The 142,784-nt window shown below is 45.0% G+C and overlaps 4 protein-coding genes across 6 annotated transcripts; all 4 read left to right on the forward strand.

The window, feature by feature from the left end:
* The first annotated feature begins 39,104 nt into the window (after positions 1 to 39,104).
* On the forward strand, positions 39,105 to 70,222 carry LOC128405409 (retinol dehydrogenase 7-like). 2 transcript variants are annotated; one of them, XM_053371998.1, is made up of 5 exons: positions 39,105 to 39,207; positions 61,544 to 61,865; positions 62,164 to 62,422; positions 67,192 to 67,349; positions 69,429 to 70,222. In XM_053371998.1, the coding sequence occupies exons 2-5, from the start codon at positions 61,553 to 61,555 to the stop codon at positions 69,644 to 69,646; spliced, it is 948 nt and encodes a 315-aa protein (XP_053227973.1). In that variant the 5' UTR covers positions 39,105 to 39,207; positions 61,544 to 61,552; the 3' UTR covers positions 69,647 to 70,222. The 2 variants fall into 2 exon arrangements, with proteins under 2 accessions (XP_053227973.1, XP_053227982.1); XM_053372007.1 differs by lacking the exon at positions 39,105 to 39,207 and adding an exon at positions 49,569 to 49,937.
* Positions 39,109 to 93,810, forward strand: LOC128405401 (retinol dehydrogenase 7-like). Its single transcript, XM_053371992.1, has 5 exons — positions 39,109 to 39,207; positions 79,901 to 80,222; positions 90,929 to 91,187; positions 92,695 to 92,852; positions 93,446 to 93,810. Exons 2-5 carry the CDS (start codon positions 79,910 to 79,912, stop codon positions 93,661 to 93,663), a joined length of 948 nt encoding a protein of 315 aa, XP_053227967.1. The 5' UTR covers positions 39,109 to 39,207; positions 79,901 to 79,909; the 3' UTR covers positions 93,664 to 93,810.
* LOC128405421 (retinol dehydrogenase 16-like) lies at positions 39,124 to 49,484 on the forward strand. Its single transcript, XM_053372019.1, has 5 exons — positions 39,124 to 39,207; positions 39,901 to 40,222; positions 40,744 to 41,002; positions 48,248 to 48,405; positions 49,202 to 49,484. Exons 2-5 carry the CDS (start codon positions 39,910 to 39,912, stop codon positions 49,417 to 49,419), a joined length of 948 nt encoding a protein of 315 aa, XP_053227994.1. The 5' UTR covers positions 39,124 to 39,207; positions 39,901 to 39,909; the 3' UTR covers positions 49,420 to 49,484.
* A 12,070-nt stretch (positions 93,811 to 105,880) lies between the features above and the next one.
* LOC128405390 (retinol dehydrogenase 7-like) lies at positions 105,881 to 113,523 on the forward strand. Of its 2 annotated transcripts, none has more exons than XM_053371970.1 (5): positions 105,881 to 106,334; positions 109,305 to 109,626; positions 110,379 to 110,637; positions 112,591 to 112,746; positions 113,038 to 113,523. In XM_053371970.1, exons 2-5 carry the CDS (start codon positions 109,314 to 109,316, stop codon positions 113,255 to 113,257), a joined length of 948 nt encoding a protein of 315 aa, XP_053227945.1. In that variant the 5' UTR covers positions 105,881 to 106,334; positions 109,305 to 109,313; the 3' UTR covers positions 113,258 to 113,523. The 2 variants fall into 2 exon arrangements, with proteins under 2 accessions (XP_053227945.1, XP_053227954.1); XM_053371979.1 differs by lacking the exon at positions 105,881 to 106,334 and adding an exon at positions 109,076 to 109,199.
* The last annotated feature ends 29,261 nt before the right edge of the window (positions 113,524 to 142,784 follow it).

Below are 142,784 nucleotides of genomic sequence, written 5' to 3' on the forward strand. Positions count from 1 at the left end.
CATTTGCGCGCCCCCCTGACCCGCAAAGAAGCCTTTTTAAAGGCTTCGGAACAGGGGACGGAGGGAGGTGTGGTGCTGAGAGTTCGACTGCTTCCCCTGCTGAGTGAAGCCGCATGCCATGGATGGAGAGCGCTAATTTCTTCTTTTGAACTTTTGGATCAAAAGTAACGACCCGTGAGTAACACGGTAATTGGACTTAAAAGGGAAAATTATTTCTGGGAATTCGGCAAGATCGGGTAAGGTGCTAAAAAGGAAGTCAACCTGCCCGCTTTGTAAACATCGTAAAGCAAGGATTTTATTACTAAGGTTGTGTGAATGTCTTTTTTGTGTGTGGAAAAGTGCAATTAACTTTATATTGGGCCAATTTAAGTGACTGTGCTGGAGGATAAGAGAACGGAATTCACCCCTCCCCCAAAACCCGGGAGCGATCGGGGAGAGAGCCTGTGGAAGAGGTTTATAGATTTTGACAGCTGTCAAATTAGCTGTCAAAGTTGGAAAAAAAGGAGAACTGCGTCTTTGCTGTCTTTGCTGGTTACATCTGATACAATTTGGTAACAAATTGTTAAAAACAAAGAAGAAAAGGTTAATTTGTCATTAAGTAACTAGAATCCCTCTAGAGGGGGTTCAGGACATTACAAAAATGGCTGTAAGTGGAAAAATACTGGCTGAACTGGAAAAGACCTTCCGTCTTTTGGGAAATCTACAGAAGCAGACAAATGTTTTGACTATGAGTGTAATAACAATGAAGGGAACAGTAAACAAAATTGCTGAACCTGGAAAGGATATGATTCAAGCTCCTGCAGATGAACAGGGAAGTGTTGTTGCTGATACAAAAATCCTTATAGCCAAACAGTAGAAAGAGTCTGAGTCATTTGAGATGCCATTTAAAGAATATGAGAAAGAAGGAGGCGCTGGGATGTTGCAGATGGCTAAAGAGAGCCAGAGGCCTGTTAAGTTGGAAACAATTGAAAATAAGAACATGACAATGAAAGTTTGGCTGGAAGTGAAGAATGGAATCTGGAGAGATCTCCTCTTATGGGGATCTGAAGACATATGGAATATAAATATGGCCAGTACAGAGTTTGGAGCCTTTGGGACATTTGAACTTATGAGAAGCAAGAAACAAGATTTTGGCTCCATTGTTAAATATGGAGGTCTGGCTGGAAGAAATATGGATTTTACTGGAACAGAGCCTCTTCGAGATTCGGAATTTAAAATAAAGGACTATCAAGAAAACCGGCAGAGAGAAATTGAGAGAGGGTTAAGTGCCTCGGATGTGAGATCGCCAGGCTGATTTTGGATGGACTGATGGACTTTGGTTGGGGATCGAAACCGGGAAAGGGGGTGGGAGGGCTTCGGGAATTTAAAGGGTGTAAAAATATGATTCTGTTTTAATTAAGTTGGCTTTTGCCACTAACATAAAAATGGGGAATTTGGGGAGAGATTTGGGGCCGACCTTAGCAAAAGATTATCAAAAATAAGTGTTTCGTGTATAAAGATTGGGATTTTTAAGTTTAAATAGGTTAATTAAATTGATGGAGGAATTTAGGAAAAGTATGTTAAGAATAAGTTTTGAAATATAAAGATAGAGGTTTAGAAGTTAAAATTTGTTTAAGATAATTGAATTAGAGGAAATAAGGTAAAGTGGGGGGGATAAAAATTGCTGAGCTAAAAATTGGAATTGGAATACAAGAAGGGCAGGTGTGGGGAAGTCAAGGAAATTGGGTATGGAATGTAATTACGGTAAACTTTTTAAACTGCTGTTTTTCTTTTTCTCTTCTTTTTTCTTTTTTTCTTTTTCTCTTTTCTGTTTTCCTTTGTATTCTTTTTTGAAAATTTTAATAAACATAATTAAAAAAAAAAAGAAGTGACCTCTGCAAAAGGAGCGACGGGTTCGATTTGGCGGAATATAACATGAAGAAGATACATCAAAGGTTTAGTATGCCGGAGCGGGACTGGATGGGGGGGGACTTTTTTTTCTTTTCTTCTATGTGATTAACCAATAACTCCTCCCCAACCAAGAAAGAACCGTCACATAACTGACCTAAGCAGTATGATTAAAAACTGTGTGGAGATGAAATACTAATCAAAAGTTTGAGTTATGGAGATCGAGAATAGAGCAAGGGCTCTTGGAATGGCGCAGTAATAAAAAGGGAGTCGCCATCTTGGCAGGTTCTGTCGAAAGATTTATGATTGGGAGGAGGAAGCTTTGTTTTCATATTGGATTCCTGGCAGAACCTCCTCAGGAATGAGAAACGGAGTGACAGACCTGTGAAAAATTTAATGAGTAGACGGTAAGAGTGTTTTTCTTTATGGAAGCGATGAAATACGGTAGCCGTCTGAATATGACCCTTGGACGAACGGAAAAACCCACACAGGATTACAAATTTGTTTCAACCCGCTTGTGGAGACTATCAGAGGTCACAAAGACAAAAAGAAAGGGAAAATATTTGAAAATAAGAAGAAGAGATGTGGAAAACAACAAGAAAGGATTGGATAGAATTGTGAGCATTATTTGTGGACATTAAAGCAGCAGCAACAAGAGGATTGGATCCCTTTCGGAACTTGAAATATAGGTACCCCCAACAAAAAATTTAAAATTCGGCTTTGTAATTTGGAATTTATGTGATTTGATTTAATTGGTCTGTTAATAAAAAATATTCAGATAAGATCTATTGGGGTGTTCATGCTCCATCGTAAGGTCATTTTGAATTCGTATTCTGTCTCCCGCGGCATTAGCGACCCCTCCCAGTTTGGTGTCTTCTGCCAATGTGATGAGCATCCCCTCAATTCCTTCATCCAAGTCATTTATAGAGACGTTGAACAACAACGGGCCCAGGACAGAACCCTGTGGCACCCCACTGGCCACTTTTTCCCACGGTGATGAGGAACCATTAATGCAGGCATAGGCAAACTCAGCCCTCCAGATGTTTTGGGACTACAACTCCCATCACCCCTGACCACTTGTCCTGTTAGCTAGGGATGATGGGCGTTGTAGTCCCAAAACATCTGGAGGGCCGTGTTTGCCCATGTCTGCATTAATGAGTATCTTTGGGTTCGGTCAGTCAATCCACCTAACAGTTACCTCATTTAACTCACATTTTACCAGCTTCCTCATGAGACTGTCATGGGGGACTTTGTCAAAAGCCTTACTGAAATCAAGGTGCACTATGTCCACAGAATTCCCCTGATCCACCAAGTTTGTAATTCCATCCAAAAAAGACATCAGATTGCTCTGGCATGACTTATTTTGCAGGGGCTTGGACTAGATGGCCATTGTGGTCCCTTATTAGAAAATGTGACTACTATCACAGAATGGGAAAATAAAATGGCCTATGCTATTCTTTTTTCTTTTCTTTTCTTTTCTTTTCTTTTGCCAAACTACCTCATGACATAGGGTCCAAAGGAGTCAAGCAACAGTGGTACCTCAGGTTACATACGCTTCAGGTTACAGACTCTGTTAACCCAGAAATAGTACCTCGGGTTAAGAACTTTGCTTCAGGATGAGAACAGAATTCACGTGGCGGCGGTGCAGCGGCAGCAGGAGGCCCCATTAGCTAAAGTGGTGCTTCAGGTTAAGAACAGTTTCAGGTTAAGAACGTTAAGTTCTTAACCCGAGGTACCACTGTACAGCAATGAGCTTTTATTAATGATTGGAAAAGGAATTTGTTTGCAAATGTAGTACAGTATATGATCTATTATGAATATATCCTGAATGTATGTTAGAAAATTCTGAAAGCTTTTTAAAAACAAAGAACTAATTAGATTAAGATCAAATTTTATGTGTGAGGAATGGGATGAATGGAAGAAGCAGAAACTTCCAATTTCCCCCCTCACCACAGTCTCTACAGTGAGGTCAGGACTGGCTGCCACAGAATAAAACAAACAAACAAACAAACGAGAAGTTGAGGGTTACACCTGAGGTTCCCACACCGCCTCTTGCATGAATTGCAGCTTGAGAAGCCATGTGTTTTTTACGCAACAGACGGAACATTACTGGGGGCAGCCCTTTTCTCCATGCACCTCCAGACTGGGGCAGAGTTGTGCCTGTTGAATTTCTACCCAATATCCAGTTAGTAAGGCAAGAAGCTTTTCAGAAGGAAAACAAAGTGGCACACTAAAAGCTAGGAGTGAACAGACCTGTCAGTTTTGGTTTCTCTCTGTCTTTTATTTCTTTAAGTGGGAGGAAGAAAGCTGCTTCCATTCTACTGCAGTTTGGTTTCCATCAGACACATGAATTGCCTCGCTGTCTGCTCTTTAGTACAAGTTACTTAGCTTACATAATTTACATTCATGTCAGTGTAAAGGAATCATCAGATCCAAAAAAGTTATTGATTACATGGCATTTTCAGACTTGGGGATGCCTCTTCTTTATTCAAGCTCCCACCTGGCCCCAAATCTGGAGGGAATAAGGGGCTGGGGGACGCTGGATGGAAAGACCCTGCACGATTCTGGCACTCTCCGAAGCCGTCTCCGGGAGCGATAAGTCTCCATTTCTTAAGCAGCTGGTTAAGGAACAAGACTGGGCAGATGCCATGATTTGATTTTATCTAGACTGTGTGTCGATTTGGCAGCTACCTGCAGTGGAAGGCTCCTGGACTGATTCGGCAGAAGCACCAGTTTGCGAAGAGAGGATGTGAATTTACAGAGGGGAATCTTGGACTACAGATTTGGACTATAAAGAAGAAGAGTAAAGACATAAAATCCACACAGAAACATTTTATTTGAACTTAAACTCACTTGCAGAATGAATGCAGAGGCTGTTGAAAATAATGAAGGATTCACAGCAGAATGTTTTAAGGGAATTATTGTAATATTTTGAAATGCAGTAGAACTATGAGATAATTAGGATTCCCTCCGATCTCGAAGCTTGGGAAGTCAGCTAAAAAATAATAATAATTTATAATTAGGCATAACATTGAGATTTGTTTGATTATTGGGTAATTTGTATAATTTGGAATATATAATTTGCTTTGATTGAAAATTTTTAATAAATATTATTTAAAAAATAAAGATAAAAGCTCTTCATTGGGAAGGAAGTAGTAGGACATTTAGGTAATTGGCACAAAATTCATAAGTAGTTATGCCTAGGGCCTCTGAATAACAGGGTCGCGGAGTGTGAGGAGACAAAGGCTGTTTTTTATGGTCATAAAGCCACTGCTTGATTGTCTGGAATATGTAGCTTTCATCACATACTTTGAGGCTCTACAGAGAAATACCCAAAGTACGTATTTTGTCCTGAATTGCTCTATACCAGGCATGGGCAAACTCGGCCCTCCAGATGTTTTGGGACTACAATTCCCATCACCCCTGACCACTGGTCCTGTTAGCTAGGGATGATGGGAGTTGTAGTCCCAAAACATCTGGAGGGCCGCATTTGCCCATGTCTGCTCTATACCATCTAGATGGATTATGGTCTTCAAGCATAGAGGTTGAAAAGGAATTTGATGTTGTTCTGTAATGTACTTTCAGCCAGGCCTTGGTTATAATGAGCCATGTGTTGGTTTCCATCAGATGTTGACCGGTTTCGGCACCTAAGCTTAGATAACTTATGCATTTAGGGGCACCAAGGATCTTGCAAAGAAAAGTGGCTTGAATTTGTTCGACCCTTTCCCTCTATTCTGACATATGTAGGGATAGAACAAAGATGTCCAATCATTTGTATGGTGGATGGGGAAAGACTTGGTAGGTCATGCTTCCAGTAGACCTAGTGGACCAGCCTCCACCACATCCCATGTACCTAGAATGCCCCAGATCTTTTCTGTGAAGATGACAGATGCTAATCTTGCTGCACCCCAAGTTTCTTAACTGGGGTCTGCTCATACATCATAAAGGTGTTCATAGGAAGGTAACTTGCAAAAATTCAGAAGGATGAGTGTAGGGGATTGGAGATTATGATGAATGACCAACCAACCAACCAACCAACCAACCCACACCTTCCGTATTCTCTTAGCTTTCACTTCTCTCCTCCTGCTTTGAGGTAGCCTGCCTAGGTTTTCCCAGAATTCTTATCCTTGAGTACATCAAACACAGTTCTCAGTCCATGTTGGGTCCAGTATTCTGCTCCCCTTCCTTCTAGGTTGTGGGTCAGGGCCTCCAGTCTCACACCCCTAGACAATTTCTCCAGCTGCTTCCTCTCTGGCACATGGGGAATCTCTTCCCTGGACATCTCCTGCCCCATATTCCAACTCAAAATCTTCCTACCTGGCTAGATCAGGGGGCATTTCCTTCAGAATCCCTGGGCCCACCCCACCCACATGGTGCTCAGAATCCACCCCCTTTTCCTTACTCATGGAGCTAAACAAAGACATATTATTTCCCCGGTGACTTTCTTCCCCCAAACCCAGAGGACTCTGGGCGACCCTGGTTGTTGCTGCCAGAACTGAGACAGGGCCCCACGCATTTCCAAAAGGGAAGGTAGCCAGTCCTGGAGAAGGAAAACTTGTTGGGATACTGCCAGGGAGATAAAGTCCATCTGAGCCCCAAGCTCTGTGCCGGACGATCCATCAACCTCCCGTAGTCAGGTAATATCAGCAATTTAGCGGCACGAAGCCTCAAGAAAAGATAGCCACATTCTTGAACTTGTGCACACTCTTTCAGCAGAATTCACACAACAAAAGTTGCACAGCATGAGAGCATATTTACAGTTTATTTGGCGTTGGTCAGAACAAAAAAGACATGACCGTCTGCTCCGACTGCTCAGGCAAAACAGCCAAAAACGAAAGGAACTTACAACATAAACATCCTGTGAGACAGGAAATGCGCAGGCTGTTATACAAACATCCTGCTCCCTTTTAAGGTGGAACGGAAATATCCTAACATCCTCCCCCTTTCCGTGTAACCTGTAGTACCTGTGGTTCAACCCAATTGCAACCTTTGTGCGTAAACCTTAAGTTGTTCTCTGTTAACAACCTTAGACAACAGATCAGCAGGAATTTCATTTCCTGGCATGTAGGACACCTGAATGAGTCCTTTCTGAATACACTCTCTTGCACGATGTAGCTTAATCTGCAAGTACTTGGTTCTTTGCTTGCAACTCTCCGAGTTCAGCAAAGCCAAACAAGATCTATTGTCTTGATACACTTGTATAGGACATTTCACAGAAACCCCAATGTCCTTAAACAGTTGCATCAACCATTCACAATCCATGAGTGAAAATGACAGAGCATTGAGTTCTGCTTCAGAGGAACTTAGGCTAACTGTCGTCTGCTTCCTGCACAACCAGTCAAACAGGCAGTGGTTGTACATGTAGCATACTCCAGAAGTGCTTGTACCATCCGTGGTGTCACTTCCAAAACTTGCATCTGCAAAGATTTCAAGACCTCCATGTGGAGAGAGGCTCAGAACTCACAGGGTTAAGAAGTTCTGAGTGACGTCTCACATTCTGAGGCGGGGTTTAGAATACTGAGAGGAGGGTTTTACTGCGTCTCTCAGTGTGTGTGTTTTTGCTCCGATGCGAAAGGAGCAAGATGTGCGCTCTGTCGCCGGGAAATTTATAGCTGTTGTGTTTTGCTAAGGAATAAAGACTTAAAACATAGATAAGGAGACTGCTGCATCCAGCCTGAGTTATTGCCCTCACACAGAACGTTCCTGCTTCTGTTCCGCTGTGTTTACGTGCTGCTGGAGTCGGAGGTCTCTGGGGGAAAAGCAGAGAGCCGCGCAGGAGAAGTGTGCCGGACCCCCCGGACTGGCTCAGGTTTCGGAAGAGGTTATGGGTCACCAGCAATTAAGATAAGCAACGTTCGTGCGTGTGAGAGACTGCAGCCAGAGGCCAGCTGATCAGACGCTGGGAAAGAAGACTGCAGTCAGAGTCGGCTGAGGAGCAGCCAAAGGCCAGCTAAGGAGTAGCTGGAGCCAGCTAGAGCGAAGGGAGCTCGCTGGGAAGGATCTGCTGGACCGGGAGGTGCTACTGTACTATAAGTAGGCCGGGCCCCGAGAGAACATGGCAGACAGCCAGAAATCGTCAATCCCTTTTGATAAGGTGGACGGGAGCAAGCCCTGGGTCAGGTGGCAGGCACTGAAGAAGGCAGTGGGAGCCAGGCCAGAGGGGGCTGAGAATTGCTCTGAGGAAGCACCAAGCCCAGGAGGGGCTGAGAGCTACTCAAAGGAGGCACCAAGCCCAGGAGGGGCTGAGGGACGCCCAAGAAGCCCAGAGGGGGCTGGAAGTCCAAGAGGGGCTGAGGGACACCCAGAAAGCCCAGAGGGGGCTGGGACTGTGTTGGGAAGCTATTGGAATGCACCAACACATAAGCTGCGTGCTGGAGAGCAGCTGAGAGAAGAGAAGAGAATTGCAGTGGCTATCTCTTCCACTGAGACCTTTGCACCTGAGAGTGGGGGTGCAGGCCATTCCAAGGGTCTTAAGAGTGCACAGGCTGTTTGGCAGGAGCTGGAGGGGGTTTGCAGAGAAACCACAGCAGAAGCCAAAGGCCATTTCCCCAAAGGCAGAAAAGCCTCAAGCAGTGCTGCTGGAAAGGTTGGGGGGGCAGAGAAGACCAAAGGCAAGTTTGCAAAGTTTTCCAGTCGGCGATGTTTTGTTTGTGCTTCTTCTGAACACCTGCGTCGCAGCTGCCCACAGAGAGCAAGGGAGACACAGGATGTGTCCAAGGTTGCTTCCCATGGGAACCAGCCGGGTTTCCATGGCAACAAGTCCTGCAGAGGAGGCAGGCGTGGGAAACCGCAGATGCTACGTGCTCCAGAGAAGGGAGGAAACGCTTATCAGCTGTCTGCGTCAATGCCAGTTTTGGAGAACACCTGCAGCGAAGGCCCCAAGGTTGGGGGCAGCAGGAAGTCGGTTGCTAAGGCAACAAAGAAGGTCAACTCCAGAGTGCTACGTTGGGTTGTGGACTCGGCTGCTAATGCCCATCTGGTAACAGCGCCACCTGATGGACAAATGTGGAACTGCAAGGCTGTTTCAACTGGGAAAACAGTTGAATTTGCTACTGGTTCACAGGGACATGTGACTCATGTTGCTAACGTGTTTGTCTCTTTCTTACAGGCTGAACTGAAGGTCTATTTCATACCTGAGATAAAACATTGCCTGTTATCTGTACCTTGCCTTTTACAGGAGGGATATTCAGTGAGTTTTGAGAAAAATGTTTGTACAATTTCCAGAGGGGGGAAGAAGCTAATAAGTGTTGAGAAGGATCAGAACAACCTCTTTGTTCTGGAAACACCTCTGGAGGGTGAGGGGAATGCTGGGAAAGCCACTGATCACACTCATGTGTCGTGTGCTTGCGTGTGGCACAAGAGAATGTCACATGGTTCCTGTGAGGACATTCAGATGTTATCAGAGTGCACCAAAGGGTGCCGGGTAAAAGAATGTGGTCAACCTTTGAATTGCAGAGCTTGCAGAAAAGCAAGGAACAAGGGATTTAATCATCCCAAGGTGGAGAGAGTAACCACAAAGCCTTTTGAGCTTGTGCATGCAGACCTTTTTGATATGCCACAGCCAAGTCTGGGCAAGGCCAAGGTTCTGATGGTGCTGACAGATGATTATACGCGGAACGCATGGGCATTCACGCTGAAAACTAAGGAGGAGGCAACACAACTGATCAAAGATTGGGTTGCAGAGGTGGAACTAAGGTTCTCCACCAAGGTGCAGGAGTTCAAGTGTGACCGAGGTTCAAAGGTCACTGGGTCTGCTCTAAAGGGTTTCTTTCGCCAGAGGGGGATACGTCACAAGGTGACTTCTCCTCAGGACAGTGGCGTGGCAGAGCTTAGGAGTAAAGCTCTGGTTCGAGCATCAGAGATTCTACTGGATGACTCTGGTTTGCCTCAAAGTTTTTGGGGGGAGGCGGTAAAGACAGCCAATTTCACGATGAACAGGTGCTACAATTCAGTGGTAGGTGACACCCCGTATTTCCTGCTTCATCGGCAGAAGCCGCTTGTGCATTTCTTTCACACTTTTGGTAGCAGAGCCATGGTGCCTGTACCAAAGTTTCTGCAGCAGGAGGGTGGCCCAAGGTACCAGGAAATGATCTTCTGTGGATATGAGCCTGCGACAAAAGGGTGGAGGTTCGCATATCCAGAAGGTGATCAGACCAAGCTTCTGGTCAGTAAACAGGCTGAGTTCTTTGAGCAGGATGGTTGGGCAAGGCGCAAAGTGCGCTCTGACGTTCACTCAGATTGTCTGTTTGACTCTGAGGAGGAGGGAGAGCCAGAGCCTGAACCTGCTGGTGGAGACCAGGTCCCTGAACAGAGTAGGGCGTCTCCACAGGTTGTTAAGAGAGTGTCCAAGAGTGAGCCCTCATCTCCTGTGCGCATAATGGAGAAAGCTCACAGACGTGTCAAGTCAGAGGGGGAGTCTTCTGATGAGGAAGACGCACATGCTGGCCCCAGTGGGTCAGAAGGAGCACCCCAGTTTGTGCCCAGGCGGTCATCTCGGGCTACAAAGGGAATTCCACCTGAGAGGTTTCAGGTCACAAATGCGTGGGTTGGTTTCGCACAGTGCGAACCTGAGATTTGTGAGGAAGTTCAACAGGTGCCTAACAACGATGCCAGGAAGGGGCGGAAGGCAATGGGGAAGGTGTTGAACACTCAGAAGTCCTCTCAAAATGTGATTCGAGAGGGGGTGTGGAGAGAGGCTCAGAACTCACAGGGTTAAGAAGTTCTGAGTGACGTCTCACATTCTGAGGCGGGGTTTAGAATACTGAGAGGAGGGTTTTACTGCGTCTCTCAGTGTGTGTGTTTTTGCTCCGATGCGAAAGGAGCAAGATGTGCGCTCTGTCGCCGGGAAATTTATAGCTGTTGTGTTTTGCTAAGGAATAAAGACTTAAAACATAGATAAGGAGACTGCTGCATCCAGCCTGAGTTATTGCCCTCACACAGAACGTTCCTGCTTCTGTTCCGCTGTGTTTACGTGCTGCTGGAGTCGGAGGTCTCTGGGGGAAAAGCAGAGAGCCGCGCAGGAGAAGTGTGCCGGACCCCCCGGACTGGCTCAGGTTTCGGAAGACTCCAGTCTTCTGACTGGTGAACCTCAGCCTGTAGTGCAAAGTCCCTTTCAAATACCGGGCTATGCGCTTCAGAGCTTTCCAATCCTGAGCAGTAGGATTGTTAGCATGTCTGCTCAGCAGGTTAGTGCTTACAGCAATGTCAGGTCTTGAACATCTAGCAATGAAATTCAACTTGCCTAGAAATCTGGCTTTGTGTCTGACAACCTTGCCATTCTGGTCTGTCTTGGCCTTGAAGACCCATTTGCTGCCAACCAGTCTCATCCCTGGGACTACCGGTACCAACTCCCAAGTTTGGTTCCTGTTCAAGGAATCAACTTCAGCCTTCATGGCATTAAGCCAAGGCTCAGCATCTTTAGAGGTTAACTCCTGGACCTCTTTGAAGCTTGAAGGTTCCCACACCTTCTCTGAGCTACTAAGAACAGCAGTTGCCGTCTTAGCAAACTCATCAGCAAATCTCTTTGGAGGTTTGCCTTTGGTCGCCCTTTCAGACCTGCGAACCAGACGCAAGTCTTCTGGACTCATCTCCTCCTTCTTAGGAGAAAAGTGACCAATGGTGGTTCTTCCAGTTCATTGTCAGACTCATCAGATGGTCTGACTGAGGCCTTTGCGCTTTTGTAGTCTGCTGTGTCATCACTGTCACTGACACCAGCAGCAGTGCCGCCCACTGAACTGGAATCCGAACTCTGATCATCATCATCATCTCCATCATCCTCAGTTTCCACAGCTTCCTCAGCATGATCTGCTTTCTTCACATCACCTTCATCCTCCTCTGGGTAACTCTGGAAAATTCCCACATTTCCCCCCCACTTAGGATTGTACTCAACACTCCTTGTGAACTTAATGGATTTAGAGTTAGTCATCCATACCCTGTATGCACCTTTTTCGTACCCCATGAACAAACCATGTGCCCCACGCTTCCCAAGCTTGTTGCTTTGTGGGGTGTGTACCCACATGTCAGAACCAAAGATTCTCATGTGCTTGACGTTAGGTTTCTTACCAAACATTTTCTCATAGGGAGTGCAGCCAATAGGTGATGACAGTCTCCTGTTAAAAGAATAAACAAAATTCGCCAAAGCCTCCCCCCAAAACTTCTCAGGGAGGTTGGCATCATGCAACAAGGTTTTTATTCCTTGCAGCAACGTTTGATTTGCTCTCTCCGCAAGCCCATTCATCCATGGCGATCTAGGCGTTGACAAGTCATGCTGGATTCCCTTCTCAGTCAGGAAAGCTTCAAACTGCTGAGAAGTGAATTCCCCGCCTCGATCAGTAAACAGACAACCAATACGTTTACCGTGAGCATTCTCCAACCAAGCACAGAATGCCTTGAACTTAGGAAATGCTTGCGATTTCTGCTCGAGCATAAACACATGAATGTACCTGGAAAAAGAATCAATTAGAACCATGAAGTACCTTGCTCCTCCCAAAGAGGGCGCAAGAGGCCCAACCAGGTCTGCGTGCACTAGCTGGTAGGGTTTGGAAGCCTGCCTGCTAGACTCCTTGCCTTTTGGAGCAACCTTCACCTTGTTCTCTGCACAAGATACACATTTCATGTGAAATTTACAGGGTTTGATGTCCAAACCTTCAACCAACCCAGGCATCTTGGCTAGCGCTTGCCAAGAGAGGTGACAAAATCTTCTATGTGCATCGTGAATGCATCCTGCATGAAGAACCTTGTTAGTTTGTGCAACACAACAAGAATCAGCATTAGACATAACAGCATTGTCATCATAAGTTAGACAGAACAAACCATCCATCAACTTTGCATGCCACATGTCCTCTTTGCCTTTTCTGATGACACAGACAGTCCTCTTGAAGGAAACCTCAAAACCACGCCCAGTCAGCTGTGGAACACTAATCAAATTGTCCGCAGCTCCTGGAACAAAAAGTACATCTCTGATGGTAGTATGCAGACTTGCAAGTTTCACAGTCCCAACTCCTGCAATTTGCAAAGTCCTTCCATCAGCCAGGTGGATCTCTCCATCTTGAGGTGTGAAGGAGATAAACAGATGGCGGCCCTTCGAAAGATGGCGGCTCGCCCCAGAATCCACAACAAACCTGGCCTTGGCCTTGTTTCCCACCGGCGTGGGCTTTTGCAGCTTGCCTTTAGCCTTTGGTGAAGCTGTGCCAGCAAACATAGCCTTGTTTTCCACTGGCGAGGGCTTTTACAACTTGCCCCCCTGCTCCTGGCCATCAGACGTGCCTTTAGCCTTTGGTGGAGCTGTGCCAGCAAACATAGCCTTGTTTTCCACTGGCGTGGGCTTTTGCAACTTGCCCCCCCCCCCGCTCCTGGCCACCAGCAGGCTTTATCCTTTGTTTACATCTGGCCTTCCGGCCTCTGCAAACGCTCTGACCTTGGTTCTCACGAGAAACAGAGCTCTCAGCTGCCGACTCCTTGGCTCCCCCTGGAGGCTGGAATGCTGCCTGGGATGACGTGGCAGTCTGCTCCCCCTGCAGCTTGCAATCGGTGCCCTCAGCATCCCTGCATTCACTAGCATTCTGGGAAACAGCCAGGACCTCCGATGCATTCAAACCCTGGGCTGGGGTGATTGGCAGGTGGGCCTTTTTCAAAGCATCCCACATGTCACATGCCGTGAGATTTCCAGCAAGCATCTTTATTTCCTCCAGAGAGACAGATAAGACTATTATATCAACGGCCCTCGAATGCTGGGCCTCCCATTTCTCTGTCCGAGGAACTGGAGTGGCTTCAAACACAGTATGCCAGACTCCAAACTGACGCAGCAAACTCTCACACCATTCTGCCCAGCTCTGATAATTGTGCCGATTTAACTTTGGGCACTCAGTGGCCTCCGAAGCTTGGAAAACATCCATTCCAGCTTTTTGCTTTAGCCGTGAGCCTTTATGCCTTCAAAAATGGCTTATCTCGGCAGCCCATAAATCACGATGCCTCTGGTTCGGCTCCCAGGCCAATTAGTTTTGCCGGACATCAAAAGCCTTTTCCGCGGCATCCAGAAAAGCCTCTGCTTTCACTTTTCCAACACATACCTCTCAGCAGTCTGTCGCTGTCTTACTCTCCTGCAAGTGCCGTGAATCTGGGCCCGAAACCTGTTGTTGGGATACTGCCAGGGAGATAAAGTCCATCTGAGCCCCAAGCTCGGTGCCGGACGATCCATCAACCTCCCGTAGTCAGGCAATATCAGCAATTTAGCGGCACGAAGCCTCAAGAAAAGATAGCCACATTCTTGAACTTGTGCACACTCTTTCAGCAGAATTCACACAGCAAAAGTTGCACAGCATGAGAGCATATTTACAGTTTATTTGGCGTTGGTCAGAACAAAAAAGACATGACCGTCTGCTCCGACTGCTCAGGCAAAACAGCCAAAAACGAAAGGAACTTACAACATAAACATTCTGTGAGACAGGAAATGCGCAGGCTGTTATACAAACATCCTGCTCCCTTTTAAGGTGGAACGGAAATATCCTGGTTCTCAACCTCCACTGCCTTGCAGCCAAACTCATTCATGAGAAAGTCATTGGGACACTGAGGTTAACCCTGAGATAATATCATGATCCTGCCTTTAACTCTGTGTACTTTGGGGATCGACCAAAGGTATTAATTTGTTTACTGGAAATATAGGCCAAATGCCACATCAAACAAGTTTTTCAGTGGTGCATCTGTGTGGTATGAGAGAAATGCTTACTTAGGACATTACATTGCAACAGATAAATATTTTAATAGACTTCTACTCTACAATTCCAATTGTAATGCAATAAAATACATTGTACAGTGGTGCCTCGCAAGACGAAATTATTTCGTTCTGCGAGTTTCTTCGTCTTGCGGATTTTTTGTCTTGCGAAGCACGGCTATTAACAGCTTAGCGGCTTAGCGGCTGTAATGGTTATAGGGGTTGCTCGTGCGTAAGTTACTGCCACTCTGGGCTTGGTTGCCTGGTTAAACCTTTCTTGTCTGGACAGCCATTAGCTTCGTGGCTGCTCAGTCACTAGCAGAATCCGTCAGTGGGCGTTTCTTGAACTTCTTCCAACACAGAAGTTCTTTGATGCCAAGTCTCCTCCTACTCTCCCTGCGCGAAAGTCTTCTGCGCAGGGTGGGTGTGGGCAGCGGAGGATCCGTGCTCTCCCCGCTGGTCTCCGGCGAGGAGTCCTGGAGCCCCTTTGCCGATTCCCCCATCAGCCCCCCTTCACCCCTGGTGTTACGCTGATTGCCTTCCCCAGCAGATGGGCTGCCTCTCCCCCTGCTGGGCCCCTCTCCAGCATCGCTCGGGAGCCTTGCCTCCTCCTGTAGCTCCGATGGCAGTTCCCTGACATCCACCTCCCCCCCAGGACCCCCTCCACCCCAGGCCCGACCTTCTGATCCAACTTCGTCCCCTTCCTCGGCCGGCGATGCGGGGAACCCCCGGAAGGAGCTGTCTCCATCCTCTGAGGATTCAAAGCCCTCTTCCCACCCGCTCCGATTTCTTCCCGCATGGTCGGCCTCCCAGTCTGATTCTTCCCCCTCTGACGCCTCCCCTCCCTCCTCTTCGGAGGGAGGAAAACCCACAAAGTCCTCTTCGTTGTCTGTGGTTCCAAATTCTTCCTCCCAGAATCTCGCTAGTGGTTTTGGTTTATCTGGGAACAGGCTGTGGAACTCCTCCACAAGATACCCGTCGTTGATTGGTTCCGCGGGAATCCACGTGTTTTCTGACCTGGGTTCTCCCTCCCAAGCTACCAAATACTCCACCTGGCTCCCTCGCCACCTTGAATTGAGTATTTCCGTGGCTTGGTTGTGGTGTTCCCTCTCCTCTACCTGCGGGTGGGTGGTGACTCCCCCCTCCCACCCCGGAAATTCCCGCCCCTCCCTGTACGGTGTGAGTAGGGACCTATGGAACACCGGGTGTATCTTCATGCTGTCAGGCAACTTGAGCTTGAATGCCACGGGGTTCACCTGCTGTGTTACTTCAAAAGGTCCCAGCCGCCTCGGCTGCAACTTCTTGCACCCTCCCTTAAAGGGTAACCCTTGGGTGGACAACCACACTCGGTCTCCCACCCGTATGGCCTCCCCCTCCCGACGGTGCTTGTCTGCCTGCCTCTTGTAAACCTCCTTGGCCCGCTCCAAGTTCATCTTGAGTTGCTGGTGCAAGGCCTCCATTTCTTCCACAAACTGCTCTGCCGCAGGTACACCCCATGCTTCCCCCCCTCCCCGGAAAGGCCCTGGGGTGACACCCATAATTGGCCATGAACGGGCTCATTCCCATGGACACATGTTCAGCGTTATTGTACGCAAATTCTGCCAGCGCTAGTTTCTCTACCCAATCATTCTGTCTCTCGCTGACGTAGCAGCGTAGGTACTGCTGGAGTATACTGCTCTTTCTGCTTGCCCGTTGGTTTCCGGGTGTCTCGCCGTCGAGAAGCCCACCTCGACCTGCAGCAAGCTCATGAGCTTCCTCCAGAACCGGGAAGTAAATTGTTTCCCGCGATCTGAGATGACCCTCGAGGGAGTCCCATGCAGCCTGAAGATGTGCTCTACAAACAACCTGGCTGTTTCCTCTGCCGTCACCGCATGCGAGCACGCTATGAAATGGCACATTTTTGTCAGTAGATCGACTACTACCATGACTGCTGTCTTACCTCTTGACTTGGGCAAATCTGTCATAAAATCGATGGACACCACCTCCCAGGGTCTTCCCGGCGTGGGTAAGGGTTCCAGTAACCCTGCGGGTGCAGCCCTCTCCCCCTTTGCCCTCTGGCAGCGGTCGCACCCCCTTACATATTCCCGTACATCTTCCCTCACCCTTGGCCACCAGAACTGCCTGGTGACCAGCAACATGGTTTTGTGCTGTCCAAAGTGGCCCCGCCGTTGGGTTGTCGTGGAGTTGTTTGAGTACCCTTCCCCTCAAGGCCTCCCCCGGTACGTACAGCGCCCCCTTATAGTACAGTAGCCCTTCCTTTTCCTCAAACCCTCCATGGTTTTCCCTTTCGTCCCGGAGTTCCCTGATTTTAGTTTGAGCGATCTCGTCGTTTCTAGTGAGCCCGGCCAGTTCTCGTTTCCCAACCAACGCTCCCCCACACACCCATCGGTTCTCAGGGATCACGTGTCGGACCTCCGGCAGTCCCTCTCCTTCTATGTACTCCGGCTTCCGGGAGAGAGCATCTGCTCTTACATTTTCCTCTCCCGGCACGTACCAGATTTTGAAAGAAAACTTGGAGAACTCCTGTGCCCATCGAATCTGTCTCTGGTTGAGTACTCGAGCAGTCCTCCAGTATTCCAAGTTCTTGTGATCCGTACAAACCTGGATCTTGTGCTGCGCCCCTATTAACAGATGTCTCCATTGGCAAAACGCTGCATAGATTGCCAGCAGTTCGCGGTCATACACCGTGTAGTTTTGCTCTGACTTGCTTAGCTTCCTCGAGAAAAAGGCACACGGCCTCCATCCCTGCTGGGCCCCTGGCTTGAAAAGTACTGCTCCGATGGCTCGGTCTGACGCGACGGTCTCCAGCCTCATGGGCTTCTCCAGATCCACGTGCAGAAGCTGCTCTTCCGAAGCGAACGCCTTCTTCAGTCTTTCAAAGGATTGCTGGGCACTCTCTGTCCAGGCGAACTTCTTTTTACTACTGAGACAATCGGTGATGGGTGCTGTCAAGTGGGCGAAGTTCTTGATGAACTTCCTGTAGAAGTTGGTGAACCCTAGGAACCTCTGCACATCCTTCCGGGTTTTGGGGGCCTTCTATTCCAGCACCGCCTGCACCTTGCTTGGGTCCATAGCTAGGCCCTTGTCTGACAACTTGTACCCCAGAAACTCGACCTCTCTGGCGTGAAATTGGCATTTCTCCAGCTTGACCCACAACTGGTGCTTCTGCAGTCTCTTTGGCACTTCCCTGACATCTCTGACATGTTGCTCCTCATTGTCAGAATAGATTAAGATGTCGTCCAGAAAGGCTACGCAGTTCTTGTACAGCAAGGACCCCAACACGTGGTGCATGAATGCTTGAAAACAGGTGGAGCCCGACTGTAATCCAAATGGCATAACTAAGTACTCAAAGGCTCCCAGGGGGGTGAACATAGTGGTTTTCCATTCATCCCCCTCCCTCACCCTAATCAAATTGTACGCTCCCCTGAGGTCCAGCTTGGTAAAAAATTTCCCCTGCCTCACCCATGTTAAAATGTCGTCAATCCTGGGCATTGGGAAGGTCACAGGTTCTGACGCAAGGTTCACCCCCCTGTAATCTACGACCAATCTGGGCTGATTTGTGTCTTTTTTTGTCCACAAAGAACACCGGACTGCCCCCCACCGCCTTTGATTCTCTTATGAAACCTCTCTTCAGGTCCTTGTCAATAAACAGCCGCAACTCCTGCATCTCCCGGTCAGACATGGCATACAGCTTACCCACTGGCAGCTGAGCCCCTGGGAGTAAGTTGATTTGGCAGTCAAAGGGCCTATGGGGGGGTAGTCTATCCGCCACCTTCTCGCTAAAGACCTCCTTCAGGTCAGCATATTGTGGTGGCACCTCCCCTTTTGGCTCTACAGCCATAACAGCCACCCTGGCCACTGTCATCCTTGGGTTCTCCCCCCCCCGACAGTGTTCCAAGCAGTAAGCTGACCCAAAGGTGACCGACCGCTGATGCCATGACACTACTGGATCATGTAATGCCAGCCAGCTCATTCCCAGTATTATTGGGGTTCCTGCCAGTGTGGCTACGTGAAAGGCAATGGTCTCTGTGTGCCTGGAAACCCTCATTCACATTGGTGGGGTCTGGTGTGTCACTTCCCCTCCTAGAAGTTCCCTGCCATCGATGGTGGTCACTTGCAAGGGAAAATCCAGGGGCAACAGGTGGAGTTGGTGCTCTAGAGCGAAGTCCTTGCTGAAGAAATTGCAGGAACTGCCTGAATCCAGCAGCCCCTTAACCTTGACTGGGTGTCCATTTGGGAGTTCTAGCACCACTTCTATGGCTATAGCTGCCCTGGGGGGGTCTGGTTGGGGCACTTCTATTGGTTGCTGGCCTGGCTGCTGTGCCCGCTGATCGGCAGCCAAGCGTTGGCGTTTCCCCGTGCCTGCCCCTTTTCCTCCTCCTCCTCACAGCCAGCAGCTCCCACCATCCCTTGCCAGGCCTTTCTTTGAGGGCAGACCCTGGCAAAATGTCCAGGCTGTTGGCAGAGGAAACACTTCTTGGTGGTTTTCCAATCCTTTCCCTCCCTCTTGCGACCTTCACTGGAGTTTGAAATCTCCCCCCCGTGCGCGCCATCTATTTCCATTGGCTCAGCCGGCTGGGAAGGCTGCCTCGGTATTTCAGGAATGCGGTAGTCATGGCAATGTTCCCCTCTCCCTTCGCGCTTCTCCAGAGCCCGCACTTCCTGTCTTACCCCAATCGTGAGCACAGCCTTGGTCAGCTCATCCATTGACTGAGGGCGGGGCGCGCGGGAAAGTTCGTCTTTCACCATTGGGGACAACCCTTCCTCAAATAACATCTGAATGGGTTCGGAGTCCAAATCCCACCCAAGCCGGTGGATTAACATAGCAAAGCGCGACCAGTAGTCTCTTACTGATTGGCTTCCCTGCTTGCACCCCATCAGTTCCCGTCGCGTCACATTTTGCTCCACTTGACTGGAATGCATTGCATCCATCGCCTGAAAAAATTTCCTAAGGTCCTTCAAGGCGGCATTTTGTGTTGCCATTAGGGGCCTGATCCATTCACAGGCCCCATCCTGTAGATGCCCAACTATATAGGCCACCCTCTCCCCATCATCAGCAAAGTCATCATGCTGTAGTGCCAAAGCATACTCTATTTCCGTTTGGAACGCGTTGTAGTCCTGGGGCTTCCCCCCAAACTTGTGCACCAGTCCCGGTACCTTCCTTGCGATGGGGGTGGGTCTGACCTGGGCATCCTGAGTCCGCCGTTCGTCCAGCCTCGCCGTCAGGAGAGCGACATGCTGTTCCAAATCTCGGTTCCTCTCCATGAGACTCTGCACACCAGCAGTCCGCTCCGTGGCACCGGCTTCTGCGGTTTGACTCATGATGCTGCCCTGCCTGTCGCTGCGCACAAGCAACTTCAGGGACTGATGGATTGCTGTAATGGTTATAGGGGTTGCTCGTGCGTAAGTTACTGCCACTCTGGGCTTGGTTGCCTGGTTAAACCTTTCTTGTCTGGACAGCCATTAGCTTCGTGGCTGCTCAGTCACTAGCAGAATCCGTCAGTGGGCGTTTCTTGAACTTCTTCCAACACAGAAGTTCTTTGATGCCAAGTCTCCTCCTACTCTCCCTGCGCGAAAGTCTTCTGCGCAGGGTGGGTGTGGGCAGCGGAGGATCCGTGCTCTCCCCGCTGGTCTCCAGCGAGGAGTCCTGGAGCCCCTTCGCCGATTCCCCCATCAGCCCCCCTTCACCCCTGGTGTTACGCTGATTGCCTTCCCCAGCAGATGGGCTGCCTCTCCCCCTGCTGGGCCCCTCTCCAGCATCGCTCGGGAGCCTTGCCTCCTCCTCTAGCTCCGATGGCAGTTCCCTGACAGCGGCTATTAACGGCTTCGCGGCTTAGCGGCTATTAACGGCTTAGCGGCTTAGCAGCTTAGCGGCTATTAACGGCTTAGCGGCTTTAAGAAAAAGGAAACAAACTCGCAAGAACTCGCAAGACGTTTTCGTCTTGCGAAGCAAGCCCATAGGGAAATTCGTCTTGCGGAACGACTCAAAAAACGGAAAACTCTTTGGTCTTGCGAGTTTTCCGTCTTGCGAGGCATTTGTCTTGTGAGGTACCACTGTATATATAAAGATATAAAAGTAGAAATAAACTACAATTAAAAATCCCTGAGCACCCTACCATGGTCCAGCAAGACCTTCAGCAATTCTCAAGTGGTCCGTGGGAAGAAAAGTATCAGAACCACTGGTTTAGAACTTCAGAAAAGAGAAACAACGGAACATCATTAATAGTGCAAAGACTTCCTTGGTTCATTTGGAGAACTGTCAGGTTTCTTCAGAACATTCTACACAGCTTGTGCTGGCTTGGGCCAGATGCATCTCCACAGGAAGTCAAGAATTGAGGCTGGCAAGTAAGAGAGAGGAACGTATAAGAGTTTGGCATCCCATCCTGGACAGTAGTGGATGCGAGGGGAGCAGGAGGTCAGGGCATGTTCTATAGAGTCCGTGACCGGTTGAAAGTTGCTGCTGCCGGTGAAGTGGCAGAATTTTAATAATTTGAGACCTGTGTGTGGGATATAGGAAAGAAAAGAAAACTTAGTGATGCAAAAACATCTATGTATTTATTTCTGCATTTATTGATTTGATTTCTATGCTGCCCTATACCTCCGCAGGAGATAGCCTAAATATTTTGGGTTCTGAAGGGATAGGTTAGCTTCTGGATTTCTCTGCCTAGGAGGTCTAAATCTAAGGAGGAGCATTGGGAGCATTTTCTGTCGCTTTAAGACGGAACCTTTTTCAACAGGGGATTAGACATTGTCAATCTGTATTTCAGGCTGTAGGTGGGGCTGGAGACTAGTATCTGCACTACGCTAAAGGAAAATGTTATGAAAATGGTATACAGATGGTATATAAAAAGGTAAAGGTACCCCTGCCCGTTCGGGCCAGTCTTGCCAGACTCTAGGGTTGTGCGCTCATCTCACTCTAGAGGCCGGGAGCCTGCGCTGTCCGCAGACACTTCCGGGTCACGTGGCCAGCGTGACAAAGCTGCATCTGGTGAGCCAGCGCAGCACACGGAACGCCGTTTACCTTCCCGCTGGTAAGCGGTCCCTATTTATCTACTTGCACCCGGGGGTGCTTTCGAACTGCTAGGTTGGCAGGCGCTGGGACCGAATGACGGGAGCGCACCCCGCTGCGGGGATTCGAACCGCCGACCATGCGATCGGCAAGTCCTAGGCACTGAGGTTTTACCCACAGAGCCACCCGCGTCCCACAGATGGTATATAACACCGGTTAAATTAGCAAAAATGTATAAAACTTGTAATAAGTGTTGGAAATGTAAAGAGAAAGAAGGAACCTTTATTCATATGTGGTGGGAATGTAAGAAAGTGAAGGGGTTCTGGGAGATGATATATAATGAGTTAAAGAAGATGTTGAAATATAGTTTTGTAAAGAAACCAGAAACCTTCCTTTTGGGAATAACAAAAAATGAAATAAATAAAAAGGACTGTAAACTTTTTCTTTTCTTTTTTTAAATAAATGTTTATTGGAATTTTACAAAACATAGAAATCAAACATACACATATATCAAAACAGAAAACAGAAAATACACACTTAATAAAGAAAAGAAAAAGAAAAAGAATCCACTTTTAAGTTTCAAGGTTCTATATCCCTCTTTTCCTGACCTCCTCACATCTCCCTTTTTTGTATTCCTCTTTATTCCGTCAAATTCAGCAAATTCTAACCCTCTTTCAAACCTCGTTTATAATTGTATATTCCCACTTATTATGTCTCTAATTTCCCTTATCTTGGTCCTTTACTCCACCCTATATACTTTGACATAATATTATTCTAGTCATACCCCCCTTCTCTTTTTTGAAATTCTTTTTTCATACCTCTTTTAACCATATCCCAAATGCCATGTTACCTTCACATCCCACATCATTTTAACATTCAAACATTTTACAATATTTCTGTAGATAATCCTTGAACTTTTTCCAATCCTCTTCCATCAACTCTTCTCCCAGGTCTCGGATTCTGCCGGTCATTTCTGCCATCTCCATATAGTCAATCACTTGCATCTGCCATTCTTCCACGGTGGGCAAATCTTGTGTCTTCCAATATTTAGCGAGAAGTATTCTTGCTGCTATTGTTGCGTACATAAAAAATGATCTGTCTTTCTTTGGCACCAATTGGCCGACTATGCCCAAAAGGAAGGCCTCTGGTTTCTTAGGAAAGGTAAATTTAAATACCTTCTTCAGTTCATTATAGATCATTTCCCAGTAAGCCTTAACCCTTGGGCATGTCCACCAAAGATGAAAGAATGTTCCCTCAGCTTCTTTACATTTCCAACATTTGTTGTCCGGCAGGTGATAAATTTTTGCAAGCTTAACTGGGGTCATGTACCACCTGTAAATCATTTTCATAATATTCTCCTTTAAGGCATTACATGCCGTAAACTTCATATCGGTGGTCCACAACTGCTCCCAGTCAGCAAACATAATGTTATAACCTATGTCCTGCGCCCATTTAATCATAGCTGATTTGACCGTTTCATCCTGTGTATTCCATTTTAACAGCAAGTTATACATTCTTGACAATATCTTGGTTTTTGGTTCTAGCAGTTCTATTTCCAATTTTGATTTCTCCACCTGGAAGCCAATTTTTTTATCCAAATTATAGGCCTCTCTTATTTGATAATAATGAAGCCAGTCTCGCACTTTATCTTTTAATTTCTCAAAACTCTGCAATTTCAATTTGTCACCTTCTTGCTCCAAAATTTCCCAATATTTTGGCCATTTGGCCTCCATATTGAGCTTTTTCTGAGCCTTAGCTTCCATTGGCGACAGCCACCTTGGAGTTTTATTTTCCAACAAGTCTTTATATCTTATCCAGACATTGAACAATGCTTTCCTGACAATATGGTTTTTAAATGCTTTATGTGCTTTAACCTTGTCGTACCACAAATATGCATGCCACCCAAAAACATTATTAAAACCTTCTAAATCCAAAATGTCTGTGTTCTCAAGAAGCAGCCAGTCTTTCAACCAGCAGAAAGCTGCTGATTCATAGTACAATTTAAGGTCTGGCAGGGCAAATCCACCTCTTTCCTTTACATCAGTTAATATTTTAAACTTTATTCTGGGCTTCTTGCCCTGCCAGACAAATCTAGAAATATCTCTCTGCCACTTCTTGAAACAATCCATCTTGTCCAAAATTTGCAATGATTGAAACAAAAATAACATTTTTGGCAAAACATTCATCTTTATAGCTGCAATTCGACCCAACAAGGAAAGCTTCAGATTAGACCAAATTTCTAAATCTTTTTTAACTTCTAACCAACATTTCTCATAATTGTCTTTAAATAGATTCAAATTTTTCGCAGTCATATTAATCCCTAGGTATTTCACTTTCTTCACCACAGTTTACCGAATTCTTCTAGCATCTCCAAGGCCCTGCCAACACTTTTTTGCGGGTTTTCCAAAGATAACATTAAGTCGTCCGCGTACGCTTTTAATTTAAATTCCTTTGTTCCTATTTTGATCCCTCGGATCTCAGATGTTACTCTTATTTTATTTGTAATTATCTCTAATGCCATGATGAATAAAAGCGGGGATAGAGGGCATCCCTGTCTTGTTCCTTTTTCAATTTTAAAAGAGTTTGTTAAGTTATTATTTATAATCAATTTTGCAGATTGATTCGAGTATATTGCTTTTATTCCATTCATAAACTCGCCCTCTAGCCCTGCTTTCTCCATACTCTTCAGTAGGAACTTCCAAGAGACATTATCAAATGCCTTTTCTGCATCTATAAAAATTAGTGCCACGGGTATTTCGTTCTTACACTCCAGATACTCAATAATGTTTATGGTGTGCCTTACGTTATCCTTGAGAAACCTATTTGGAAGGAATCCTGCTTGATCCTTATGTATTATGTTTACTAGACATTTTTTAAGTCTACTTGCCATCACTTCCGCAAAGATTTTGTAGTCGTTATTTAAAAGTGATATGGGTCTATAATTTTTAATGTTCAATTTGTCCGTATCTGGTTTAGGGATCATCGTGATATGAGCCTCCCTCCATGTCTCTGGTACTCTTCCTCCTCTCAATATATTGTTCATGATGTCACATAACACTGGTGTTAATTGGTTTTCCAATACTTTGTAATATTTAGCTGACAATCCATCTGGTCCTGGGGCTTTCCCTATTTTCATTTTCTTTATCGCATTTTGGATCTCTTCTGCTTTTATAGGGTTATTAAGTTGGGTTCTTTCTTCCTCTGTTATGGTTCTCCCGTTATATTCTTCTAGGTATTTTTCTATTTGGGTTATGTCTTCCTTATCTTTTTTGTACAGCTTCTCATAAAATCTGAGGAAATTCTCCTTTATTTCTTTTGGATCTTCTATCAATTGTTCCTCTATTTTTATTTTGTTTATCACATTTTGTTTTTGTCTTTTTCGCAATTGCCAGGCTAATAATTTGCCCGTTTTATTAGCTGACTCAAAGTATTTTTGTTTCATTAATTTAATTTTCCATTCAATTTCTTGACTTATTAACATTGAGTATTGAGATTGTAGCATTTTTCTTATTTGGATGTTTTGTTCATCTTTCGGGTTTGTTGTTAATTTTCTCTCACACTCTCTTAGCTGAATTAGGATTTCCTCTTTCTTCTGTTCTCTTACTTTCCTCCTGTAGCTATTTTGTTGAATAAAAAACCCTCTTAAAACAGCCTTACTGGCGTCCCAGACTATGTCCAAACTTGTTTCCGTATTAAGGTTCAGATCCAAGTAATCTTTTAGAGTGGTTTTAGCTTTTCCAACCACTTCATCATTTTCCAATAGATGTTCGTTCATTCTCCATCTGAACCCGCCTTGTGGTTTACCTTTTATTTCCAAAACTACCGAATTATGGTCCGAGAGAGTTCTAGGTTGGATTTCACACTTTATAGTTCTTAATGTAAATTCCCTTGAGACCCAAATTTGATCAATTCTGCCCCAACTCTTATGTGACTCTGAGAAGAAGGTGAATTGTTTCTCTAAAGCATGTTTGTATCTCCAAATGTCTATTAAATCTAGGCTTTCTTCCAACTTATTAAAGGATCCTGGAAGTTTCCCTTGATTATTTTTTTCCTTTCTGATTGTCTGTCCAATTCTGGTATCGGTACTCCATTAAAGTCTCCTAGTAGTATTGTCTTATTGCATTCTACCTCTAATAAGGTTTGTTCCAATTTTTAAAAGAATTCCGATTTATTCAGATTTGGGGCGTATATATTTATCACGTTGATTTTTCCCCCCTGGAAGTTAATTTGTACACCTAAAATCCTTCCTTCCTCATCCTTACAGATCATTTTGGGTTCCCATTTTTCTTTCACATAAATCGCTACCCCTCTTTTCTTTTCGACTGTGCAATTTATAAATTCAACCCCCAACTTTTTATGTACCAGAATATGTTTGTGCTTTTTAGTTACGTGTGTCTCCTGTAAACAGATTAGATCTAAGTTCTTTCTTTTCAACACATTTACTATTTTATTCCTTTTAGTTTTTTCGTTCAAACCATTCACATTCCACGACAAAACTTTCAAGTTCATTATACTGACTATTTTCCCGTTTACCAACAGCTAATAACTTAGATTCGAGTGGTTTTGTTTTCCCTGTTTACTTCTCCTTCCTCTTCTTCCTCTTCCGTTGCTATCTCTTCCTCTTCTTCTTCGTCTACTTCTCCCTCTCTGACTTTATCTTCTTTATCTTTCCACAATTCATTTTTCTTTCTCTTCTCCTCTGGACCTTCACTTTTTCCTTCATATCTCTCCTCTACTCTTCCTAAATCTTTCTCATATCTACGTAAGAATTTCTTCACTTCTTGGGTCTCGACAATTCTAAATCTTTTATCTTTGTAAAAAAAGGAGACCCCTTCCGGGAACTCCCATCTATATTGTATATTGTTCTTTTTTAGGACACTTGCCAGCTGTTTGTAACCTTCCCTTTTGTGCAGGAGTCTAGTATGGAGCCCAATGGCGTCCGGCACACTTCTCTGCGCGGCTCTGGTCTTCCCCCAGGGACCTTTGACTCAGCAGCACGTAAACACAGCGGAACAGAAGCAGGAACGTCGTTCGTGTGAGTCAAAGGTCCCTGGGGGAAGACCAGAGCCGCGCAGAGAAGTGTGCCGGACGCCATTGGGCTCCATAGGTTATGGGTCATCAGCAATTAAGATAAGCAACGTTCGTACGTGTGGGGGAAGCCGGCTGAGGAGAAGACTGCAGCCAAAGGCCAGCCGATGAGACGCTGGGAAGAATGACTGCAGTCAGAGTCGGCTGAGGAGCAGCCAAAGGCCAGCTAAGGAGAAGCTGGTGCCAGCCAGGAGTTCGCTGGGAGGAGCTGAGGTCTGCCGGACCGGGAGGCACTACCGCTACCTGTAAGTAGGCCGGGCCCCGGGGGAAGATGGCAGACAGCCAGAAGTCGTCAATCCCTTTTGATAAGGTGGACGGGAGCAAGCCCTGGGCAGAGTGGCAGGCACTGAAGAAAGCAGTGGGAGCCAGGCCAGAGGGGGCTGAGAATTGCTCTGAGGAGGCACCAAGCCCAGGAGGGGCTGAGGGATGCCCAAGAAGCCCAGAGGGGGCTGGGACTGTGTTGGGGAGCTGTTGTAATGCCCCAACGCATGAGCTGCGTGCTGGAGAGCAGCTGAGAGAAGAGAAGAACTTTGCACCAGAGAGTGGGGGTGCAGGCCATTCCAAGGGTCTTGAGAGTGCCCAGGCTGTTTGGCAGGAGCTGGAGGGGGTTTGCAGAGAAACCACAGCAGAAGCCAAAGGCCATTTCCCCAACAGCAGAAAAGCCTCAAGGAGTGCTGCTGGAAAGGTTGGGGGGGGCAGAGAAGACCAAAGGCAAGTTTGCAAAGTTTTCCACTCGGCGATGTTTTGTTTGTGCCTCTTCTGAACACCTGTGTCGCAGCTGCCCACAGAGAGCAAGGGAGCCAGGGCAGGATGTGTCCAAGGTTGCTTCCCATGGGAACCAGCCGGGTTTCCATGGCAACAGAGGAGGCAGGCGTGGGAAACCGCAGATTGTACGCGCTCCAGAGAGGGGAGGAAACACTTATCAGCTGACTGCGTCAATGGCAGTTTTGGAGAACACCTGCAGCGAAGGCCCCAAGGTCGGGGGCAGCAGGAAGTCGGTTGCTAAGGCAACAAAGAAGGTCAACTCCAGAGTGCTACGTTGGGTTGTGGACTCGGCTGCTAATGCCCATCTGGTAACAGCACCACCTGATGGACAAATGTGGAACTGCAAGGCTGTTTCAACTGGGAAAACAGTTAAATTTGCTACTGGTTCACAGGGACATGTGACTCATTTTGCTAACCTGTTTGTCTCTTTCTTGCAGGCTGAACTGAAGGTCTATGTTATCCCTGAGATAAAACATTGCCTGTTATCTGTACCTTGCCTTTTACAGGAGGGATATTCAGTGAGTTTTGAGAAAAATGTTTGTACAATTTCCAGAGGGGGGAAGAAGCTAATAAGTGTCAAGAGAAATCAGAACAACCTCTTTGTTCTGGAAACACCTCTGGAGGGAGAGGGGAATACTGGGAAAGCCACTGATCACACTCATGTGTCGTGTGCTTGCGTGTGGCACAAGAGAATGTCACATGGGTCCTGTGAGGACATTCAGATGTTATCAGAGTGCACCAAAGCGTGCCGGGTAAAAGAATGTGGTCAACCTTTGAATTGCAGAGCTTGCAGAAAAGCCAGAAACAAGGGATTTAATCATCCCAGGGTGGAGAGAGTAACCACAAAGCCTTTTGAGCTTGTGCGTGCAGACCTTTTTGATATGCCACAGCCAAGTCTGGGCAAGGCCAAGTGGCTGGTGGTGCTGACAGATGATTATACGCGGAACGCATGGGCTTTCACGCTGAAAACTAAGGAGGAGGCAACACAACTTATCAAAGATTGGGTTGCAGAGGTGGAACTAAGGTTCTCCACCAAGGTGCAGGGGTTCAAGTGTGACCGAGGTTCAGAGGTCACTGGGTCTGCTTTAAAGGGTTTCTTTCGCCAGAGGGGGATACGTCACAAGGTGACTTCTCCTCAGGACAGTGGCGTGGCAGAGCTTAGGAGTAAAGCTCTGGTTCGAGCATCAGAGATTCTACTGGATGACTCTGGTTTGCCTCACAGTTTTTGGGGGGAGGCGGTAAAGACAGCCAATTTCACGATGAACAGGTGCTACAATGCAGTGGTAGGTGACACCCCGTATTTCCTGCTTCATCGGCAGAAGCCGCTTGTGCATTTCTTTCGCACTTTTGGTAGCAGAGCCATGGTGCCTGTACCAAAGTTTCTGCAGCAGGAGGGTGGCCCAAGGTACCAGGAAATGATCTTCTGTGGATATGAGCCTGCGACAAAGGGATGGAGATTCGCATATCCAGAAGGTGATCAGACCAAGCTTCTGGTCAGTAAACAGGCTGAGTTCTTTGAGCAGGATGGTTGGGCAAGGCACAAAGTGCGCTCTGACGTTCACTCAGATTGTCTGTCTGACTCTGAGGAGGAGGAAGAGCCAGAGCCTGAACCTGCTGGTGGAGACCAGGTCCCTGAGCAGAGTAGGGCGTCTCCACAGGTTGTTAAGAGAGTGTCCAAGAGTGAGCCCTCATCTCCTGTGCGCATAATGGAGAAAGCTCACAGACGTGTCAAGTCAGAGGGGAGTCTTCTGATGAGGAAGACGCACATGCTGGCCCCAGTGGGTCAGAAGGAGCACCCCAGTTTGTGCCCAGGCGGTCATCGCGGGCTACAAAGGGAATTCCACCTGAGAGGTTTCAGGTCACAAATGCGTGGGTTGGTTTCGCACAGTGCGAACCTGAGATTTGTGAGGAAGTTCAACAGGTGCCTAACAACGATGCCAGGAAGGGGCGGAAGGCAATGGGAAAGGTGTTGAACACTCAGAAGTCCTCTCAAAATATGATTCGAGAGGGGGCGGAAGCGTGCTGGGCCCATAACCTATGTTTTTTCCCCCCTCCTTATCTTTAAAGTCTTTATTCCTTAGCAAAACACAACAGCTATAAATCTCCTGCCTGGCGACAAAGCGCTCATGGCTGCTGCTCTCTCCACGGAGCAAACACGCACACACTGTCTGAGGCACAGTAAAACACTCCCCTCAGTCTTCTAAACCGCGCCTCAAAATGTGAGACGTCACTCAGAACTCTTAACCCTGTGAGTTCTGAGCCTCTCTCCACATCTAGTTGGTATCTCTTTAAAGATGATAATTGGTCTGCCATCAATAATTAGTCTTTTTTGATAGCTTGTTTTTAATATCATGTTTTTCATCTCTATGGAATTAAAAATAACTAAACAATCTCCTGCGACTTTTTTTGATTTTACTTGTTTGGTCTTTGTTTTAATTCTGAAAGCGTTTTCTATCATATATACAACCTCTTCTTCTTTCAGTTCTAGCCATTTCGCTAGTTCCTTAATCATTTTTTCTTTAATGTTTTCATTTATTTCTTCTCCAACTCCCCTAAATTTCAGATTTAACTGTTTTTGTTTCATTTCAATCATCGCTAAATTGTCCAAAACTTGGTCTTGATTTCTATTCAATTCTCCTATCTCATCTTTTAACCTATCTGTCTCCTTTCTATGTTCTTTCATTTCTTTCTGCATTTTTTTATTTGTTTCTTCCAAAGATTTTGACCGGCCTGTCAGATCCTTTATTTTGTTTGACAATTCTCCTACTGCTCCTTCTATTTTTTATCTATTAACTCATGCATCTCTCCTAATTTTTTTTCCATATGTATTTCATTCTGTCTGAACTCTTCTTTTATTGTTAGCCATAGAATATCTAGGTCCTTAATCTCTTCTTGTCGGGATATTTTCCTTTCCGATGGTGTTCCTCCTATCTTTTTTCCGTTTCCCCCCGACATTTTGTCCTTTTCTGGTGTTAGATTAGATCTCTTGTAATATTTTTTCTCTTCCCTAGGGGGCGCACAATCTAAACCCTATCCTACTAATTGTCAGACGTTGAATTCACGAACACTTTTAGAACACTCAGATTTCTTAAAAGAATATATGGGAACTGAGTGTAATTCAAATTATTCTCAGTCCCTTTGGTTTCCAACAAATATGTTAATGCTGCCAAGTTGGCTTGAATAATTCCCAGCTTCAATTCTAGGATCTCAAATACATTAATGCAGATTATTCTAAATTCTAAATTATTTCAATAGTATTTCAGTGACGGCTTTTTACATTACCAATATTTCAATAATATTTCAAATTAAATTATAATGGCCAAAGGGATATAAAGAGAAGAGAGACAAATCATAACAAACAGAACAGCAAACAAACACTAAGAACTACAGAATAAATTTAACATGTATCTAGCTTTATCTTATGTAAAGACTCTCTTTTTTTCTTTTTTTCTTTTTCCCCCCTTCTATTTATACTTTAGCCACTTAGTCAGCTTAATCCAATTTCGAAATTTCACCAAGAGAGTGTATCAATATTTGAAAATAAGTCTCCGTAAATGAGTCTCTGTTGCCAGGAAAGGATGAAACTATCAATACAATCCGTAGAAAAAAATTGTAAATGATTAAATAAATAAAGAATAGACTCAATCTCTAATGTACAGTTTTAAGGGTCCCACCCTATTAACCTACCATCAATAATAATAAGAAGCGGGATGGAAGGATTGTTTACTTGACTTTCCAAATTCTGTGTTCTTCAGCCACTTGCTGGCTTAATCCAATATTAGGTTACAGTTGAGAAGAGGAGTCCAGAAGTTTAAATCTCCAAAACTCAGGTCCAGACCGTCGGGTAGATATAGGTGTATCCTTCAGTGATCTTGAATATATTCCTCTTTTAAGTTCAATTGTATTTTAGTCTCCAAAAAAAAAAAAAAAATCAAATTCAAAATCTTTAGGGGTCAGATGTGTTCAAATTTTAATCCAGTCGTTTAGAGATGAAGAGTAGGTGTATAAACAAAATTTGGGTTCGTCTCTATGAGCTCAGTTCATGTCTAATTTCTCAGAGGGAAAAAAAAGGGAGAGAGAAGGATTGGAACTCCAGAGTCTTTGGGGGGGGGGAGGTTAGTTTCCCAATTTGGTACTTAGTCTCAATTATGCTATGCTCTAGATTTCAAACTTCCATCCAAGAAAAACAAATGAATGGAAGTTATTGTTTGTTTGTTTAGAGGCTTTTATTTTATTTTGTCTTTTTTCCTTTCCTCTCTTTCCCCCTTGTGCTCCAATATTGCTGTTTGGTGCTTCAGGATATTTATCTCTTTATCACCACTCAGTCTTTTTTAGTCCCTTATTTTTGGAGTCTTTTCCCCCAAAAGAAATACAAAATTTCTAGAGGTCTATTTAGTTGCTTTCTGTTACTTATCTTTCCTTTGCCTCGCCTACAAAGTTGCCGAGGACTTTCACTTTTCTGTTCTCTATAGCGGGTGATTAGTCATTTCCTTTCTTTGCTCTTGCAACTATGTTTCCTGCGCCATTTTGCTCTGAAAGAACAAGTCGGGTTCCTCACTTAAATCCTTATACATCCAGAGACCCTCTTGGTGTTGGCTTGAAATTTTTAACACATCGTTTCTGCCACAGCATTGAGGGTTCTGTTCTTAAAGTTACGGAGGTTTGTCGCTTTTTCAGTAGGAGCTAGAGGCATCGCTACACGGGGTCCGCAGAGCTTACCGTTTGCGTTTCTCAGTCCCGTTGTCTTCGGGTCTCTTAAAAAAAAACCCGAAAAAACTTCGAGACTCCTCCAACGCTGCTGGATAGCTTATCCCTCAAGGGTGCCCCCCTTGAGATTTTGGGGGTCGCAGTGCCTTTGCGTCGCCCCCGAGCCCCCGTGAAGCTCGGAAAAGCTCTCAGCGGCTTTTCCGCGCTCCCTGCTGCTTGCGATCCCAAACCGGAAGTCCTGGCCATCCTTCTTATCATGTATATTTCTTGTCTATCACCTCCAGGGTTGCCAGATGCACTCCTTTGTTGTTCTCAATTTATTTACCCCAAAAGTATGCATGCTTAATTAGTGTTTGTAGTTTAACTTTGTCCCCACGTGGGGTTTGTTGAAATGCTCAGAGGAAATCTGATTGGTTCTTTCGAACACTGTGTGAAGGGTTCTTTTGTTAATAAAATGGCCTGGATGGGGGTGTGGTTAACGTACTTCCTCCGAGAGCCTTGCCAGTCAAAGCCTCGTGTCTTACCGTATTTTTCACTCCATAGGATGCACTCCCCCCAAAGGGGAAATGTCTGTACGTCTTATAGAGTGAAGTAAGCAAGAGCCGCTGCTGCTGAGCTGAGCCGGGGAGGAGAGAGGGAAGGGGATTCTGTCCCTCCCTCCCTCCTCTGTGGCTCGCTTTGAAGCAGCAAAGTTGGAGGGGAGCCGCTTACACTTTCCTGCTTCAAAGCAACCATGGAGGAGGGGAGGAAGGGGACCTATGGATCCTCCACTGCTCATGGCTGCAGCGGATTCCCTTCTCCCGGGCTATCTTTGAAGCAGCAAAGTGGGAGGGGAGCAGCTTACACTCGTGTAAGCAGCTCCTATCCCACTTTGCTGCTTCAAAGTGGAGGGAATCCACTGCAGTTGCGAGCAGAGGATCCATGGCTCTGCTTCCTTCCCTCCTCCGTGGCTTGCTTTGAAGCAATATTTCAATACGCCGGCATCGGAATCATGGCTTCACTTGTGCCTCTACCGCCGTTTGCGCCAGCCTCTGAATCATGGGACTCCTACCTCGCTCGGTTCGACTGCTACCTCCAAGCCGACGAGTTGATGGAAGTATCACAGGAGCGTAAGCAGGGCCTATTCCTCAGCCTCTGTGGGCCTGAGGTGTTTGAGACAGCCCAAGCATTGGTTGCGCCTGTAGCAGTCCAGGCAGCGCCGTGGGACATGATTAAAGAGAAACTCCACAACCACTACGCACCAAAGCCGCCCAAGATTTCTGCCTGCCATGAATTGGTTCTGTTCAGTGATTTCGCTCAGTGATTTAGCTCAGTGATTCAGCTCAGCTCAGAGGGTGGCCACATCTGGCTGTGCTCTGATGTCCATCGATCCCACCTTCGTCGCTAGTGTTAAGTTATGGGTGAACATATCAGACGACACAGCGATTCTTCAACAGCTCTTGTTTATTCACAGGCCAGGACAGAACTGAACTGAACTGAAGGGTTCAGTCAGCCTGCTGATATAGAGCTCCAGTACAACGTAACTGTAACAATTTTCTAAAACTATCCAATCACTGAACGTCACTTTCGATCCCTTATTTGCATAACTATCTACAGTATCCCCCTGCTGGCCCAGGGTGAGAACTTTAGTACATAACTGTTCAGTTTCTGTTAATTGGTTCTCATGGGAAACTTACAGATTCTGGCTTCGCACAATTAACTCAAGGCAGTGTCAATTTACTCTTGGCAGAAAGCCCAGGTCTGCTTGACCTAGAAACTACTTACTCTGATTGGTTAACGACCAGCACTCAACTCTGTTATCTAGGGATTGCTAGCACAGTGTGATGTTGGGTGTGTTAGGAGTAGGAGTGCTGTGTATGGTTGAGAGAGAGAGAAAGAAAGGATTTATTTTGCTTTGTTTTGTATGCAGAAACTCTGCTGGTTTTATTTTTCCTTCTAATAAATCCTGTAAATAGTTATTCTGAGTCTAGCTGACTAGTCATTTCCACCTCAACTAGCTTCTTCGCTGTGCAGGAAAACTCTGCTACGTTTGGGCTAAAGCCATTAGAGCTATGCCTGACACTTCAAAGTTCCATCTTCCAGTTGTGCAAAGAACCACCCTCTCGACACTAAACGTGACAGCAAGCCTCACACTCAGATCTGAAGCATAAATGGGAACCTAGGAAGCTGCCCTATAAGGAGTCGGACCCACTACTCCATCTAGCTTAGTAATGTCAACACTGACTGGGAGCAGTTTGCCAGAGTTTCAGGCCTGGAGAAGCCGGGGATTGAACCTGTGGTGTTCTGCATGCAAAGCCACTGAGGTTACAGCTGTTTCCTTTAAAAACAAACTAAGATTGTAGTCCTCATGGTTCTGAAGAAAGGGCTAAGTTAAACAGGAACAGAGGGACCTTCCCTGTACCACATCAGGACCCGTGAGCCCATTGGGCTCAGTTTTGTCTTGACTGATGGGCAGAGGCTCACCAGGGTTTCAGGAGACACACCCTCAGCCCTACCCGGAGAAGCTTTCAAGGACTGAACTTGGGATCTTCTCCATTGAGCTCTGATGGCTCCATCCCTTCTCCTCCCCTCCTCCTCTGCAGGAGGCCTTTCTTGGCTTGTCGTTATAATGTATATATGTCAGGGGCTTTGAGATGCATATAAAGTCAGGCTCAGCATTATTAACTGGACTTAGTTAAGCCATGGTTCCCCTTCCTTCCCTCCTCTGAGGCTTGCTTTAAAGCAGCAAAGCGGACAGGAGCCGCCCGCTTTGCTGCTTTAAATTGATTCAGAATGTTTTTGTGTGTGTTTTCCTCCTCTAAAAACTAGATGCGCCTTATGGTCAGGTGTGCCTTGTGGAGCGAAAAATACGGTATTTTTATCAGGGTCCAGTCCTTTTCCTTTGGCCTCAGAACACAACTTTAAAAAGTATTAGAAAAAGCTAAAATCAGTAAGGCAATGAATGGGGAAGGAATTCCATGGGGTCACCTTAATTCAACCTCTGTCAAGAGCTGCTAGGATTGCCAAATAACCTGAAAGATTATTGCTTTGTGCCTTTGACAGCAGCTTGTTCTGTGAAGTCACACAGTGAAACTTCATTTTGTATGAAGATAAATGTTCCTGTCTGATAATGTCCACTGATCAACCAGATTCAAAAAGCACAGATACAAGTTATCATAATCAATGCTGCAAGATTTTAACTTTAACTGACAAGCTGTTGCAGGACCTCAAACCGATTAGTCAGCATTTGCAGTGTAGGAGAAGCCTCTGGAGTCATTTTGGATCTCCAGCAATACTAAGATCAAACATAGCAATGAAAAATCAAAGACTGAACAATTATTTTTATGAGTTTCTTACTTCCTCTATAGAACTTTCAACTGCTGGCGGTTGATGGGGTGTTGTTCCTGAACTTTGGTGTCCTTTGTGTTATACAACCAATGCTTGGACTTTGTGTCAAGCTTCACTCTGGACAAATTGGGGATTGGACCTTGAGCAAGTGCAAAATGTGGTGCAGTGATGGTGAAATAAGGTATAAGCTGTTGGATGCTAATGCTGAGCTTGCACAATATTTGAGCTCAGTGTTGCTTATGTCTATAGATGTAAATAGGATTATCCTGTTCCACTTTATTTAGTTGTTCAGTTAATAAGCAGCTAGCTAGAGCTATTATTTTAGCTTGCCTCTGCTCCAAGCAGCTCATTGCATAATGCAAAATTTCTCCTTTCCCACAATAACACTGTGAGGGAGGCTAAATAGAGCAGTGGCAACATAAAAAGTCTTCTAGTGAACTTCTTGGTGGAGCAGGAATTAGAAATATCCTCCTCCACGTCCTGCCAGGGGTGTTTGTGCCTTCCGTTACGGAAGTCCGTTCAACTTCCAAAACGTTCAGAAACCAAAGCGTGGCTTCTGATTGGCTGCAGGAAGCTCCTGAAGCCAATCAGAAGCCAATCGGAAGCCGCACCAGATGTTTGAAAATCATTCCGGTTTTGATTGTTCAGGAGCCGAAATGTACAAGTTCCAAAGCGTTTGGCAACCAAGGTACGACTGTACTTTAATTGTATATTAGCACCTGTTGCTGTTTCTTTGCTTATTGTGATAGTAGTTAATAAAGCTTCCTTCTACTGCCTAAAAGTTTGAGATCCAAAGAACTCACTGCTGCCTCAGGATTACCAGGGCTGGGTGGTCGATGGGGAGGCATAACCATTGGGCATTACACAGTTGTCGAAATGAGCCAACAAGCTGTGGATGGAATACAAGTCTAATTGCATATTTTAGGATCCTAATGAGAGGCAGATTTGGTCATCAGTACCTTAAGGAGAAGTGATTTATTATTATTATTCTGAACTATTGTCTGAAACTGCAATGCTTTACCACTCATTTACTTAGGAAAAAAATACATTAAACTGTGGAACTTCAGACCAAATGGACACTCTCAATTTTACCCGTGGATGCTATCTGTCCAGATTTTAATTTGCTTCTGAACTAATTTTAAGATGCATTTTAACTAATTGATTGCCTGTTTTTATGTTCTTATGTTCTTTGTATACCATCTTAGTTTCATGATGCTAGCTGCCCTCAGCCCAGCTCCGGCCAGGGAGGGTGGGACACAAATAAAAATTTATCTATCTATCATCTATATCACGGGTGTCAAACACAAGGCCCGCGGGCCGAATCCCGCCCGCCAGACCTCGTCATGTGGCCCGTGTAGCCGCTGCCGGCCGCCAGCCTTCACCTTTTATTCTCGCTTTTTTTTTTGACACAAGAAAGCCGCCTCTTCAGCGCATGCGCGGCAGCCTACAAGCCAGAGAACGTCTGCCCTCTAGCGGCGCCGGCCGTTCTACACAGGAAACCTCCACTTTACATGCATTCAGGAAACCTCCACTTGTTTTTATATTGAGCGCATGCCATCCTGTGATGTTACAGATCCAACGGCTGCCTGAACCCTTCTCTCCTGTACTGTAAGTACATATGATGTATGTGGGGGAGGAGGGGGGTCTGCTTATTAGGGGGGAGGGTCTGCTTATTATTCTGCTTAAAAGTCTGAGTGGTAAACTTTGGATATACTGACCACTTCCGTGTCACTTTACAGTGGTATAGCGACCATAAACTACAATCAAATAACCCAAAAATGTCCAAGAAAAGAAAAGTTGATGCAGAGGGAAGGCAATTTCAGGAGAGATGGGAAAGTGAATACATGTTTGTGATTAATGGAGACAAGCCGGTTTGTCTTATTTTACAACCGGCCCTTTGAGGGTGACCAAACTGCTGATGCGGCCCCCTATGAATTTGAGCTTGACACCCCTGATCTATATCTCTATTCTCTATCTATCTATCTATCTATCTATCTATCTATCTATATCATCTATCATCTGTCTATCATGCCATAGAATCATAGAATCATAGAGTTGGAAGAGACCACAAGGGCCATCGAGTCCAACCCCCTGCCAAGCAGGAAACACCATCAGAGCACTCCTGACATATGGTTGTCAAGCCTCTGCTTAAAGAACTCCCCTTTATCACTCCTTTCAGTTCTGAATGGTTTCAGCACTCCAAGTTATTGACATCCACACTATGTAAACTAAGCGAACTGACAAAAATTTAGCCATGTGGAAAGTTCTTTTCTTTGGCATCCAAAATAGTTCCAGATGTTCCTCATTTGATTTAGCTATCATAGGGAGCACTGGCGGAGGAAGAGGAGTGGGGGGGGAGTGCGCTGCCCCTGGCAGCGCAATCCCGGTGGGGTGCCATCGCGGCTGCCCCCCTGCCCCAGGTGGGCACCACGCCCCCAGGACCCCGTCTACTCTTTGCCCCCCAGTGCCAGAACATGAAGCTCTGCAACTGATAGGAAGAGATGCCCAAAAAGCAATCTTTCCCCAGAAGATTAAATTTGCCTCCTGTGTTGTTACAGGTCTAATATTTAATTAGTTTATTTCTAATATGCAGGTTGCAAATCATTCTAACCACTCTTTCTGCACACCAGCAGCAGAAAGGAAACCTACGGGACCGCCTCTCCTGGTATGCCCCGTGGAGGACCTTAAGGTCCATAAATAGCAACACTCTAGAGGTCCCGGGCCCTAAGGAAGTCAGATTGGCCTCAACCAGGGCCAGGGCCTTTTCAACGCTGGTGGAACGCTGTGTCTCATGAGACCAGGGCCCTGCGGGATCTGATTTCTTTCCGCAGGGCCTGTAAGACAGAGATGTTCTGCCTGGCCTTTGGCTTGGAATCAGCCTGACCCCTCCCCCTCTTTCCTTTTCCTTCTGTGATGGAACTCCTATTTGGGGATTTCCCTTACTTTTTTCTGGCCCATGTAGGACCAGTCTGGATAGTTGGCCTTGGTGAAGATTTGATGTTTTCTCCCCCTAAACAGTTTTTGATCTGGGCTTCCACTGAAATGAGGCTGCATTTTAAGTTGTACTTGAATCCTATTTTTAAGTTGTATTTTAATCAATTGTTTTTATACCTTATGTTAGACGCCTTGAGCCCAGTCTTGGCCGGGGAGGGTGGAGAGTGTGTATAGTCTTGGCCGGGGAGGGTGGAGAGAGTGTGTGTATATATATATATATATATATATATATATATATATATATATATATGTACTAGAATTCAAGCACCAAAGCAAGCTGGCCGGGTCTAGCCTCACCCTTCCTACTCTAGGTGAAATGTAATTTTGCAAGCACTCTGCCCATCTTTCTATCAGCAGGAGGGATGTGCTTCTGCAAGAAAGATACTCTCAACCCCAGGCTTTCTTCCTGCTGTAGAAAAAAGATTTATTTGCTCTATCCATACATGAACAGGACACAGGGGAAAGTGGCTGAATCTGTGGCACAGAGCTCTGCAGTGGGAGGAATTTGGTATGTTTCGCTCACCAACAGATTTCCCAATTAATTTAAAGAAGGCAGTTAAGTTTCGCCAATCCTTACCAGAAGGGAGGAGCTCCCTTTGCAACCAGTGGAGTATGAAAAACAGCAGCAGGCAGATAAGGAGCAACTGTAAACGGGAGAAGAAAGCATTGCTTTTCCTGCCACACAACTGAAGCTGAGAGCCTTTCCTCTAACCAGCTGCAGGTCTGTCTCTTCCCTTTTCAAAATAAAATAAAATAGAAATTGTCCAGTAGCACCTTATAGACCAACTAAGTTTGTTTTGGTATAAGCTTTCGTGTGGATGTGTATCTGAAGAAGTGTGCAGACACAGGGAAGTTTATTCCAGAACAAACCTAGTTGGTCTATAAGGAGCTACTGAACATTTTTTTTTTTTTGACTGTGTGAGACCCACACGGCTACCTACCTAAATCTTCCCTTTTCAATTATACTTGATAGTAACTTCCTGTCTCCACTAACATGTGCTTATAACAACTTTCTTTCAAGCTAATATTCAGTAGGTGACACTTTTCTCAAGCTTCAGGCTGGGGGAGAGAGGAAACTTCACTTCCTGAATTTCTTCTTCCTGGGCACCCTTTAAAGGCCCAGAAACATTTCCAGAAAAAGTTCATCACTTTAAAAGGTACATGCAAGTCATTAGGTTATCTTCTGATCAGCTTGCTAGACCTGTTTTTCATTAACCTGCCTCTGCTCCAAGCAGCTCATTGCACCATACAAAAATTCTCCTGTCCCTCAACAACACTGCAAAGGAGGTGAAATTCAGCAGTGGCAACATAAAAGGTCTCCCGCTGAGCTCTGTGGTGGAGTAGGGATTCGACTTTTGCCCCTCCAAGTCCTGCTAGGTGTGTGCCCTCACTCTTGCAAGTTTCTTCCCTGCAGGTTTCAGCCATGTGGGTCTACCTGGCTGCCCTGCTGGGGCTTTACTTCCTTCGCCGATGGTACCAAGAGAGACAGACGGTGGAGAACCTGATGGAGAAATATGTCTTCATCACGGGGTGTGACTCTGGCTTTGGAAACCTACTGGCCAGGCAGCTGGATGCCCGGGGCCTGCGGGTGCTGGCAGCCTGTCTCACGCAGAAGGGGGCAGAGCAGCTGGGCAAGGCCACCTCAGAACGCTTGAAAACCACCATTCTGGATGTCACCAGTACAGAGAGTGTGGCGGCAGCGACGGAGTGGGTGAAAGGGTGCATTGGGAACAAAGGTGAATCTCTTATCTTCCTTGTGCTGCCTCTGTGCTATTGGTGGGACGGGGGATTAGAATGCCTCTCTGTATTCATTTGTAGGCCACTTTCCTCACATAATTGTGCCCAAAGTGGCTCACAACGTGTGAAAGGAAGAATAAGCCTAATAATAATAATAATACCTTTATGGTCAATGTACAACCTGTCTACAATGAAATTAACCGAGTCTCCCCTCCCCCCGAACACTCAATCTCATTGCACTCTGTGTGCTTGTCACACAACACACCAACCCCGAAAGTCAGTTGTCCCTTATGTCTGCCTTGCTTTCTTTCCCCCTCCTCCTCTTCTGCTGAGCTCAGCTCCCTCCCATCTCTACCAGAGCTGCTGCCTCTCTCCTGCCTGTCCACTTTCCATTTCTCTCTCTTTCTCTCCCCCTTTCCCTAACTCCCTCCCTCCAGTTACCCTAAATCCAGTGAGATACGCAGCTAAATTCATGTAGGTTACGGTTGCTAATAGGAAAAACATACGTTCTTTCTCACAGGGCTTTGGGGCTTGGTGAACAACGCAGGCACAGCTCTACCATCAGGTCCCAACGAATGGCTGACCAAAGATGACTTTGCAAAGGTGATCAATGTCAACCTTCTTGGGATGATTGATGTGACGCTACACATGGTGCCTCTGGTGAGGAGAGCCAGAGGGAGGGTGGTCAACATCTCCAGTGCGAATGGACGACTGGTAGCCTTTGGAGGTGGTTACTGCCCATCCAAGTTTGGTGTGGAAGCCTTCTCTGACAGCCTGAGGTAAAAACAGCAGCTCTTTAATGTCTTCTTTTGCTTACTTTAGTGCAACATCTGCCACACTCCCTAACCACTTGCCAGGCTGGAAGTGGCTGATGCGAGTCCTCCTGGTTTAGTTGCCAAGTCTGGGGAAAGTGGGCTGCAGGGAAGAAAGAGCTGGGAAATATGGCAGCTGCCCAGGGCTTTGCCCAAGACTCGCACAACTTGAGATGAATGTATCTAGGAAGGAGCTCAAAAGAGAGGATAGACAGGGACTGGAAGGTGTCTAAAGGATACTTGCAAAATCAGAACTCCTATTAGAATAAACAAGTTCCGTTTTAAATACTGAAATACTAAGATGGATAACAATGTGTAATAGAAAAAGAAGCATGAAATTAGGTTAAAGGTGTGTGAAAGAAAGTAACAGAAGTGGATAGAAATTGCAATTGAGTAGATTGGAAGTCTAACACAAAGGTGGGGTGAGGGGTGGTGGATGGTGATGGGAAAAGGAATTATCTGTGGGATTGAGTGTAGGTATGTTTGAACATTTTTAAGGATTGTATGAAATGTATGTTTGTACGCTTGTATATTCGCAATATGTGTGTATTAATGCTGAATTATTTTAATAATAAAAACTTTTCAAAAAAAGAAAAAGAAAAAAGAAGGTATCCAGGCACAGGTCATGCCCACATCTGGCCTTGAACCAAACGTTTCAAATCACAAGCCCACAATTGGATGTGTGGCTCTCAGTCCAGGACCTACTCATTAATGGTGAACATGCTATGGATGTCCCCCTGTTTTCCTTAGAATAGTTTGGGCCCAACATGCTTTATAGAAATGTTGATTACCATGTTGAAAAGTGTGTGCTTTTTCCAACTATTTACGTACCACTTAAGTATCAAGATGTAGGACTGAGCAGTTATCTGCACATATGCACTGCCCAGGCTCACGTAGCAGGGAGGTCACTGCTAACACTGCGGTTTGACTTCACCCGCAGAGGCACACTCTGTTGAATGGTTTCTTTAAATGTGCAGGTTCATCATTGTTCCACCCGATGTGTATGTCTTTAAGGGGCCAGAGCAAGGGCCACAGCAAAATAACGAGACCCAGCTTTACAGCTGTGAAACATAGCAGATGCTACTAAGTCGTGTTAATTAAGCTGTGTCAGCAATTGGGTATAGTATATAAGGAGCAGCACCTAGCTCTCCCATTACCCTGGGGGATGGGTTGGTGGTTGGGTCATGTTTGTTGTTGTTATCTTTAGTGTAAAAGGAGTTTTTGTTTTGTTATTTTTGAGTTCCTTGTTATGCATGGTCTCCCCAGCAAGCTCTCTGTAGCGCTACTAAACTGCAAATAGTCAACACACTCCATCCTCTTTTGAGATACATTGATGCCAACGTCCAGGTTTCCGTGATATGGCAGATGGACAGTGGAAAGTGTTGATAAGGCAGCTTGTCAAATTTGGGAAAATACTAATTTACTCTCAGAGGCTGTGAGACAATTTAAAGTGGTGAATGTACAAGCCACCAAGGTGGGAAGGGCTGAGGTGGGAGGTTGGAGGAAAATGCAAGGGAAAGTAAGGGTGGTCCATGACAAAAATGGCACCTTGTGTGAATGGATTTGGGAGGATTTGACTGTGATGGAGACAAAACAGGAAGGGAGGGCAAAAGGTATGGGAGGCTACTATATGTGGTGGCAATGTAAAGTTATTAAGAAGACCTGGGAAGTGACATATAAAGATTTGAAGAGAATGTGGAAAATCTTTTTCGTTAAAAAAACAGACACTATAATTTTGGAAGGCACAGGACTTAATGGATTTATTGAGCAAAATACTCTGTTCCTGCACTGGAGAGTGGATGCCAGGCCAAGACCAACCCATCCCTATACCGTGGTTCCTCTAGTTTGTTGTTGTTTAGTCGTTTAGTCGTGTGCGACTCTTCGTGACCCCATGGACCAGAGCACGCCGGGCACTCCTGTCTTCCACTGCCTCCCGCAGTTTGGTCAGACTCATGTTTGTAGCTTTGAGAACACTGTCTAACCATCTCATCCTCTGTCGTCCCCTTCTTCTTGTGCCCTCAATCTTTCCCAACATCAGGGTCTTTTCCAGGGAGTCTTCTCTTCGCATGAGGTGGCCAAAGTATTGGAGCCTCAGCTTCACGATCTGTCCTTCCAGTGAGCACTCAGGGCTGATTTCCTTAAGAATGGATACGTTTGATCTTCTTGCAGTCCATGGGACTCTCTCTCTTTTTTAAAAAATAATATTTATTACTTTTCCAACAATTTAAACACTACAAAAAAATGAACAATACAATACAATACAATACAAATACAATACAATACAATACAATACAATACAAAAACACTACATAACACTAACACATTAAACTAACAAAACAAAACAAAAACAGTTTAAAACACATCAAACAATTTCAATATCTTATCTTTCATTCACTTATTTCAATGACCTCTTCACACCTCCCTTTTTGTATTCCACTTCTATTAATTGTTTCAGCAATTCCTTTCCATCTTCCTCTGTTTTCTATCCTATAATTATCTTAACATATTCTAACCTTATTTTTTCCTTTAATACTCTATTAATCTATTTATACTTAATTCCTTATAACATTTCTACTAAAGCCATATAACTTCATTCCAACATTTTTCTAACATTCATTAATTTTACAGTATTTCTATAAATAGTCTTTAAACTTTTTCCAGTCTTCTTCCACTGACTCTTCTCCCTGGTCTCAGATTCTGCCAGTCATTTCCGCCAGTTCCATATAGTCCATCAACTTCATCTGCCATTCTTCCCGGGTGGGTAAATCTTGTGTCTTCCAATACTTCGCAATGAGTATTCTTGCTGCTGTTGTTGCATACATAAAAAAAGTTCTATCCTTCTTTGGCACCAATTGGCCAACCATGCCCAGGAGAAAGGCCTCTGGTTTCTTCAGGAAGGTATATTTGAATACCTTTTTCATTTCGTTATAAATCATCTCCCAGAATGTCTTAATCCTTGGGCATGTCCACCAAAGGTGAAAGAATGTACCTTCAGTCTCATTACATTTCCAACATTTATTGTCGGGCAAATAGTGAATTCTTGCAAGCTTGACTGGTGTCATGTACCATCTATAAATAATTTTCATTAAGTTTTCTCTTAAGGCATTACATGCCGTGAATTTCATACCTGTGGTCCATAACTGTTCCCAGTCAGCCATCATGTTATGTCCAATGTCTTGTGCCCATTTAATCATAGCTGATTTCACCATTTCATCCTGAGTGTTCCATTTCAACAGCAATTTATACATTCTTGACAAATTCTTGATTTTGGAATCTAACAATTCTGTTTCCAATTTTGATTTTTCCACCTGGAAACCAACTTTTTTGTCCAATTTGTATGCCTCCATTATTTGGTAATAATGGAGCCAATCTCGCACTTTGTTTTTCAATTTTTCAAAGCTCTGCAGTTTTATTCTGTCTCCATCTTGTTCCAGAATTTCCCAATATTTCGGCCATTTGGCCTCCATATTGAGTTTTTTCTGTGCCTTCGCTCCCATTGGTGACAACCATCTTGGGGTTTTCTTTTCTAACAAATCCTTGCATCTTATCCAAACATTAAACAATGCTTTTCTAACAATATGATTTTTAAACGCTTTATGTGCTTTTACCTTATCGTACCACAAATATGCATGCCAGCCAAATGCATTATTGAAGCCTTCTAGATCCAACACGTCAGTGTTTTCAAGAAGCAGCCATTCTCTCAGCCAGCAAAAAGCAGCTGATTCATAATAAAGTTTAAGGTCTGGCAGGGCAAATCCACCTCTTTCTTTGGCATCAGTTAATATCAAATTTTATTCGAGGCTTCTTGCCCTGCCAAACAAATCTGGAAATATCTTTCTGCCACTTCTTGAAACAGTCCATCTTATCCAAAATTTGCAATGTTTGAAACAAAAACAACATCCTTGGCAACACATTCATTTTTATCACAGCAATTCGGCCTAACAATGATAACTTCAAATTTGTCCATATTTCTAAATCCTTTTTCACTTCAATCCAAAATTTTTCATAATTATCCTTAAATAAATTCACATTTTTGGCAGTCATGTTAACCCCTAAATATTTCACTTTCTTAACCAATGTTGGTCCTGTCTCCTCCTGAAACTTCTCTCTCTCATTCACAGTTAAGTTTTTCTCTAAAACCTTAGTTTTCATCTTGTTCAACTTAAAACCTGCTACCTGTCCGAATTCTTGAATCAGTTCCAATACCCTTTTAGTACTAGATTCTGGCTCCTGTAAAGTCAATAGTAAGTCATCAGCAAATGCTTTCAGTTTGTACTGTTTAGCTCCCACTTGTATACCTTTAACCTCTTGGTCCTTTCTAATCATATTTAACAAAACCTCAAGGACTGATATAAAGAGCAATGGAGAAATTGGGCAACCTTGTCGTGTCCCTTTCTCAATCTTAAACTCTTCTGTCACTACATTGTTCACAATTAATTTTGCCTTTTGTTCTGAATAAATTGCACCTATACCATTTTCAAAACCTTGACCTACCCCCATCCCCTGTAGATTCTTCTTCATAAAACTCCAAGAAATGTTGTCAAAGGCTTTCTCTGTATCCACAAATATCAAGACTGCCTTAGTATTGATATTCACTTGTAGTTTTTCTAGAATATTAATTATATTCCTCATGTTGTCAGACAAATGTCTGCCCGAGAGAAAGCCCGCTTGGTCTTTATGAATTTCTTCTACTAACACATTTTTTTAATCTTTTAGCCAAAACATCTGCAAAAATTTTGTAATCCACATTAAGCAGCGATATGGGGCGGTAATTCTTGAGCTGTGTCTTTTCAGTCTCTGTTTTCGGTATAAGTGTAATGTAAGCTTCCTTCCACGACTCTGGTGCCCTTCTCCCTTCCAATATTTCATTGCAGACTTCCTTCAATGGTTGTATTAACCATTCTTTCAAAGATCTGTAATATCTTGAAGTCAAACCATCTGGTGCTGGAGATTTACCTAATTGCATGTTCTGGATGGCCCCTTCCACCTCCTGATCCGTTATTTTGTAATTCAACATTAGCTGTTTTTCCTGAGAGATTTTGTGTAGTCCATTTATTTTCAAAAATCGATCAATGTCCATTTCTTTCTGCTTCTCCTGTGTATAAAGTTGTTTGAAATACCTCTGAAAACACTTCCTGATCTCCACTGGGTTCTGTATATTCTTTCCTTCCACTTCCAAATTCGTAATAGTATTGAGTTTTTGTCTTTTTCTCATTTGCCAGGCCAACAATTTTCCACAATTATTTGCCGATTCAAATGACTTTTGCCTCATCTGTTTGATCTTCCATTCTATTTCCTGATTCATCAGCTTCGTATATTGTACTTGGTATAACTTTATCTCTTTCAGGATCTCCTGTGACTTTGGTTTTGCTCTCAGTTTCTTCTCTCCTTCCTTTATTTTCCCCAGGATTTTATCCTTTTTTTCATTCTGAGTTCTCTTCTTAATTGCATTCTGTTGTATTAAAAATCCTCTCATAACTGCTTTACTTGCATCCCAAATTACTCTTTTTTCCACTGTAGTATTCATATTTATCTCGAAATAGTCTCTTAGAGTTTTTTGGGCCTTCTTGGTCACCTCTTCATTTCTAAACAAAGTATCGTTCATCCTCCATTTAAAGGAACCAATTGGCGTCAATTTCATTTCCATCTTTACAGCATTATGATCAGAACAAGTTTTGGGGCAAATCTCCACTTTGTCCATGGGACTCTCAAGAGTCTCCTCCAGCACCATAATTCAAAAGCATCAATTCTTCGGCGATCAGCCTTCTTTATGGTCCAGCTCTTGCTTTCATACATCACTACTGGGAAAACCATGGCTTTTACACTACGGACCTTTGTTGGCAAGGTGATGTCTCTGCTTTTTAAGATGTTGTCTAGGTTTGCCATCGCCTTTCTCCCAAGGAGCAGGCATCTTTTAATTTCGTGGCTGCTGTCACCATCTGCAGTGATCACGGAGCCCAAGAAAGTCTTGCCATCTCATTTTTGACCACATTCTTAACCTGAAACTGTTCTTAACTAGAGGCATGCTTTCGCTAATGGGGCCTCTTGCTGCTGCTGTGCCGCCAGCACACAATTTCCGTTCTAATCCTGGGGCAAAGTTCTCAACTCGAGGTAACTCTTCCAGGTTAGCGGAGTTTGTAACCTGAGGCGTTTGTAAGTCGAGGTACCACTGTAGGAGGAAGAAGCCACCACCAAAGAAAATAAAGAATATTGGCAAAATAAATTAATGAACTATGCAGGACATATTAGATAATTTGAAACCCAAGAAAGAAAGGACATGGATTTATTTTTTTAAAGGGGTAATGTTTAATGCATACTTTGTAAGCTTTGTGTATAGGTTTCTACATTAGTTGAACTTCTAAAAGTCACTTGTAATAAGATGAATAAGGTTTTAAAATGGGATTAAGAATATAAGATTTTATGGATATGCATGAATCTGTATAAAATAATGGAACCAGGAGGCGGAGTGGAGGGAAGTCAATCAAGTTTTATGGTTTACATTTTTGATTGTGATGAGTGTTGTGGTTTTTTTTTTGTTATCATAAAATTAATAAACAAGAGAGAAAGAGAGAGAGAGAGAGAGAGGGAGGGAGGGAGGGAGGGATACATGGATGCTGACAACTAAGCCATGAATGTGTAGCATTTGGAGATAAATTCTGTGTGGCATCTTCTCAGGGTTGTTTGCACTGTAATCTTCTTCTGCACAAAGGAGGTTTTGTAAAACCCTTAATTGCTCCTTTTTTAGAACACGGGGTCCCAGAACCCAAAGAACAGGGTCTTGTTCCTTTGATGCAAGTGACCTGCCTTCTCCCTCTTAACAAGGAGACTGGGCAGAGATGGCAGAGGCTGCAGGGAGGAGGGTGGGAAGCAGCCCTGGCAGAAAAGGCTCCTTGCTCTCTGCAGCAACTTTCCTCCACTAGGTTAAGGTCTCCCTTCAGGAAGGCATTTGATGTATGAGCGAGACTTTGAAGCATGTCCTCAAGACTGTCTCTTAATACAACTGGTGCTGTGTCATACACAATCCTCTCCTGGGTAGGGCGTATCCTGGCTCCTGCACGAGAGCTGCATTTCCCATCTTTTCTTTCTCCTCAATTTTCTTTTTTTTAAAAGAAAGATGTTCCTAGCCATGGACCCAAGTTCCTGACCTGCATTCCTGCATTCCTATGACTCAGTAGGCAATGATGTTTCTTCTTTTATTCCTCTGCATTTCAGGCAAGAGCTCCATCCTTTTGGAGTCCAAGTCAGCATTATTGAACCTGGTGCTTTCCGAACAACCATTGGCGCAAGAGCATTAGAGAATTTAAAGACAGTATGGAACCGAGTGCCATCTGACATCAAAGAAGTCTATGGGGAACAGTACTTGGAGAACTGTGAGTAGACGTGGAGGGGATTTCAGCATGGTTTGCATTTTCCTGCAAACTTACCCAATTCACACTTCAAGAAGCAATATATTAACCAATACATAGCTCTGCTTAGGAATTCAAACTCCTCTGGATTTAGCAACAAGTTCTCCAGACTAACTATGTGTACAAAGTGAACATAATATACAAAAATGCACTAAGCAAATTGATCACGATAAAAAAAATTCACTATGCAAGGAAATAATGTTTGCCAAAATGTGTATACAGTGGTACCTCAGTTTAAGAACAGCCCGGTTTAAAAATGATTTGGTTTACAAATTCCACAAAACCGGAAATAGTGTCTTGGTTTGAGAACTTTACCTTGGTCTAAGAATGGAATCCGAACGGTGGAAGGGCACCGGTGGTGGGAAGCCTCATTAGGGAAAGAACGGTTTGGGTTTAAGAACAGGCTTCCGGAACGGATCAAGTTTTTAAACCGAGGTACCACTGTATTGCAAAAACTGAAATGCTGAGGACTTTCAAAAACCATAAACTGAAATGAGGAGAACCAAACTGAAAGATTTTGGAGATATTGAAACTGAGAGAAACCAAAATGGACAGGTTCATCCATTGTAGATTTAAATCTTTTGAGAATGTGTTCTGTTTTGAAGCCTCCAAAATAGTTCCAGATGCATCTGCTTTGATTTAGTTCTTCTAGGGAGAGGTATCTAGAAGCCAACCAGTCCATTCAGCTCCCAAAAGATTTAGGTTACCTCCTACATTTACAGCACTAACTTCTGTTTTGTTTCATATTTCTCACACACAGATTGCAAAATTGCCCAATATACCGTTAACATTGCCAGCAGAAAGCTTCACCTGGTCACTGACTGTATGGAACATGCCCTGACATCCTGCTACCCTCGCACTCGCTACTCTGCAGGCTGGGATGCAAAGCTCTTGTTCATTCCTGCCTCTTACTTTCCAACGTCCATCGTTGACTTCGTGATGAGCTGCATTCAGCCCAAACCTGCTCAAGCTATATAGACTCCTTTGAAGAAAAACCTTTACAGTTGTCCAAATGAGCCAACAAGCTGTGGATGGAATACAAGTCTAATTGCATCTTGATGTTTATGTTTTTATTTTGCTTGAAAATGCAAAAAACAAGCAAACTTTTGCAAGCAGTAGACATTGCTTTGAAGAAAAAAAATAGTTATATTGCCAGGGGGGAAGCCAGTAGATGGTGTTCTTGTTTTCAGTTTAGCTTATACTGTATTTCTATATATGGTGGCTGAGATAAGGAATGCAGCTGCAGGCATGGGAAAGAAGGGAGTGTCCTTGCTCTGAACCGGCTGCAGAGATAAGGAGGAGTATGAGTGCAGGGCTACCTTGAACTCATGCTATGACTTCGAAGTGTGAAATTGAAGGAGGTGCCCTTAGAAGTGGATGGGAAAAAGGACGACAGCATAAAGCACTTGCTACAGAAACGGTGGAAAGCTGCTCCATGACGCTATAAAAGGCCCCAACTGCAGCAATCAATTGGGATTCCAGTTTGGACTGACCGGGTAAAGTGCCAAGCATATCTTGGCCTGAGAAAGAGGGGTGCCGTCACCGGTTTCTGGAATGTCCCCGGGAAAAAATGACGGATAGCTGAGCCAGCTTCACAACTTTATCTTTGAGTATTCTTTCATATACAGTTGTACCTTGGAAGTCGAATGCAATTTTGGAAGTTCGACTTCCAAAACGTTCAGAAACCAATCGGAAGCCGCACCGGACGATTGAAAATCATTCCAGGTTTTGATTGTTCAGGAACTGAAATGTACAAGTTCCAAAGCGTTTGGCAACCAAAGTACAACTGTACTTTAATTGTATATTGTGGACTTGCTGCGGGACGACGACGACTGAGGAGGAGGCGGAGCTGGAGCCACAGCATTAAGCTGCCAAACACGCCCCCCGGAGTCACCTGGTTGGCTGCCTCCGGTGGGCGTGGGCGCCAGCCAGGTGAGGGGCGGGGGCTAAGGCCCCCGGCCAGGGGCGGAGCTCGGGCTCCCGCCCACAACCACTCCCCTCTCTTCCAGGGAGGAGAGTCTTTGTGGATCGAGGGCCCGACTCCCGCTATGTGAAATAAACACACAAGGACACGTGATATAAGGTTAATGGGCAAGAAAAGGCCACAACTTTATTGATTACAGCAGTGAAAAGGTATTGGCTTAGGCATTGGATGACTATAGGAGGTGGGTTTATTCAACAGTAGGTGGAGCCTGTTGATGCTAATCCAACTATAGGCTCACCCCTGATGTCACCGAGGGTCGTGCCATGGCCTCCCGCCAAGCAGGCATCGGACGGAATACACGACCGCCAGATTCCTTTAACGGAATAACCCACGGTAGATAGCATAGGCGATGGCCACACCTAGCCCTTGACACACATGAATCCAATGCCTAACCGCCACCCGAGCCGCAAAGGGGCTCGCCACCAATACCCTCACAGCTGCAACCAATCCCTAATGCTACTAATGATGCTATCCAACCAGATGTCATTCCCAATGTCTGTTAGATGAACTCCGTCATTCCGGTACATGGCTTGGTCGCCGATCCGGATACAGTCATGATAAATGACTCGGCCATTCATAAAGCGTACCCAACGGGCTACCGCCCGGTTCAAGCGTTTCCTGGTTTTTCAATGGCCATACAGCTCTGCGCACCGCGCCAAACAATTCTTTTCAAGAAGGAGGACCAGAACACCATTGTTCCGGGGCACAAGGCCGCGATCGCCTCCAAGTCTCTTTTTATGTTCCACAACAAGTCCACGCTTCTCCTATTAGCAAGGTCATTCTCTCCCAAGTGAATGATAAGGATGTCAGGAGGGCCAAACGTGGCTACTCTCTCCATCAACAATGGCATAGGCTCATCCCGCCGTATGCCGCGTCTCGAAAACCAGGAAACTCGCACCCCAGGTGGCAATCCAAGATAAGGGGTAAGGCCACAGCTGGCCGCCCAAACGCGGGCCCAATGGACTATACTGTGGCCGCAAATCGACACACTTCTCCTGAAAACAGCTGAGAATGAAAGCAAAGGAAAAACAGGTAAGTAGATGCAACGTAGCGGAGCGTATACCAACGGATATAACCTTTATAAGCATTGGATTTCCATCGGCCCATTTCCTTAATCTTATCCACGGGCAGGCCCAAGCAGCTGTTGAGGCAGCGCCGATCCTAAAAGAGTGTGCAGCATAATCCCGGGAAGCTAAACCGCAAGCATCAATAGCTTTGTAGAGTACCGTTGTGGATTGGTGTCTCAATAAGGGTGACCCATCTTCGTGAACCAGAAGCGGACCTGGGCCGGGCAGTCTGAGGCTAGCCTTAACTTGTACAGCCTAGTATCCTTGACCGGGCATGGGCCCTGCTCCCCAGACGCTGTGAGTTTAAGAAGAACGCCCCTACCGGCCTGATCAGTTTTGTATTGACGTATCCGTACCGTCATACTAGTTTCGGACAGCTGCACGTCTTCCATAAGGAGGCCACGCATCAAGCCATTTGCGCCACCTTCGACTACAACCTCGCCCACTCTCAGGGCGGCAAAAAAGGCGATAGCATATGCAGCGGAAAAGAGGCGGGCCTCAAACTTGGACCAACAGGTTGACCTAAGCTTTTTGTGTATCTGAGAGAGCAACCCATAAGAAATTGGCTTACGGCCCTCGGCCCTAGGGGGTTGTAACCTGCCCCAGCCCTCGATAGCTCTGCAGATCAGGAAGTCACTGCATGGATCGGAGGAGAACGTGGCCCTAGAGAAGAAGCTAATGGCAGTTAATGGCATGTACTTTAAGGTTTTAGGCACACGTCCTAAATCATCGAGGTGTGAAAGGTATTGCAGAACGTAGTCAGTGGGGGGCGGCACGTTAGGCGAAAGCCCAGATGTCCCAGACCTGAAGCCCAAGAAATCGCACCAGGCCCTCTTGTAAGACCTGAGAGTGGAGGGTGCGACAGACGCTAATACTCCCTTAATCACTTTGCGTCTCCAACGTTCCACAGGTGCTCCGGAAAGGGTTTGGGCAACAGCTGTGCTCCAGGTGCCAGCGACCGGAAGCGAGATATCTGAAAGCGAGACAAGGCATCGGCTATATCATTATTGACCCCCAGTATGAATTTGGCTAAAAAGACTATATTGTACTCAAGGCACCGGAGAACAAACGACCGCCGAAGGGAGGAGACCCTCGCAGATCGGGATGACTGTCTCGCCAGTATGTTCACCACTGCCAGGTTGTCGGTTCTGAAGCACACCCGGCGATTTCGAAACTCCTCCGTCCAGATATGCACGGCCACTACTATTGGAAAAAACTCGAGAAAAGTGAGATCCCGCGTGATGCCCTTGCCGTGCCACCCCGTTGGCCAACGTTGTGCGCACCATCGGCCCCTGAAATACAAGCCAAAGCCCAGGGACCCTGCCGCATCTGAATGGACCTGAAAATCTGAGGACAAGTTAAGAACATCCTGCCATAGGGATACTCCATTGTAGTGTTCCAAAAATGTCACCCAAACCTCTAGGTCGGCCTTAACTGTCTTTGGAAGACGGAACCTGTGGTGTGGGTGCTTGAGACCCACTGAAAGCCTGGCTAGGCGGGGGAAACCACTCTACAAGCAAAATTGAAATGACCTAGCAGGGATTGTATCTGTCTGAGGGTGATTTTTGTTAGTGCAAGGGTAGTATGAATTATTTCCTTAAGGGTGTCAATCTTCTCCTTAGGTAAGCAGGATGATTGGGCAACTGTGTCCAGCTCTATGCCCAAGTACGTGAGGCACACAGACTAACTGAATGTGGATGCTCATTATGCACTGTATCATAGTATAGTACAGTGATTATAAGAATATCTGCTTGAGTATACATTTTCATCATGTGTAAAACTCATAAGGAATAAACAAATAGTTCTATATTGTGATCAAGTAACTCCTAGAACAAAATTGTACGTTTTAGCTTCAGAAAACCAGTTGCTTCTAGCCAACATCCTGTTGCCAATATAGCTAAAATTTTAGCATTTTTGGTTGTATGACAAGAGATTGGTGGGATACTCTCCTACAGATTTCCAAAACTGTTGTACAACAGACACAGCCAGGACATTCCAGAACAATTCTATCTGATACTGTAAATGTCAGGTTTCAGGTTCACTGTAGCAAGACAGAACTGCTACATATGCAACATGTTCTAGAAGATTCCCAAAGGTGAGCTCTTGGCCAAAGCATTATCCACTTCAGTGAAGTGTTATTTCTCACAAAACTAGCAATTTGTTTACTAACTATACATGTTCCCTAATATGGTTAAAGCATTGAAATTATGCGATTCCAACTGTTGGGCTTAAAGGCTTACTAGATTCTAGGACTAAGGACTAAATCAGTATTGTACTTCTTAGCAATTTTGTCCACAGCTGCCCTGCTCATTGGGAGAACAGGAAATGGATCTGGAACACTTCAAAGCAGTACCATTGCTCCCATGTGTCTTCCTGCTTGGGCTGTCATTTTGTTAAAGCTGTGGTCTTGCTCTTGTAGTTGATCTGGGCGGAAAAGGCAGGTTCCCCAGGAAAAAATAATTCCTGTATGAGGTGTTATGGAATGATACATTTGGTTGCCTAATTATCACAAAAGGGGGGTGGGGTCTGGGAAGGGGTGCCTCTGTCCTGGAGACCAAGCAGGGGCTAAGTGGCGGCCCTGTTGGGTTCATCCCAATTAGCTGTATGCCATAGTGTGACTCCAGAGGCGGAGCTAGCTGCTCTGGCACCCGGAGTGGCACACGTGGTGTGCACCCAGGGGTGGGGCTAGCTACCCGTGGGGTGAGGCAAGCATCCTTTCCCTTACTGACTTCTGATTAGGAGAGTCCTTCGCGGTTAAGGAGCCACTACCGGGATTCTGAAACCCTCTGAGAAACCCTTCCAAAGATAGGATGCTGCACTTCTGTCTGGATGGATAGACAAGAGGTTGAGGAGAGGAGAAACTATGGTTCCCTGCTGCGGGGGCTCATCTGGAACTAGAGTGGTGGAAGCCCTGACCTCCCTGAAAGGGCCGCTTCCCTTAGTAACACGCCGTGGCTGGGTGAGCCCCTGCACATCTCTCACACTCGTGCAGGTACTTACAAGACTGCCTATGGCATTGCCCTTTATTGAATTACCAGCACACCTTACGTTTTAAATCCTTCTAAGGCCCAGCTTTCCAGTGTGATACACCTCTGATGGCTTCTTCCCGACATACGGGCTAACTGCCAGATGCTAAGAGTGGCGGCCTCCCCAGAAAGGGCGTAAGCCATTCTGACTCATCATCACCGGCTGATGAGGTGCCTGATTCTGGAAGCTGGACCCTGGGCTGCCTATTCTGCAAAGAACTAGAAGAACTGGAAGCAACCAGGCTATTGATACGGGCCGGCAGCCTCCACGCAGGCGCCCCGATGCGTTTCTGAAAGTCACCGAGCAAGCCTGAGAACTAGTTTGCACAGCCGCCGTTCCTGTCTGAGGGCTTGGGCCTGCACCTGGGTAGTTTAAAGGCTGGCCACTGGTTTGCGAAACAAGGAAGTAAGAAACACAAGGCAAATAGAACTAAAGAATAGCTAGGAGAAAGTGCTGTTCATAGTCAACAATGAATGATCTGAAGGCATTGAGGAACTGCGAAATGGGTTTGGGTTTATTATTACAGTTAAAAGGCATACAGTTGCCATCTGCAGTGTGTGCTGGTACTGCACCCGTGCGCTTCCTCTTGGGCACCATGAGCTGCTCTGTGCACTAGTAAAATGCACCTACTATTTATTTCGTCACTAATTATTTTATTTTATTTTAAATTTAATTTTCATTTATTTATTTATCTATATTTTAATATTAATTATTATTATAATTTTTTATTTTTTTATAATTATAATTATGTATTATTATAATTTATTATTATTTATTTATTTTTCAAATTTATTTTATTTTATTATTTTATTTTATTATTGTTATTTTTAATTAGTATTAATATCACCAATCAATTAATAACTTGACTGTAATTAAATGTCAGTATACAATTATTGTGTATCAATAAAGTTCAGAGCACAGTTGATGAATTAATCATTAATCGATAGTATCTCAATTAATAGCCAATGGATTTATAGCTATGAGTAGAAATTACTATTATCAATTGCTCCACATAACTGCTGACAAAATGAACAAGCTATACGTCACTTAACTGCACCGCTTGTATTTATTTATATTTATTAAATCACAACCCAGCAAGAGTTCAAGCAGCAGCGCTCAGCTACATATTAGCACCTGGCTCCAAGGAACAATCCCATACACAAAGGAACCCCAACTGCAGTCAAACAGAATTAGAAGATAATTGCCTACAATAAAAAGTTGCCCCTTTTAAATGATAGGCAAATCTAGGTGCAAAGCATTGCCAAGTAATCAAACAGAATTGAAAATAACTGCTTACAAGGGGATGCTCAGAAGCTGCAGCCAAATTAAGAGAAAAGGAAATCAATAAGATTCCAGGCCCACACCAGCGGCCCTCTGAAAAGGAGGGGTGAGGTTGCTCTTAAGGGGAAACTTACACCAAACAAAGGAAACTTTGCCAAACAAAGAATGTAAATTTTTGCCCACAAGGTCGGCTCAAGACCAGTTGATGGAAATAAAGGTGCTTAAATAGACAAAAGACTGCAATTGGTCAAACTGCTGGTTAGTTAAACTGACAATGCAACTAGAGCTGCTGAACTTCCAGGTGCTTAAAGACACAATGCCTCACAATCTGCTGGTCACTCAAACAGCAATCAAGCCTGCCCAGGAGTTGAAAAACCTGTCTGGTAACTGTGATGACTCAGGCAAGAAGCAAAGGGAAATCCAAAGACGCCTTTTTTTTTTTTAAGGTTAATGTGATGTATCTCTTTCCTGAAAGGGTGGGGGGTGTAGGGAGGGAGGAGGGGTGGAGGGAGGAGAAGGAAAGCGTGGGGGGAGTTTGGAGGGAAGAGGGGTGGATGGAGTAAAATGAGGATGCGGGGCAAGGAAAAAGTTTGAAGAAAAGGAAAATAGCTGTCCTTTACAGTGAGCCAAAATGAAGTGGAAATATAAACCGTGAGTTAACCTGGACTTTTTAGTAAGGTACTATAAGCCGAAACCTTTTTTGTTGTTGTTTAAAAGCAGTTCTTGTGGTGTTTAGTGTCACTGGCTTTTGCCGTAATAAAACTTGAAACTTTAAAAGCAGTTTTCTTTAGGGAGCCTGTACTGGCAAATGCAGCCAATGACAAGAACCAGGCAAAGGCACACCTTCAAAGGTTCTAAACGTGCAATGCTGAGGAATGGTTTCCTGATCATAAACCCTGAATTGTCCACCCCAAGCCCTGCCTTATTTCTTCCCCCAAACATCAAGCGAAGGGGGGGGTGGCTTAGAGAAACCAAGAGGGGTGAAGTTTAAGTGCACAATGTATTCCAAGCCCCAGCAGCCTTTAAATTTTACAGTGGGCTCCCGATTTAAGTGGTACCAATGGAAGGGATGGCAGGGTAAATTAAACCCACGCTAGAAGAGTAATAATAAATGGCAGGCACAAACACACGCTGCAAACACACACACACGACTTAAAATTGGAGAGGAGCCCTGAGGATCATCTAGTCCAACCCAAGCAATGCAGAAATATTTAGCTGTCCCATACAGGCTCTCAAGGACAATGGAGGGGGAAAACACATAAGCACCCTGGCCAACAAATTAAATGTAAGGCAAACCCACTCAGTCACCCAGACCAGCCATGCAATTGGACAGGCAAGGGCAATAGAGGGGAAAACATAGAAGCATCCTGGCCAAAATGGAAGGAAAGCGAGGAGACGAGGGAGAAAGAAAGATGGAGCCACACTCACACTCAGACCTCGCTGGGGGCACGTGCTGGGCACAAACAAATCAAGCACCAGGAGTGGGGGGAAATAGAAGGTTAAATGTAGGTTTTTACACGGAAAAGAGAACACAGCAAGGCAAACCTGGATGCCTGGGTTTTTAAAAGCAGTAAAGCAATGAGCGCACGCAAGCCTCTTAAAGTTAAAAGGCATGCAAGGAACCAGACCCCCCCCCCGACTCCAAACCTCATGGCTTTTCTCTGTGATGACTCTCCTAGCTGATGACTCGCTGCGGGACGACGACGACTGAGGAGGAGGCGGAGCTGGAGCCGCAGCATTAAGCTGCCAAACACGCCCCCCGGAGTCACCTGGTTGGCTGCCTCCGGTGGGCGCGGGCGCCAGCCAGGTGAGGGGCGGGGGCTAAGGCCCCCGGCCAGGGGCGGAGCTCGGGCTCCCACCCACAACCACTCCCCTCTCTTCCAGGGAGGAGAGTCTTTAGCACCTGTTGCTGTTTCTTTGCTTATTATGATAGTAGTTAATAAAGCTTGCTTCTACTGCCTAAAATTTTAAGATCCAAAGAACTAATTTGCAAACATTTTAGCAAATAGGATGAAAAAATCTTAGGTGAAAATATACATCAAGGTGAATATATACATCAAGATCAGGCACGGTTTCTGCCAGGTAGAAAAAGCCAAAAAAGCTTTTGATAATGTTTCCTGGAATTTCATGAAAAAATTACTTGAAGAAATTAATTGTGTATATAAATTTTTAAAAGGAATACAAGCAATATACTGGGAACAAATTGAGAAATTAATTGTAAATCAGGTGATAATGAATGAATGTAAAATACAAAAAGGAACTAGGTAAGGATGTCCGTTAGCACCAATATTGTTCATTCTGGTCCTGGAAATACTTGAAAGAAATATAAGAGCGGATAAAGATATTAAAGGGATAAAAACTGGAAAAAATGAATTTAAGCTGAAAGCCATAGCTGATGATCTAGTAATTACAGTAGAAGATTCAAAAAAAATCTCTCCTTAGAGTAATAGAGAAAATTCAATAGTTTGGGGAAGTGGCAGGATTTAAATTAAATAGAAATAAAACTAAATTATTAGTTAAAAATTTAAAAGAGGAAGAGAAAAAGATTTGGCCCAAAGCATTGAGATAGAAATCCATAAAAAAGTAAAATATTTAGGGATGTGATTAACAACAAGAAATATAAATGTGTATAAAGACAATTAGGAAAAAGTATGGTCTGAGATAAAAAGGAATTTAGAAATATGGAGTAGAATGAACCTTTCCCTACTAGGAAGAATTGCAGTGGTAAAAATGAATGTGTTGCCGAAAATGCTCTTTCTCTTCCAGACAGTCCCAGTAATGGGACAATCCCCAGTAATGAGGATGATTGCCTCAAAAGATGGCAAAAAGATATTTCTAAGTTTATCGGGGTGGGGGTGGGGCAAAAGGCCAAGGATAAAACATAAGAGACTTACAGATACAAAAGAAAGGTGGGGCTTCGCCCTCTCAGATCTTAAACTGTATTATGAGGCTGCATGTTTGGTTTGGATTAGGGACTGGATAAAACTGGAAAAGGAAGAAGCATTAGATTTGGAAGGTTATGATAACAGATACGGATGGCGTGCATACATATGGTATGGGAAAGGGAAAGTACATAAAGGATATTACAATCATATAATCAGAAGATCATTAATGAGAGTATGGGAGAGGTACAAAGATTTAATAGAACAAAAAAACACCTTGGTGGTTATCACCAATTGAAGCTTCATTACTCAAACTGCTTGGCAAAAAGGGAAAGTGGCCTACATATAGAGACTTACTGAGAGATCAAGAAGGAAAATGGAAATTAAAAGATTATAAGGAAATCAAAGATCATGTCCAGAGTTGGATGCATTATAAACAATTATACAAAATGTATAAGGAAGATAACAAAAAAGGGTTTAGCTATACAGTGGTACCTCAGGTTAAATACACTTCAGGTTACATACGCTTCAGGTTACAGACTCCGCTAACCCAGAAATAGTGCTTCAGGTTAAGAACTTTGCTTCAGGATGAGAACAGAAATTGTGCTCCGGCGGCACGGCAGTAGCAGGAGACCCCATTAGCTAAAGTGGTGCTTCAGGTTAAGAACAGTTTCAGGTTAAGTACGGACCTCTGGAACGAATTAAGTACTTAACTCGAGGTACCACTGTACAATCTCTAGATTCCCAAATGAGGTTATAAAAGAAGTGAAGTTGTTGAAGAAAGCATATAGTATTCTGCTAGAATGGGAAACAAAAGATCAGGAGGTCAAATCAGTCATGATTAAATGGGCACAAGATATAGGACATAATATACAATTTGAGGATTGGGAAAAGCTGTGGAAGGTAGATTTGAAATTTACAGACTGTTCTCTTTTGAAAGAAAATTATATGAAAATGATGTATAGATTGTATATTACACCAGTAAAAATGGCAAAAATGTATAAAACTGGGTTAAATACATGTTGGAAATGTAAATAAAAAGAAGGTACTTTGTATCATATGTGGTGGGAAGGCTTCGCTGCCACCCGCCAGCATTTTAAGATCGCCCCGGGACAGGTGAGAAGTCTCCGCTGTCCTGGGAAGGCAGGCGGGCGGGGGGAGCAAAGACTTTTGCCCCCCGCCGGCCTTCAGAAGAGGTCCAGGACCTCTTCTGAAGGCCGGCGGTGGGCGAAAGTCTTTGCTCCCGATGGCCAGCATTTTAAAAGCGGTCTGGGATAGCGGGGAAGCGCAGCGCGCTTCCCTGCTATCCCGGACCGCTTTTAAAATGCTGGTGGCGGGGAGCAAAGCCTTTCGGCCCCCGCCGGCCTTCCTGGACCTCTTCTGAAGGCCGGAGGGGGGTGAAAGGCTTTGCTCCCCACCGCCAGCATTTAAAAGAGGTCCCCGGAGATTTCCCTATGGGCTTTCTTCTTGCGAAGCAAGCCCATAGGGAAATTCGTCTTGCGGAACGACTCAAAAACGGAAAACTCTTTCGTCTTGCGAGTTTTTCGTTTTGCGAGGCGTTCGTCTTGCGAGGCACCACTGTAAGTTTGTTTTGGTATAAGCTTTCATGTGTATGTGTATCTGAAGAAGTGTGCAGACACACAGAAGTTTATACCAGAACAAACTTAGCTGGTCTATAAGGAGCTACTGAACAATTTTTTATTTTGACTGCGTCAGTCCCACACGGCTACCTACCTGAATCTCCCCTTTTCAATTATACATGATAGTCAGTAACTTTCTGTCCTCACTAACATGTGCTTATAACAACTTTATTTTAAGCTAATATTCAGTAGGTGACACTTTTCTCACGTTTCAGGCTGGGGGAGAGAGGAAACTTCACTTCCTGAATTTCTTCTTCCTTTGCACCCCTTAAAGGCCCACAAACATTTCCAGAAAAAGTTCAGAACTTTAAAAGGTACAAGATCTACCCCCATCAATAATAATAATAATAATAATCTGGCAGGGTTTCCGAAGCCACTCTGGGTGGCTTCCAATAAAAGATTAAAAATACATTAGAACATCAGTCATTAAAAACTTCCCTAAACAGAGCTGCCTTCAGATGTCTTCTAAACGTCAGATAGTTGTTTATTTCTTTGACATCTGATGGGAGGGCGTTCCACAGGGCAGGTGTCACTACCAAGAAGGCCGTCTGCCTGGTTCCCTGTAACCTCACTTCTCACAGGGAGGGAACTGCCGGAAAGCACTTGGAGCTGGACCTCGGTGTTTGGGCTGAAAGATGGGGGTGGAGACGCTCCTTCAGGTATACTGAACTGAGGCCTTTTAGGGCTTTAAAGGTCAGCACCAACATTTTAACGGTCAGCACGAAGCACATGCCATTTTCTCACCCCCCCTCAGTGGTGACACCTGGAGTGAACCACCCCACCCCCCTTCCTCCACCCCTGGGGAGAGTTTGATCACACAAAACAAATCGGGGATCGGACTTTGAGCAAGTGCAATAATGGCAAAATAATGACCTGTTGGTGGCTAATGCTGAGCTTGCACAATATTTGAGCTGCTGCTAATGTCTATAGATGTAAATAGGATCATACTGTTCCACTTTATTTAGTTGTTTAGTTAATAAGCAGCTAGCTAGAGCTATTATTTATACTTTTTTTAGCCTGCCTCTGCTCTAAGCAGCTCTTTGCTTCATGCAAAAATTCTCCTTACCCTCCACAACACTGCAAGGGGGGCTAAATTGAGCGGTGGCAACATAAAAGGTCTTCCAGTGAACTTCTTGGTGGAGCAGGAATTAGAAATATCCTCCTCCAAGTCCTGCCAGGAGTTTGTATGCATCCTAATGCTTGAATTCTCTTTCCCTGCAGGTTTCAGCCATGTGGCTCTACCTGGCTGCCCTGCTGGGGCTTTACTTCCTTCGCCGATGGTACCAGGAGAGACAGACGGTGGAGAACCTGACGGAGAAATATGTCTTCATCACGGGGTGTGACTCTGGCTTTGGAAACCTACTTGCCAGGCAGCTGGATGCCCGGGGCCTGCAGGTGCTGGCAGCCTGTCTCACGCAGAAGGGGGCAGAGCAGCTGGGCAAGGCCACCTCAGAGCGCTTGAAAACCACCATTCTGGATGTGAGCAGCACAGAGAGTGTGGCGGCCGCGACGGAGTGGGTGAAAGGGTGCATTGGAAGCAAAGGTGAATCTCTACCTTCCTTGTGCTGCCTCTGTGCTATTGGTGGGACGGGGGATCAGAATTGCCTCTCTGTATTCATTTGTAGGCCACTTTCCCCACATAATTGTGCCCAAAGTGGTTCAAAACATGTGAAATGAAGAATAGGGATAACAATTCAGAAAAAATAGTATTAGGAGGAATTGTGATTAGGGTTCCATAAGTAAACACAAACAATCTATGCATGTGATTAGCTTATTTCCAACTTTATTGAGCTCTGCTAAGGTTGCCTAAGAGGATGAACATGCCTTCTTTCTTCACACAGGGCTCTGGGGCTTGGTGAACAATGCAGGCACAGGGATCCCAACAGCTCCCAATGAGTGGCTGACGAAAGATGACTTTGCAAAGGTGATCAACGTCAACCTTCTTGGGATGATTGATGTGACGCTACACATGGTGCCCCTGGTGAGGAGAGCCAGAGGGAGGGTGGTCAACGTGTGCAGTACGATGGGACGACTGGCCTGTTTTGGAGGTGGTTACTGCCCATCCAAGTTTGGTGCAGAAGCCTTCTCTGACAGCCTGAGGTAATCAGAGCAGCTCTGTAGTTTCTTCTTTTGCAACATGCAACCTCCAGATGGGTCGTTCCATATGAAGTGATCCAACTTTTTCACTCCATGGCACCCAATTTTCTTCATATTTTGTACACTTGTTGAATGAACAAAACTAACTTCATATCTGAATTTTTTATCTCATCCCATTTTTGAGTTATGAGGGTTTGAAATTTCAAAAAAAATGTCAATTTTGGCCTTGCCAGACCAAATAATAATAATAATAATAATAATAATAATAACAACAATAATAAATTATTTATACCCCACCCATCTGGCTGGGTTTCCCCAGCCACTCTGGGCGGCTTCCAACAAAATATTAAAATACTCAGACTGGAATTGAGATACGTCAAAAGCGAAGGCACCAATCTCTTCAGAACTGCATGGGATTTAATATGATATGTCATATAGAATCATAGAATCATAGAGTTGGAAGAGACCACAAGGGCCATCGAGTCCAACCCCCTGCCAAGCAGGAAACACCATCAGAGCACTCCTGACATATGGTTGTCAAGCCTCTGCTTAAAGACCTCCAAAGAAGAAGACTCCACCACACTCCTTGGCAGCAAATTCCACTGTCAAACAGCTCTTACTGTCAGGAAGTTCTTCCTAATGTTTAGGTGGAATCTTCTTTCTTGTAGTTTGGATCCATTGCTCCGTGTCCGCTTCTCTGGAGCAGCAGAAAACAACCTTTCTCCCTCCTCTATATGACATCCTTTTATATATTTGAACATGGCTATCATATCACCCCTTAACCTCCTCTTCTCCAGGCTAAACATGCCCAGCTCCCTTAGCCGTTCCTCATAAGGCATCGTTTCCAGGCCTTTGACCATTTTGGTTGCCCTCCTCTGGACACGTTCCAGTTTGTCAGTGTCCTTCTTGAACTGTGGTGCCCAGAACTGGACACAGTACTCCAGGTGAGGTCTGACCAGAGCAGAATACAGTGGCACTATTACTTCCCTTCATCTAGATGCTATGCTCCTATTGATGCAGCCCAGAATTGCATTGGCTTTTTTAGCTGTCGCGTCACACTGTTGGCTCATGTTAAGTTTGTGGTCAACCAAGACTCCTAGATCCTTTTCACATGTACTGCTCTCAAGCCAAGTGTCCCCCATCTTGTATTTGTGCCTCTCATTTTTTTTGCCCAAGTGCAATACTTTACATTTCTTTTTCTTTTTTTAAATATATTTATTGAAATTTTCAAAAAATAAAAAAGAAAGACAAAAAAGAGAAAAGAGAGACAAAAGAAAAAGAAAAAGGAACAATTAAAAAAGTTTACATTGCTTACTTTCCATAACCAATTTCCTTGACTTCCCCACACTTGCCCTTCTTGTATTCCAATTCCAATTTTTAGCTCAGCAAATTCTTGTCCCCACACTTTACCTTATTTTCTCTAATTCATTTTAATTAACCAATTTTAACTTATAAACCTCAATCTTCTTAAAAAAGTTTTATTCTTAAAAAACTTTTCCTAAATTCGCCCCATCAATTTAATTAACCCATTTTAACTTAAAAACCTCAATCTTTATACGTCAACACTTATTCTTAGCAATCCTTTTCTAAGGTCGGCCCCAATTCCCTTCCCCGAAATCCCCATTTTTATGTTAGTGGCAAAACCAACTTAATTAAAACAAAATATATTTATACCCCCTTTGGATTCCCAAAGCCCCACCACCCCCTTTCCCGGATTCAAACCCCAACCAAAGTCCATCAGTCCATCTGCAGTCAGCCTGGTGACCTCACGTCTGAGGCGCTCAACTCTCTCTCAGTTCCTCTCTGCCGGTTTTTTTTTGATAGTCCTTTATTTTAAATTCCGAATCTCGAAGAAGCTCTGTTCCAATAAGGTCCATATTTCTTCCAGCCAGACCTCCATATTTAACAATGGAGCCAAGATCTTGTTTCTTACTTCTCATAAGTCCAAATGTCCCAAAGGCTCCAATTTCTACATTAGCCAAGTTTGTATTCCATATGTCTTCAGATCTCCATATAAGGAGATCTCTCCATTTTCCATTCTTCAATTCAAACCAAATTTTCATCATCCTGTTCTTATTTTCCTTTGTATCAATCTTAACAGGCCTCTGGCTCTCCTTAATCATCTGCGACATCATAGCTCCTCCTTCTTTTTCCTTCAGATCATCATATTCCTCTTTAAACACATTCTCAGGTGTCTCAAATTTCTTTTCTTGTTTGGCTGTAAGGATTTTTAGATCAACAACAGCGCTGCCCTGTTCATCTGCAGGAACTTGAATCATGTCCCTTCCAGGCTCAGCAACTTTATTTACTGTTCCCTTCAGTATTGTGACGTTTATAGACAAAACATCCGTCTGTTCCTGCAGTTTTCCCAGGAGAGAGAAAGTCTTCTCCAGTTCAGCCAGTATTTTTCCACTTACAGCCATTTTTGTAATGTCCTGAACCCCCTCTAGAGGGATTCTAGTTTCTTAATGTCTTCCAATTCCCACCCAAAAGCCAAGTTAGCCTTTTCTTCTTTATTTTAACAATTTGTTACCAAATTGTAGCGAATATAACCAGCAAAGTCAGCAAAAACAGAGTTTCCCTTTTCTTCCAACTTTGACAGCTAGTTTGACAGCTGTCAAAGTCTTTATGCCTCTTCCGCAGGCTCTCTCACCGATCGCTCCCGGGTCTTGGGGGAGGGGTGAATTCCGTTCTCAATGTTAGCTCTTATCCTCCAGCACAATCACTTAAATTGCCCCAACGTAAAGTTAATTGCTTTTCTCCACAAAGAAGAAAGGTATTCTCACAACCTTAGTAATAAAATCCTTGCTTTACGATGTTTACAAGGCGGGTAGGCGGACTTCCTCTTAACACCTTGCCCGGTCGTGCCTAATTCCCAAAGAAAATTTCCCTTTTAAGTCCAATTACTGTGTTACTCACGGGTCGTTACTTTTAATCCAAATGTTCAGAGGAAGAAGTTAACGCTCTCCGTCCATGGCATGCGGCTTCACTCAGCAGGGGAAGCAGTCGACTCACGGCACCACACTACTCTCCGTCCCCCGTTCCAGAGCCTTTGAAAAGGCTCCTTTGCAGGTCGGGGGGGTGCAAATGGTGCCCGCCGAGTCACCAGGTCCACAGGCTTCAGCGCCTGTGGTTTCTAAAGGTCCCTGCGTCGCTGCCGCGGCAGAACCCGACCCCTGTTGAGCCGATTCCCTCCGGAGCTCGGAGGGAATCCGCCATTAGACGATGGCACCAACCCGGAAGTCCCCGCAATACTTTACATTTCTCCCTATTAAAGTTCATCTTGTTTGTTTTGGCCCAGTTCTCTAATCTGTCAAGGTCGATGGACTTAGTTTAGAATTAAAAATTAAGTTATAAAAATTATTTTTTAAAAAAATGATTTTAAAGTATTTCCATTTTTTTTCTTGGGATCTCCATGGGATCACATTTTAAAATAATATTTGTACATACATGTCTGCCTTATTGGGTTCTAATTAGGATAAATGGGTCTTCTGTTATATTCTGAAAAATATAACAGAATAAACAAAATTTCAAATTATATTATCACTTACTTCAGGCATTTCTTTAGAAAGTCATTCAATTAAAAGGTGTCTGAAAAGCTAATCAGGCTTTTCTTTGAAAAATGTGTTACAAGGCCAAGTGATAGCTTGCTATTGCATGACAGAATTAATGCATTGAAAGAATTCTTCTTAGTACTTCATCTCATGAACATTACAACAAAATACATATCAAACAAAATTATGAAAAATACACGTTTTTTGAATTTGCAAGCCTGAGATGGGATGTGTGGCTCTCAGGCCACTTTTGCTGTCCAATGCTCTAGATGGTTTTGTCTAGCTCTTGGGCCATCCTGCCTGGCCGTGTTGCTGGTGTCACTTACGAGAATAGCAAAGGCCTTTGAGAATAGAATACCTCATTGTGATGTGTAGAAAAGTTGATTATGGTGATTAAAAATGTGTGTATTTCAGCTATTTATATACCACTTAATTATCAAAGTGTCAACTTTAGAGTACCAGCAGGAGTTTGAAGCAGCAGCATTCTGATGGCTGCCTCTTAATACAACTGATGTTGTGTTATATAGAACCCATTGCAGGGCCAGGCTCATGCAAGAGGGCAAAAGATAGGGAGTTGTATTTCCCTTCTCTCTCTCTCTCTCTCTCTCTCTCTCTCTCTCTCTCTCTTCTTTTCAAAAAGAAAGATGTTCCTTTCCATGCATGACCTGCAATATTACTGTGGCTCAGTAACAAAGAGACGGTGGATGAAGATTGGAAGTTTAAAAATCTATTTAGAGAAATATTGTAAAATTAATGAGTGTTAGAAAAATGTTGGAATGAAACCATATGGCTTTAGTAGAAATGTTATAAGGAGTTATGTACAAATAAGTTTTAAGTTTTAGGGTTTTTTATGGTAAGATAAGGTTAAAATAAATTAAGACAATCAAATGACAGAAAATAGTGAAAGATGGAAAGGATTTGCTGAAATAATTAATAACTAGAATACAAAAAAGGGAGGTGTGAGGAGGTCGATGAAACAAGTTAATGAAAGATAAAGATATGGAAATATTGGATCTGTTTTTAATTTTTTTTGCTTTTGTTTTTTGGTTTTGATGTATTGTGTGTGTTTTTTTTCTTTTTCCTTTTTTTATATGTATTGACTTGTACTGTTTAATTTCTTTTTTCTCTTTCTTTGTTTCTCATTCTTTTCTGCAATCTTAAACTTTCAATAAATATCATTTTTTAAAAAAAACTCTTTACTTTTCTTCTCCAATTCAGGAGAGAGCTCCATCCTTTTGGAGTCCAAGTCAGCATAATTGAACCTGGTGGTTTCAAAACACCTATTGCCTCAAATGCACTAGAACATTTTCAGACTGTATGGAGCCAGGTACCTTCTGACATCAGAGACTGTTATGGTCAGCAGTACTTTGAGCAATGTGAGTAGAGATGGGGGAGAAAGTCAGTTTGATTTGCATTTTATTGCAGACTTATCTCATTTACACTTCAAGAAACAATATGCAAACTGTAGGTTGGCCTACAGATTGTCAAGAAAGCAAAATATTTGGATATAGATCTAACTATGAAGAATATTAATCTGTTTAAAAATAAGTATGAAAAAGTTTGGAAAGGAATAAGAAAAGATTTTGAAACCTAGAGCAGACTAAAGTTATCACTATGGGGAAGAATCTCCATAATAAAGATGAATGTTTTTCCAAAAATGCTATATTTGTTCCAAACGATAGCAATTATAAACAAAGAAAATTGCTTCAAAGAATGGAGGAAAGATATAATGAGATTCGTATGGCAAGGGAAAAAACTGCAGATAAAATATAAATTATTGACGGAAAGAAAAGAAAGGGGAGGATTGGTATTGCCAAATTTAAAATTATATTATGAAGCAGAATGTTTAATATGGGCAAGAGATTGGATTAGATTAGAAAAAAATTATATATTAGACCTTGAAAGCTTTAACAATAGATATGGATGGCATGTGTATCGCAATTATGAGAAGGTAAAATCATATACTTAGAAGTGCACTATATAAGGTTTGGAACAAATATAAACTACAGTTGGAACCACAGACACCTTGGTGGATATTGCTGCTGGAGGAATATGTTGTAAAAAAACTGAATATGAGAACAAATTGGCCAACATATAGACAACTACTGGAAGAGGAACAAGGGAAATTAAGATTTAAACTCTTTGAAGAGATACGGCAATATGAAATTGAGAGATGACATTATATACAAGAAGTATATTTAATTCTGATCAAAAGAAAGGCTTTGCAAAAGAGAACTCAAAATTTAATACTACAATAATTCAGAACAATAAGAAATTGTTATCTAAAACATATAATCTTTTATTGGACTGGGAATTGATGGATGAAGAAGTGAAAGAAACGATGATTAAATGGGCCCAGGATGTTGGACATACTATTTATCTAGAGCAATGAGAGAAACTCTGGCGAGAAGATATACGATTTACCGCCTCATACACAATCAAAGAAAATTTTGTTAAGATGTTCTACAGGTGGTATTTAACACCAGCTAAATTAGAAAAGATATATAAATTGAAATCCAACATTTGTTGGAGATGTGGTAAAGAAATAGGAACAACAATACATATGTGGTGGAGGTGAGAGGAAATTAAGAAATTCTGGACAGTAATACATGAAGAATTAAAGAAGATGTTGAAAATCTCAATAAAAAAACAACAACCAGAGATGTATCTCCTGGAATTGATAGGGGAAGAGATATCGGGGGGGGGGAGAGAATCTTCTTATATGCAAGTACAGTTGCTAGAGTAGTGATTGCTGCTAAATGGAAGTCACAAACTCTACCCTCAAGGGAGGAATGGATTTGTAAATTAAATGAATACTTAGCTTTGGCAAAATTAACAGCTATTATAAGAAATCGATCAAATAAAATTTTTTAAAAGGAGTGGAAATGTTTTGATGAATATATGGGAAAATATTGCTAAAAAAAAGATATGCTAATATTCCTTGATTAAAATGTAAAGTATCTGAGGGGAGGTAAATTAGTAAAGAAGGATAATAAGAATACAGGAAAGTTTTGAGCAGATTGTAGAACGCAAAGATAAATGTAATCTCAGAATGTAGAGGAAATCGAGTGGGGGAAGAGGGAAGCAGGGGGAGGGACAAGAGATTATGCTGCTTGATTGATGATTTAAATGATAAATATATGTGGAGATGGGGAAGATGTGGTGATGGATTTGGTATATTTGCATTGTGATGCAATATAGAAAAAAACAATAAAAAAGAAGAAGAAAGAAACATAAGAAAACTGACATACAGCTTTCCCTCTGAATTTGCACTCACCAAAATTTGGCAATGCAGTCTGGAAGCACCTGAAGGTTCTTTTCTTTGGCATCCAAAATAGTTCCAGATAGCTATCATAGGGAGAAATGCCCAGACAGCAATCTTTCCCAAGAAGATTAAATTTGCCTCCTGTGTTGCTGCAGATCCAACAGTTCATTTGTTTCTTTCTCTCACACAGGTCGCAAATCGTTCCAAGAACTCATTGATGGTTGCAGCAACAAGTTTCACCTGGTCACCGACTGCATAGAACATGCCCTGACATCCTGCTCCCCTCGCACTCGCTACTCTCCAGGCTGGGATGCAAAGCTCTTCTACCTTCCTGTCTCTTACTTGCCAACCACCATTGCAGACTATGTGTTGACCCACTCTGGGCCCAAACCAGCACAAGCCGTGTAGATGATTGTGAAGGACAACATGACAGGTGGCCAAACAATCTATGGATGGAACATTGAATCTTTTAGGATCTTATTGAGATGCAGGCTTAGTAATCAGTAGCTGTAAAGAGAAATAGTTTTATTTTTATTTTTTTACTGATGATTGGCTGATGCAGCTTAGGCTCAATACTTTGCTACTCATTTATCTAGGAATAAGCCCCATTGAACTCAATGCCACCTACTGTAAGACTGAGTGGCCAGACACTTTCTGCCACACCTTTACCTTACTCTCCAGCCAAGTGGTCTTGAAGGAGTTATAAGTGGTGTAAAAAGGTAAAACATCTTCTTTCATTCCCCACTTATCTGGTTCTAAGGAGGTTTATTTGGAATCATTCTTGCAAAGTTTGGAATTGACTTAGAACCAGTTGTAACGAACCAAACAGGAACTCTCCAATTTTGTCCCCTCTCCCCACAAAAATCCTGGGAACTGTGGTATAAGGATTCTGGGGTAACCTGTAGTTCCTTGGAGTGAGGGAAAGATGTGCTCCCCACAAACCAACTGGAATGAATGCTCAAGTGAAGCTGGTTATAATCTGAACTATGTGTAAGCTCTGTGCAGGTAAAGTAGATCACCTGGAGGCCAACAGGCAGTCCCAACATTCCTCTGTTTCAGCAATTGCCGGGACATGTCTGCAGTACACAAAGTCAGGCAACCTTAGACCCAAAGCCGCAGGGCTAAGCAGCAAAATGTGAGTTTATAGAACTTGAAGGAGCAGCGCATGGGTGTTGCACAAGCACTGGTGTCATCAGTTTATCAACCTGGTGGTCTTTCTGCAGGGCCTATACATCACCCCCCCCCCCACTTCTCCCTTCAACATGAATCTTCTGGTTATCCTTCCCCCATCCTTGAAACGTACCTAGATCTGTACTAAGCAAGAAAGAGCAGTGATCTTCACCATTCCTTTCAGTTCAGAATGGTTTCAGCACTCCAAGTTATTGACATCCATACTATGTAAACCATAAGCGAACTGACACACAGCTATCCCTCTGAATATGCAACTCGCCAAAATTTCGCAATGCAGTCTGGAAGCACCAGAAAGTTCTTTTCTTTGGCATCCAAAATAGTTCCAGATGTTCTTCCTTTGATTTAGCTATCATAGGGAGAATGCCCAGAAGATTAAATTTGCCTCCCGTGTTGCTGCAGATCCACCTTTTCATTTGTTTGTTTCTCTCACAGAGGTTGCAAATCGTTCCAAAAGGCCATGTGTGGAGTCTGTCTCTATTTACGCACTAGAATTCATGCACCAAAGCAAGTCGGCCAGGTCCAGCCTCACCCTTCCTTTAAATATATATATTATATATATATAATTTAAACAAAACATATTATCCAAAAACATATCATCCTTAATTCCCCCCCATCTTTTCTCCCTCTCCCACACAACCCCCACCCACCCCCGACTTCCCTCTGTTCCAGTCTTTGGTTTCTCTGTAAATGCTGTTCTCTGCATGTTACAAAGTTGTGTAGATCCTTAAATTGTTTATTGCCAATAAAAAGTTTGTTTATTCAAAACCTGTCAAGAAGTCCAATTCACTTTGTTGCCTCTTCAAATACTTTGTAAAGGGTTCCCATTCATCTTTAAAGTCACAGTTATCCTTGTCCCGTAGCTTATGTGTTAATTTTGCCAGTTCTGCATAGTCCATCAGTTTTTCTTGCCATGTGCTATTAGGACTCTCGCGGGCATTGTCACATACATGAAGTTGTTTTTCAGCTTTTTTTGGCAGGTCTTTCCTTACAATCCCTAACAAAAATGCTTCAGGTTTTTTGACAAATATTAGATGGAACATTTTCTTCAATTTGTTACAGATCATTTCCCAATTTTTTAAAATTACATTACAATCCCACCACATATAATAAAATGTCCCCTCCTTTTCCTTACACTTCCAATATATATTTGAACTAGTTTTGTACATTTTCCCTAACTGCACTGGTGTCACATACCATCTGTACATCATCTTCATACAGTTCTCCTTCAACAGGGAACAGCCTGTAAATTTTAAATCAGTTTTCCATAATCTTTCCCAATCTCCCATCATAATGTTGTGACCTACATCTTGTGCCCATTTGATCATGACTGATTTTACATCTTCATCTTTTGTCACCCATTCTAATAGTATGCTGTATGCAGCCTTCAGTAATTTCACTTTCCCTTCAATCACTTCCGTTTGAAACCTAGATCTTGTGTAGCTAAATCCTTTCTTACTGTCTTTATATGTTTCATATAATTGTCGATAGTGCATCCAACTCTGAAAGTTGGTCCTTTAATAAATCATGGTCCTTTAATAAATCATTTTCCTTCCTTTCCTAGTGGTTTGAGCAGTAATGCTTCATGTGGGAAAGCCACCACAGGGTCTTTTGTCCCAATAAATCTTTGTATCTCTCCCATACTCTCATTAATGATTTTCTAATTATATGGTTATAAAAACTTCTATGAACCTTTTTTTTAAAATGATATTTATTAAAAGTTTAAAAATTACAGAAAAGAGGAAAAAGGACAACAATAAAGAAATTAACAGAACATACATTACAATACATAAAAAGAAAAACATAAAAAAACAATACAACTATACAGCAAAAAGAAACAAAAACGCTAAAACACACATCCAATATTCCATATCTTTACCTTTCATTTACTTGTTTCATCGACCTCCTCACACCTCCCTTTTTTGTATTCTAATTCAATTTAGCTGTTTCAGCAAATCCTTTCCATCTTACTCAATTTTTGTTCTATAATTTACCTTAACCCAATCTGACCTTAAATTTACACTTTGGCCCATTAGCAATCCATTTTTACTTAATTCTTTATAACATTTCTGCTAAAACCATGTAACTTCATTTCAGCCTCCTTCTAGCATTCATTAATTTTACTATATTTTTGTAAATATGCTTTAAATTTTTTCCAATCTTCTTCCACCAACTCTTCTCCCTGGTCTCGGATTCTGCCAGTCATTTCCGCCAGTTCCATGTAGTCCATCAGCTTCATCTGCCATTCTTCCCTGGTGGGTAGATCCTGTGTCTTCCAATGCTTTGCAATAAGTATTCTTGCTGCTGTTGTGGCATACATGAAAAAAGTTCTATCCTTCTTTGGCACCAATTGGCCGACCATGCCCAGGAGAAAGGCCTCTGGTTTCTTCAAGAAGGTATATTTAAATACCTTTTTCATTTCATTATAGATCATCTCCCAGAATGCCTTAATCTTTGGGCATGTCCACCAAAGTTGAAAGAATGTACCTTCAGTTTCATTACATTTCCAACATTTGTTATAGGGCAAATGATAGATTTTTGCAAGCTTGACTGGTGTTATGTACCACCTATAGATCATTTTCATTAAATTCTCTTTTAAGGCATTACATGCAGTAAACATCATACCAGTGGTCCATAACTGTTCCCAGTCAGGCATCATAATATTATGTCCAACATCTTGTGCCCATTTAATCATAGCAGATTTCACCGTTTCATCTTGAGTATTCCATTTCAACAGCAAGTTATACATTCTTGACAAATTCTTAACTTTAGGGTCTAACAGTTCTGTTTCCAATTTTGATTTTTCCACCTGGAAGCCTAATTTTTTATCCAAATTATATGCCTCCATTATTTGATAATAATGGAGCCAATCCCGTACTCTGTTTTTTAATTTTTCAAAGCTCTGCAGTTTTAATCTGTCTCCCTCTTGTTCCAAGATTTCCCAATACTTCGGCCATTTGGCCTCCATATTGAGTTTTTTCTGAGCCTTTGCTTCCATTGGTGACAACCATCTCGGGGTTTTGTTTTCTAACAAATCCTTATATCTTATCCAAACATTAAACAATGCTTTCCTGACAATATGGTTTTTAAACGCTCTGTGTGCTTTAACCTTATCATACCATAGGTATGCATGCCAGCCAAATACGTTGTTGAAACCTTCCAAATCCAACACATCCGTGTTTTCAAGAAGCATCCATTCTCTCAGCCAACAAAATGTGGCTGATTCATAATAAAGTTTAAGGTCTGGCAGGGCAAATCCACCTCTTTCTTTAGCATCTGTTAGTATCTTAAATTTTATTCGAGGTTTCTTGCCCTGCCAGACAAATCTAGAGATATCTCTCTGCCACTTCTTGAAATAGTCCATTTTATCCAAAATTTGCAGTGTTTGAAACAAAAACAGCATTCTTGGCAATACGTTCATTTTTATCGCAGCAATTCGGCCTAACAACGATAGCTTCAAATTTGACCATATTTCTAAATCCTTTTTCACTTCAGTCCAGCATTTTTCATAGTTATCCTTAAATAAATTCACATTCTTAGCAGTCATGTTAACCCCTAAATATTTCACTTTCTTAACCAGTGACAATCCTGTCTCCTTCTGAAACTTATCTCTCTCAATCTCAGTTAAATTTTTCTCTAAAACTTTAGTTTTCATCTTATTCAACTTAAATCCTGCTACCTGACCAAATTCTTGAATAAGTTCTTTGCAGCGACAAATGATTGGATAAGAGGAAAGAAAGGGGTTAAAGAAAGGAATTAATAAGTAATTTAGACCAGGGGTTGCTGAAAAAAAGTTCAAAATAATAATAATAATAATAATAAATTTTATTTATATCCCGCCCTCCCCAGCCGAAGCTGGGCTCAGGGCGGCTAACAACAATAAACAATACAAAAGTACAACACAAACAACACTCTAAAATCATTCATTATAAAATTAATTAAATTCAAGCCACTGGCCACTATTGGGCCAGAGCTCCGCGAAGATTGCCGAGGGAGGGAGTCAGGCTGTGCCCTGGCCAAAGGCCTGGCGGAACAGCTCTGTCTTGCAGGCCCTGCGGAAAGATGTCAAGTCCCGCAGGGCCCTAGTCTCTTGTGACAGAGTGTTCCACCAGGTCGGAGCCACAGCCGAAAAAGCCCTGGCTCTAGTTGAGGCCAGCCTAACTTCTCTGTGGCCTGGGACCTTCAAGATATTTTTATTTGAAGACCGTAAGTTTCTCTGTGGGGCATACCAGGAGAGGCGGTCCCGTAGGTACGAGGGTCCAAGGCCGTATAGGGCTTTAAAGGTTAAAACCAGCACCTTAAACCTGATCCTGTACTCCACCGGGAGCCAGTGCAGTTGATATAGCACCGGATGAATGTGATCTCGCAGCGAAGACCCCGTAAGGAGTCTCGCTGCAGCATTCTGCACCCGCTGGAGTTTCTGGGTCAGTCTTAAGGGCAGCCCCACGTAGAGCGAGTTACAATAATCCAGTCTGGAGGTGACCGTCGCGTGGATCACAGTGGCTAGGTCAGGGCGAGAGAGGTAAGGAGCCAACTGCTTAGCTTGGCGGAGATGGAAAAATGCCGCCTTTGTTATAGCTGCAATCTGCGCCTCCATGGAAAGGGAGGTGTCGAAGATTACACCCAAACTCTTAACGGACGGTGCTGGCACTAACTGCGCCCCCGCAAGAGATGGGAGTTGCCCCCCCAATCCCATATCGTCCCGTCCCAGCCACAGGACCTCTGTCTTCGAAGGATTTAGCTTCAACCGGCTCCCACGTAACCATCCAGCCACAGCTTCCAGACATCTGGTCAGTGTGTCTGGGGCCGAGTCAGGATGGCCATCCATCAACAGATAGAGTTGGGTGTCATCGGCATACTGATGGCAACCCAGCCCAAAACTCCGGACAAGCTGGGCGAGGGGGCGCATAAAGATGTTGAAAAGCATTGGGGAGAGTATCGCACCCTGAGGTACTCCACACACCAAGGAGTGGCGCGATGACAATTCCCCCCCAAGCGCCACCCTCTGTCCCCGACCAGAGAGAAACGAGCGCAGCCATTGAAGGACTGTGCCCTGGATCCCCACGTCGGCAAGGCGGTGGTCCAGAAGTTCATGATCGACCATGTCGAAAGCTGCTGACAGATCTAGAAGAATCAGCAGCCCCGACCCGCCTCGATCCAGCTGTCTACGAAGATCATAGGGATGCAGAAAAGGGAGGCATGGGGAAGTCGCTGAAATTGGGTACATGAAAAAATTTATGAAATTATACATGTTTATATGTTTGTTTGTTAGTGTTTGTTGTTTGTATTGTCTTATATTATATGTTGAAAAACTAATAAAAAAATTTATAAAAAAAACAAATAAAAAAAACAAATTCTTGAATAAGTTCTAATACTCTTTTAGTGCTTGATTCTGGCTCCTGTAAAGTCAATACCAAGTCATCAGCAAATGCTTTCAATTTGTACTGTTTGGCTCCCACTTGTATACCTTTTACCAATTGGTCCCTTCTAATCATATTTAGCAAAACCTCCAGGAAAAACTTCTATGAACCTTTCCTTTCCTGTACCATAGATATGCGTGCCAGCCAAATCTGTTGTCATGTCCTTCTAATTCTAATGCCTCTTGCTTATCCAATCTCATCCAGTCCCTGATCCATCCCAAACAAGCAGATTCATAATACAATTTAAGGTCTGGGAGGGCAAACCCGCCTCTATCTTTTATATCTGTAAGTATTTTATGTTTTATCCTTTGCCTTTTGCCCCCCCCCCCCAATAAATTTTGAAATCTCTTCCTGTCATTTTTTTAAAACATTCATCTTTCAGGATGACTGGTATTGATTGAAAAAGAAATAGCATTTTTGGCAACACTTTCATTTTGATCGCCGATATTTTTCCTAACAATGAGAGATTCATTCTGCTCCATATTTCTAAATTCCTTTTTACCTCAAGCCAAATTTTTTCATAATTATTTTTAAATAGGTTTATATTTCTTGATGTTAACCAACTCCCTAAATATTTGACCTTTTTATGGACTTCAGTCTCAGTACTTTGCTCTAGTTCTTTCCCCCCTCTTCTTTTAAATTTTAAACTAATAGTATAGTTTTATTCCTATTTAACTTAAATCCTGCCACTTCCCCAGATTTCTGATTTTTTTTCTATTACTTTAGGGACTGAAGTTTTAGGTTCTTCCACTGTTATCACTAGATCATCTGCATATGCTTTTAACTTGAGTTCGCTTTTCCCAGTTTTTACACCTGTAATCTCTTTGTCTGCTCTTATATTTTTGGCAAGTACTTCCAGGACCAGGTTAAACAATAATGGTGATAATGGGCATCCTTTTCTCGTTCCTTTTTGGATCTTTCAATCATCCATTATTACCTGATTTATAATTAATTTTGCTTTTTGTTCTGAATAAATTGCTGCTATTCCTTTTAAAAATTTAGAGCCGCTTCTAATTTGTTCTAGCAGCTTTATCATAAACTTCCAAGAAACATTATCAAAGGCTTTTTCAGCGTCTATAAACATCATAGCTGCTTTCTTTTCATTTTTAGCCTCCAGGTATTCTATTATATTCAAAATATTCCTTATATTCTCCTTCATTTGTCTTCCCGGTAAAAACCCGGCTTGATTTTGAAGTATGTACTCATTTAATTTTTAAAAAAATCTTTTGGCTAAAATATTTGCAAACAATTTGTAATCATTATTTAACAAGGAGATAGGCCTATAGTTTTTGATTTGCAGCAGATCTGCATCTTGTTTCGGGATTACCGTTATATAGGCCTGTTTCCATGTTTCGCCTCATTCATAACATCTTTCAATGGGTTCACTAATTGTTCATTTAGTTTCTTGTAATATTTTGCCGTAAGCCTGCTTCCATGTTTCTGGGATTTCGCCTGTGTTCAATATTTCATTCATAACATCTTTCAATGGGTTCACTGATTGTTCATTTAGTTTCTTGTAATATTTTGCCGTAAAGCCATCCGGGCCTGGAGACTTGCCATTTTTAGAGCTTTTTATTGCCTCAAGTAATTCTTGCATTGTTACCTGGGAGTTAAGAATGTTCCTTTGTTCCTGCCAAAAAAGCTGAAAAACATCTTCATGTATGAGACAACAGCCGCGAGAGTTCTGTAGCACAAGGATGGAAGACTGAAGAAATCCCAACTAAAGAATTATGGCAAGAAAAACTGATGGACTATGCAGAACTGGGAAAACTGACATACAAGCTATGGGACAAGGATAACTGTGACTTTAAAGATGAATGGGAACCCTTTACAAAGTATTTGAAGACACAACAAAGCGAACTGGACTCCTTGGCTGGTTTTGAATAAACATAAACAAACTTTTTATTGATAATAATCAGCTAAATTGAGGATTTATACAACTGTGTAACATGCAGAAAACAGCATTTTTAGAGATATCAAAGACTGGAACTGAGGGAAGTCGGGGGGTGGGGGTGGGTGGGTTCTGTGGGGGGAGGAAGGAAAAATAGGGGTGGGGGAATAAGGATGATATGTTTCTGGATAATATGTTCTGTTTTAATTAAGAGTGGAGAAAACACTTTTAAGCTCTTACACCGACGCCATCTAACACCACAAAAATGTAATCACATTCATTTGTCTTAACCTGCACTTTCTTGGAGGGGTTTTAGTGTTGTTGGCCCCTGTTCCATCTGTGGTGCACCTGTGAGAAAATAAGGCGTTTCTGCTTTGATAAATTAGTCTCATTACATATCAAAGCAGTTTCATGTGTTGTGCAACTGGCTCTGTTTCTCATGAACCATGAAAGAACTTGCAACCTAAGAAACTAACCACATTCCGTCTTGTGCTGGCCTTGCAGCTTTTAACATGGATTTGGAAGAAATTGGATCAGTTGCAACAGATAATATGGACCATTGTGTCCTACTTGAGTAAAACAGGGTAATTTGTTATTGATGAGGGGTTTTTAAATTTTGTAAGATGTTATTATAAGAAGAAGAAAAAATGCCCCCTTTCCCTTATGGGGTACCCAAGAGCCCATATAGAGTCCTTTTTTAGGTTCTCTATCGGTAGGAGAAAATAAGAGGCCAACCAGAGAATATTGAGAAGCAAAGCAGCTAGTAAGCCTGATCTTTATTAACTGTTGCAACAAGGTGCTCACACCCCCACCCCACCCCACCCCATGCTGCAGGTAGGAGGCACCCAGAACAATGGTGTGCAAGGCCTTATATAGACTTTTTAAAATTGCCACCCTGCAGCCCAATACCACCCCTCAATACATCATACATACATCACAGAAGGGGCGGTCTACAACAGAATCCTGTCTGGCAGGAAACCTGTTGATGGGTTTAACTGGCTGTTTACCTGGAGTACCTGGCCATCCTTTTGTGATGATAAATGCTTAATTCCGGAGTGCAGGTCACAGGCTCACCCTATTCATATCTTAAATGTGCCCTTAAGGCAGGATTTGTGAGCAAAGAGACAATGGGGAGGTTTTCCCCCTTTCCTCCCTCCTTGCAGAGAAACATTTGAGGTCAATTTGGGAGAGACACAATGGTTTCAGGACTTGTGTTGCGAAGTCACGCTGCCTAGGCTAGTGCCATGGAGAGGTCACAGTGCTGCTAACACAGCAGTTTGACTTTATCCCTGGAGACACATTCCACACAGATGGATGCCAACAATAATAGTTAAGTAACTACGTCATTTTGCAAAAGCAGAAAGTTGGACAAATAATGTAATCTTTGATGGAAGATGACCTTGCACCTGAACAGAAACAGTACGGAATGTGAAAAGTACAGAACAGGAAATAAAGTTATGCCTTCTTACATCCCTACATGCAAATCATTAGGGATGTAAGCTCTGATCAGCTTGTTAGGGTGTGTTGGCAACATGTGCACTCGATACTCTAGTCTATTTCATCTCTGGGTCCTTGTTCCCATCCCAACCATAAATCTCTGATCTCCTTTGAAAACTTAATAAAAACCCAGCATCAAAAAGATTGGAGTCCATCAGGGATCGGACCTTGAGCAAGTGCAACATGTGGTGCAATAATGGCAAAATAAGGCATATGAACTGTTGGCTGCTAATGCTGAGCTTGCACAATATTTGAGCTCAGTGCTGCTTATGTCTATAGATGTAGATAGGATCCTACTGTTCCTCTTTATTTAGTTGTTTAGTTAATAAGCAGCTAGCTAGAGCTATTGTTTATGCTTGTTTTAGCTTGCCTCTGCTCCAAGCAGCTCTTTGCTTCATGCAAAAATTCTCCTTCCCCTCCACAACACTGCGAGGAAGGCAAAATTGAGCGGTGGCAATTACGGTCAAAGACCAGCTCACGTAACACAATAAAAACAGCGTTCATAAAGATAAAATATACAGTCGGAACAGATTGCGGCATCACCTCAGTCAGGGAAGTAAGGGTCTTCCAGTGAACTTCTTGGTGGAGCAGGAATTAGAAATATCTTCCTCCAAGTCCTGCTGGGGTGTGTATGCTTCCTAATGCTTGAATTCTTTTTCCCTGCAGGTTTCAGCCATGTTGGTCTACCTGGCTGCCCTGCTGGGGCTTTACTTCCTTCGCCGATGGTACAAGGAGAGAAAGACGGTGGAGAACCTGACGGAGAAATATGTCTTCATCACGGGGTGTGACTCTGGCTTTGGAAACCTACTTGCCAGGCAGCTGGATGCCCGGGGCCTGCGGGTGCTGGCAGCCTGTCTCACGCAGACGGGGGCAGAGCAGCTGGGCAAGGCCACCTCAGGGCGCTTGAAAACCACCATTCTGGATGTGAGCAGCACAGAGAGTGTGGCGGCCGCGACGGAGTGGGTGAAAGGGTGCATTGGGAACAAAGGTGAATCTCTATCTTCCTTGTGCTGCCTCTGTGCTATTGGTGGGACGGGGGATCAGAATTGCCTCTCTGTATTCATTTGTAGGCCACTTTCCCCACATAATTTTGTCCAAAGTGGCTCACAACGTGTAAAGAATAAGCATAACAATTCAGAAAATACCTTAGAAATAATCATTATGAGCATTCAATAATAGTTATCAGAGCCAGCTCCAGATATTTGGCGCCTGAGAGCATGGGACACCCCCTCCGGGAATTGTCGTTTGTCAAGGATGCTGAGTTGAAAAGTGGAAACAACATTCCAGTTTGACAGATATTTTCTCTAGTCTTTGGGGTTCCTAAGCTCAGTCACACTCTTGGTGTGGGGAAAGAGAATTGATTGTTTTAACTGCAAAGGGGAAAGAAGAAGAATGATGTGAAAATAGCAGGCAAATTTAACAGAGAAGGACACGGGCATTTTTTTGTTCTTTTGGTTACTTTGGGGGTTTTGCTGCGTGAGGAGTTTCTGAATGCAGCAAAACTCTGGGCAGCAGCAGCGTGGCAAAGCCACTTCCGGCCTGCCCAGGAGGTGGGGTTGCGGGCTTCACGCCCACCCCCCACTTGAGCGGGGGCTGGTTTCAGCCCCCGCGAGAGCAGGGGAATCCCGGCCGTGTCTGCCCCCCCCCCCAGCCAGGCAATCGGCTGGCTGGGGGGGGGGTGCGTGACCTGCCCTATTTAGGGCCTACGCAGAGGGGGCTCGCCCTCTTTTCGCTGGCTAGCCCCCACGTTTCCGCCCGCATATCAGCTGTTTCTGTTTGTCGGAGATCTTATCTGCGTTCCTGGAGCTTTCCTGCCTTGCTTCTTTGTTGCCTTTGTTCTTGAGCTGCAGGGCACCTCGTGGAATATGCTGTAGCTTCACAGAAAAAGCTCCCTTTCTTTTACAGAGAATTTCCAGCATTCGCTGCTGGTGTTGCTTGATTTCTAAACTGCTTGATGTTCAGGAGTTGTTATCTCTAGTTTTGGAGCTGAAACCAATTTAGGGCTTTTCTCCTTCTGGGGGTTTCCCCCTTTGCGCTCCATTCCAGCTGCTGCAGTTTAACACCGGAGCTGTAATTGAGCTAAAATCACTGTGTGTGTGTGTTTGGGTGCTTTCCTTCCAGCATCTCTTTCACGTCTACAGTTTTACAGGGAGCTCTGTGTGTTGCGTTGCACGTTCCCTGCCCTCAGGAGCTTGCCGTGCCTGCTGCTGCATGCCCCCTTCAGAGGAATTTATTCAGCTTTGTGGAGCTTTTTCTGGTGATCCGTTGCTTGCCCTCCTGCAAGGAGCTCAAGGAAGAACGTTTGGCTCCTCTTCGTTATTTCCAGGGCCGTTCGGAGGACGCAGCGCACCCATCCAATCAGGTTTTGCTGTTGGGGTTTCAGGTTTTAGCTAGGGGTTTGTGCAGGGGAGAGTGGTGCAATTAGGCGGAACGGCAGCTGCGGGAGGAGAGCGGGCTGCATTTTGTGCCGGTTGTGTTTCATTTTCTTGCTGGGGTGAGGGGCAGAATTTCTTGTTAAATAATCATTTCAGCAGCATTCCTGAGGGGGTGAGTGGCTTCCGCAGAGCATCGCTTCCTCTACAGGCTATTTTAATTTCGCGCGGAAGTTTAGACTTGGAAAGCCTCGGAAGCAGCTGCGCCGTTGCCGGGCAACCAGCGCGCCCCGGCCGCCATTTCATCCGCCCACGTGCCCTTCCGGGCGGCCGCCATTTTACTATAGGCATTCCACGTGGGAAGTAATTTTACAAACCCTCCCTTTTAAGCTTAACCGGCGAGAAAACCAGGGGAATAATTAACGTTCATAAGGGGTACGTGGGGAATGCCTGCAGGTTTTGCTCTTGAGGCTGCGGAATTTTTCAGTGTTAAAGGGCTAGCGTTAAGTGTTTTCGCACGTGTTCATTGTCGCTAGGCAACGGGAACGCATCACAGCCGCCATTTTGATTGCCCACGGCCTTACAGCAGCAGCCATTTTAGGAGAGGCAAAACCACGTGGGAGCTATCTCCTTTTCGAGTGCCCCTCACTTTCTCGTTGGTTTTAAATTCAAAAGCAATATAAACAAAGGAAATAAACATAAGCAATATAAACAAAGGATGATAGCACAATTATTAAAAGAGCCTAGCTTAAATAAGAGTGCACAAGGGGCAGCAGGGAGCCCTTCTCTTGGTGCATAAGCTTGTATAGAGCTGGCTACAGCGTCTCTGGCTAGGTTGATCTTAGAATTGATATCCTCTAATTAATTTGACTGCTTTTGTTTATACTTACACTCTTGAGAATTTCATTCTGGGAATATACGAAATGCATTTAAATTAAATTGAAGCATTAGTGCACAGTATATTGGAATTCAAATTATTTCATTCAGCTTGCTGTGTTCTAAGGAGCGGTGTCATTTACTCTCTGCCTATGCATTAAGTTTTATAATTTGGTATAGTCAATTCATAGTTATAAGGAAAAAGAGATCCGGGTTTTATATCATTTGATTTATTAAAGGGCTTCTTCGCCTGCAAAATAATCTTTGCATACAGGTTTATAGGGAATCTAAAGTAAATAGCTCATGCCTCTTCTACGTTCATCTCTTTCTGGTATTTCATCTGTTAGTTTGTAAGTATATATTTAATCGGGCAATTTAATTCATTTGGTTGATTTTGATAATAGTGCTTAAGGGCTCTTGGGAGCTTTGCTTTGCTTATAGGTTTGTTGCATAAGTCAATTATCATTTTTCACTGCTGTATTGCTGGGTTACAATTTATAATTCTACCTCTAGCTTGCTGCATAGCTGCTTATATTATCAAAGGTTCTCTTCTGTTAATGATAGACTCAGTATTCCTCTAAATACATTGCTTTGAGGTGTGGGCTGGTATTTTGGACTGCTATCCAGTGCAGATAATACAGAGCTACGGTGATATTGTTTGCAGCTAAATACAATTTGTTGGAGATTAGTTAGGCATCTTTGGGTCCTTTAAACTTACCAGTGCAGACAATACTGAACTACCGTGATACTGCTCGCAGCTCACGCATATAATCCAAGCTAGTTGGTGTTGATTTTACAGAACCAGGCTAATTAAGGGTATCAAACTATGTCTGCTCAAGAGAACCAGCAAAATGCCACTATATCTGGGGTGGCACAAGGGAACCAGGAGGGGTCCAAGGCCTTCGTAGTGCCTAGTAACCCACAGGCTTTGGCACAGTTTTTCAATGCTTTTTAGACATTTTATAGGCAATATAGGCCCGCAGACCAGGTGGCAGCGGCACCTCTGGCGCTCACCCAAGAATGCATCCCGGATACGCCACCTAACGTTGTGGACTGCCCTGGCACCTCCGCGGCCACCGCAGCAGTGCTGAGAGCAGCCAATGATTCAACAGTGGGTCCTGTGTCCAAGATGGGTCAGGGTAGCCTCCTGTGCCCTGCAACCCACAGGCCTAGTCAGTGTTTCCTCTACTTTTGAAACCTTTTACCAGCAATTCAGGCCCATGGTTACTGCGGCCTCTCCCCAAATAGTGAGTTCTTCCGTCCAGTAATGAGGAGCTCCCTTGCACTTTGGCCTCCTTATTTAGGGTTCCACATTCGGGTAGCAATCCATTTATGCATCCTCACACATAATTACAGTCTACGTGTCCCTGGGTTTCCAATGACAGATCCTCGGGAGGTAGGGCTCATGCTCACAATTATAACCTTTCTGCCTCTCAGTATACCCCAGACTTTCCCAGTATTCTACAGCATTCACAACCTCAGTCTTTACCGCGGAAGGGGGCTCCGAAACATCATCGGACGAAGAGACGCAGGGGCAACAGGAAGTGGCAGCGGCTGCAGAACAGCACCAGTCTCCAATGATGGGCAAGGGAGAAAGAAGTCTAAGTAAGAAGAAGCATTCGGCCAAGAAGAGCAAAAGAAGTAAGCCTTCTGATGCCGAGGACGATTCAGAAAAGCTTCCTGCTGCCCACCACCTGCTGGGTTCCGAGCGACCAGAATGACTGGATGGAGCATATGGTTCCCTATGTGGAAAAAGGAAAGTTGGAAAATTTGAAGCTAAGCGAGTCCCTCACCATGAGGTTTGCTGGGAGTACAACACGGGTGTGTGCCAGGGGCCAAATTGTTAGTATGCGCATGAAGGTGAGAAGTGCCTAGGTAACCTCCCAGCATCTTCATGTTTTAAAGGTAAACAGCCTTTCCGGGCAGCAGGGGGCATTTCCACCAGCGGTCTTGAAAAGCTCACAAACCCACCAAAAGGAACAGCCACAAACTGGTATGAATTTGGCCCTTGACTGTGGTGTTCTCTTCTGTTAAGCTCTCACCTCTTAGAACCCTTCTCGATAAATACCCTAAAATAGAGGCAGCAAAGTACCCTGGGAAAGAGTTTCTCTTATGGCTTCAAGATCCTCGTTTCATTACCCCCTAACTCAGGGAACCCCCCCCCCAAACCAAAGAATCAGTTTGGGAAATGCCAGCTATTGCAAAAAGAAATTAAAGAAATTTCTGGCCGGGAGGGTGGCCGGCCCCTCCAGGGAGCCACCTATAGCGGGTTGACTCATTTCACCTTTAGGCATTGTCCCCCCATAGACTCCAGGAGAGTATCCTATGATCCACAACCTACCCTACCCTAGAGGTGGCTCAGTCAATGATGCAATACCACAGAAGCCTTGTTCTTTGAAGTATGCCTCCTTTGATCAGGCTATAAAGCGTATGCGCAGGTTCAGCAGGGGCGCGCTTTTGGCTAAGTGCGCCATTGAGTCGACTTTCCGTCTCCTGCCAATTCACCCGGAGGAATTTCTATGGCTAGGTTTTAGATTTGAGGGGGCTTATTCCATAGACAAATCTATGCCTATAGGGTGCTCAGTAGCTTGTGCAGCCTTTGAGTCATTTAGTGCAATTTTGGACTGGGCTTCACTTTAGAACTGGTTCTGAAGGGGTGACCCATTACCTTGATAACTCTCCCCCCCCCATCATTAGTAATAGCCCTGAGTGCGCTTCTCTAGAGGCTTTCACCTCCCTGGCTGAGGAGCTTGGGGTACCTTTGGTGGCGGACAAAACAGAGGGTCCAGTTTTGACCATAACTTATTTTGGGTATTGAATTGGACACAATTGCACAGACATCCCGCCTACCAAGGGAGAGGCTAGCATTAATTCTGCAACTTCCCCTCAAGAAGATCACCCTTGGCCAGAGTCAATTCACGCTTTGGTCACCTCAACTTTGCATGCTGGGTAGTGTTCCCTGGCCGCCCCTTTTGTGGGCGATTGGCTAAGCTGTCAGCGGGACTGCGTGCTCCGCAACACTGAGTGCGCCTCTCTAAAGTGGTCAAGTCAGACCTGAAGGTTGGGTTGAAGTTCCTGGAAAAGTACAATGGCATTTGCGTGCTGACGAGTTCAGGAATCACCAGGTATGCTTCTGGACCGACAATCAAACGGTTGTCAGTGTCCTCTCAAAGCAATTATCACACTCTCCTAGAGTGGCAGATCTGCCCCGGACCTTTGTCCTTTTGTGCTTAGAATTAAACATCTATTTCTCTACCAAATTTACCCCTAGGGTTAACAATGACATCACGGATGCTCAGGCGCAGCAAATTGCCACAGCCATTCCGGGAACACATTTGGAGCTTTGGGAACGTGATGTCCTGAAGGGAGTATTAGCTTCAGGAGCCCCGTCCATGCTTAGATCCTATAAAAAGGCTTGGTTGGACTTTATGGAGTTCCAAGGCAAACAAACAAACAAACAAACAAACAAATAACTAACTAAATAAATCAATAAATAAGAATAATAAATAAATGAATGAATAAATGCTAGGCTTGACACACCTCAAGGCAAATTAGAAAATCCTAGGCTTGACACACCTCCTACCAAGGCTGAAGCTCTGCAATACTTGGTACATTGGAGGGTGCTGGGTCATGCAGCAAAGACTCTTAAACATCCAGTAGGTGGCAATCTCCCTTGTTCTGTAAGGTTGTTTAATCCATAGACCCTGGTGTGGACTTCTTAATGTGAAGTTTTTTAATGTGTGATATTTTAGTGTATGTTTGATTTCTTGGAAGCCGCCCAGAGTGGCTGGGGAAACACAGCCAGGTGGGCGGGGTACAAATAATAAATTATTATTATTATTACTATTATTATTGTTGTTGTTGTAGGGCTGGCGCAGGCTGCAGCCTCCTAAAAAGTGATGGTAGAAGGCCCTTATGACATTCTATGCCAATTCCAAAATAATAAAATAAAATAAAAATAATAAAAATAAAATAAAATAAGAAGTATCTGTTGGTCCGAGGACAAGGCCCGGTTATTTTCAGCTGCATACTCCATTGCCTTTGGCACTATGCGCATTGGCGAAGTGGTTTGTAAGGGCCAACCAGAATCCGCTGTCCGGGGTTAGTTTGAGAGACCTGACCTTGTTCAGATCCAATTTAGTCCTGCATGTCCAATGTTCCAAAACCGATCAGCGGTAAAGGACACTAAACATTTCATGTACGTGAGACCAACCGTCTCAGGTCCATTCCTTATACATTTGGATGGCTCCCGCCTTGCACGGCATCAGTCCACGCGCATTATGCAAAGAGAGATTGCTGCCTGCGGTTTATCCTCAGCTGAATTCGCGGCTAACTCCTTTAGGATTGGGGCCGCCACCGCAGCACTGCATTTGGGACTCTCAGCTGAAAGGATGAAGGACTTGGGGGCAGTGGAAGTCTGATGCATTTAAGGGATATATTCGTAAGACCTTGTGATTGTTCACAGTATACTTGACCTGGCTTCGTTACCTTCTTTTGCTTTCAGGTGACGTTGTGGTGCCCATTTGGATTATAGGCCCTGCACTGTCCACTGGGATAGAAACCATGCCGTTAACGGGGACCCTAGGGTGCAGGAGCTATGAGGGCGCGCATCTGGATAATCGGGCACAGCATTGTGCATTGGGCCAGGGTCCACGCCATCAATTCCGGTCTCGGGCCGCACCTTAACTACATCAATATATCTTGGATCTCTCGGAGGGGAATGCGCTGGGCCGGAATGTTGCCCGCAATTAGGGCCAGAGCGGCAGCGGAGGGCCCCCAGATGCTTTCGTTACCCAATTAGGCGAAAAGGATTTAGCTTACAGAAAGGCAGTCGACTTGATGTGGCATATCTTTAGTGACTTTGAGGAACTTAAGGCCTCTTATCCAAACATCACCATTCTTGGGGCCTTGTTGATGGAAAGCTGGGTTTGGAGAGAGAGCAGGTGCCCGATAGCCACAAATAGGGCTAGGAAAGCCTTGGATCTTGCGGTGGTGCGTAGAGTGGCAGCCCTGGGTGGGTGGGTCATTGACCACCCGGGCAACTGCGAGGCCCTCTACCGGCTTGATAGCGTGCATCTTTCGGATGCGGGAAATGATATTTGGCTTGATGGCGTGCATCTTTCAGATGCGGGAAATGACATGTGGCTTACTGATATACCAAAGGGGGTAAGGGATTGGTTTCAGGCATGAGAGTATTGGCGGCGAGCGATTGCTCGTGTGGCGGTAGGCATTGGTAAGAAGGGGTTAAGAGGATGTGGGGGGGGAGGAACGCCATCACCTCCCCCCAGTGAGCGAAGGGTGGTCCGTTAAAGGACTCTGGGGGGCGTGGCCCTGTCCGAAGCCTATGGAGGTGTGGGCCAAAGGCACGCCCCAGAGCGGTGACCCGGGGGAGCTCCTAGTCGACGTGCCTCGGCAGGAGACTCCCCCGATATAGTGTTAACCCTTCCCCGTGTCTCCAGCAAATGGGCTGGAGCTGGATAGTCGCTAGGACCAATGCCTAAGCCAATGCCTCTCATTCCTGAATTCAATAAAGTTGTGGCCTAATTTGCCTATTTAACCTTAAACTATGGTGTCTCGTGTCTTTATTTATCCTGGTGGGGGGCGGGAACTCGCCACGCAAAGCCACTTCCGGCCTGCCCAGGAGGTGGGGTTGCGGGCTTCACGCCCACCCCCCACGTGAGCGGGGGCTGGTTTCAGCCCCCGCAAGAGCAGGGGAATCCCGGCCGTGTCTGCCCCCCCAGCCAGCCAATCGCCTGGCTGGGGGGGTGCGTTACCTGCCCTATTTAGGGCCGACGCAGAGGGGGCTCGCCCTCTTTTTGCCGGCTAGCCCCCACGTTTTCCCACCCTCCCTCCCTTTAGGTAGGCTTTAGGTAGGTCTCTGACTTTGCTATGGACTTCGGTCCGTCACCGCAAGGGGCATGGTAGGAATTTTTCCCAATTCGCAATTTCAGCCATTTGGTTTTTCGCCTACCTCGTAGCAACTCGTCACAACTTTTCGGCATTGGCGGTAGGCATTGGTAAGAAGGGGTTAAGAGGATGTGGGAGGGGGGAGGAACGCCATCACCTCCCCCCAGTGAGCGAAGGGTGGTCCGTTAAAGGACTCCGGGGGGCGTGGCCCTGCCCGAAGCCTATGGAGGTGTGGGCCAAAGGCACACCCCAGAGCGGTGACCCGGGGGAGCTCCTAGTCGACGTGCCTCGGCAGGAGACTCCCCCGATATAGTGTTAACCCTTCCCCGTGTCTCCAGCAAATGGGCTGGAGCCGGATAGTCGCTAGGACCAATGCCTAAGCCAATGCCTCTCATTCCTGAATTCAATAAAGTTGTGGCCTAATTCGCCCATTTAACCTTAAACTATGGTGTCTCGTGTCTTTATTTATCCTGGTGGGGGGCGGGAACTCGCCACACAACCCCAGAATCCCAACCCACAACACACAGCAGCCACTGTGCCACACTATAGACCCCCATGCCGCCCTATGCCCCCCCTATAAGGGCAGACCCCCCTACAAGGGCAGACCCCCCCATGCTACTGCTGGGCAGGAAAGAAAGGGAGAGAAAAGCAAGCAAGCTTTTTCATTGTGATTGACAATAAATTGGGGGTGGGGGCTTGTATGCAAATCAGCAGCCTGCCGCCACTGTAGCTGCTGGGCAAATTAGCAAAGTCCTTTCCCGGATCTCATCCTTTGCAAGTCTTGCTTTCACCACTGCCAAGCATACACAAATGTCTGCTCCGCTATTACAAGGAAGGCATTGCTGGCTTGGCTGGAGAAATTGCCTCTCCCTCTGCCCTCACCTCTGCCCACCCACAAGGAGGGTTCTCAGCAACAGCTTGGCCAGGTGACGTGTGTGTCTTGGTGGGGTTTCCACTTGTCCCTTGTATTAGGGGATTGCCCCTTATTTCAAGGGAAAATGCTGCATAATAATAATAATAATACCTTTATTGTCAATGTACAACCTGTGTACAATCAAATTAACCGAGCCTCCCCTCCCCCCAAACACTCAATCTCATTGCACTCTGTGTGCTTGTCGCAGAACACACCAACCCCCAAAAATCAATTGTGCTATATTATTTTCCGTTCAGCAGCCTAACAGTCCACAGATAGAAACTGTTTTTTAGCCTGTTAAGGGATGTAGTTTGTCCCTTATGTCTGCCTTGCTTTCTCCCCGTACCCCCACCTCCTCTGCTGAGCTCAGCTGCTCCCTCCCATCTCTACCAGAGCTGTTACCTCTCTCCTGCCTATCCACTTTCCATTTCTCTCTCTTGGTCTCCCCTTTTCCCTACCTTACCCTCTCCTGTTACACTAAATCCAGTCAGAGACACAGCTGTGGCCCAATGGAAGGCAGCAGCGGATGGCGAGTGTTTGGGGATGGAATGGAATGTGGATCCACATTCCTTTTACATGCTTCCCTGACCCTGTTCCTTTACAGAGGGTAGGATGGATATTTCAAACCTATTCTTTAGGTACCAAAGAAAACCCCTCCCCCAGAAAACCCACGAAAATTCAAGAAACTGTCACAATCCTAAATTCACTTTCAGCCTGATCCTTTGAAAATAGAAATAAGTCCCAATTAGTTCCGTTTAATTTACTTTCAAATAGGTATGCAGCTAATTGAAGCCTTAAAATGGTTGTTGTTTTAGTTATTTCAATAAATTGATGCCCAGTACTATGTACTGTTAAGAACAGGTTGAAAAATGAAGCACACATGTCACCCTAGTGGTTGGATGAAGTTGTCGGTCTCTGATGCATGTGTGTGATACAAGCTACATGGAAAGGGACGTTGGAGGCAAAGTTCTGTGAGGAAGAGAAACAGAATTTGTTGCTGTCTTCACCCCTCTTTCATTTTGGGGCTCGGTTTCTATATTTACAATTCTTCTGATAAGCAGAAATTCAGCACGTGGGGAGGATGTGAGTCATAGGAATTAATGTGCATTGCTAACTGAGATCCATAAATTTCATTGAGTCTACTCTATGGGTATGGCCAGCACTGGAAACACCCCATTGTAAAGGATAGCTTTGAAGTCATTTCTGCACCAGGTAATTTTTAGCCTCCCAATTCTCCCCAATGTCCCATATTTTGCCTGACCTGTCCCTTATTCTGTTCGACCAAAGGTAGCAACCCTAGTGTGTGGGGATTGCTTCAGCTGTTTAAAAATGTCACTTCAGTTGTGCTGTGCTCAGCCTGTGGCCTCAACACTGCTTGCATTGCACCACCAGCAGTGACAACTTGGCCCCACAACCATCGGAGCCAAGGGCCATGGATACCATGCAGCATACATGGTCCTGACACCAAATTTTGTGGGAGTTGGCCCCTAAGCCCTGCAGCTTGCTGCTGTGAAGCAACCACCTTACCAGGCCTCATGCAAGGGCCAGCCCTCCTAAGCACAAACATGTGATGGCCTTATTTGTTAGGGTTGCTAATAGGAAAACATCTGTTCTTTCTCCACACAGGGCTTTGGGGCCTGGTGAACAACGCAGGCACAGCTCTACCATCAGGTCCCAACGAATGGCTGACCAAAGATGACTTTGCAAAGGTGATCAATGTCAACCTTCTTGGGATGATTGATGTGACGCTACACATGGTGCCTCTGGTGAGGAAAGCCAGAGGGAGGGTGGTCAATGTGTGCAGTTCGATGGGACGCCTGGCCTGCTTTGGAGGTGGTTACTGCCCATCCAAGTTTGGTGCGGAAGCCTTCTCTGACAGCCTGAGGTAAACAGAGCAGCTCGTTAATGTCCTCTTCTGCTTGCTTTAGTGCAACATCTGCCATACTCCCTAACCACTTGCCAGGCTGGAAGTGGCTGATGAGAGTCCTCCTGGTTTAGTTGCTAGGTCTGGGGAAAGTGGGCTGCAGGGAAGAAAGAGCTGGGAAATATGGCAGCTGCCCAGGGCTTTGCCCAAGACTCGCACAACTTGAGATGAATGTATCCAGGCACAGGCCATGTCCACATCTGGCCTTGAACCAAACTTTTCAAATCACAAGCCTGCAATTGGATGTGTGGCTCTCAGTCCAGGACCTTCTCATTAATGGTGAACATGCTATGAATGTCCCCCTGTTTTCCTTAGAATAGTTTGGGCCCAACATGCTCTATAGAAATGTTGATTACCATGTTGAAAAGTGTGTGCTCTTTCCAACTATTTAAAGGTAAAGGGACCCCTGACCATTAGGTCCAGTCGTGACTGACTCTGGGGTTGCGGCGCTCATCTCGCTTTATTGGCCGAGGGAGCCGGCGTACAGCTTCTGGGTCATGCTACCAGCATGACTAAGCTGCTTCTGATGAACCAGAGCAGTGCACAGAAACACCGTTTACCTTCCCGCTGGAGCGGTACCTATTTATCTACTTGCACTTAGATGTGCTTTCGAACTGCTAGGTTGGCAGGAGCAGGGACCGAGCAACAGGAGCTCACCCCGTCGCGGGGCTTTGAACCACTGACCTTCTGATCGGCAAGTCCTAGGCTCTGTGGTTTAACCCACAGTGCCACCCATGTCCCTTCCAACTATTTATGTACCACTTAATTATCAAAGTGTGGGACTGAGCAGTTATCTGTAGATATGCAATGCCCAGGCTCACGTAGCAGGGAGCTCACTTTGGGGCTGCTAACACTGCGGTTTGACTTCACCCACAGAGGCACACTCCATTCTCTCTTGATGCCAACAGCTAAGCTGTGAATGTGTAGCTTTTGGAGAGAAATTCTGTGTGACATCTTCTCATGGTTGTTTGCACTGTAATCTTCTTCTGCACAAAGGAGGTTTGGCAGAACCCTTAAATGCTCCTTTTTTAGAACACGGGGTCCCAGAACCCAAAAAACAGGGTCTTGTTCCTTTGCTACATGTGACCTGCCTTGCCCTCTTAACAAGAAGACTGGGCAGAGATGGCAGAGGCTGCAGGGAGGAGGGTGGGAAGCAGCCCTGGCAGAAAAGGCTCCTTGCTCTCTGCAGCAACTTTCCCCCTTTGAAGCATGTCCTCATGACTGTCTCTTAATACAACTGGTGCTGTGTCATACACAATCCTCTCCTGGGTAGGGCGTATCCTGGCTCCTGCAAGAGGGCAGAAGGCAGGGGAGCTGCTTTTCCCATCTTTTATTTCTCCTCAATTTTGGATTTCTTTTTTTTTTAAAGAAAGATGTTCCTAGCCATGGACCCAAGTTCCTGACCTGCATTCCTGACCTATGACTCAGTAGGCAATGATGTTTCTTCTTTTATTCCTCTGCATTTCAGGCGAGAGCTCCATCCTTTTGGAGTCCAAGTCAGCATTATTGAACCTGGTGGTTTCCAAACAAACATTTTCACACAAGCAGTAGAGAATTTAAAGAAAGTATGGAACCGAGTGCCATCTGACATCAAAGAAGTCTATGGGGAACAGTACTTGGAGAACTGTGAGTAGACGTGGAGGGGATTTCAGCATGGTTTGCATTTTCCTGCAAACTTACCCAATTCACACTCATGAAGCAATACATTAACCAATACATAGCACTGCTTAGGAATTCAAACTCCTCTAAATTTAGCAACTAGTTCTATAAATCAACAATGTGTACAAAAATGTGCATATTAGAGAGAAATTGGCATCAAAAGTATACACAAAAGCACACTAAGGAAATTGACCACAATAAACAAAAATGCACTATGCAAGGAAATAATGTTTGCTAAAATGTGTATATTGTGAAAACTGAAATGCTGATGACTTTCAAAAATCATAAACTGAAATGAGGAGAACCAAACTCAAAGATTTTGGAGATATTGAAACTGAGAGAAACCAAAATGGACAGGTTCATCCATTGTAGATTTAAATCTTTTGAGAATGTGTTCTGTTTGAAGCCTCCAAAATAGTTCCAGATGCATCTGCTTTGATTTAGTTCTTCTAGGGAGAGGTATCTAGAAGCTAACCAGTCCATTCAGCTCCCAAAAGATTTAGGTTACCCCCTACATTTACAGCACTAACTTCTGTTTGCTTCATATTTCTCACACACAGATTTCAAAATTGGCCAAGATATCTTTAACACTTCCAACAGCAAGCTTCACCTGGTCACTGATTGTATGGAACATGCCCTGACATCCTGCTCCCCTCGCACTCGCTACTCTGCAGGCTGGGATGCAAAGTTCTTGTACATTCCTGCATCTTACTTTCCAACGTCCATCGTTGACTTCGTGGCGAGCTGCATTCAGCCCAAACCTGCTCAAGCTGTATAGATTGCTTTGAAGAAAAACCTTTACAGTTGTCCAAATGAGCCAACAATCTGTGGATGGAACACAAGCCTAATTGCATCTTGATGTTTACGTTTTTATTTTGCTTGTTTATGCAAAATAGAAAAGGCGACAAACAAACAAACTTTTGCAAGCAGTATACATTGCTTCGAAGAAAAATATTAGTTATATTGCCAAAGGGAAAGCCAATAGATGGTGTTCCTGTTTTCAGTTTAGCTTATACTGTATGTTATGGCTATCAGGTGGTTGCTCGAGAGCGATCAGGCAAGATGCCTCACTGGTCTTTTCAAAAGCTTTATTATTAGTGCTAAAACCTTTACACTGCAGAATGCCTCTATTCCATGTCTTGCTCACTCACTAGCAGAATCTGAGAGTGGGCGGTCCTTAAACTTTCCCCAACAGAGTAGTTTCTTGACCCCCAGCCGACGCCTCCCCTCTCTGCGCGATAGCCTACTGCGCAAGGAAGGCTTGGGTAAAGGGGGACCTCCCACCTCTCCGCTTTGCTCAGGCAAGGTGTCCTGGCACTGCCTTGCCTCCTCCGAACCCTGCAGCTCCTCCCCACTAGAGGCGTGGCTTCCTTCCTCCGCTGAGGAAGTGCTGCTTCCCACGATTTTTGGAGGCTCTCTGTAATCCATCTGCCTTTCCCCCGCTTTCTGAGCTGATGGCAGTTCCCTGACATCCACCTCCTCCTCAAGACCCCCCTCCTCATTGGTAAGGTCTCTAACCGTCTCTTCCACTCGAGCGTTGGCAGGTGATGGAGGAAAACCCCGGAAAGAACAGTCATCATCCTCTGTGGATTCAAAAACTGTTTCCCATCCTCTCGGGTCCCTTCCAGCTGGTTGGACGTCCCAGTCAGATTCTTCTCCCTCGGACAATTCCCTGACCTCATCCCCGCAGCCTTCCTCCTCCCCTGAAGATAGGAAACCTACGAAGTCCCCTTCGTCGTCCGTGGGTCCGAACACCTCCTTCAAGAACCTCGCTTGGGGTTTAGGCTTATGTGGGAACAAAGCATGGAACTCCTCCACCAGATATTCCTCTGCGATGGATCCTGCGGGAACCCACGTGTTTTCTGAGCTGGGTTCTCCCTCCCAGGCCACCAAGTGCCCTCTCCACCTGGAATCAAGTATTTCTGTTGCTTCATTACAACGTTCCCTCTCCTCTGCATGTGGATGGGTGGACATCCCTCCCTCCCTCCCTGGGAAGCCCTGCCCCTCCCTGTAATGCGAAAGCAGGGACCTATGGAACACCGGATGTATCCTCATGCTGTCTGGCAATTTCAGCCTGAACGTCACTGGGTTGACCTGCTGGATTACCTCAAAAGGCCCCAGCTATCTAGGCTGCACCCCCCTTTTAAGGGCAACCCCTGGGATGACAACCACACCCTGTCCCCCACCTGTATGACCTTCCCTGGCCTGCGGTGCCTGTCTGCCTGCCTTTTATAGACTTCTTTCGCCCTCTCCAAATTTAGCTGTAGTTGTTGGTGCAAAGCCTCCATCTCTTCTGCAAATTGCTCTGCAGCTGGCACACTCCATTCCTCGTCTCCATGCCCTGGGAAAGCCCTGGAATGACACCCATAGTTGGCCATAAAGGGGCTCATCCACATGGACACATGTTCAGTGTTGTTATATGCAAACTCAGCTAGTGCCAATTTCTCCACCCAATCATTCTGCCTCTCACTGGTACTGCTGCAATATGCTGTTCGCTCTCTCGGCCTGTCCATTGGTTTCTGGGTGCCTAGCTGTCGAGAAGCTCACCTCTACCTGCAGCAGGCTCATGAGTTTACGCCAGAACCGCGAGGTAAACTGTCTTCCGCGATCAGATATAACCCTCAGTAGAGTCCCATGCAGCCTAAAAATGTGATCCACGAACAGCCTGGCTGTCTCCTCGGCTGACGCCGCATGAGAGCAGGTCACAAAGTGACACATTTTGGTCAGTAGATCGACCACCACCATCACCGCTGTCTTTCCCCTTGACTTGGGCAGATCTGTCATAAAATCAATGGACACCACCTCCCAGGGCCTCCCTGGTGTCGGTAAGGGTTCCAGCAACCCCGCTGGTGCTGCTCTTTCCCGTTTGGCCCTCTGACACCTGTCACACCCTTGGACATATTCGCATACATCTTCCCTTACCTTGGGCCACCAGAACTGTCTGGTGACTAATAGCATGGTCTTATGCTGCCCAAAATGCCCGGCTGTGGGGTTGTCATGGAGTGGGGTTGTCATGGAGTGGGGTTGTCACAGTCCCCCTTTGTAGTACAAGAGCCCTCCTTTTTCCTCGAAACCCCCATTTCCCCCTTTCCATCTCGTGAGTTCCCTGATTTTTGTCTGAGCGAACTCAGAGTGTCTGGTGAACCCCACCAGTTCCTCCTCCCCTGCCAGTGCTCCCCCAAATGACCATCGTTCTTCTTGGAACATTTGCCTGGCCACAGGTGGTCCTTCTCCTTCCATGTACTCAGGTTTCCTGGAAAGTGCGTCTGCTCTCACATTCTCCCCCCCCCCCCCAGGGACGTATTGTATCTTAAAGTGATATTGTGAGAACGTCTCCGACCATCGGACATGTCTCTGGTTAAGCACGCGCGCTGTCCGCCAGTATTCCAGGTTCTTGTGGTCCATTTGGACCTGGATCTGGTGCTGCGCCCCAATCAAAAAGTGTCTCCACTGCCTAAAGGCCACATAAATGGCCAGCAATTCTTTGTCATAAACAGTATAATTTTGCTCTGACTTGCTCAGTTTCTTGGAGAAAAATGCACAAGGCCTCCAGTCCTCCCCAGGTCCTTGTTGCAACAGCACTGCTCCGATGTCTTGGTCTGAAGCGTCCGTCTCCACCCTCAGAGGCTTCCCAGGATCCACGTGCAGGAACTGCTCCTCAGATGCGAAGTCCTTTTTTAACCTTTCAAAGGACTGCTGCACTTCCTTGGGCCACGCAAACTTCTTCTTGCCACTGAGACAATCAGTTATGGGTGCTGTCAAGTGTCCAAAGTTCTTGATGAACTTCCTGTAGAAGTTGCTGAAACCCAGGAACTGCTGCACATCCTTCTTGGTCTTGGGGCTCTTCCACTCCAGCACTGCTTTTACCTTCTACGGGTCCATGGCCAATCCCTTGTCCGACAGTCGGTACCCCAGGAACTCGACCTCCCGAGCATGGAACTGGCATTTCTCCAGCTTGACCCACAACTGATGCTTCTTCAATCTCTCTAGCACCTGCCTGACCTCTTTCACGTGCTGTGCTTCATTCTCTGAGATTAAAACGTCATCCAAAAAGGTCACACAATTCTTGTACAGCAGGAGACCCAACACGTGGTGCATAAAGGCTTGAAAGCAGGCGCTGCCCCCTTGTAATCCCAACGGCATGGCAAGATATTCAAATGCCCCCAGGGGTGTGAACATGGTCGTCTTCCATTCGTCTCCCTCTCTCACTCTAATCAGATTGTACGCCCCCCTGAGGTCCAGCTTGGTAAAAATTTTCTCCTGCCTAACACGCGTCAAAACATCGTCAATTCTGGGCATGGGAAAGACTATGGGTTCCGCCATGGAATTAATGATCCGATAATCCACGACTAAGCGGGGTTGGTTACTCCCCTTCTTGTCCACAAAGAATACTGGGCTTCCCCCTACAGCCTTGGATTCCCTTATAAAACCCCTCTTTAAGTTCTTGTCAATAAACTGCCTCAACTCTTGCATCTCTTGGTCAGACATTGAATACAGCTTCCCCACCGGGAGCTTGGCCCCCGGGACCAGGTTGATTTGGCAGTCGTTGGGCCTGGGGGGGGCAGCTTGTCAGCCTTTCTCTCGCTGAACACCTCCTCATATTGTGGTGGAACGCGCCCCTTCTCCTCCAGAGTCACCCCAGCAACCCTGGCCATAGTCATTCTTGGTTCCTTCCCCCCCAGGCAATGTTCCAAGCAGTGAGCCGACCCAAAGGTGAGGGATCGTTGATGCCACAACACCACTGGGTCATGGAGTGCCAACCAACTCCCAGAATAATGGGGGGTCCTGCCAGTGTGGCCACATGAAAGGCAATGGTTTCCGTGTGCCTAGAAACCCTCATCCTCATCGGGGGTGTCTGGTGTGTCACTCCCCCCTCCCGTAGCTCTCTGCCATCAATGGTGATCACTTGCAAGGGGAAATCTAGTGGCAACAGGTGTAGTTGGTGCTCCAGAGCGAAGTCTCTGCTGAAAAAATTGCAAGAAGAACCCGAATCAAGAAGAGCGTGGACTTCTACTGGGTGCCCATTAGGAAGTTCCAGCACCACTTCAGCTGCTATGCCTGCCTTGGGAGGGTCTGGTTGGGGCTCTTCTACTGGTTGCCCGCCTGGCTGCTGCCCCTGTTGATCTGCAGCCAGGTTCTTTCGTTTCCCTGCACCTGAGCCTTCTCTCCCTCCTCCTCTTTGCCTGCTGCCCCCATCATGCCTTGCCAGGCTTTTTTCTGGGGACAGACCTTCGTGAAATGTCCAGGGCGCTGACAGATGAAACACTTTTTGGCAGTTTTCCAGTCCCTCCCCTCTTTCTTCCTGAGCTCACTGGCGTTTGAAAACTCTCGCACACGGGCTCCACCGATTTCCATTGGCTCAGCTGCTGGCAGATTGTGGGAAGTCCCTGTTGGCATCTCAGGCATGCGGCCGCCATGGAAACGCTCCCCTCTGGCTTCCTGCCTTTCCTGAGCGTGCGCCTCCTGCTGTACCCCAATGGCCAACGCTGCTTTACTTAACTCATCCATGGAATGTGGGCGGGGGGCTCTGGATAATTCATCTTTTACCTCGAGATTCAAACCTGCCTCAAACAGAGCTTGCAGGGGTTCAGAATCTAGGTCCCAGCCTAGCTTGTGCACTAGCATCGCAAAACGCGACCCGTAGCTCCTGATGGTCAGAGACCCCTGCTTGAAACTCAGCATCTCCCAGCAGACTTCCGGTCAGCGCCAGCGACAATGGCGGCACTCTTCTGATCTTCCAGGGGAGCCGCTCCGGGAATTGAGGGTCTGCTGCTGCGGCGAAAGCAGCAACCCGATAGAAACCACAGGCAGTAAGAGCCTGTGGACCTGGGATCCGGCTGACACCTTGAGCGCCTCTCTGGCTCGCGAGGAGACCTCTTTCTGAGGCTCCGTCGCGAGGCTGGGTAAGTGCGCGGTGTTTTGGATCAACCGCTACGTTCCCGGAGTGAAGCCGCACAGCCGTTGTCGGAGAGCGCTGATTTCTTTCTGGACAATTTGGTTTGAAAAAACAACTACCCGTGAGTAGAACCAATTAAAAGAGCTAAGATAAGATTAAAGGTGCAAGGACTTAAATATTGATTGGAGTCTTTTAAAAAGAAAAATTAATCTGGCGTTAATAGCGGGAAAGTGTAAACAGGAAGTCCACTTTTCGCTCTTGTATATCATCTGAAGCAAAGGCACCATAAGCAAAGATCCTGCAATTTTATTTGCAAGTTTAAATATCCGCAGTTTTAAAGTTTTTTCTTTTTTTTGGAGAGTCTTTGTTTTCAACAATATTGGACCTAAAACCTTTTCATCACTGACCTGGGAACAGGCTGTCTGAAGTATTATTTTAAAAAAAAGAAAGAAAAAAGACTAGTCAAATTATTACCATTTGGATAATTGGAAGCGTTAGAAGTTTAAAAGTTACAGTTTCATCTTTCTCTTTCTGCATTTAAAATGGAGTCTGGATACATTCTTTTCTCCTTGTTTACTTCTTCACGGATCTGACATGGCATTTGGAATATAACTTGTATCCCTCTAGTGGGGAAACTTGGAAAACTTTGAAACTGTTACAAATAACTTTCAGATGAAAGTGGCAAATGGAAGCGTGAGAATTAACCTTGAACAATAAAATGCAGACCTCGGAAGCAATAACAAACCTACTGTACAAGATAAATTGCCAGCTGGAAGGCCTTCTAAAGAAACTTGAGTTTATAAATGGACGGGACAGTGGACAACAGGAAAAGAACTTTCTTGACCAGGCTGACTTATTGGAAGGAAAGGATGGAGGAGAGAGTGAAGCTATATTTGAGCCATCTAGGAATGTACAACTGCAAACTGTGGATTATAAATTAAGGACAGATGGTAAAGATATGGCAGATGGACAGGCGGGGACTACAGGATGCCAATCCGGTCTGATCAAGTGCAAGGACTCTGTCTTATATGGATTTTGGGACTGTGGAGATATGGACATGGACTTGAGTTTAAAAGAGATGGATGGGCTTGGGGTCTGTGGGACTAGAGGTATTTGGATATATCTCTTGAAGAGTAACACCAATTATAACCCCACTTGTGGAATTTTGGTTGACCTACAGAAAGGTTGCAATTTTAACGTTAGGATGAAATTCTTCAGAGATGAGTCAGATGAAATGAGAGAGTACAAAAGAGAAATGAAAGGGTATAAACGAAATATGCAGAAGGGACTGGGAGGAAATCTAAGAGCCTCGGATATTAGATTTCCAGATTAAGTAACAATAGGGAATTCGATGGGAAGGTCAGGCAGCCACTGGGACCAGGGGGGTGATGGGGGGGGGATATTTGGGGAAAGCAAAGTGTGTAAATTTCATTTTAAGTTTAAAAGTTATAGTAAATTGCCAAAGTGTTGGTGAAACTATATAACAGTGGATATAGGTTTATTGGACTTTGTATAAATTGGGTGAGACTTTATACAATTACTTTTGGATAACTATGATGTTATTGAAGATTAAGAAAATGTTTAAATATATTAATTAAATATATGGGAGGGATTTGCTGAAACAATATTTGAAGCGGAATACAAAAGTGGGAGGTGTGAGGAAGTCATAGAAACAAGCAAATGAAAGATGGGTTTAAATGTATTATTTTTTTGTATTTTTTTTCTTTTTTTCTTTTTGTTGTATGTCCTTTTTTGTCTTTTTCTCTTTTTTTGTATTGTTGAAAATCAATAAATATTATTAAAAAAAAGAAAAAAAGAAACTCAGCATCTCCCTTCGTGTCACACTCCCCTCCGCCTCGCTGGAGAACATAGCGTCCATCGCCTGATAAAATTTGTCCAGGTCTTTCAAAGCATCATTCCCCGCTGCTATGAGCAGTCTAATCCATTCGCGAGCACACCCCTCAAGGTGTCCAATTATGAAAGCAACTTTCTCCCGGTCGCTAGCAAACTCCCCTTCTTGCAATTCCAACGCATATTGTATCTCTGTTTTAAACGTATTGTAATCTTGGGGCTTTCCTCCAAACTTATTTTTTCCTCAAGGGAATAAAGTTTGTGAGGAAAGCGACCGAGGCACCCGAAGTTCCCTTCCTGCAGCGGCTCTGAGCGCCCCGGGAGCGTGCTTGCTGGAGGAACCAGAGCAGGGAAACGTCTTTGCACCCATGTCTCTTCCTTTTGCACCCCTTTGCCATGTAACCTGCATGTAACCCAACCAAGTGGCAGTCACCACCTGTAGGCGGGGTTCTTCCTTTCTCTTCAGTTGGAGGAACCCAGTTGCAACTACCTCGCTTTGTTTCTTTGGTTGCCAATTCCCGGCTTTTCCGACCGCATTCTGAACCTTGTAATTTCTTTTTTTTTTTTAATAAATTTTTATTGATTTTCCAACATAAATTATAACACATTACAACTTACAATACAAAGACAAACAAACATATAAACATGTATAATTTCATAAACTTTTTTTTTCTTAAACCCAATTTCAACGACTTCCCCATGCCTCCCTTTTCTGCATCCCTGTTTTAAACTTTTTCAGCAACCCCTAATCTCAATTACTTATAATTCACTTTCATTAACCTTTTTCTCTTACCCAATCATTTATCGCTGCAAATCTGCTTTGCCTTACCCATGACATTTTAGCACTCAATAATTTTACAACAGTTCTTGAGGTAAAGTTTAAATTTCTTCCAATCTTCTTCCACCGTCTCTTTTCCTTGGTCACGGATTCTGCCCGTCATCTCAGCCAGTCCCATATAGTCAATCACCTTCGTCTGCCACTCTTCCAGCGTGGGTAGTTCTTGTGTCTTCCAATACTTTGCTAGAAGAACTCTTGCTGCTGTTGTAGCATACATAAAAAACGTCCTATCTTTCCTTGACACCAATTGGCCTACCATGCCCAGGAGAAAAGCCTCTGGTTTCTTATGAAAGGTACACTTAAGAACCTTCTTGATTTCATTATAGATCATCTCCCAGAAGACCTTAATCCTTGGGCACGTCCACCAAAGGTGATAGAAAGTACCTTCCGTTTCATTACATTTCCAGCATTTGTTATTGGGCAAATGATAAATTTTTGCAAGCTTGACTGGGGTCATGTACCACCTATAAATCATTTTCATAATATTCTCTCTTAAGGCATTACATGCCGTGAACTTTATACCGGTGGTCTTTTTACAACACTTCAATTCAAATTGGGCTTGGATTTCAGTTTCCTGGAGGGATGGGAATCTAGATTGGAGCAGCAAGGCTATTGAAATCAGTGGGGCTTTCTTCAATGTAAGTGGGGGCTCAGATTTCTCTTTAGTAAAGGAGAAACCCTTGGCTGCTGCTATATAAAATAAGGGTCTGGAGCCCAGCAAAATGGTTCCTTTCCTTTCCTTTCCTAAAAATGACCTGCCTTGTCCCCACAACAAGTGGAATGGCAGAGTGTGGGAATGTTCAGGGTGGCAGGAGACGATATATTGTTTATTTTTTTTAAAAAAAAGCTTTTTATTAAAATTTCAAAAATTATATAAAGACATAACAAAACAAAAATACAAAAATACAAAAATAGAAACAGACAAGAATAATAATAATAAAAAACAAGTATATTTTCTATCTCTTATTTTCTTGTAGCTTACTTCCCCGACTTCCTCATACCTCCCCTTTCTGTATTCCAGTTTCTAATTTATTGATTCAGCAAATCCTTTCCCTAAATTTCATTTAATTTTTAACCTTTCTTTTCTTTTTACTTATCCGTTACAGCTGGAAACCACATAAATTCTAAACCAGCGTCATACTAACATTCATTAATTTTGCAATGTTTCTTAAGATAGTCCTTAAATTTCTTCCAATCTTCCTCCGCTGTCTCTCTCCCCTGGTCTCGGATTCTGCCAGTCATTTCTGCGACGATATATTCTTTATTAATATCCTTCCTAACTTGCACTATTGGGACGCAGGTGGAGCTGTGGTCTAAACCACAGAGCCTAGGGCTTGCCGATCGGAAGGTCAGTGGTTCGAATCCCCACGACGGGGTGAGCTGCTGTTTCTCAGTCCCTGCTCCTACCAACCTAGCAGTTCGAAAGCACATCAAAGTCCAAGTAGATAAATAGGTACCGCTCCAGCGGGAAGGTAAACGGTGTTTCCGTGCGCTGCTCTGGTTTCACCAGAAGTGGCTTAGTCATGCTGGCCACATGACCAGGAAAAACTGTCTGCAGACAAATGTCGGCTCCCTCAGCCAGTAAAGCAAGAGGAGCGCCGCAACCCCAGAGTCCTTCGCGACTGGACTTAACTGTCAAGGGTCCTTTACCTTTTTAACTTGTGCTAGCAAGTTCCTTTACTTACCAGAGTTTACATTCCCCTTCTCACGCAAGCAGAAATCTGGTTGCAATTCAGTCTCTGTGAGATTGAATTGTATGTTCCTGGAAAGACCCCATTTTAAATCCCTCCTAAAAGAATAAAGACACCACAGTCTTATTCATAAGCAATAAAAAGAAACTTTACTCAAGATCAGGCAGAGCACTATAAGAGAGATGACTTGGGCGACTGCTTGGCTGGCAGCCAGTTCATTCCAGGAAGTTCGCAGGATGAAAAGAAGGTGGAAAAAAGAGAGAGTGGCAGCATGCATTGGCCCTTTACAAGGTCTTGAAAGGTCACGCCTACCCACTAGTCACATGCAAGGAAGGATGTTCCAGGCCAGCCAGGAGGAACAAGAAGTTTTGACTGGCTGGACCAAACATTCTCTGCATGTCCACTCTAGCAAAACAAGGAATGTTGTACTTGACTGCTCTCAGTGGATTGCATCCCACATAGAGGTACCAGAGGCTACAGATAGTTTTCTTTTATTATTGATGATTGTCTGATGCAGCTTAGACTCAAAACTTTACTACCCATTTATCTAGGAATAAACCTTATTGAACTCAGTGCCACCTACTGTAAAACTGAGTGGCCAGACACTTTCTGCCACACCTTTACTTTACTCTCCAGCCAAGTGGTCTCGAAGGAGTTATAAGTGGTGTAAAAAGGTAAAACATCTCCTTTCATTCCCCACTTATCTGGTTCTAAGGAGGTTTATTTGGAATCATTCTTGCAAAGTTTGGAATTGACTTAGAACCAGCTGTAACGAACCAAACAGGAACTCTCCAATTTAGTCCCCTCTCCCCACAAAAATCCTGGGAACTGTGGTATAAGGATTCTGGGGTAACCTGTAGTTCCTTGGAGTGAGGGAAAGATGTGCTCCCCACAAACCAACTGGAATGAATGCTCAAGTGAAGCTGGTTATAATCTGAACTATGTGTAAGCTCTGTGCAGGTAAAGTAGGTCACCTGGAGGCCAACAGGCAGTCCCAACATTCCTCTGTTTCAGCAATTGCCGGGACATGTCTGCAGTACACAAACTCAGGCAACTTTAGACCCAAAGCCGCCGGGCTAAGCAGCAAAATGTGAGTTTATAGAACTTGAAGGAGCAGCGCATGGGTGTTGCACAAGCACTGGTGTCATCAGTTTATCAACCTGGTGGTCTTTTCGCGGGGCCTATACATCACCCACCCTCACTTCTCCCTTCAACATGAATCTTCTGGTTACCCTTCCCCCTTCCTTGAAGCATACCTAGATCTGTGCTAAGCAAGAAAGAACAGTGATCTTCACCACTCCTTTCAGTTCTGAATGGTTTCAGCACTCCAATTTATTGGAACCTACACTATGTCAATATACTCTTATATTATTCTTATTTTATTATTATTTATATGCCACCCTATACCCAGGGGTCTCAGAGTGGTTCACAGAATAAAATAATATAAAACCACAAGAGACCCAATGACAATAAAACAACAGACCAATAGCCGCCTCCCTCCCAGCTCATTTTAAAAGGGCATAGGATGTAAATCAGATCAGCCAAAGGCCTGGTTGAAAAGGAATGTTTTTGCCTGGCGCCTAAAGATGTATAATGAAGGAATGAACTTCCCTGGGGAGAGCATTCGGCAGACGGGGAGCCACAGCAGAGAAGGCCCTGTTCTCATGTTGCCACCCTCTGAACCTCTTGAGGAGGGGCACACAAAGGAGGGCCTCGGAAGATGATCTCAGGGTCCGAGTAGGTTCATGTTGTTGTAAACAAAATAAATCTGCCCTTTCCCCCTTATGGGGTATGCAAGAGCCCTTATAGAGTCCTTACGTGGGTTCCCTATTGGTAGGAGAAAATAACAGAGGCCAACCAGAGAATATTGAGAAGCAAAGCAGATAGTAAGCCTGATCTTTATTGATCTGTTGCAACAGGGTGCTCCCCTCACATGCAGGAAAGGAGGAGGACCTCGAACAATGGTGCGCAAGGCCTTATATAGACATTTTAAATTCCCTGGCCTGGAGCTCAAGACCACCCCTCCATATGTCATACATGCATCACTGAAGGGGTCTAACCCAAGACCACCCCCCACAAACATCATACCTACATCACAGAAATGGTGTTCTACAAAAGAAATTTGAATGTTCTTGTTTTTCCTGCCTGCCAGGTTATCTGATAATGCCTTATCTGATTGCCTTTCCTGGTAGTCTGTCATCCCCTCCTTTGAGATGGTAATTACTAAATTCCTGTAACAAGGAAGGTTTTTTTTTCACCTCCTCCCTCCTTACAGAGAAACATTTGGTCGACTTGGGAGTCAAAATGATTTCAGGACTGTCTTCCTGTGCTGCTTCAGACAATGTGGTTTATATATTTATGTACGTGTTTGCTTGGTACATTTATCAACATTTATTATATATCTAAGACCTTATTACAATGTGGAAAGAGGCAGTCCTTTAGGTATTGCAGTCCTGAGCTATTATATCATTTTAACAGCTTGAGAAGTGTAGTTTAAGGGTTCTGGGAATTGTAGCTCAGTGGACATAATTCTAGTCTATCATTCTGGACTTGCTTTTTATCGACAGGGCCAAGGTGGAGGGCAGTTCCTCAGGCTGCCCACGGCTGTGTTTCCTTCAGCTGCGCCTCGGGTTTTGAACATTTTGGAAGCCAAACGGGTTTCCGGAAGATATTTCGTTTGCGAACCGAGGTACCACTGTATTAGAATTCATGCACCAAAGCAAGCTGGCTGGGTCCAGCCTCCAGGTGAAATGTAATTTTGCAAGCACTCTGCCCATCTTTCTATCAGCAGGAGGGATGTGCTTCCGCAAGAAAGATACTCTCAACCCCAGGCTTTCTTCCTGCTCTAGACAAATGATTTATTTGCTCTATCCATACATGAACAGAACACAGGGGAAAGGGGCTGAATGTGTGCCACGGAGCTCTGCAATGGCAGGGATTTGGTGTGCTTCTTTCACCAACAGATTCCCCAGTTAGTTTAAAGAAGGCAGTTAAATTTCACTACCTAATTGGGTTAAACCAATCCTTGCCAGAAGGGAGGAGCTCCCTTTGCAGCCAGTGGAGTATGAAAAACAGCAACAGGCAGATAAGGAACAACTGTAAATCGGAGAAGGAAGCACTGCTTTTCCTGCCGCACAACTGAAGCTGAGAGCCTTTCCTCTAACCACCTGCAGGTCTGTCTCTTCCTTTTTCAATTATACATGATAGTAACTTCCAGTCACCACTAAGATGTGCTCATAACAACTTTATTTCAAGCGAATATTCAGTAGGTGACACTTTTCTCAAGCTTCAGGCTGGGGGAGGGGAAAAGCTTCACTTCCTGAATTTCTTCTTCCTTTGCACCCCTGAAAGGCCCAGAAACACTTCCAGAAAATGTTCAGAACTTTAAAAGGTACAAGATCTACCCCAGTCTCATATCTCTTCCCATTCATTACTCAGAAGGAGATAAGAATTTAGCACTTAGTAAAAGCACAGCATCAAAAAGATTGGTGTCTATCAGCTACAAAATATTTAGTGACATTTGATGGGAACAGTTTGTTCCTACAAAACAAGCCTGGGAATTAGAACTTGGAACAGTTAGGCTGCCTCAATGTTCTGTTTTAATTAAGAGTGGAGAAAACACTTTTAAGCTCTTACACCGACGACATCCAGCACCACAAACATGTAATCACATTCATTTGTCTTCACCTGCACTTTCTTGGAGGGGTTTTAGTGTTGTTGGCCCCTGTTCCATCTGTGGTGCACCTGTGAGAAAATAAGGCGTTTCTGCTTTGATAAATTAGTCTCATTACATATCAAAGCAGTTTCATGTGTTGTGCAACTGGCTGTTTCTCATGAACATTGAAAGAACTTGCAACCTAAGAAACTAACCACATTCCGTCTTGTGCTGGCCTTGCAGCTTTTAACATGGATTTGGAAGAAATTGGATCAGTTGCAACAGAAAATATGGACCATTGTGTCCTACTTGAGCAAACGGGGTAATTTGTTATTGATGCGGGGGTTTTGTAAGATGTATTTTCTGAAACTCAGTAAAACTTCCTTATTATTTTTGAAGAGGAAATCAGTTATGACCTGCGAGGTGCTAACGCTGAGCTCTCTTTATTTCTGAGTTGATCCAGTGATTGCAGGGTTCACTAGTTAATAAGTCACTGCCACTCAACAGAGCAAGGAGTCCCCTCCCATTTGTTTCCAGCATCTGGTATTCTGAAATATGCTTTGTCTTGTGTTGCGAAGTCACACTGCCTGGGCTAGTGACATGGAGAGGTCATAGTGCTGCTAACACAGCAGTTTGACTCGATCCCTGGAGACATATTCCACACAAATGGATGCCAACAATAATAGTTAGTTAATTACGTCATTTTGCAACAGCAGAAAGTTAGACAAATAACATAATATTTGATGGAAGATGACCTTGCACCTGAACAGAAACAGTACGGAATGTGAAGAGTACAGAACAGGAAATAAAGTTATGCCTTCTTACATCCCTACATGCAAATCATTAGGGATGTAAGCTCTGATCAGCTTGTTAGGGTGTGTTGGCAACATTTGCACTCGATACTCTAGTCTATATAATAAAAATACCTTTATTGTCATTGTACAACCTGTGTACAATGAAATTAAACAAGCCTCCCCCCCCAAACACTCAGTCTCGTTGCACTCTGTGTGCTTATTGAACAACACACCACCTTGCAAGTCATTTTCGTTATGTTATTTTCCGTTCAACAGCCTAACAGCCCATGGATAAAAGCTAGTTTTTAGACCAGGGGTCAGCAAACTTTTTCAGCAAAGGACCAGTCCACTGCCCCTCAGACCTTGTGGGGGGCCGGACTATATTTTGAAAAAAAAATGAACAAATTCCTATGCCCCCCAAATACCCCAGAGATGCATTTTAAATAAAAGGACACATTCTACTATTCCGTGGGCTGGATTGAGAAGGTGATTGGGCCGCATCCAGCCCACGTACCTTAGGTTGCCTACCCCTGTTTTAGCCTGTTGGTACAACTGATTATACTTCTATAATCAGAGGTGATGGCTGGGGTGTGAGTCATCCCTGAGAATTTTTCTCGCTCTCCTAAGGGAACGATCCCTTGTGATGTCATCTAGTGGACTCAAGGGACAGCCCATGAAATCATGTGCTGTATTCACCACCCTCTGTAGAGTCTCTGTTCATCTCTGGGTCCTTGTTCCCATCCTAACCATAAATCTCTGATCTCCTTTGAAAACTTAATAAAAACCCAGCATCAAAAACATTGGTGTCCATCATCTGCAAAATACTTAGTGAATCTCAGTTGGGAGAGTTTGATCACACAAAACAAATCGGGGATCGGACCTTGAACAAGTACAATATGTGGCGCATTAATGACAAAATAAGGCATATGACCTGTTGCCTGCTAATGCCAATATTTGAGCTAATATTTGAGCTAATGCGCTATATTTGAACTTAGTGTTGCTTATGTATATAGAGGTGAAAGGTAGAGGTAAAGGACCCCTGGACGGTTAAGTCCAGTCAAAGGCGACTGTGGGGTTGCGCCGCTTATCCTGTTTTCAGACCGAGGGAGCCGGCGTTTGTCACAGACAGTTTTGTGGGTCATGTGGCCAGCATGACTGAACCACTACTGGCGCACGGAGGACTGTGATGAGTGCCAGAGCACACAGAAACACCGCTTACCTTCTCACCGCAGCAGTACCTATTTATCTACTTGCGCTGACATGCTTTCGAACCACCAGGTTGGCAGGAACTGGGACAGAGCAACAGGAGCTCACCCCATTGCACGTATTTGAACCTCCAACGTTTTGATCAGCAGGCCCAAGAGGCTCAGTGGTTTAAACCACAGCGCCACCCACTTCTTATGTATATAGATGTGTATAGGATTGTCCTCTTCCACTTAATTTAGTTGTTCAGATAATAAGCTAGCGCTATTATTTATACTTCTTTTAGCCTGCCTCTGCTCCAAGCAGCTCTTTGCTTCATGCAAAAATTCTCCTTCCCCTCCACAACACTGCGAGGAAGGCTAAATTGAGTGGTGGCAACATAAAAGGTCTTCCAGTGAACTTCTTGGTGGAGCAGGAATTAGAAATATCCTCCTCCAAGTCCTGCCAGGAGTTTGTATGCATCCTAATGCTTGAATTCTTTTTCCCTGCAGGTTTCAGCCATGTGGCTCTACCTGGCTGCCCTGCTGGGGCTTTACTTCCTTCGCCGATGGTACCAGGAGAGACAGACGGTGGAGAACCTGACGGAGAAATATGTCTTCATCACGGGGTGTGACTCTGGCTTTGGAAACCTACTTGCCAGGCAGCTGGATGCCCGGGGCCTGCGGGTGCTGGCAGCCTGTCTCACGCAGAAGGGGGCAGAGCAGCTGGGCAAGGCCACCTCAGAGCGCTTGAAAACCACCATTCTGGATGTGAGCAGCACAGAGAGTGTGGCGGCAGCGACGGAGTGGGTGAAAGGGTGCATTGGGAACAAAGGTGAATCTCTATCTTCCTTGTGCTGCCTCTGTGCTATTGGTGGGACCAGCGCAGGATTTACGTATAGGCTAAACAAGCTATAGCTTAGGGCCCCACTCTCTTGGGGGCCACAAAAAATATAAAGGAAAACAACAACTGGATGTACATTTCCAAAATATAAGATAAAAAACAAATAAAATAAAACCTACATACAGCAACAGTGTTTTGGGTTGTGTAGGCTCCTATGATGTAAGTCATGGGCCCCGCCTGCTAACCTGATCCCTAAAATATCACTGGTTTGCTAATTTCTATATCAAATACTTTGATAAAATACATATTTTGTTATGTGCAAATGGCTTCAGATACCTATTAGGTCCATAAATTACTATATAGCATATATTCAACACAAAAAACCGCTACAATTTGTTGTTGACAAAGGACAGCTGGACATATAAAGGGCCCCATTCCCTTAGAGCCTTAGCTTAGGGCCTCATCAAACCTAAATCCAGCCCTGAGTGGGACCTGGGATTAGAATTGCCTCTCTGTATTCATTTGTAGGCCACGTTCCCACAAAATTGTGCCCAAAGTGGCTGACAACATGTGAAATGAAGAATAGGGATAACAATTCCGAAAAAATAGTATTAGGAGGAATTGTGATTAGGGTTCCATAAGTAAACAGAAACAATCTATGCATGTGATTAGCTTATTTCCAACTTTATTGAGCTCTGCTAAGGTTGCCTAAGAGGATGAACATGCCTTCTTTCTTCACACAGGGCTCTGGGGCTTGGTGAACAATGCAGGCATAGGGATCCCAGCAGCTCCCAATGAGTGGCTTACCAAAGATGACTTTGCAAAGGTGATCAACGTCAACCTTCTTGGGATGATTGATGTGACGCTACACATGGTGCCTCTGGTGAGGAAAGCCAGAGGGAGGGTGGTCAACGTGTGCAGTACGATGGGACGACTGGCCTGCTTTGGAGGTGGTTACTGCCCATCCAAGTTTGGTGCAGAAGCCTTCTCTGACAGCCTGAGGTAAACAGAGCAGCTTTGTAGTTTCTTCTTTTGCAACATGCAACCTCCAGATGGGTCGTTCCATATGAAGTGATCCAACTTTTTTACCACATGTCACCCAATTTTCTTCATATTTTGTACACTTGTTGATTGAACAAAACTAAGTTTATATCTGAATTTTTAATTTTTTATCTCATCCCATTTTTTAGTTATGAGGTTTTGAAATTTGAAAAAATTGACAATTTTGGCCTTGCCAGACTACACAAAAACCTTAAAAGCTCAGACCAGAATTGAGATACGTCAAAAACGAAAACATCAATCTCTTCAGAACTGCTTGGGATTTAATATGATATATGATGGATTTAGTTTAACATTAAAATTAAAGTTATAAAATTTATTTTTAAAAAAACGATTTTAAAATATTTAAAATATTGGGTTCTAATTAGGATAGATGGGTCTTCTGTTATATTCTGGAAAATATAACAGAATAAACAAAATTTCAAACTATATTAATTATCAGTTACTTCAGGCATTACTTTAGAAAGTCATTCAATTAAAAGGTGTCTGAAAAGCTAATCAGGCTTTTCTTTTAAAAGTGTGTTACAAAGCTGAGTGATAGCTTGCTATTGCATGATAGAATTAATGCTTTGAAAGAATTCTTGTTAGTACTTCATCTCATGAACATTACAATAAAATACATATCAAACAAATTATGAAAAAATTAGGTTTTTTGAATTTGCAAGCCTGAGATAGGATGTGTGGCTCCCAGTCCACTTTTGCTGTCCATGCTCTAGATCAGGGGTCTGCAAGGTTTACCCCGCCTGGGTCGGTTCACTCAAGCAGAGATCCCTCCGTGGGCTGGGTCACGAGTGTGTGAGTGCGTGCCCGTGATTTCCAGCATCTGCGCAGATGTGATTTCTGGCGCCGCGGGAGCGAGTGCCCGTGCCGCACAGAGCATGGGGACTCGCCGAGCGGGCGGCTCAGTTCGTGGGTGGCTCATGGGCTGGTTAAACGACCCCCGTGGGCCGCTTGTGGCCCATGGGCCTTAGGTTGCCGACGCTTGCTCTAGATGGTTTTGTCTAGGTCCTAGGCCAACCTACCTGGCGGTGTTGCTGGTGTCACTTAGGAGAATACGATACAATATCTTTATTGTCATTGTCCCATACAGAACAATGAAATTGAAAATCTACATAAAATCTACATTCAAAACCCCCTAAAAACTCTGAAACCCCATTTTAAAATACAATATACCCCTATAAAGACTCCTTATACTGCGTTTAAAACCAGAATTGCATTTGGGTAGAAACTGTTTCTCAGGCGGCTAGTCTGGTCTTTATAACCCAATACCTTCTTCCAGAAGGCAGAAGCTGAAAGAGATCATTTCCGGGGTGCGCACTATCCTGCGCTATCTCTGCAGCTTTCTTATGGCACCTGACAGCATAGATTTGATCTAAGGTGGGAAGACTGCACCCAATTATTCTCTCTGCCGTCTTTACAACCCTGGACAGCATTGTTTTTCCCCTGGCCGTGCAGCACCCAAACCACACACACAAACCATAAGTTAATACACTCTCCACAGTACAATGATAAAGTGCCATCAACAGGGAGATTGTTTTTTCGGAGGATTCTCAGCAAAGGCCTTTGAGAATAGAAGAGCCCGACATGATTTGTAGAAAAGTTGATTATGGTGTTTAAAATGTGCGTATTTCAACTATTTATATACCACTTAATTATCAAAGTGTCGACTTGCTGAATTGATGGCATTAAGATCAAAAGTCTGCATGGGCAGAGCAAGGCCAGGCTCACGCAAGAGGGCAAAAGATAGGGGACTACATTTCTCTTCTTTTCTCTCTCCTTTCCCCCCTTCTTCTCAAAAAGAAAGGTGTTCCTTTCCATGGATCCAAAAACATGACCTGCAATATTACTGTGGCTCAGTAACAAATGATAATTCTTTACTTTTCTTCCCCAATTCAGGAGAGAGCTCCATCCTTTTGGAGTCCGAGTCAGCATAATTGAACCTGGTGGTTTCAAAACACCTATTTGCACAAAACTAGTAGAGTATTTTCAGACTGTATGGAGCCGGGTACCTTCTGACATCAGAGACACTTATGGGCAGCAGTACTTTGAGCACTGTGAGTAGAGATGGGGGAGAAAATCAGTTCGATTTGCCTTTTAATGCAGACTCGTTTACAGTTCAAGAAACAATAAGTGAACTGACAAACAGCTTTCCCTCTGAATTTGCACTTGATAAAATTTCGCAATGCAGTCTGGAAGCACCTGAAGGTTCTTTTCTTTGACATCCAAAATAGTTCCAGATGTTCCTCCTTTGATTTAGCTATCATAGGGAGAATGCTCAGAAGATTAAATTTGCCTCCTGTGTTGCTGCAGATCCAACTGTTCATTTGTTTGTTTCTCTCACACAGGTTTCAAATCATTCCAAGAACTCCTTGATGGTTGCAGCGACAACCTTCACCTGGTCACCGACTGCATAGAACATGCCCTGACATCCTGCTCCCCTCGCACTCGCTACTCTCCAGGCTGGGATGCAAAGCTCTTCTACCTTCCTGTCTCTTACTTGCCAACCACCATTGCAGACTATGTGTTGACCCGCTCTGGGCCCAAACCAGCACAAGCTGTGTAGATGATTGTGAAGGACAACATTACAGGTGCCCAAACAATCTATGGATGGAACATTGAATCTTTTAGGATCCTATTGAGATGCAGGCTTAGTAATCAGGAGCTGTAAAGAGAAGTGGTTTTATTTTTCTTTGATTCTCTGCTATTGGCTGATCTAGGAATAAGCCCCATTGAACGCAGTGCAACTTACTGTAAGTCTGAGTGGACATGCATTGTATCCTTATACAGTGGTACCTCGGGTTAAGTACTTACCATATTTTTTGCTCTATAAGACTCACTTTTTCCCTCCTAAAAAGTAAGGGGAAATGTGTGTGCGTCTTATGGAGTGAATGCAGTCTGCGCAGCTGTCACAGAAGCCAGAACAGCAAGAGGGATTGCTGCTTTCACTGCGCAGCGATCCCTCTTGCTGTCCTGGCTTCTGAGATTCAGAATACTTTTTTTCTTGTTTTCCTCCTCCAAAAACAAGGTGCATCTTGTGGTCTGGTGCATCTTATAGAGCGAAAAATACGGTAATTCGTTCCGGAGGTCCGTTCTTAACCTGAAACTGTTCTTAACCTGAAGCACCACTTTAGCTAATGGGGCCTCCTGCTGCTGCTGCGCGATTTCTGTTCTCATCCTGAAGCAAAGTTCTTAGCCTGAGGTACTATTTCTGGGTTAGCGGAGTCTGTAACCTGAAGCATCTGTAACCTGAAGCGTATGTAACCCGAGGTACCATTGTAGTTCCTTGGAGTGAGGGAAAGATGTGCTCCCCACAAACCAACTGGAATGAATGCCCAAGTAAAGCTGGGTATAATCTGAATTATGTGTAAGCTTTGTGCAGGTAAAGTAGGTCACCTGGAGGCCAACAGGCAGTCCCAACATTCCTCTGTTTCAGCAATTGCCAGGACATGTCTGCAGTACACAAACTCAGGCAACCTTAGACCCAAAGCCGCAGGGCTAAGCAGCAAAATGTGAGTTTATAAAACTTGAAGGAGCAGCGCATGGGTGTTGCATGAGCACTGGTGTGCTCATCCCCTATACATCCCCTCACCCCCTGCTGTTCCCCCCTTAACATGAATCTTCTGGTTACCCTTCCCCCTTCCTTGAAACATACCTAGATCTGTACTAAGCAGGAAGAACAGTGATCTTCACCACTCCTTTCAGTTCTGAATGTTTTCAGCACTCCATTGGGCACCAATTCCACTGTCCATTAATTGACACCCACACTGTGTGTTTGAAAGCCTGGGGAGTATAGTTTAAGGGTGCTGGAAATTGTAGCTCTGTGAAGCCAGCTCTCTTAGCAAACCCCAGTTTCCGAAACTCTTCACAAGAAGCCATGGCTATTTAGAGGGCTCTAAATGTATTCTGTGGGTGTAGTGTATGTTAATGGGTTTATATTATTGCTGTTATAGGATAAAGAATAATTGTTTTGTTCGTTAGACTTCATCATGATGGCCCATTTGCTTCTTGTCCCCTGAGGTAGAACCAACATTCTGGTACAGGTATGGATACCTGGCTTTCCTTTGCCTCTGGTCGCCTTACCTTTACTCGGAGGGCTGAGGCCCAGGGCACCAAAATTTCCCATCCCCACAATGGCCTTTAGAAATGATTGCTCTGCTGAGACACCAGCAGATTCGATTTATCATTTTGCACAAGACCCTGGCAGCACACCAGTTCTTTCAGCTTCCTGCCAGTAAACGTTTGCCTAAGACTCATTTAGTGTTGTGCCATTCATTCCAGGAATAAGTCTTAGAAAGAGTGGCTGATAGGATTAATATGTGCAATTACAACTTTTGGGAGAATTACAGCTTTGGGCTGCAATGACAGCCAAGCCAACATAAATAAATGGAAGCGCTTTATGTAACTTACTGGATCAGCTGATTGGAAGCAGAATGAAAGTCGTAAAAAAAATGGGGACACAATTTTGAACTGCCGTCGACGGGCATTCAGGTTTTAAGAAGCACATTATGTTTCTAATGAATCTTTCCAGAGCCAGCAAGAGGGGTAGCATTCATATCTATTATTTCCATCTGAAATTACTGTAAAACATTGCATAAGAAAATGGAAGCATGCACAAATATATAAAATTGCAGGGAAAGAAAATAGGAAAACCAGACACATAAATAGATAAAACCACTTTCTAGCTACTTTTGCCTCATCCGAAACAGAATGCTCATTACATTTTTGCAGGCGCAGGAGGATTGTAGACTAGCTTGTGTGCTGTCTGCCTTTTGTTACTTGACATAAAACGCAATCATAATATATTTCTGGAGTTACCACATCTTGTAGGCTTGGGAGCTCTTCTGGTACAGTAGCTGGAATAGTGGATGAGAGCCAGTGTGGTGTAGTGGTTAAGAGCAGTAGTCTCGTAATCTGGGAAACCGGGTTCACGTCTCCGCTCCTCCACATGCAGCTGCTGGGTGACCTTGGGCCAGTCACACTTCCTTGAAGTCTCTCAGCCTCACTCACCTCACAGAGTGTTGTGGGGGAGGAAGGGAAAGGAGAATGTTAGCCGCTTTGAGACTCCTTAAAGGGAGTGAAAGGCGGGATATCAAATCCAAACTCCTCCTCTTCTTCTTCTTCTTCTTCTTCTTCTTCTTCTTCTTCTTCTTCTCCATCTGAGGAGGAAAGACCTGGCCTTGGTTCCTCCACCTGATTTGCTTTGCTTTGTTGTACTTCTGTGCCTCCTTTCATTCAAATGAATCTCAAAGAGGTTTACAAACCATAAATAACAGTAACTTAATGAAACACAATATCACAAATACTTAGCTATGAAGTGTTCAGGGGTGAACTTGCACCTATTCCTAACACAAAGATAATGGATGATAAATCCATTCCATGATATTCCCTCTTAGGACACTATTCTATTTTTTTTGGTACCTTGGAAAGCTCCCGAGTTACCACAATAACCTTCACCCCACTCTGGTATTGGTGGTGTGGTTTTGGTTGCAGAAGCATGAATTGAATCTATAAGAATCTATAAGAAAGAATATGGTATGCACTGTATCACATAATGATAATAGGGATGCGGGTGGCACTGTGGATAAACCACAGAGCTCAGGGCTTGCCGATCAGAAGGTTGGCAGTTCAAATCCCCGCGACGGGGTGAGCTCCCGTTGCTCGGTCCCTGCTCCTGCCAACCTAGCCAACCGAAAGCACGTCAAAGTGCAAGTAGATAAATAGGTACCGCTCTGGCGGGAAGGTAAACGGTGTTTCCGTGCGCTGCTCTGGTTTGCCGGAAGCAGCTTAGTCATGCTGGCCACATGGTCCAGAAGCTGTACGCCGGCTCCCTTGGCCAATAAAGCGAGATGAGCGCCACAACTCCAGAGTCAGCCACGACTGGACCTAATGGTCAGGGGTCCCTTTACCTTTACCTTAATGATAATAGGGGGGAAAACCTGTAGCCCCAGCCTCTACCCCTTTTTCTTCAACCACACTGGTTTAGCACTACATTACTCCCATTTTTGGCCATGCAACACCTTTTCTTTAAATAAACAGAAGTGATCTCATACTGTATATATTCTTGCAAAGAAGCTGATAAAATGTGGGCTGGATGAGATAACTGTTAGGTGGATTTGTATCTGGGTGACTGACCAAACCCAAAGAGCACTCATTAATGGTTCCTCATCATCATGGAAAAAAGTGACCAGTGGGGTGCCACAGGGTTCTGTCCTGCGCCCGTTGTTCAATATCTTTATAAATGACTTGGAAGAAGGGATTGAGGGGATGCTAATCAAATTTGCAGATGACACCAAGCTGGGATGGGTAGCTAATGCCGCAGAAGACAGCATTCAAGATGACCTTAAGAGATTGGAGCAGAGGGCCAAGACTAACAAAATGAATTTCAGTACGGACAAATGTTAGTTTTGGTCCTATGCTACCCCTCCCGGTTTGGTGTCATCTGCAAATTTGATGCAGCAACATAATAAGATGGGGGACACCTAGGTTGCTAGAAGGACATGCCAAAAGGATTTAGGGTTCTTGGTAGACCACAAGCTTAATATGAGTCAACGGTAGTATGCAGCAGCAAAAAAAGCTCATATTATTCTATCCTGCGTCAACAGAAGTCTAGTGTCCTAGAGAAGTAGGACTGCTGCTCTATTCTGCCTTGGTCAGACCACACCTAGAGTCCTGGGCACCACAATTTAAGAAGGACATTGACAAGCAGAAACGTGTGTAGAGGAGGGCAACCAAGATGATAAAGGGTCTGGAAGCCAAGTCTTATGAGGAATGGTTGAGGGAATTGGGTATGTTTAACCTGGATAAGAGGAGACTGAGAGGAAATATGATAGCCATACAGTGGTACCTCGGGTTACAAACACTTCGGGTTACAGACTCCGGAAGCAGTACCTTGGGTTAAGAACTTTACCTCAGGATGGGAACAGAAATCACGCGGTGGCAGTGGAGGCCCCATTAGCTAAAGTGGTACCTCAGGTCAAGAATGGTTTCAGGTTAAGAACGGACCTCCGGAACGAATTAAGTTCATAACCAGAGGTACCACTGTATTCAAATATCTAAAAGGCTGTCACATGGAAGATGGAACAAGCTTGTTATCTCCTGCTCTGGAGGCTTGGACCTGAACCAATACTTCAGTCATCAGGAAGAGTAAGAGCTGTTTGACAGTGGAATGGTCTCCCTTGGGAGGTGATGGACTCTCCTTCCTTGGAGGTTTTTAAGCAGAGGTTTGATGACCATCTGCCTTATATGATCTAGTTGAGACTCCTATAATTCTGCGGTTCTATGTGAAGTATCACTGAACAGGTTCAGAGTGCCTTTCCTTCAGTACACCAGATGAATGAGCACAGGAATGGATGATACATTTTCCAAAGAGCTAAACAGAAAACACACACTTTTTTTGGATATGCTGTGTTAGTCAGTAAACAGCCTAAAATATTATAAATGGGTAAAATGTCCACATTAAGAACCTATTGAATATGCATGATTACTGTTGTTTTAAATCAATATATTTTTATTAAAGATTTCTTAGTTTACAAAAATACGTGCATTGTCTCTTTTTTCAAGTTGTGTTTTCCACAGATCAGTTTCATTTGTTGTGAGACATTAGTGTTGCATGCAGTATCAGGTTGGGAAGAAAAGGGGGAAAGAGGGAGGGTGGTGGCGAGTAGAGTGGGGTGTGGTGGTTATGCTTCTATGTTACTTAGTGTGTGTGTCGGGTTTGTGTCAGCATCACTTGTGTGGGTTCTCTTACTGTTTGCTTGTTATATTTCCTTGGTGGTGAGAGAAGTTGGGGATGGCCTAAGGTGTGGTTGGTTGTCTTTGGTTGGCTGTTGTGAGTTTTGTGTGTGAGTGGGGTGGGTGGGTGTTTTGGATCAGGTTAGCCAGATGGATTCATATGTTGTTGGCGGATTCTTGTTGTTGTCTTGTTGGGTTATGTATGTGATAAAGGGGAACCATACCGGTCCATGCTTATTCCTGACAGGTCTCTCCAGTGTCTGGCTATGATGCTTCTGGCTGCTGAGAGCAGGTGGATTCTGAACTCTTTATATTGTGAGTGGGCATTATTATCTTGGAAGATGTTGAGTAGGACCTGTTCTGGATGACTTCTAATACTTGCTTAGTTATTTTGCGTATTTCTTTTATGACTGATGTCCAGAAGAGTTGTATTTTGGGACATTCCCACCACATGTGGAGGTACGTGTCTGTGGAGGTGCACCCTCTCCAGCATTTTGGTGAGGATCCTGGACATATTAGCGCTAGTTTCCGTGGTGTTAGGTACCATCTGTAAGTGAGTTTCAGGGTGAGTTCTTTTTTATATATAGCTGAGATGGATTTAAAGGGGGGTTTATACTACATTCTAGTCCATTGGGTGGGGTTAATCTCATAGCCTATGTTGTCCTCCCATTGTTTTTTGATTACGTTGAGGGGGTTTGTGGGATTTTGAAGCAGTATTTTGTATATTGTGGATACCATCCCCTTGCCATGTCACTTTGTTGTTAGGAGGAGGTTTTCAAAGGTTGTCAAGGGCCTATTTGCTGCTGATTTTACTACTGAATTGTTTAAGAAGGCATGTAATTGGTGGTGTGTTAGCCAGGGCATTTGGGTGTCCCCTAGTTTGTCTTGTATTTCTTATGTCAATGTGGGTTTGTTATTTTTGTACAAGTCTGCTAGGAAGGCCAAAGGCTTGAATATCTTGTAGTCTTGGTTTATTAATGAGATTGGGTGGTATGATTCTTCTTTGACCCTGTCTTTGAGTGATTTTAGGATAGAGAATATTTTGGAGGAGGTCCAGGTTTTAAGAATGGGGTCCCCTTTTATGATGTCATTGAACAGGCAGGTCATAGAGGGCATCAGGGGTTCTTTGAATTTCTTACAGAATTCTGCTGTAAAGCCGTCTGGGCCTGGGGCTTTGTGTGGTTTTAGGTTTTTGAGGACCGTATATATTTCCTCTGGGGTGATAGGACTGTCCATAAATTCCTGTTCCTTATCAGTTAAGGTTGCCATGGTCAGTCCTGCCAGTATTGATAAGAACAATCTATTTGTACTATTTATAAACACATGTTGTTGTTTTGTTGTTAAAGACTGAGCTATCTGGAAAGCTTCCTCAGTCAGGGAAGGAATACTCAGAGAGAAGCCAGTTGTTTTAACTCTTCCCCACTAGGGGGCAGCAGCAGCTCATGCATGTGCAGGTTCTCGTTTGTAAGTCCTAATTCACAAGTACTCTGTGCTAATGAATCGGCGAATTCCACAATTTGTTATTATGCACTCTTAACATCAGTTATGTATTCCCAAGCTAAATTGATATCTGGGCTTACATCCGCTGGGCTGAGGGAGAAATCCGGGTTAAAAATGCCCCAGTATGGCAGGCAAGGAACAGATTTTTAAAAGGAAATCTCTGATTTCAGCCTAATTACTCTGTGCATGGGACGTGGGTGGCACTGTGGGTTAAACCACAGAGCCTAGGACTTGCCGATCAGAAGGTCGGCGGTTCAAATCCCCGTGACAGGGTGAGCTCCCATTGCTTGATCCCAGCCCCTGCCAACCTAGCAGTTCAAAAGCATGTCAAAGTGCAAGTAGATAAATAGGTACCACTCCAGCGGAAAGGTAAATGGCATTTCCGTGTGCTGCTCTGGTTCGCCAGAAGCGGCTTAGTCATGCTGGCCACATGACCCGGAAGCTGTACGCAGGCTCCCTCGGACAGTAAAGTGAGATGAGCGCTGCAACCCCAGAGTCGGCCACAACTGGACCTAATGGTCAGGGGTACCTTTACCTATATAACTGGCAGACCTTGTTGACCAGCTTCGACAGGCAAAGGCAAGCACCAGGAAGGAGAATGTGTGCATTTCTATGGAAGGCATATGTATGATGTGCAGAGGCGATTTTAGGGTAGGGCGACCAGTGCAGTCACCCCGGGTGCCACACTGCAATGTTGTAGAATGGAGCATGTGGTGTGTGTGCTGACTCTTAGCATTGCCAAGCTCAGCTGTTGGCTGCATCCACTCTGGTGAGCTTGCAGGTGCCCTTAAGAGCATTAGAAGAGGCCAGCTGGATCAGGCCCATCCATTCCAGCCTCCGGTTCTCACAGTGGCCAACCAGATGCCCTTAGGAAGCCCCCAAGGAGGACCTACACACAGCAGTCCCCAGCTGTGATTCCCAGGATCACCCATGGCAACAGAACCTAGCCATTCCTGCCAGCAGCCCTTGATAGCCTTCTCCATCATGATTTTATCTCACCCTCTCTTAAAGCAATCCATGCTGGTGGCCAATGCTCCCTCTGATGCCTGCAGTGTGTGGTCGACGTTGGCTATCCTGTGTCTGGGTCTTTGAGTAGTCTAGCAAATCTATATCTTCTTGTTATGTACTGAAGTTCTCACCCTGGGCCAGCAGGGGGATACTGTAGATAGTTATGCAAATAAGGGATCGAAAGTGACGTTCAGTGATTGGATAGTTTTACAAAGTTGTTACAGTAATGTTGTACTGGAGCTCTATATAAGCAGGCTGACTGAACCCTTCAGTTCAGTTCTGTCCTGGCCTGGGAATAAACAAGAGCTGCTTGGAGAATCGCTGTGTTGTCTGATATGTTCACCCACAACTTAACACTTCTGGTCTGGAAGGACCTGGTACGGAGCATGATGATTCCTTGCCCAGATCATTCTCCAAGCATGAACAGAGGGGCTCAAACATGAAGTCCTAGAGACATATTCTACCCCTCACTTGCCCAGCCCCATACAATATACGAGCTCTTTTTCCTGCTTGGCAGGGGGTTGGACTCGATGGCCCTTGTGGTCTCTTCCAACTCTATGATTCTATGATTCTCTTTCATCATCTCTCCAGCAGGCATAATGCTCGGCCTCTTGCTCACAAGAATTATACATACCTCCAGGGGAAAGCATAGCAATGGAGTCCTCAAGCTGAGCATGACTCAGGTTAGCTTAAATAGATGGTTGATATTCTCCTGTGGGATGAATGTGGTAATTTGGGTTTCAATCAGCCTCTTGCTTTTTCCACCAGGCCAATGAAACCATCAGCAGTGATGATAAAAAAAAATTAAATGACCACTTTCAATTTCATCTGTACCAAAGTGCTCAGGAAGATGTAACTGAGAGGCAAATGTTCTGCCTCTTTTTTTAACTCTCTCTCTCAAGAAAGGAGGATGAAGCCTAAAGGCTGCTAGAAAACCTTGAGCCCTGATCCAGCAAAGGTTTGTTGTACGTGACTAACCATGAATTGATTGCATATTTACTCGGAGGCATGTCCAGTGGTGCCAACTCCCTGGGAAGTAGCATGCAGAAGGTTGCAGGTTAAACCTCATTGCTTTCCATGGCTAGGATTGGCAACATTTCCATATCAGTGCTCTGAAGAAGTGTGCATGCACATGAAAGCTCATACCAATAACAAACTTAGTTGGTCTCTAAGGTGCTACTGGAAGGAAAATTTATTTTAACTTGTTTCAACGTTTCCATATGTTCATTTCATTGTATCCCACTCTTCCTTTAAGAAGCTCACAGTGTGAGGGGTTAAATAACCACTGAGCCTAGGGCTTGCTGATCAGAAGGTCGGTGGTTCGAATCCCTGCGACGGGGTGAGCTCCCGTTGCTTGGTCCCTGCTCCTGCCAACCTAGCAGTTCAAAAGCACAAAGTGCAAGTAGATAAATAGGTACCGCTCCAGCGGGAAGGTAAACGGCGTTTCCGTGCGCTGCTCTGGTTCGCCAGAAGTGGCTTAGTCATGCTGGCCACATGACCCGGAAGCTGTACCCCAGCTCCCTCGGGCAATAAAGTGAGATGAGCGCCGCAACCTCAGAGTCAGTCACGATTGGACCTAATGGTCAGGGGTCCCTTTACCTTTACCTCCCATTTTAGAATCATTGAATTGTAAAGTTGGAAGGGCTCCCTTGACCAACTACATTCTTTATAAGGCTCTCCTGTGGGGTTCAGGAGTCCAGTTATGTCACCTCTTGCCTGCAGAGCTGGCTGCTTCTCGTCCTTTTTCGAATACCCTCCCTTGTGGAGTGCTCCCTCAGCCTCCTCTCCTTGGGAGTCCTCAGAGCAGGCCCTGCTGCTGCCCCTGGTTTTTAAGCTGCACCCCCCCACTCAAAAAAGAGGTGCCTCTTCACACTGCCCCACAGGGGCCTGGGAAGAGGATACCCCCAGCCTTGCTGGCTCAACAGAGATTGGCCATAGGTGAATGGGAGACCAGCAACTTACCTCAGGAGGCAGCAGTGGGCACTCAGCTCCCAGGCAGGCCTTGCACACAGCAAGCAAAAGAAAGGTCAGCACTGTGCCTGCCTGCCTGGCCTCCGGCTAGTCTGTCCATTCCCAACAGCAAGGGCTGGTGGATTGGCTGACTGGGCTCCCTCACCCGCTTGCTTGCTTACTCCGAGGCCACCTCAGCTCCTGGCAACCAGACCCCCCGGCCAGCCCCATTCGCCTGGGGAGCTTGTAGCCAGGACTGCTGCAACAAACAGCCATGCAAGCCTTTGGCAGGCAGAGACCTGAGAGGGCATCAGAGGAGGGAGGGAAGGAAAGGGGGACGGAGGCCAGTGTTGCCCACGGCACCCCTGCCCATCATTCAAGGCACCCCAGGGTGCAACGGCACACTGGCTGGAAACCACTGATCTAGTCCAACCCCACGCAGTGCAGGAATCCTGCCCACAGCCAACCCTGGGTGAGCTCGAACCACCAACCTTCTGGTTAATAGCCAGACCCGTTGCACCACTGGGGGACATGACCGGTCTAAAGTCACCCAATAAGATTCATAGTTGAGGGCTGGGATTTGCACCCACATACATCTCTGGTCTAAGGCCAATGCTTTAGCCACCATGATAGGAAGATCTTAGCACCTGTGTTGATTTTAATGCCTCTGTCCAGCTATGCGGCATTGAGACAGTTCAATATATTCTGGTGCCTGGGACAGATTGCCTCAACAATGTATTCCTTCTCCCTTGTCCCCCCATTCTTGCATGTCTGACAAAATTCCAGAGGTTTTCCAGCTGTCTGGGATTGTTCACCCAGTAGAGCATGATATTATTAATCTCAAGGTTGTGGGTTTGAGTCCCACATTGGGTAAAAAGATTCCTGCATTGCAGGGGGTTGGACTAGATGACTCACTCCTATGGTCCCTTCCAGCTCTATAGTTCTATGACTCTAACTTCCCTTAAGGTGTGTTTTGCATGGCTGGGAAGACCCACTTTCTGGCCAACAGAATCCAAGGAGGAAAACCTCAAGTGTTTTTCCCAAGACCCCTGTTAGCAAGAGATCATTCTGACTCTCCCTGCTCCCAGGCCTTTGGGGTGCTCAGTACAGAATGAATTCTGCCAGTTTCTTTCCAGGGAGCCTGGATTCTTACAGTCACCTCAACCATTGCATCAATCTTGCGTCCCACAAACCCACACAGGGCCAATTAGATGGACCTCATGCAAATCGACCTGGTTGCCTGACACTCTTAATAGGTTGGTTTATGCAGTGGGAAGCGCATGTCCCAAGGGAATAAACATTTTACCATTCAGTTTCTCCTCTTGACTTCCAGTTGACTGATGGTCTCCTTTTGAAAGCTCTAGGGGAGTATTGGGCATATAATGAGATAGGGCAATTGTTTTTAGGTCCATTGTTTTTCTGAATGGGAAGGCGACTTCGTTTGTTTTCCCAGTAATGATCCTCCACACTCTGGACTGCTTTAATTGCTGGATAATTAAGCCTTCATAGATCGGGGAGAGGCATGATTAAGGTGGTAAACTGAGTTCTCTTTCTGCACAAAGGCAGCAAAATGATTGGGATGCACGCTAGAAATAATGCCAGCTTATTTCCCAACCAGGCAGGCTTAAGCAGTATGTGGACCGAGAACTCCCAGAAGTGCAAGTTGGATTTCGAAGGGGCAGAGGAACCAGAGACCAAATTGCAAACATGCGCTGGATTATGGAGAAAGCTAGAGAGTTCCAGAAAGACATCTACTTCTGCTTCATTGACTATGCAAAAGCCTTTGACTATGGAAGTGAGAGCTGGACCATAAAGAAGGCTGATCACCGAATAATTGATGCTTTTGAATTATGGTGCTGGAGGAGACTCTTGAGAGTCCCATGGACTGCAAGAAGATCAAACCTATCCATTTTGAAGGAAATCAGCCCTGAGTGCTCACTGGAAGGACAGATCGTGAAGCTGCGGCTCCAAGACTTTGGCCACCTCATGAGAAGAGAAGACTCCATGGAAACGACAGAGGATGAGATGGTTGGACAGTGTTCTTCAAGCTATGAACATGAGTTTGACCAAACTGCGGGAGGCAGTGGAAGACAGGAGTGCCTGCATGCTCTGGTCCATGGGGTCACGAAGAGTCGGACATGACTAAACAACTAAACAACAACAATTTCCCAACTTGGGTTGGGTCCTGTGACTGAAAATGCTGTGTTCAACTTTTTATGGTATAAATCAGGGCAGCCAACAGGGTACCATCCTTTCCTGACCATCTGATATAGGATGGCAGTAGAGCAGGGATGAGGAAACAGTGACCTTCCAGATATTGTTGGACTCCATCTCCCAACAGCAAGGCCAATGGTTAGGTATAATGGGAGTTGTAGTCCAACAGTATCTGGCTTATTCAACTTCACCTGTTTCTTCTGCTTACCCAACGAAGCCTAAGTCTTCACCAGTTGAAGTTCTGTCTGTCAAGCCAGCATGAAAGGTTCTGGAACTGGAGTCCATGAACATCTGGAGGGCCACACCAGGTCCCGGTCCCTGGACTAGATGACATTGGATGTCCTTTTAAACTCTAAGGACAAAATTCTGTTTTGTAGTGCAGACACGGCCTGGAAGATATACTTGTGGACTCTCCTCTTTCTACATTTGTTCTGTGTGATGGTAGAACACACTCTTTTCTTCAAGTTTACAAGTGTGTGTGCATAAGGTGGGATCTGCCCTCTGCCTGCCTCCAATCCAGATCTAGGCTTCCCGTAACACTCTGTTCAGCACAGTGAAGCCCCATGTGGATCCTAACCTAATTATCCTCTGCAATTACTACTCCACAGCTGGAGCCCATTGTCACCCAACCAATAAGAGGCTTGATGCTGGTGTGGTGCTACCAGCCAGCTGTGTTCATTCCTGTGATGCCAACTAGAAGCTGGGGAACAGCTGTGACTCTCTTGGTAGCCAGATCTCTGCATCCAGCGATAACATATTGAGCTTCCTTCATTCTTGGTCAGAAGAGAAGCAACCCAGCAAGCTACACATTTGTCAGGTAGTTGGGTTCCAGCCCTGACTATGGGTTGACTACTAGCACAATTTATTCCTCGGGACCTGATTTCCTCTGTCGGTTTTTGCACTTCTTGCTCATTTCAGTTTTTCAACAGTAGCATTGTTTCAAAGATTTGGGAAAGAAGCCATGCCGGCCAATTGGCAAAAACATCCTTTGCTCTACTGCTTTCTGTTTTGAGCAGCACAATTCAAGATGGGAAGGATTCTGAAAAGAGCTCCTAAGAGGAATGGCTTACCTCGGCACAAAATGTTCAAGAGAGCAAGGGCCATCACCCATCACTAAAGAGAATATTTGTGGTTGATGAGTCATTTGCCTTTAAACTAGTTGAAGTAATTTATTTATTTATTTATTTATTAAATGTATGTTGTCAGGGGCTCAGGAGCAGAAGCACAGGGGAGAGAGGAAATGGAGAGCGAAGGGGAGGAATCCGAGGGCAGCGTAGGGGAGTATGACAGTGACCCGAGAGATTCCATGAGCTTCTCCAGCGAATCAGAAGATTCCCAGAAGGGGGCGCCGATGGTGAGGGCAAGGGGGGTCCCAGGGGGGACGCACCAGAAGCAAGGGGCCAGCGGGGACTCCCAAGGCAGCAGCGGGGGATCGGGACCAGCTCCCCCACCAGAGCGCAGTGGGGGGGGAAGAGTCACATGTGTCAGGGCCAGCCTCTCCTCCAGCGGGGAGAGAAGATGAGTCAGGGCTGACCACGCCCCCATCGGAAAGTGGGGAAACGGAGGGGAGGTCAGTTCCAGCTAGCCTCCCCGAAGGAGGGAGCAGTGACAGCAGTGTAACGGTCAGAAGGAAAGTGGGAGGCTGGGCGCGCGCGCCAAGTTCAAATGTACAGGCGCGCGGGACAGCAGGAAACCCGGATTGGGAGCCAGGTCCTAAAGCCCGATGGAGGGAGGGGGAAGAGTCAGGGGACTCAGCGTCAGAAGAGTCTAGGAAGGGCGAGACCCCGACGGGCAGGCGGACCCAGAGGAGGAAAGAACAAAGGAAGAGGTGGAGCAAGGCTAGAGTCTTAAACTGGTGTCAGGGGGGAGGAGATTCAGATGGAGCTTCGGCGGTCTAGAGTTTGAGACGTAGTGCTGCACGCTGCGGCTGTGGAAGTGAAACTGAACTTCAATAAAGACTTTTATACTAAACAACGAAGCAGCGTTGGTCCTTGGTGAGCTGGGACCTCGGGCAGCTCTGACATATGTACTGCCCTTCATCAAAAGATCTCAGGGTGGTTCACAAAATTGATTTAGTACCACTTAGAATCCTAGAATAATAGAGGTGGAAGGGAACCTGAGGATCATCTCCAGCGGTTCTCAACCTGTGGGTCCCCAGATGTTGTTGGACTACAACTCCCATCATCCCTGAGCTCTAGCCTTGCTAGCTAGGGGTGATGGGAGTTGTAGTTCAACAACATCTGGGGACCCACAGGTTGAGAAAGGCTGATTCTAGTCCAACCCCATGAAATGCAGGAATATGGCTATTAAATTACAGTCTATTTTTGACTTGTGCTTGTTGGACTTCTTCTTGGGGGTTCCAGAGAAGCGACAGCATGATATTGTGTGTTTCTGTGCACATGTGCAGGAACACAATGGACCGCAGGAGCCCCCCAAAAAAGATCCACAGCAAAGGAGGACATGTGCAAGGGGATGGAGAAAGGGGTGGGCAAGAAGGAACTAAAGATGGACAGCAGGGAATGGGATATCACACATTTTCAGAGTAAGGTATGGCCTGAGGACCCAAAATCCTGGACAAAACTTGTGGTGGTACTGCAAGCGGAAGAAAACACAGGATAAACGCAAGTGTGGATAGGCCCTCAGAACAAGGGTCAAATATTATTTTCTGAGGTGCACAGAGCAATCAAAAGGGCTGGGAGAATCTGTGGTGGAGGAACTACAGACCCAAAGCCCTGTTTATAGTGTTTATAGTGGCAGGGCAGGGGGCAGCAGAATTTTCCTTGTAATTGATTTTGATTTTCTTTTTCTATATATAATTTTTATTACATTTGCTGTTTTACAATTTAAAATACTCATTCTACATCCTTAAGACTTCCCTTCTCTTTCCATGGTTCATTTTACATTTCATAAATCCTTGCATATTTTACAAAAACTACACCATTCAGTATTCCATTTTTGCATCCATCAAAACTTGTTTACACTGTTGAATTTATCTTAATGCTTCCAGTGTTTTCAGCCATACACAGTTTCCCCCCATATATTCAATAAACATTTTTCAATCTTCTTTAAACGTATGTTCTTCTTGTTCTCTTATTCTATATGCGAAGTCTGTGAGTTGTGCATATTCTGTCAACTTAAGTTGCCATTCTCTAGTTGGAACCTCACTCGATTTCCATTTTGGGGCTAACGAAACACAGGCTGCAGTAGTGGCATACATAAATAACCTTTTCTGGCAACTCTGGGAATTGTAGTTCTTGGAGGGGAACATAGGCCTCCTAACAACTATCTGTCTTGGATCATATATATATCCTGTGCATGATTATAATAGAGATACCAGCCTTTGTCAGCCCTGCAGATCTTGGTCTTAGTTTAAGGGAAATTGGCAGGCAACCAGCTGTTATTATCCACACATACAAAAGTATTTTCTTAACATGATTATTATTCCCATTTCTCAAATGGAAAACAGAGGTTGAGAGATCTGGCATGTCTCAGAGCCATGGAGACTGACCTCTCTTGGACAAGATTTTTTATTTTTGCAGTGGTACCTCGGGTTAAGAACTTAATTTGTTCTGGAGGTCCGTTCTTAACCTGAAACTGTTCTTAACCTGAGACCTCCCGCTGATGCCACACCGCCAGAGCATGATTTCTGTTCTCATCCTGAAGCAAAGTTCTTAACCCAAGGTACTATTTCTGAGTTAGCGGAGTCTGTAACCTGAATAGTCTGTAACCTGAAGCGTCTGTAACCCGAGGTACCACTGTATTTCTCAAGGTCCCTCTTGGGAGGCAATGTTTGGTCTCTCTGTTGTGTCAGTGGCAGAATGGTTTCTAAAGAGTTCTTTCAATCCAGGTGCAAGAGTCTCCTATTCCCTCCCTGAGGTCAAGAGGAAATGGTGTACAGCAGACACATTTATACAGTCTGCTGAGAGCCTGAGTGGGAGAGCGCACCAGATCCCTCTGAATATGCAAATAGCTCTAATGGCACATTAGTAACCCCTCTGGCTGCTACATGCCATTAAAAATGATTGCAAAAATGACTGCTTTTAGAGAAGAATTATAACTCCTCTCCTGCTTTGCAAAATACCTGCCTGATCCCATCAACCCTTCTTGTGCTTAGAGAAGCATTCAGTTCCAGCACGACTTTTCCAGCTTCTTGTCTTTGCTTATGGGATGCATTTTCTCAGGATCTCCACACGCTGCTCTGCCCCACCTTGCTGTCAAGATTTAGCAGATAATGAGAGTGGATTTTGTGAGCCAGCCCCTACTGTCGCTAAGAGACTTGTACTTCAATCCTGGAAAGATAAACATCCACCATCTATTATATAATGGTCTGAGGACCTCACTGCCCTTGCTATATTTCAATACATTTCTTATACATTTTTATTTCATAGATAGATACCTATCTGGACATTTGGATATCAGTTTATATGTTTAAATTAAGATGAATGTATGGGTGTTATTGTATTTTTAATGTGATTGAGGGGGTTTCTTTCATTTTATTCTCCCCTCTTTTTCCTTTTTTATTTCTTTGTTATATTTGTTCTTAAAAATAATTTTATTTATTTATTTATTTCTAGCTAACTAGTTTTGTTTAACTCCCCCCAGCAAACTGAGGTGTGTTTTCCCCCCTTTTAAAAAATGGAGTATATAGTCTGCGCCCATTGCAAAGGTTTGGGTGTGTGATAACTACAGATGAACAAGAACATGGTCTAGCCAAAGTTAAACCCCACTGATTTCAGTGGGAGAGTTAAACTCATGCTAAACGGTACACTCTTATGCATGTTTACTTGGACTTAAGTCCCACTGAGTACATCTAAGGTTGGCACTATAGCCTCACAGCACAATCCTAAACCTGTTTACAGAGAAATAATTCCTGCTGAGTTCCTTGGGACTTACTCTAAGGTAAATGAACACAGGACTGCAGCTGTACACTCTGCTAAGTCCAGGGGGAACTAGAAGTGCTTAACTGCAGCAGGATTGTGGCCCAAATATATTAAACATGCAGGTTACGATGAGAAAAGACAACTGAAATGTAACAGATCCTATTCTACTGTGTCCCTGACTCCGCAATCTAGTTTAAAATAAAGACCTTGCGGGGTCTTGAAAGGTACTTGATGGTTGTAAACAAACAAATGTGGTCCCCTGGCCCAAAGCTGAGGAAGTTGTAGTCCTCCTAAACATTGCTGGACTCCCAGCAATCAACCCAATCAACATGGACAACAGTTGGGTTTTATGGCAGTTTTAGTCCAGCAATGTCTGGAGTGCAGAGTCAGATTTAGGGGAGCGTGACCAGTTTGGCAGCACTGGGCATGGAGCCTCAGCAAACACTGGAAACTGAACCTAGGGATGCAAAATTTGTATTCTGTCTATACTGCTTAAGGTTGAATTCACATCACATGAAAAAATATGTGCAGAAGAGAAGAGACTCTTGCAAGTATACAACTGAAACTGTGGGGGGATGTTTTGTGGCAAGGTAGCTGAAGGGGAGAAGCAGTAGGTGGGAAGAGTTCAGCACCCCCCCCCAACCACCACCTCCTGAAGCTGTGTGTCTCCTTTAAAATAAAGGATGTTGGGATTATGTTAGCTACCTTCACAACATTTAATTAAGCTGGGTGGCCCCTCCTCAATTCCAGATTACTTAAGGTTGAATGTATGTTGCGTGGACAGGTGGAGTCCCCCCAACCCCAGGCAACCCCTGAGCTGAATAATGACTCAAGACAACGTGCTATGGGATTAAAATTGGCCACAACTTTATTAAGTTTCAGATGCAGGGAGACCTTGGCTCAGGCACTGGGCGTTTATCCTTCCCAGTCCCCAGCCGGGGATCTGGGAGACATCAGGGTTATCCAGAATGTGTGGGGATTGGGCTGGTCTGGAGAACATATGTTCAAGCAGAGAGCCAGGCCCCCATTTTGCCACCATCACATGGGAGAGCGATGGCAACCTCTCGGCATATGGCCAATGCCTCCCCTCAAGGCTCCTTCAACGGGGAACCCTGGGATCATCGCCGCAAGGGGGGGCGTGGGTCACCGCTTCACCCCCCCCCCATTTAGGAAGATAGACTAAAGGATTCCACCCAAGGCCTGAAACCGCCAAAGTTGTGACGTTTTGCTATGGGGAAGGCAAAACCTGCCGATGCAGGAAAATTCCTTTCCGTCCCTTCAACAGCGACCCTGACGTAGCAGCACCTGCGTACCTGTGGAGAAAAGGTTAACCTGCAAAAGAAGGCTTAACTGAAGGAGGGCAGGGTGGGAGAAGCTCTGGAGCCAACTGACCCTTTGCAGGTAAGATTGACCTTCTGTTGTGTGGGCAGGGCAGTCCCTCCCTACCTGGCCAATCCCCTGGCAATGCCTACCCAGGCAGTATTGGGCGATTGGCTGAGGTAGGTGGAGACCTCCAGGTATCCAGCCTGGGGAGGGCGAAGCCAGCTCGTACAACCGGGAGCCACACTGGGATCGCAAAAGGCGTCCCCCATTTGATGTGGGGAGCGGTCATTGTAAGGATATTGCATTTCCCCAGTTCCTTATTTTGTGCCTGGGAAAATGAGATTCCCCACAACCTCCCTTAGTTCATCCATATCGTTCTTGTTGTGATTGATGCGCATTTGCAGAAGTGTCAAAGGCACCTATTGGTAGCTGTCTGTGATACTACATCTATCTGTAAACACATCTGCATTAATATTTTGTTGTGAGCCACCCAGTCAGATGGGCGGCATATAAATAATAAAATGATGATGATCATGATGATGAACTTTCACACACACTGTTGCGTGTTTATGTCCTTGGTGACTGTTCCCAAGGTGTGCAACCCACAAAATTTGATGAAACTTAAGACATACCGTATTTTTCGCTCTATAGGACGCACCGGACCATAGGAGGGGGAGAACAGGAATAAAAAAATTCTCCCCCTCTCTGCTCAGCGCCCTTTCAGCAAAGCGGCAGGAGAAACGGAGCCCCTTCCATTTCTCCTCCCGCTTCGCTGAAGGGGCGCTGCGCAGAGAGGGAAAACTGTGCAGCGCCTCTCCAGCAAAGCGAAGCCTGGAGAGCAAGAGGGATTGGTGTGCACCAACCCCTCTCACTCTCCAGGCTTCAGGCGGCTATCCACAAGCCTTCAGAGCGCAGCGGGAACTCCCGCAGATAGCTGCCTGAAGCCCCTGGAGCACAGTGGGAGTTCCCGCTGTGCTCTGGGGGCTTCAGGCGGCTTCAGCAAAAGCAACGCGAAGCCTCCGGAGCACGAGGGGAGCTCTCCCTCTGCACTTTGGAGGCTCCGCGTTGCTATCACTGAAGCCAAGGAGCCTGCATTCGCTCCATAGGGCGCACACACATTTCCCCTTCATTTTTGGAGGGGGAAAAGTGCGTCCTATAGGGCAAAAAATACGGTAGGTACTTTCTGGTGAGGACACAACTTTCTCCATTGGTCATCAACATCCATTCTTAAAGAAAGCAGAATAGGCAATGTTGAGCCAGCAAATGTATGCAAATGTGGCACCAGTCACCTGTATGCATGTTCTCTGGCAAGTGGATGGCCTGTAGGGCATCATCCTGATATGTTGAAGGGGAAGGAACACAAGTGTTTCAGTTCAGATGCCATAATATTACAAAACAGATCTGAGGCACTCAACTGAGCTTAGGGTAGGGTATGCCTGGCCTATGAAGAAACTGATTCATGTAGGACACGACACAGCAGATAATTAGCAATTTCTGTTTACCCTTTCTATTCAAAGAAGGGAAAAACCAGGCAACCTCATTATGATGTAGAGAGCTAATTTGGCTTGCTGGTTTTCAAGCAGAAACTGGGTCTGTTGAGCACAAAATGTCAACAGGTGTGAGAAGGTGGGATTGAACTTTGAACACCAGAACTAGTTCCAACTGGGGGACTTGGCAAAAAGGGTGGCAGAGAGTGAAGTGTCTGCCTACGCATGTGTGCATTGAAGAGGACATTCACTTTGAAGTGTCCCTCTGGTATTATTGAGATGATGGCTGATGTCTTACAAAAGATAGGGAGGGACACAGTAGGAAAACAACATGTAATTTTGGTATCTGCTCATTAGTTCTCAGCTGTTGTAGGGTTGCCATATTTTGAAGAGCAAAAAAGAGGACACATTTTCTGACTTCTACTTTTAACTGTGGATTGTTATGATGACTCTCAATTTACATAACCATGAAAAAGAGGACGTGCCCTGGAAAAGGAGGACATATGGCAACTCTGAACCATCTTCTCCTAGCTCAGAGTCGGCTGTTGTTGATGTGAGGATTCCATGCAGGTGGAAAGAAAACCTCAATCCTGTGTGCATGCTCCCCCTGCCCCCGCTACCTTAATTCTGCATCTCTATCGATAGGGATGAAAGTTATGCTCCAAATATGAATTTTTTAAAACTTTGAGAAAAGGATTAGCATACCATGCCAGACTAAATTACTGTTTATTAACACTCACAGTTAAAAGAGCCTAAAAATGGGGGTGGGGGTGGGGGTGACAATGGTTCTAATATTAGAGAATGGTCTGCTCTCTTAAGGCCAGGATGGAGCCCTCCAGCTTGCTTTAAGTTCCAAAGATATACAGTGGTGCCTCGCAAGACGAAATTAATTCGTTCCGCAAGTTTTTTCTTCTTGCGAGTTTTTCGTCTTGCGAAGCACGGTTTCCCATAGGAATGCATTGAAAATCAATCAATGCGTTCCTATGGAAACCGCCTTCAGACCAGGTCCGGGGACAGTCTGTCCCCCGACCTCTTCTGAAGGCTGGGGGGGGGGGACAAGGGCTTTTCTTCCCGCCGCCAGCCTTCAGAAGGCTGTTCTGAAGGCTGGCGGTGGGAAGAAAAGCCCTTCTCCCCACCTCCCACCCCGCAAGCTCTGGGGACAGGAGGGCTTTCCTCCCGACTGCCAGCATTTTAAAAGCCCCCAGGACAGCGGAGACTTCTCCGCTGTCCCGGGGCTTTTAAAATGCTGGCGGGCGGCAGCGCAGCGTTCGCTGCCGCCCGCCAGCATTTTCAGATTGCCCCGGGACAGCGGAGAAGTCTCCGCTGTCCCGGGGCTTTTAAAATGCTGGCGGGCGGCAGCGCAGCGTTCGCTGCCGCCCGCCAGCATTTTCAGATCGCCCGGGACAGCGGAGAAGTCTCCGCTGTCCCGGGAAGGCAGGCGGGGGGCGCAAAGACTTTGCTCCCCCCCGCCTGCCTTCAAAAGCCGTCGGGATAGCGGAGAAACGCGCTGCGCTTCTCCGCTATCCCGGGAAGGCAGGCGGGGGGGAGCAAAGACTTTTGCCCCCCGCCGGCCTTCAGAAGAGGTCCAGGACCTCTTCTGAAGGCCGGCGGAGATTTCCCTATGGGCTTTCTTCTTGCGAAGCAAGCCCATAGGGAAATTCGTTTTGCGAAGCACCTCCAAAACGGAAAACTCTTTCATCTTGCGAGTTTTTCGTTTTGCGAGGCGTTCGTCTTGCGAGGCACCACTGTATGTGTTTACTCAGGTTTTTCAGTCTTAATATGGCCTGTTTGTGGCATTCATTTTTCACTCAGATGGGGGAGGATCCGTTCTTTCTATTCTTGATGGTAAACACTCTGAGTAAACTTATGTTTTATTTCCTATTTATTCCATGGCATTTTAGATTCTAAATGTTTGAGGTACCCTATTGCTAAATATTCTGTAAGTCATTTAAGTCATTTTTTAAAAAGCGATAAATGATGATTATAATAGGTAATGGTAATTATAATCATAAATATTACACACTCTCTTCTTTTCACCCTCTTCTTAATGCCACCTTTATGGTGAAACTTTGATTTAACCCTTTAGCCTTCATCCCCACCTAAAGCAAAGCAGAAGAATGATCTCACTATCTGTTGAGTTGCTTGAGTAATCCAGTGCTTAGAAATCAACAGAAGAAAATCTAATGGTTTCTGCTTGGGACATCTGTGATTTTTGTTCAGTTTTAGTCAATGAGTGATGATGACTCTTTCAGACTAAGAACCAATCTACATGCTCAGAACACAGCCCTGTCCCATTTCAGGCTACAAATGGACAATATCTGTTTGCATGCAGATATTGGCATGCTGAAAAGCAGTGCATCCTGAGTACAGGAAGTGTGTGTATTTTAGTCCTCATCTGTTTGTTTTGGAATCGTATGGAAGTCGACAGATCTGCTTCTACCACTCTTGCCTCTCTAGTTCACAGAAAGCGCTGGGGAAATTCACAGGAAACTCTCTTATTTACTGCAGGTCTCCTTGCCCTGCGCCGAAGAAGAGGAGTCATGATCTCCCATGTTACCCTGTCCTCATCCTGACTTGCAGTGATAGCATCTTGTTTGTAGAAAACACTCATGCCCTGGTTGATTTGGAAGCTGCTGCTCTCCTCTAGGGTGCAAAAGCAGGTTCTCTCTCCTACATAGCTCCCAGTTAATACGGTCATTGATGAGACTAGCAATCTGTTACCGTAAGGCGGCGCACGTGGTGTGGGGGAAGAGGTAGCAATGACAATGGAAAGTGTCGCTGGCATAAGTTGATTGACGTGATGAACGGTGACGAACATCCTGCCCTCCACATACAAAGCAGGAAGAGAAGGCTGGCTCTGTAGCTGTGAGACCATGACCTCTCCTACTGACCCCATCTTTTTCTCATTTCCTGCTCCCTGATTGCTGCTGGCTGCAGCAATTTCATCTCCACTTTGATGGAGAAGGGCCCCAAATTTGTCTCCCTCCCCTTTCCTCAGAGGCTTTTTTCAAATGTAATTTTAAAAAAGTATTAGTAGTTCTCCCAGTCCTCTTCTTTCTCCTGGAGGTAAGGTGCTGGTGCAATTTGCATTTTAAAAAACACTCCCAAATGTGAAGATAATCTGCAATAGCTCAGTCCATAGAGCAGGAGACTCTTAATCTCAGGGTTCTGGGTTCAAGACCCAAGTTGGGCAAAGGATTCCTGCATTACAGGGGCTGGACTAGATGACCCTCACGGTCACTTCCAACTCTAAAATTCTGTGATTCTATGCATTTATCATCACATAATATTTGGCCCTGGCAGACCCAACCCTGGCAGGCTGTGAGCTCCAGGTTCAGAAATACCATATCTCTGATTACCAAATGCTGTGGGCAATGAGCAAGAGAGGATTGCTGTTCTATGTCATGTCTTGCTTCTGGGCTTCCTATAGGCATCTGATTGGCTACTGTGGGAAGCAGGATGATGGACCAGATGGGCTCTTAGTGTGATCCAGCTGGGCTCTTCCAGTCTTGGGTAGGTATGACCTGTTGGAAAATTCTATTCCACCTTAAGTTGCAGACGTGTGAGATTGTTACATGTCACATGTCTGTTTACATTCCAGCACAGATTGCTGGGAACCTCCGTTGTGTATAGCTTTTGCTTTTGACTCTCTCTCTGAGGAGACAAAAGAGAGACGACATGTTTTCTTTGTCCTGATTTATGCTTAATAAATCCGTAGCTTGTTAGTATGTTTCCACGAGCCTCACGCCACTTCTGTTTGTGCAGTATGCTCTGCTGATATAGTGTGCTCAGGCTTTGAAGTCTGAGTCACTGATTTACGTCGCACCAGAGGTCGGGGGTTCGTCACGGCTGGAAGGGCATGATCCAGCTGGGGGCTAGCCAGCTGGCATCTCGACCCCCGAAGGATGCCAACATGACCTGCATTCCAGGCAGGACTTTTAGATGAAGGTCAGCCTGAGTCTCCTATTAGAAGTTTAACGGTCATTGCAAGGGTGGGGAATCTAAAGCCCATGGACTAAACCTGGTCTGCCAGGCTTCCACATTTGGTTTGCAGGCCAGTGTTTCTGAAACCATGCCCACTTGCCCCACTTCTGCTGTGATATGTGTGATGTCAGGTGTGGGGTAGGTACAGACATGACTGCAGAAAGGAGGACTGAACTCCTTGTGCCTCGCATAATGCATGGAGAATTCAATCCTGCCCAGTTTGGGTGTACTTGCTGGGAACTGACTGAAACACCCAAACTCTACACAAAATAGGATTGAAACTCTGCATAAGTTGAATCCTGCTCAGTTCAGGCACGCCAGTGAGTTCTCACTGGGAAGTGGCTGGCACAATCCATGCACAAGGCAGAATTGAACTTACACATCAGCTGATGTGTGGGGAGTTCAGTCCTGCTTTGTGCAGTATTTCTTACCTTGAGAAGTGAGTGGGAACACCTGTCATGAACCCTGGAAGGGCTTGGGCTAGCAGACTCTGATAATAATAATAATAATAATAATAATAATAATAATAATAATAATAATTTTTTATTTATACCCCGCCCTCCCCAGCCAAGGCCGGGCTCAGAGCGGCTTACAAGCAATAATAAAAACAAGATGAATGATTACAACTTAAAAACAAAAATAAAATACAACATTAAAATAATGGAACATTAAAATATTAAAATGTAGCCTCATTGCAGGAGGAGAAGGAAAAGAAAAAAGAAAGAGAGGGAGGGAGAGAGGGAATCAAATTGGCTCCAAGCCAAAGGCCAGGCGGAACAACTCTGTCTTACAGGCCCTGCAGAAAGAAATCAGATCCTGCAGGGCCCTGGTCTCATGAGGCAGAGCGTTCCACCAGGCCGGAGCCAGAGTTCCTTAGGGCCTGGGACCACTAGGGTGTTGTTATTTATGGACCTTGAGGCTCTCCGTGGGGCATACCAGGAGAGGCGGTCCCATAGGTACGAGGGTCCTAGGCCGTGAAGGGCTTTAAAGGTCAAAAGCAGCACCTTAAATCTGACCCTGTACTCCACCGGGAGCCAGTACAGCTTGAAAAGCACTGGGTGAATATGCTCCCATGGCAAAGACCCCGTGAGGAGCCTCGCTGCAGCATTCTGTACCCGCTGGAGTTTCTGGGACAGCTTCAAGGGCAGCCCCGCGTAGAGTGAATTACAGTAGTCAAGCCTGGAGATGACCGTCACATGGATCACTGTGGCCAGGTCGGGGCGGGAAAGGTAAGGGACCAACTGCTTGATGCGGCGAAGGTGGAAAGATGTCGCCTTGGCTGTTGCTGTAACTTGCGCCTCCATGGAAAGGGAGGCGTCAAGGATTACACCCAAACTCTTAACGGAAGGCAATGGCACTAATTGGGCCCCCACAAGAGAAGGGAGTTGGTCCCTCATCCCCATGCCATCCCAACCTAGCCATAGGACCTCTGTCTTCGAAGGATTTAGTTTCAATCGGCTCCCACAAACCATCCAGCCACAGCTTCCAAGCATCTGGTCAGTGTGTTCGGGGCCGAGTCGGTGTAGCCATCCATCAACAGATAGAGCTGAGTGTCATCAGCATATTGGTGACAGCCCAGCCCAAAGCTCCGGATAATCTGGGCAAGGGGGCGCATAAAGATGTTAAAAAGCATCGGGGAGAAATTTGAAATAGAATGCAAAAAGGGAGGTGAGAGGAAGTCAAAGGAACAAGTTATGAAAAGATACTTTGGAAACTTTAAATCTATGTGTTGTTTTTTTAAGTGTTTGATTGTTTATTTTTCTTCTTTCTTTTTTCTTTTTCTTTTTTGTATTTGTGTAGTGTGTAGTGGTTTTTGTTATCGTTATTGGTATCGTTAGCGTTTATTGTTAAAACCTCAATAAAAATGAATTAAAAAAAAGAGAGAGAGAATTGCGCCCTGTGGCACTCCACACACCAAGGAGTGGCGCGACGACATTTCCCTCCCTAGTGCCACCCTCTGTCCCCGACCAGAGATAAAAGAGCACAACCAGTTACGGGCTATGCCCTGTATCCCCACGTCTGCGAGGTGATGGTCCAGAAGATCATGATCGACCATGTCAAAGGCTGCTGACAAATCTAAAAGGATCAGCAGTCCTAACCCGCCTCGATCCAGTTGTCTATGGATATCATCTGTTAGGGCAACCAGAGCCGTCTCCGTCCCAAAACCAGGACGGAAACCGGACTGAAATGGATCTAATGCTGATGTTTCCTCCAGAAACCTACCAAGCTGTTCAGCAACCGCTCTCTCAATTACCTTACCCAGGTATGGAAGATTTGAAACTGGGCGGTAATTGGATAGGTCTAAGGGATCTAATGAAGTTTTCTTTAAGAGTGGACACACCACTGCTTCCTTCAGTTCCCCTGGGAATGTCCCCGTGTCAAGGGACAAATTGATAATTTCAACCAGGGGGGTCCGCGCAACATCTGGACACCCCCTAATCAGCCAAGACGGGCACGGATCAAGGAGGCAGGTGGTGGGCCTACCAACTTGGAGGAATCTATCCACATCAGTAGGGAGTATCCGATCGAAATGGTCCAACACTGGACCTGAAGTCAGTCGAGGGGCCTCCAGTTCAGTCACTGTATCTAAATTGGCAGGGAGGTCACGGCGGAGCAACAGGACTTTCTCCGCAAAAAAGCTCGCGAATGCCTCACAGCTGTGGGTCAAATTTGTGCTTAAATTTGGTTGTCCTCCTAAGGACGTTATTGACCTAATTATTCTAAAAAGTTGTGCCGGGCGAGAGCTAGCGGATGCAATGGAAGCTGCAAAGTAAGATTTCTTAGCAGCTTTCATAGCCATCTCATAGGCTTTCATAAGCCTCCTATAAGATGTTCTTGAGGCTCCGTCACGAGTCCGTCGCCATACTTGCTCTAGCCGTCTGAGATCCCGCTTCATTTTCCGGAGCTCCTCAGTAAACCAAGGGGCCTGGTTTCGACGGGGTCGCAGAGGGCGCTTAGGCGCAATCTCATCAATGGCTGCCAAGAGCCGGTTATTCCAGTCCTCAACAAGGTCATCTAATGAGTCGCCAGGAGGAGCAGGGTTCCGCAAGGCTTGCTGGAATCTATCAGGATCCATCAGTTTTCGCGGACGAGCCCAAATAGGTTCGCCACCCGAGCCGGGGAGGAGCGGGAAGTCAATCTTGGCTTTCAAAGCATAGTGATCAGACCATGGCACTTCAACAGTGGGGAGCATGATCACATCTATGCCAGCCCCAAAGATCAGATCCAGCGTGTGGCCTGTTTGATGAGTGGGGCCCAAAACAAACTGGGAGAGCCCTAGTGTTGCCATGGAAGTCACTAGGTCCAGAGCCTGTGAGGAGGGAGCGGCATCGGCATGGACGTTGAAGTCTCCAAAAACCAGTAGGTTTGGGAACTCCAAGGCCCAGCCCGCCACCACCTCCAGTAGATCTGACAGGGTGGCTGCAGGTGTGCTGGGTGGTCGGTACACCAGCCAGACAGCCAAGCTCTCCTTGGTGCCCCACATGAGACCAATACATTCAATGCCGGAGATCGCCGGTGATGGCAGAGCTCTGAAAGAGCAATCCTCCCGGAATAACAACGCTACTCCTCCCCCCCCCCCGACCCACAGTCCGCGATTGATGGAGGACAGAGAAACCTGGAGGTGTTATCTCATGTAGGGAGACTACTTCGCCTTCCCATACCCAGGTCTCCGTCACGCAAGCCAGGTCAATCCCCTGCGAGACAAAAAAGTCACGCATGGTGGCGGTTTTGTTGCCTATGGACCTGGCATTGCACAGCACCAATGACGGAGGTGTGTTATCCTTGCTCTCCCTACCCTCATCCCTTGGGATGGGGCGTAGATTGGAAGGGGTTCGAGGATCACTGCATCTCGAAACCCTTTGCCGATAGAGATATCAAGCCCCACCGCCATTCCTCCCTAGCCCTTCAATTGTGGAAATCCCAGATCCCATACTAGCCTCCCCAATAGATGGGTAACATCCCCTCAATAACAAGTCATCCTTGGGCCAGGACTCCTGGGTCAAAATGATATGGGAAAGAGGTGGAGGTCTGATAGGGTAAGTATCCCTAGAAGATAAAACCCAACCAACCGCACCCCAAGCGGGGGGGACAGTCCCATGGTGTTTCATTAACTGTCAATCCCCCTCTCCCTCCTGGGTTAATTGGAGGATTGTTGGTTCTATCTGTGGCTGTGGAAGTATTAATGAGGTATGTGTTATAAAATGTGGATCACTGGCCAACAAAGAGCCAGATTCGAATTCGGAAGATCTGTCCATCCTGTCTCGCCAGGAGTACAGTAGAGAAGGCTGATCATTCTGATAAGTTTTTGGAACATTAGGCAAAGGTCTAGATGTAGAGTTGGTGCTGGATATCTCCAGATTGTCAGCAACATAGAGTTCTTTAGGTGTTGTTGCCATAGAAATGTCGGAGGCGCCAAATTCCTCATCTAATTTGGTGTCGTTTGAAAAGGGAACAGGGAGTTGCACTGATGTCTTTCTATGGGATAAAGAGCTGTTGGACGACTTTAAATATTGTGCTCTAGGCTCTACTGTCCTTATATTTTGGGTAGAAATCTCAGTCTTTATACTCATTAGCCTCTTCTTCACGTCTTGTAATTCTAGGCTTACAGAGTTCTTTTCTTCCTTCGGGCAATTAGTATTTCTAGTGTTGAGCTTGGTTTCCTTTATCCGCATAAAGATAGAAGAGGAGGAAGAAGAAACGGAGGACAGATTGTGAGATCCTGGTTGGAGGAGGGGGGACCTCCACTTTCCACCCCACTTTGGAAGGGGGAGCAAGGATGCTGGCTTTCCCCTCCAGCCTTTCTGTGGAGTGGAGAGCCTTAGTGGAGTCTGGGAAGGGCTTTGATCAGCAAAGCAGCGACTGCAATCTTGTCACCTAGAATCAGGTCCACTTTTGCAGATGGGAGCAGAATGCACTGCCCCAGCAGAGCATGCACTTGCAATCTCAATATTCTCGGAAGGCAATGATAGAGCATATAATTTGTTTACACTCTCTCATTGTTAAAGGCTTGGCAATTTAAGGACTTGCCTTGGAGCCTCATGACCTGGGCAGTTCCTTAGGCTTTGAGTTTCAGTCCTAGCAGAGGGTCTTTTATAAAACTGCTCTTCATTATTGGTGCCTGTTGTTGGACCCAGAAATTTTACAATGAGAGAGTCTTGCAAGTGACTATGCCATGCCTTTTTATGAGAACTGCCCTGAGACCTCCGGGTATAGGGCGGTATATGAATTCATTTAATAATAATGATGATGATTGATAGTAATGCATTGTCTTTAAAAGCTTTGTGGGAGGGGCAGGAAAAATTCTTGGAACATCTTCAGCATTTCCATCTAATTTTGAACTTTTCCTGTTCCTGAATTCCTGACTCATGACTTCTGAGCATTCTGTCTGTTGCTGTGCCTATAACATTGTTGTTGTTTAGTCGTTTAGTCATGTCTGACTCTTCATGACCCCATGGACCAGAGCACGCCAGGCACTCCTGTCTTCCACTGCCTCCCACAGTTTGGTCAAACTCATGCTGGTAGCTTCGAGAACACTGTCCCACCATCTCGTCCTCTGTCATCCCCTTCTCCTTGTGCCCTCCATCTTTCCCAACATCAGGGTCTTTTCCAGGGAGTCTTCTCTTCTCATGAGGTGGCCAAAGTATTGGAGCCTCAGCTTCACGATCTGTCCTTTGAGTGAGCATTCAGGGCTGATTTCCTTAAGAATGGAGGGGTTTGATCTTCTTGCAGTCCATGGGACTCTCAAGAGTCTCCTCCAGCACCATAATTCAAAAGCATCAATTCTTCAGCGATCAGCCTTCTTTATGGTCCAGCTCTCACTTCCATACATCACTACTGGGAAAACCATAGCTTTAACTATACGGACCTTTGTTGGCAAGGTGTGAATAAGGTCTGCTTCCTTATAATTAAGAGCCTCTGTCTGTGTGTGTTGGGTGGGAGCCAGGATGCCATCCTATAATCAAACTTGGTTGACCAGGGCAGGGGTGGGGAAATAAAGATCTGTGCTGCCAGG

The sequence above is a fragment of the Podarcis raffonei genome, chromosome 2 (genome assembly GCF_027172205.1).
Source record: "Podarcis raffonei isolate rPodRaf1 chromosome 2, rPodRaf1.pri, whole genome shotgun sequence".
Classification (NCBI taxonomy): Eukaryota; Metazoa; Chordata; class Lepidosauria; order Squamata; family Lacertidae; genus Podarcis; species Podarcis raffonei.

Bases quoted from the DNA above. Each gene is read 5' to 3' on its own strand.
- LOC128405421 (XM_053372019.1), top strand. From the start codon at position 39,910: ATGTGGGTCTACCTGGCTGCCCTGCTGGGGCTTTACTTCCTTCGCCGA. The intron at 41,003-48,247 runs GTAAAAACAGCA...TCTGCATTTCAG, and splicing joins GCCTTCTCTGACAGCCTGAG to GCAAGAGCTCCATCCTTTTG. The intron at 48,406-49,201 runs GTGAGTAGACGT...TCTCACACACAG, and splicing joins GGAACAGTACTTGGAGAACT to ATTGCAAAATTGCCCAATAT.
- LOC128405409 (XM_053371998.1), top strand. From the start codon at position 61,553: ATGTGGCTCTACCTGGCTGCCCTGCTGGGGCTTTACTTCCTTCGCCGA. The intron at 61,866-62,163 runs GTGAATCTCTAC...TTCTTCACACAG, and splicing joins AGGGTGCATTGGAAGCAAAG to GGCTCTGGGGCTTGGTGAAC. The intron at 67,350-69,428 runs GTGAGTAGAGAT...TCTCTCACACAG, and splicing joins TCAGCAGTACTTTGAGCAAT to GTCGCAAATCGTTCCAAGAA.
- LOC128405401 (XM_053371992.1), top strand. From the start codon at position 79,910: ATGTTGGTCTACCTGGCTGCCCTGCTGGGGCTTTACTTCCTTCGCCGA. The intron at 91,188-92,694 runs GTAAACAGAGCA...TCTGCATTTCAG, and splicing joins GCCTTCTCTGACAGCCTGAG to GCGAGAGCTCCATCCTTTTG. The intron at 92,853-93,445 runs GTGAGTAGACGT...TCTCACACACAG, and splicing joins GGAACAGTACTTGGAGAACT to ATTTCAAAATTGGCCAAGAT.
- LOC128405390 (XM_053371970.1), top strand. From the start codon at position 109,314: ATGTGGCTCTACCTGGCTGCCCTGCTGGGGCTTTACTTCCTTCGCCGA. The intron at 109,627-110,378 runs GTGAATCTCTAT...TTCTTCACACAG, and splicing joins AGGGTGCATTGGGAACAAAG to GGCTCTGGGGCTTGGTGAAC. The intron at 110,638-112,590 runs GTAAACAGAGCA...TCCCCAATTCAG, and splicing joins GCCTTCTCTGACAGCCTGAG to GAGAGAGCTCCATCCTTTTG.